At 52.8% G+C, this 136,933-nt stretch overlaps 9 protein-coding genes and 1 long non-coding RNA gene across 19 annotated transcripts in view; 5 read left to right on the plus strand and 5 right to left on the minus strand.

The window, feature by feature from the left end:
• Positions 1-7,979: 7,979 nt before the first annotated feature.
• On the minus strand, positions 7,980-44,635 carry SGSM1 (small G protein signaling modulator 1). Of its 5 annotated transcripts, none has more exons than XM_059863229.1 (26): positions 44,572-44,635; positions 44,428-44,471; positions 34,214-34,289; positions 30,561-30,723; positions 29,618-29,770; positions 29,071-29,138; positions 28,788-28,933; positions 28,249-28,380; positions 27,623-27,747; positions 26,210-26,277; positions 25,690-25,853; positions 25,165-25,294; positions 23,714-23,884; positions 22,726-22,864; positions 22,400-22,464; positions 21,907-22,052; positions 20,821-20,949; positions 20,103-20,285; positions 18,388-18,459; positions 17,285-17,866; positions 16,447-16,571; positions 15,211-15,293; positions 14,883-14,992; positions 14,544-14,640; positions 14,043-14,210; positions 7,980-13,770 (listed from the first exon to the last, which is right to left on the minus strand). In XM_059863229.1, the coding sequence occupies exons 1-26, from the start codon at positions 44,588-44,590 to the stop codon at positions 13,682-13,684; spliced, it is 3,447 nt and encodes a 1,148-aa protein (XP_059719212.1). In that variant the 5' UTR covers positions 44,591-44,635; the 3' UTR covers positions 7,980-13,681. The 5 variants fall into 5 exon arrangements, with proteins under 5 accessions (XP_059719212.1, XP_059719211.1, XP_059719214.1 ...); XM_059863228.1 differs by having other exon boundaries at positions 25,690-25,856; XM_059863231.1 differs by lacking the exon at positions 23,714-23,884.
• Positions 44,636-47,986: 3,351 nt separating this feature from the next.
• Positions 47,987-52,225, minus strand: LOC132336156 (uncharacterized). Its single transcript, XR_009488807.1, has 2 exons — positions 51,913-52,225; positions 47,987-51,811 (listed from the first exon to the last, which is right to left on the minus strand). It is a non-coding gene; the product is annotated as an uncharacterized LOC132336156 (long non-coding RNA).
• LOC132336155 (sodium-dependent serotonin transporter-like) lies at positions 49,202-54,891 on the plus strand. The gene is given in 13 exon segments (XM_059863360.1): positions 49,202-49,376; positions 51,121-51,255; positions 51,347-51,566; positions 51,703-51,841; positions 52,031-52,165; positions 52,857-52,960; positions 53,236-53,363; positions 53,444-53,556; positions 53,759-53,890; positions 53,984-54,083; positions 54,294-54,424; positions 54,426-54,491; positions 54,493-54,891. Coding segments are annotated over 13 exon segments (1,977 nt in total).
• Positions 54,892-57,280: 2,389 nt separating this feature from the next.
• On the plus strand, positions 57,281-59,243 carry C19H12orf76 (chromosome 19 C12orf76 homolog). The gene is made up of 2 exons (XM_059863359.1): positions 57,281-57,421; positions 57,526-59,243. Exons 1-2 carry the CDS (start codon positions 57,331-57,333, stop codon positions 57,609-57,611), a joined length of 177 nt encoding a protein of 58 aa, XP_059719342.1. The 5' UTR covers positions 57,281-57,330; the 3' UTR covers positions 57,612-59,243.
• Positions 59,244-60,276: 1,033 nt separating this feature from the next.
• Positions 60,277-72,820, minus strand: ANKRD13A (ankyrin repeat domain 13A). 3 transcript variants are annotated; one of them, XM_059863355.1, is made up of 16 exons: positions 72,671-72,820; positions 72,111-72,263; positions 69,900-70,032; positions 69,653-69,777; positions 69,176-69,221; positions 68,413-68,556; positions 67,824-68,019; positions 67,177-67,243; positions 66,188-66,269; positions 65,448-65,506; positions 64,694-64,830; positions 64,241-64,398; positions 63,710-63,814; positions 63,385-63,536; positions 63,109-63,173; positions 60,277-62,339 (listed from the first exon to the last, which is right to left on the minus strand). In XM_059863355.1, the coding sequence occupies exons 2-16, from the start codon at positions 72,204-72,206 to the stop codon at positions 62,141-62,143; spliced, it is 1,764 nt and encodes a 587-aa protein (XP_059719338.1). In that variant the 5' UTR covers positions 72,207-72,263; positions 72,671-72,820; the 3' UTR covers positions 60,277-62,140. The 3 variants fall into 3 exon arrangements, with proteins under 3 accessions (XP_059719338.1, XP_059719339.1, XP_059719337.1); XM_059863356.1 differs by lacking the exon at positions 72,671-72,820 and having other exon boundaries at positions 63,710-63,811; positions 72,111-72,653; XM_059863354.1 differs by lacking the exon at positions 72,671-72,820 and having other exon boundaries at positions 72,111-72,652.
• A 272-nt stretch (positions 72,821-73,092) lies between these two features.
• GIT2 (GIT ArfGAP 2) lies at positions 73,093-97,093 on the plus strand. 4 transcript variants are annotated; one of them, XM_059863349.1, is made up of 20 exons: positions 73,093-73,249; positions 77,541-77,674; positions 78,160-78,272; positions 78,943-79,048; positions 79,363-79,449; positions 79,596-79,726; positions 80,186-80,280; positions 80,825-80,870; positions 81,656-81,707; positions 82,177-82,249; positions 82,576-82,673; positions 82,951-83,062; positions 83,517-83,659; positions 84,393-84,542; positions 85,968-86,216; positions 87,582-87,671; positions 89,948-90,030; positions 90,117-90,299; positions 94,025-94,088; positions 94,866-97,093. In XM_059863349.1, the coding sequence occupies exons 1-20, from the start codon at positions 73,126-73,128 to the stop codon at positions 95,076-95,078; spliced, it is 2,346 nt and encodes a 781-aa protein (XP_059719332.1). In that variant the 5' UTR covers positions 73,093-73,125; the 3' UTR covers positions 95,079-97,093. The 4 variants fall into 4 exon arrangements, with proteins under 4 accessions (XP_059719332.1, XP_059719333.1, XP_059719334.1 ...); XM_059863350.1 differs by having other exon boundaries at positions 81,659-81,707; XM_059863351.1 differs by lacking the exon at positions 87,582-87,671.
• A 238-nt stretch (positions 97,094-97,331) lies between these two features.
• Positions 97,332-101,933, minus strand: TCHP (trichoplein keratin filament binding). The gene is given in 12 exon segments (XM_059863357.1): positions 97,332-97,916; positions 98,319-98,426; positions 98,497-98,682; positions 98,864-98,945; positions 99,169-99,341; positions 99,593-99,659; positions 99,960-100,072; positions 100,290-100,448; positions 100,633-100,701; positions 101,259-101,315; positions 101,512-101,744; positions 101,747-101,933. Coding segments are annotated over 12 exon segments (1,467 nt in total). The 3' UTR covers positions 97,332-97,883.
• Positions 101,934-103,072: 1,139 nt separating this feature from the next.
• GLTP (glycolipid transfer protein) lies at positions 103,073-105,897 on the plus strand. The gene is made up of 5 exons (XM_059863358.1): positions 103,073-103,280; positions 103,968-104,029; positions 104,225-104,358; positions 104,850-105,000; positions 105,164-105,897. The coding sequence occupies exons 1-5, from the start codon at positions 103,178-103,180 to the stop codon at positions 105,344-105,346; spliced, it is 633 nt and encodes a 210-aa protein (XP_059719341.1). The 5' UTR covers positions 103,073-103,177; the 3' UTR covers positions 105,347-105,897.
• Positions 105,898-106,300: 403 nt separating this feature from the next.
• Positions 106,301-114,764, plus strand: TRPV4 (transient receptor potential cation channel subfamily V member 4). The gene is made up of 16 exons (XM_059863348.1): positions 106,301-106,365; positions 108,583-109,027; positions 110,031-110,203; positions 110,361-110,513; positions 110,658-110,798; positions 110,887-111,185; positions 111,634-111,813; positions 111,897-112,055; positions 112,168-112,260; positions 112,421-112,494; positions 112,580-112,745; positions 112,945-113,011; positions 113,228-113,541; positions 113,673-113,800; positions 114,000-114,121; positions 114,254-114,764. The coding sequence occupies exons 2-16, from the start codon at positions 108,663-108,665 to the stop codon at positions 114,394-114,396; spliced, it is 2,577 nt and encodes an 858-aa protein (XP_059719331.1). The 5' UTR covers positions 106,301-106,365; positions 108,583-108,662; the 3' UTR covers positions 114,397-114,764.
• Positions 114,765-118,577: 3,813 nt separating this feature from the next.
• FAM222A (family with sequence similarity 222 member A) overlaps positions 118,578-136,933 on the minus strand; it is a 19,498-nt gene continuing 1,142 nt past the window's right edge. Inside the window, exons 1-2 of the mRNA XM_059863655.1 lie at positions 131,625-136,933; positions 118,578-121,214 (exon numbers count right to left, since the gene is read on the minus strand). The exon at positions 131,625-136,933 is cut by the window's right edge and continues 1,142 nt beyond it. Coding sequence (XP_059719638.1) covers positions 120,007-121,214; positions 131,625-131,706 — 1,290 coding nt within the window. The 5' untranslated portion in view covers positions 131,707-136,933 and the 3' untranslated portion in view covers positions 118,578-120,006. The remainder of the gene's footprint in view (positions 121,215-131,624) is intronic.

Genomic DNA, 136,933 nt, shown 5'->3' on the forward strand with positions numbered 1-136,933 from the left:
GCGGGGGCCGCGGGTTCGAGTCCCGGCCCCGCCGTCCCGAGGGACCGGAGCTGGGCGTGGGTAGGGCGGGAAAATGCGGGGTGTGTCAAGATTATCTTACAGTGTCCACTTCTGGACAAGGATAAATAAAAATGGGAGATACTGGAGAGGGTACAGCAGAGGCCACAGGCATAATGAGGGATCTGGAGCATTTTTGTGATGAGGAAAGACTGCGGGAGCTGGGCCTGGTCAGTCTGGAAGGAATCTCACCAATCCATTTAAACATGTGAAATCGTGTGCCAAGAGGATGATCCAGGCTCTATTCAGTGGTGCCCGGTGATAAGGAGCAGTAAACACAAGATCCACCTCAGTATGAGGAAGAAGCTCTTCCCATGGAGGGTGGCCCAGCACTGGGACAGCTGCCCAGGGAGGAGTCTCCTTTTCTGGACACTTTCCAAACCCACCTGGATGCCATCCTTTGTCACCTGCTCCAGGTGACCCTGCCTTGTTGGACTGGATGGTTTCCAGAGGGCCCTTCCCACCAGAACTGCTCTGGGATTCTGTGATTCTAATCAGTGGAACAGGCAACAGCTGCATCCCTTAGTCAAGGACACCCTTGAAAACGACAAGCTTTAAGGACCTGAATTTAAAAGTTGATGTATGTTTATGTAAACATTGGTAACTTTCAAAGCTGGTACATTCTATAGCCGAACTATGTTTGTTACAATAATAAAAATCACACCTACAGGTTAGAAAGACCCTGCCCAGGTGAAGACCCTTCCCCTGGGCATGTGGAGAAGCAACTTGGCTGGAAATTACTGACAAATCCTAATAAAGAATTGTGCTTGGAAAGTTACTAACTCTGAATTTCTGTGTATAAATAATAGCAGGAAGGTGCAGTGGGATGTGCTGGATTTGTGAAATACACTGAGCACTCAGGCTGCACACCCTGAAATAAATAATCAATGTCTCTCTCAATTGTGTCATTATTGGCTTGTTGCACACTAGGTAAAAAATCCAATTTTGTGGCTACCAGTGGCAGCCCCTTGGCCACCACTGTCCTTCTGTCACCCTCAGGGCAGCACAGCTGTGGAGCCCAGACCAGGAAACATTGCCTCAGAGCAGAGAGAATCAAAAAGGGAACATTTCTGCTCAGACCAGGGAGTGTTCCTCTTTAGTCCTCTCAGGAATGGCACCCAAGTCATGGGATCTGCCCACTGGCAGCTTCTTCATGCCACAGCTGTCACAGTTCAAAAGCTCCAAGTGCTGCTTTTTGTCATTACCAAAGGTGTGGCTCCCTGCCGAGGAGGCCAAAGTCGGCTCCAGGCGAGGCCATGACTCACGGCAAGAGGAAGGAGAGTGTGGATGATGGGCTGGCCAGGGGCCAGGGTGGTGCCATGGCACAAGGAAAATGAATCTCCATGTCTTCATCTCAGCTCCTGGCGGGGCAGGGAAAGACCAGGCAGCAGGTCCTGTGTCCCTGCTCTCCATGGGGAACTCATTCATGTGCCTTTAACCAGCCCAAATCGCCTTCTGTTGCAGGCACAGGGCTCCTGAGCCAGTGGATCTCTCCGTGATCCATTCCAAGGAAGCCAGACAGAGTTTCTGAAGCTGCCCCTTAGCAGGTGCATGGATGGGAGCAAGAGGAAAAGTTTCAGCAGCAAAAACATCCAGCGTTGTAACAACAGCAGGAATATGGAGCTCAGCTTGCCTCCTTTGTTCCCACCCACATCCCATTTAAATTAGGATCGCTTTCCCACAGCTTCCCCCCTTTGCTCCCAAATCAGGATAATATAGGTGTTTTCCCCACCTTAGCAACCCTTTTATCTTCACCACACCAAGGGATCCCAATTCCATGACTCATTTGCCTTTTCACTTTTCCAGAAGCCAAGCCATAACCCATCCCCTCAGCCAGCGCCCTCCCTGCAGCTCCAGCAGAGATGAGGGCGATCCATGGCTCGGATCAGCACCTCTGCAAGGAGGGTGTTCCTGCCTCTTACACCTCTTTGAAGCGGTTCTTGTTCCACCCATGGCTGGGAACCCCTGCTCCGGCACACGGGGCTCTCAGCAAAGCCATAAGGAACGAGAAAAGCTCCTGATCAGTTATTCAGGAGCCACTTAATGGCAGCTCCCTCCACAAAAACACCTACACGGCGACAGAGCCGGAGAACTGGGCACGCCAGGCTGGGAGCTGCATTCAAATGGACGCTTTAAGAGAGCAGCCGTGTTCCCAAGGAGCTGCTGTCTTGTTTCCCACTGTGTGAGGAGGAGCCTCAGCCGCTGCCTTGGTGAATGCCCGGGGAGATGAGACCTGGGAGCTTCAAAGAGGCCACAGAAACTCGGCCTGGTTGGAGCTGCAGCAGGCCCGGGGCAGAGCCCGGCGGGATGGCGGCGCTGAGGGGCACGGAGCAGGCCCGGGCCCGACCCTGTGGGGCCGCAGGGGCCAGATCCTCACCCTCACCCAGCCCTTCCTGCCTTGGGGACAGCCTGAACCTGTGAGAAAGGGAATGGATGTAGTGCAGGGCCAGCACAGAACTGTGGGACTGGCGGTGCTGCGCTGGGGTGATGGGAACTCCCCAGCCGTCACAGCCAGTCCTTGCACCCCAGCTCTGGCAGGAGGCAGGAGAATTGTCATCCCACTGCCACCCTAGTGACCCCCCACTGCTGCTGCTCCCTTAGAATCATAGAATTATTTGGGTTGGAAAAGCCCTCTAAAACCTTCGAGCCCTGCCCAGGCCACCCATGTCCCCAAGCTCCACATTGACACATTAACTAAATCCCTTCAGGGATAGAACTCCACCACCTCCCTGGGTAGTCTGTTCCAATGCCTGAGAATCCTTTCTATGAAGAAATTTCCACAATATCCAATCTAAACCTCCCCTGGCACAGCCTGAAGCCATTTCCTTCTGGTTTTGTCCCTTGTTCCCTGGGAGCAGACCCTGATCCCCACCTGGCTGCACCCTCCTGTCAGGGAGTTGTGGAGAGCCAGAAGGTACCCCCTGAGCCCCCCAGCTCCCTCAGCTGCTCCTGGTGCTCCAGAACCTTTCCCAGCTCTGTTCCCTTCCCTGGACATGCTCCAACACCCCAGTGTGTGTCCTGCAGTAAGCAGAGGGCGAGGACAGGATCCGGCAGGTGACACAGCCCTGGCTCCTGGAAAGGTTCTTCCCCTGTGCTCTGTCCCCACCTGAGACCCTGTGTGAATCTTTGTCCCACTGCGTTTATCAGCACTTAGCAGAGCAGAGGTGACCCCAAAAGGGACAGAGTTAAATGCAGAGCCCTGCCCTCTCACCCCATGTATATGAATTAGGGCTGTAATTTTACCCTGCAGTGTGGATGGCAATAGTGAACAGACACTTCCAGACCCATCTTACAGACATCTGAGCTTTGACCCTCTGTTTTATGACTCCACTGGAGCCATGAGAGCGATGGCGAGCAGCAATCTACAGTGAAGGAGTGCCTGCGCTCAGAAAAGAATGACAGGTCCCTTATTGACGAAGTTTCCATTCTTCAGATACAGTTTTCAAACAAAAGGTTCCACTCCTCAGATGAGTAATGCCACTGTTTCTCCTCTCCACCACACAATTAACTTCCAGGCTGGGATCTCTTCAGAACTGAGCTAAGAATGGCATAAAGCAGGGAGCACCAGTGGGGCTGCTTGGGTGATTTAGCTCCTCTCACACGGCCTGTCAGTGCCCTGCAGTGGAGAAATGGGTTAATTGCAAATGGCACATGGACACTGCCCATGACACACCTGCACAGTGAGGGCAGGGACAAACACCGGGGGGCCCAGGCAGACCCCCCAGCCTCTGCTCTGTCTCATTCCTGTCTCACCCCTGCCTGACTTCGGTGGGTGCGACAAGATCCCCTCCTTTGTTCCAGCCAGGAACAGTCTCCATCTCTTCCTGCTGAGCCAGTTGCTCCTGTTATGTGAAAAGGTGGAGGTGTATGCAAAAACAGCCTGTCTGGGTCAGGGGAACACTGATTTTCCAGTGCTCCCCTGCTATCCTTCCCAGGCCCACATAGCATTGAAATGCCCTGGCCTCAGCAGGGAAGCACTTCAGTGTCCTGCCTTGCAACCTTCCACCAGGTAACTGCTCCCACAAAATCCAGAACTGTTGGTGACAGCTCAGGATGAGCCCCAGGAGGAAACAGGCTCCCCACACACCTCAGGCACTGAGCACTGCAGGAAGGTGCTCCACTGCCCACTACATATAATCTGCATAAAGGAAAACAGGAAATCCTCCCACTCTCCATCACCACCACAGCAACTATCCTTAAAAGTTCCTTTCCTACCTCTTCTTGCTCATCCACCATGGAAATCAGTGCAGAGCTCACAGAGAGAAAGTGCCTTGCTCAGAGTACAGGGAGGGCACAGCCACTGCTTTCCCAACAAAACCCCACTGGCCATGGGGCCCCATTGCTGCCTCTCCCATCCTCAAGTTTGACCTGGGAACAGAGCTGGGAGGAGGAAGGCAGGAGAGAGAGTCCTGTTTTAAAGGGAATATTCTGTTGAACATACAGTCCAATGTCCTTGTGAAGGCTGAGCTCTGCCAGGCCCTGGATAGGGCATCGCCTCTCTGAGGGAGTGTGGAGCCTGTGGGATTACACCGTGGTGTCCACATAATATTTCTTCCTCCAGAAAGGGGAAGTTTGGGAAGGCAGAGGCTGTCAAGCCTCAGCTGCTGAAAGCAGCCATAGCCAAGGAGTCATTGACTAAAAAACAAGGATAATTGAGTGTCAAATTTGTATGTATAATGCTCTCCAGTAGGAAGGAGCTGTTAGATTGCACCGTCACGGAGGTTTCAGTGCAACAGAGGGAAGAACCAGTGGGTGTGGGATTGTTGCCAGTTATATAATCCCTGGTGGTTTTGCCTGCAGTGGTTTGGGTGAGGACATGGCCCCATCCTGATCCCTGTGCTATCAGCCAGCAGTACATGGCCAGGCTTGGGGGGCTGTGGGGAGAACAAAGGGATGCAGATTTCCTGGGAGTCTGCTTTTGTTTTGCCAAGCAGAAGAGTGACTCACATTTCAGAGCACTCCTGTAACTCAGCCAACAACAACACGTCCTTAGTCACGGCGATAAAGCCGAGGATCTGTGTTCCATTTGCTGGACTAAAAAAAGCTCAAACTCATCCACCCAAGGGCCAGGTCAGTCACTAAACCAGTGACTGAACCCCGAGCTGTGTGCAGTGACGGCAGCATCTTCCACCCCAACAACCTCTCCACTCTTGGAAACTACTCAGAAAATCCACTGAACCAGCACAGATAATCTGGGTGCTGCACTATCACGGAGCTCTCTGATAACTCCTAAGCACTCACATGTTGTTCCAACAGGGCTGCCAAAGCCTTGCAGAAATGCTTTCACTTCCTGAGAAACGCTCCAGGAAACAGCACCGTACTTCCTTGTGCTTAAGGACTGGCTTAACACATCCCTGTGCTGTTGTCTCCTGGATCTGAGCTCGTTTTTCATGGCTGTGAGGTACATCCACAGCTCATTGGAAATGCCAGAGCATGGATTGCTCCACCTCAGTCATTGAACTCAAAGCGAGCAAAAGGAGAACTTAAACTGACAAAGGGGAGGTTTAGATTGGAGTTTGGGAAGAAATGCTTCCCTGTGAGGGTGCTGAGGGCCTGGCACAGGGTGGCCAGAGCTGTGGCTGCCCCATTCCTGGAAATGTCCAAGGCTAGGTTGGATGGGGCTTGGAGAAGCCTGGGATAGTGGAAGGTGCCTCTGGGAATGAGAGGGACTTTAAGGTCTCTTCCATCCCAAACCACTTTGTTGCCCTGACATTCCCATCCCAGGCTAACAAAATCCCTGTTGTACAGTCCTCCAGCCCCCAGTGCTGCAGGGCTAGGTGAGAACCCAAGGCTGTCAGCCCCTTCCCCCTGCATCAGTCAGGTGGTGGTGCCTGTACAAACTGGGCCTCTCTGCAGGATTTACCCAGGGATTGCTACAGCTGTGCATCATCATTTGAATTTTCAGCTTCATTTTCCTTTGGAAAAGGCCTCTGTGAAATAGGTGCTGGAGCACCTTAAGGCAGCAGGGAGAGCTCAGGGTGTTGCCAGGACAGCACCCACCTGGGCAGATGTTTGTGCCAGGACTCAGCATGTCCATTCATGCATGTTAACAAGGGCTATAAATACTCCAAGTCCTTCAGTGCCACGTTCCTGAGCCTGGCAGGAGGGTGTGTGAGGACAGGCACTCCCAGCTGGGCTCACCAGCACAGCCCCCAGTGCCCCCCATCCCACCCAGCCCTGGGCCACAGCCAAACTGGTTCATCTGCCACGGCCACCTGCGAGCCAAAGGATTGGACTTTGGAGCATGGAAAGTCCTGGGGCTGCCACCACCCCTCAGAGGAGCTCCCACAATCCAACCTCAACATCTCCTGAAGAGCTCTTGTTGGCAAGGGGTTGGAATGGTTTTTCTTCCTGCACAGGACAGAGCTGCTGCCCCTCCAGAGCTGCTCCACCAGCTGCTGTCTCCTGCACTGCAGGGAGGTGGCAACTGATGGAAATTTCCATGCACTTCAAAGCACAACCTCAGGATAGCTGCTTTTGTGAGAAACTGTCCCAGGTTAAAAATTAATGAAATTCACTTTTGGGATCATTTACTTTCCTCCATCCAAAAGGCAGGATTTTTGCCAGTCTCACTGCTTGGAACACAGAGCATTCCTGCTTTGGCACCTTGGGGATGTGGCCTCTGGTGGTTTGGTTGCCAATTAATATCAGGTAATTAACACATTTGCAAGAGCTGGTTGAATCCCACCCTGGCATTTTGCAAATTTTGCACCCTCTGCGTGTTTGGGGAGTGTCTTCATTGGCTTTTGAAGTTCTGGGCTGTGAGCTCCCTGCAAACCTCAGCCTGCACTGGAAACAGAGGCCGGGCCTTTAGAGCAAACATGCCTCAAGAAGCAAACATATTAAGGATTAATTAAATACCAGGATTTATTTAATTAAGCCTCTTCTCATAAGTAGGTAGAGGCAGGAATCTGGAGCGAGCATCCAGCCTTCCTTGCATTCCCATTTTTAGCAATGCATTTAAATTCTGTGCTGCTTAAAACACGACATTGGGGTGATGTCCACACAATATTTCAGGAACTGACACCACAGTAAGGAGGTTGGGGGCACCTCTTCCCACACCTGGCATCCCCCCATGGAATAGCTGGAAGACCCACAAGCACCCAAGAATCTTGTGGAGTCCAGAGGGGTGACAAGTGCCAGCCCCGAGCAGGGGCAGGGAGCAAGGCAGCTTGTCCTCCTCACGTTTTTGATTAAAACTTGTCCCTCCTGTTCCCTGCAAGAAAGGCACCACAGCCCATCCTATCGCTGCCAGTTTAAAGGTCTGGAGACTGATCCAGGAAATATTGAGGCAAGAGAATGAGATCAAGTCCAAGGTCATTCTGAGCACCGTTGCAGAATGCACTCCCCCACCTCCTGCACAGCTCACCTGGCAGCACAGGATCACACACAGGATCAAACCATCACCACTACGGCCCAGCTCTGGGCTGCCACCATGGTAGGGCCCTCTGTCACCTCCCCATCTGCTCTCTCTGGGGCAGTTCACTCCATGCAGCACCAAGGACCTGGCCCAAGCCCTTCCCCAGTGCTTTTCCTCCTCTTCCATTGCTCTGTTTCACCATCAGTTTAAATTTCCACATTATAGGGGGGTAGAGCAAGAGAAGGGACAGAAGTGACAGTGCCAGCAGAGCCAAGGAGGTGTCAGTTCCACACTTCTGCCCAGAGGGACAGGCTCAAAGCTTGACTGAGCAGGCCAAGGGATGGGGATGGGGGAAAGTGAGGTCTGTGAGGGCAAGGAGGGTGCAAGAAGGAGCCCAGGTTCCCCCCCCCAGCACAGGGGACATGCATCACAAGCAACAGGAGGCTCTGAAATCCATGAGCAGTGCGGAAATGCAGAGCATTTTGGGCACTCCCTGCTCAGGGTATCCCCATTCACTGCCTTCCCAGGGACCACACAGACAGAAAAAAACACCAAGATCTGATTGATTTGAAAATACATTAACCATAGAGAATAGAGCTTTAATTTTTCTTTCTCAACAACAATAAGGAACATTTACATTTTAAAAAAAAACCAAAAGCATGAATAAAATAATATAAAACAGATATTATACCACAGTGTGGAATTCAGATAATCTAAGAACATTAGCAGCACTTCTACAAATAGATTAAAAGCTGTAAGTGCTCATTAAGCTCAGATCGAGCAACTCCCAGAGACCAAAATGGCATCCAACAGAGAAAAGCAGCAATTCTGTGTAGGGCAACAGAAAAGTCTAATGCCAGGACACCAGATACATTCAAATCCCTGTGCTGAGGGGGAATTCCCTGCCCCACAGAGCCCCCACGATGGCTGTCACACCCTGCTGCCCTGCCCGGCTCTCCAGAACACTCCTTGAACAAGGAAGTGACAATTGTGGGTCTGAGGTTACATCCACGTTGCATTTTCAAAGCTTTTCATTAATTCTGTTTGGGAAAACAATTTCTTCCCTGGCTTCTGGGAATTACTCTCCAGAGAGAATGAATTTCTGAGAATTTAAGTCAATCTTACATAGTCACAACAATGACATTTTTAGTCTCTCGGTATCCAGGATCAGGATTTTCAATTCTTTATTGTCCTTAGCAGCAAAGCCATACTCATTCCTAAAACTTCCACGTATTTAAGATCTTGTGCATAGTTTTATCTTTAGCATTAGTTTGTTAAAAAATAAATTTTAAAAAGAGAGGATAAATGGTGCTTTCCCCCCCTCATTAAAGCACTGATGCAAAGTGCCCTTGCTCCCAGTCATGTCCCACTGCTGATGGCTCAGGAGCCAACGTGGAGAAGGGACTGTCCCCCCTGCAGCACCATCCATGGGCTCTGCTCAGCCTCCATGTGCAAAACCCATCTATAAAAGGAAGCTATTAAACTACTGAGCAGGAATTTAAGGTGGAATATGCTTATCACCGATCCAAAATTAAATTAGATTAGATTAGACACATTAAAAGACTTCCATGGCTATTCCAGCTGCGTACATTCTCCAGGAAGTTCAGGATTTGGGCAAAGTTGGGAAGGAATCTACACATTGAGCTGTGTGAACGTGTGGCTGTGGCACCAAATGGCCTCAGCCACGGCCCATGTGGCCACAAGAGGACAGAAATGTGGTCACACCAAGAACCACAACTGTTTAGATGCCTTAATCAGTGAAATATTGCTTATTCAGGGCAATGAAGATGCTAACCCTGAGTGGAAAAGCAGGAACAATCAGTGGCATTTGATCTACTTCAGGGCATCTGAAAAAGCTTTTACAGGAATTTCTGACATGGGTTCTGGTGAGTTCCAACCCTTCCATAGTGCTAGGAAGGGCTGGAACTCCATCTCTACATTGTGCTCTATCAATTTGTGCTCACACAATAGTAAAATGCTGAAGACAAGCCCAGAACTGCTCAGTACTCAGGGAAATTCCCAAATGGAATGAGAAATAAGACAGAGGTTTTGATGACATGACCATCATTTTGGTCCTACTGATCAAAGGCTCAGAGGCTCCCACTGTGCCTCTAGAGAAAAGGGATTTAGATATTGTAAGATATTTCAAAAGCAAATTTAGGGGATGAGAACCCCAAAACTGGTTCCAACCCTGGTCAGAGGCCCATTGGCTACTGTGGCTCCCAGTGCAGGGGACCAATCTCAGGAAAATTCAGGAAAGAGAGGAAAAATAAGTAATAAATAAATAAAAAACAAAGAATAAGAAGAACTTCATCCCATAAACCACTCTTGGCCACAAGACCTGTGTCTCCAGGGATTTTGGGACCCATCTCTTCAATAACTCCATCTCTCAGCCTTTTTTTCACCTGTCAGTGACAAGGGCTGACACCTGCAGTTCCACTGCTGGCTCACATTGCACTACCAGGTGCATTTGGATGAGTTAAGGGATGCTCCCCATGCCAGGGGCCAGATGAGAGCAGGACAGGGACACAGCAGGAAGTTCCCACACACACAAAAAAAAAAAAAATACCCTCTCAGTCTTCATGAAAAACATTCACAGCAAATCAATTCAGAGACTCAACACAGCAAGAGAAAAAACTCCTATAAAAATCACACATTTAGGAACAAACACAACTTTGAAAGGGTCTGCACAGGTGACACCAAAAGAGATGGGTACCAGGAGCTCGTTGGAAGGTTGCATGAGCAGAAAGCTCAAATGCAGGAAGAGAATCCATTTGTCACTCCCTCAGGGGAACACAGGGCCAGGACACAAACACAGTGAATTTACACACACTGAGATTACCTGAGCTCAGCACAAACCCCACAGCAATGTGGGTGCTCAGTGAGGGTGTGATGGGAGCTGAACTCAGCCCATGGAGTCCATCCTTCCTTCCTTCCTTCCTCAGGCTCAGCTTGGAGTGACTGAGGCAGGGAACATGGGCTGGCAGCTCATGCCACCCTTGCAGCAATCTCCTCAGAAGGTGTGGAGTTATGGAATGCTTGGAGTTGGAAGGAAACTTAGAGATCACCCTGCTCTCCCATGCCATGGGCAGGGACACCTTCCACTATCCCAGGTTGCTCCAAGCCCTGTCCAACCTGGCTTGGGACACTTCCAGGGATCCAGGGTGTGCCAGTGCCTTAGAGTGCAGAATTTCTCCCTAAAATCCAATCTAACCCTGCCCTCTGTCAGTTTAAGGCACAGAGCTCCAGTCCCTGTTCCCACAGAGCCAACAGGCTAAAATAGTCCTGGGCTGGCAGTGCCATTGTGGGGGGGATTCCAGCTGCACAGAGCTGCTGGGATGAGACATTCCTCTTCCCCAAGGGGCCAGACAAGATTACTGTATATGGACAAGCCTGGTGACAGGCCTCTCCTGCGTGGCAAACAGGCCAGCCTGGGCTGCCCAGCTGGGAGAGATCCCTGCTGGCTTCCAGCACCACAATTGCCCCTGTCAGAATTCCAGAACAAGGCTTTATCTCATGGGGATCCAGCAGGGGGGCAGAGCCAGGCAGGAGAGGCTGAGCCCAGAGAAGACCCACAAACAGCTGCACAAAAAGCAAAACCTTTTCTTTTCAGCTTCTTAGCAGCTTTTAAGCATTAAAGAGAGCCCCAAGCTCCTTGTGGGGTCTCACTGTGGGTCCCCACAAGCACAAGAACTTGCCCAGCAACACAGCTGAAACAAAGCTTTTTGATATTATTTTTTCCTCCTTTTTTTTTTTTCCCTCTTGTCCAGTCTTAAAGCCAGAACCAAGACGAAACCAAACTGAGGCTGTGATGGTGACTCTGCTCTGAGCTTCCTGTTGCCCCACCAGAACAACTTTCCCAGCACAGGGACAGTGACAGATTGGCACATCATGGAATAGGTGCTATAGAAACCACACAGTTCTTAGAAGCAAAAGATTTCTCACCCCACCCCCCCCTCAAAAAATAACCCACTTAGTTGACATATTTTCTCTCTATACTGTATATATATTATATATAGACACAATTCTCTGGTAAACATTTACAAGATATTGTAAATAACATTGAAAATTTCTATCTCCATTTGCACAACAGCGCGCACTCACACGCCAGCACACAAGGACACACAGTCAGGTACAATCAATAAATAAATACTTTCCCCCCCTCCCCAAGAAATTATTCAAAAAAACACTGCTATTGAGCGGCCCAAAGACACTCTCAGTTAATACAGACAGCAAATATTGTGCAGAATTTCTTGGCTGTTTTCGTTTAAAAACCAAGGAAAGAAGCTTGAAAGGTTTAGTGTCAGCAATGTTGCTTGGTCAGGTGGTGTTTAAGGTGACCCTGGCCCTCAGGAAGGGGAGAACAGACACTTCCCTTTCCCTCTAGACAGGTGACAGATCTGTCCTAGAGCCCTGAGGGAACAGGAGCAGCCTGGAAGGAGGGAGGACACGAGCTTTTCACTCTGCTTGATGGAAAGATGAAAGATTCTCACAGGAACTGGCAGATCTCAAGCTCTTTGTTTCCTGTGCTACTGCAGCCCAGCACCCTTTGGGGTTTTACTGCTTCAGGGAGTTTCCCAGATGGTTGTACACATTTGTTGGGATTATGAGGAGTGAAGGGCTGCCCATTGCTCTCCCCCTGCCCCAGCTCCTTCCCTAAAGGATTTAGGATGTGCCACTGCCTTTTCCAGCTGCGACCTCTATGTCCCAGAATACAGAAATTGCTGATTTGCTCAGAAACAGCAAACCACTCCACCACGCTGCTCAGACCTTCCCTGAAGCAGCAGTTTTCTCCTGTGCAGACTGACAAACACCTTTTTTCTGCCAGCAACATCTGACACGTGCCACGAGCCAACACAAACCAGCACAGACAGATGATCCACAGGAGGAGGAAGGGTCCCTTTCCCTCCTGTGCACTCCAGCAGCAAGGCAGGAGCAGGGCCAGAGGAGAGCACACACACAGCACACATTGCACCAGGAGGAACACAAATGTTTGCAGCAAAACTTGAGAGAAAGTACCCTCAGAGAGAGCTCCAGCCCAGCACCCCCAGCACTGCCCTCCCTGGCTGGGCTGGACCCTCCATCCACCCACCCCTCTCCTTTTCCTGTATTGTTTTTACCTGAGTTGAAAAATGACTCCGAAGCCTCTGCAGGGCAGCCTGTGTGGGACACAGCAGCTGGAGAGGCACTTCATGCAGTGGGCTCCAGGCTGTGCAGGAAAAGTGGCCACACAAGGGCATCTTCCCAAAGCAAAGCCCACTCAGGGACCTTGGGCTATTTTCCTCTCACAGGCCTATGGGAAAAGCCCACCAAGACCTAACTGGAGTTGCTCAGTGGGTTTAGGAGACTCAACAGCCAGCCCTGAACCTGTCAGAGGGAAAGTCAGGATAATCAGGAGCTCTGACTTGCCTTCTGAGGAGCCCTTCCCTCACAAGAGCTCAGAGGGACAACAAGAGACCAGACTCCTACCACAAGCAGCTAAAGTAAGGCAGGTAAGAAAACCTCCAGCCTGGAGTTCCCAGAAGAGGTCAGGACCAGATTTCCCAGTGTTCAGAGAACATTACAGAGGCTGGATTTTGAAAAATCACCCCAATGCTGAATTTGGAGCTGTTCTGAAAATCCATCCAGACATGAACCTCTTGTGTGCTCAGATACTGTAGGAACAATGTAAAATCCCAGGGAGAAAACAGAGCCCTAAAAAAGAAAATACTGAAGGGGAAGTAATGCACTGAGGGACAAGATCAAAAGAGGAATTTCTGTGATCAAAGTCCCCCTCCCCCATTACTGGCAGAACCTCATTGTGTTGGTGAGAAGCTGAGCACTGGCAGCATCCCTGTGCTGCCTGGGCTCGCAGGACTGGCTGCCTTCCCACACCACAGGGAAGGGCTGCCCAAGGAAGCAGCTTTCCAAGGAATCAGCTTTCCCTCTGTGCCACCAAGCTCTGCTCCCCCAGCCCCCGAGCTCCACCCTGGGATGTGGCAATGCCTGGGGAGTTTTGGTGGCCACGGCAGGTGCTCCGAGGCCAGGAGGTCACTGCCTGGTCCTGCTCCAGGCACAGGAACACACCTGGAGGGATCTTTGGTTGAGTCACTGCAGAAGGTCTGAGCCTGGGCCTGTGCTGAGCCCAGGGGACTCCCAGCTCACATAGCAGCACGTGTCCCACCACCTGAGTCCCACAGGTGTGGCACTTGGAGAGACAGGAGAAGGGAGGAAGCATCGGAGGGGAGTCCTGGCTCTTTGGGTGCCTCGTCTGCCCCGGGTCCTTCATTTGTTCTCAATCAGAGTCTGCACTTTATAGACCAGGTCCCGAGCCAGCTTCAGGATCTGCTTGGTGTTGTGGCGCTCGGCCATTTCTGCAACACACGCCAGACAGGTCAGAGCAGAGCAGCCCCCAGCCCACAGCTCTGCTGCCACATTCCCAACCTCCCCTCACAGGGACACCTGGCTCTGGAGAGCCATCCTTAACCAGCCCAAACCTCAGCTCCCTCCAACACATCCAGATTGGCCACTGCTGAGGAGGGCAGGTGGATTCCAGCCCCACCAGATCCCTTGAGCTCTGGCTGTTAAACATTCCCACACCTGAGCAGCTACCCCAAAACTCAGCCCAACAGAGCACGAGCTGTACCATTGAAAAACTTGATGATGTCTGTAAAATCCATGTTGTTCTCCAGGATGATGTCCCGGTACATCTCCACCAGGGCCAGGGCTATGAAGAGCACGTAGTGAGCAGAGGAGACGTGAGCAGCAGCCCAGATGGTCTCCCAGACAGCAAAGACATCATCATACACCAGCTCTGTGAGCAGAGAACAGCGGTTACCACTCCACTCACCCCACCCAGGCTCACAGAGCTCACAGCAGCACTGGGGAGACACGCTGGGTGCTTTCTTCCAAGAGGAACCTGCTCCAGCTGGAAGCAGTCAGTCAGTCATCTGTAAGGAGAAATATTCTGCCCAGCAGCAGGCGACACAGGCCCCAGGAAAAGCTCAGCAGCAGCTCTGGAACAACAGGTTCTGTATCCAGACAGAACAACCAGCCAGACATAAACCAGGGAAAAGTGAAAAGGAACTAAAAATAAGTTTAAACCTGTTGAGAAGCCTGGAAGCAGACCCTGCCCCTCAGCACACACCTCTCTTGAAGTCCAGGAGAAACCATCTGTAGCAGAAGTAGAAATGAGTGTAATCCCCATTCTGGTGCATCAGCTCAAAGAGCTCAGAGTCCAGAATCTGTCAAGAAAAGCAAAAGGAAACTCAGGAACGCACAAGGCACCAGCCTTGCTCCCTCCATCCCACTGCTCCCCTACTGCACCATCTCCTCCCTCCCACCCTGGCACACACTGCTCCAGGCTGTCCTTAGAACCCCTGCTGTCCCTCCTGCTCCCCAGCACTGAACCCCCACCACAGCCCCTCCAGGACCAGCTTTCCCCCTGGGTGTGAGGAGCTGCCATCCCCATGCCAGGAGCTCTCACCTGGATCAGCGACCTCATGTTGGCAAAGTGGGTGTCCATGGCTCCTCCGTGGGGGAAGTTCTGGTTCATCCTCTTCATCAGCTCAGTGAAGCAGCTGAAAGCCAGAGCCTCTGTGCAGGGATGAGAGACATCACTGCAGGGCTGCATGGCCACTGCTGCTCCTGCAGCAGCAATGTCCCTCCAGAAAGTCCAGCCTGGCCCCAGGGTGGGCTCCTGGGATCCTGCTCCACACCTCCAGGCACTCCACTGCAAAGGGCCACCACCCACCTGGCACATCCCCGCGCAGATCCCCACACCGGGACAGGGAAAGCAGAGCAGAGCCACTCACCATCATCCAGGATGACCAGGAGAGGGGCCAGCAGGTCACACATGCCCTGTACGTAGCCAATCTCAATGTGCTGCCAGATGTAGCTGTGTGAGAGAGCAGGAGAGGTGACCTGGGACCTGAGTGCCACCACCTGTCACCTCCTTTGCCCATGGCCTGTCTCCCTTCCCAGGATGCTGGGGTAAATCACACCTGTTGATTCTGTTATCCCTGTGCTGCAAATGATTAAATTCTTGTGGTGCCTCCAGGTCAGGCATGCATGGCACAGTCCTGGATCCACACCCTGCCATGGCCACATCCAGGGTCAATCCAGGGCTGTGCCATGGCCATTGCAGGGCAAATCATCACAGGGAAAAGCAAAATGGCAAAGCACAGCACAGTGGGGTCATTGGTTAAAGGGCAGAGACTGATAGAACTTGTTCACCTCTCATTCTTATCCTTCTCCCTCCATTTATCCCCTTGGTTCTCCCTGCAGACACTGCCTGCCTCCCCTTCCCATTCCCAGTGTCCCAGGAAGCACCCAGCCCTGCAGGGATATCTTCCCTTTTTTGGTAGCAAGGCAAAATGTGTTCAGAGAGGACTCAGATCTGCTGCTGGCACAAGGGAAGGATCTTTTCCATCCTGCCCACTGGTTTTCCAAAATGTGCTGTGCTGAAGGTCTAATCTCAGCAGAGATCTCCAGCTCTGGCTGTCGGCTGAAGTGACAGCACTGATGGAACAGCAGCTTCTCCTCGTGTTTGCAAGATGAGTAATAATATTTTAGCCTTTGCTGCCTGTGAAGCAGGAGCTGGAGCTGAGCTGGAGCTGGTCTGAGCCTGTGAGTGTCACTAGGCAAGCTCTGAGTCACAGGGACTCAGAAATGCACCCAGGTCTGGCTCTCTCCTGGGATTTTGGGCAGGCACAAACCATCTCAGTGCTTCAGGCACTTTCTCGTTAGCACTACAGCTCTGTGGGCTGATCCTCATTAAAACCTTTGCCAGGCATGCTCCAAGAAGCAGGTGGGCTGCACTGGTTCCTGGGCAGCCCAGGGAGCCCCTGCCTTGTCCAAAACCCCAGGACACAGCAATGATGGGGAAGGACAGCCGGACACCTCGGTCTGGGAACCGCCACATCCTTGGAGCTGCGGTCTCAGTGCTGGGTGATGAGGGGAGTAAGGCAAGGAGCAAAACTCCATAACCACAGCACAGTTTGAGGCTCCAGCCTGAAGGTGAACTCCAGGAAGGCCCCCACAGCCCCCACCTGCACATGACGTTGCGGAGCTTCTCCAGGTTGGCGGGGGTGAAGTACCAGTAGTTGCGGTCACAGCGCTGCACATCCTTCTCGATGCGGTGCAGGTTCACCGTGTACATGTCCAGCAGCTCTGGCTGCCCAAAACAAGAGCAGAGTTGATTTGTTTCCCAGTAAAAAGCAGGAAGAGAGCTGCAAGGGCAGTGGAGAGACAGGGCAGAGTTTGGGTGGAAGGTGGGAGCCCCTCTACGCCCAACTGTGGGATCAGCACTGGGCAAATTCAGGTAAATCCTGCCCCTCCACTCAGCCCCAGTGAGGCACATCTGGAGTGTGGTGCTCAATTCTGGGCTCCACAGCTAAAGAAAGACAAGGAGCTGCCAGAGAGGGTCCAGCAGAGGCCAGAGAGATTATTTGGGGTCTGAAGTATCTCTCTGTTGAGGAGAGACTGCAGGAGCTGGGTCTGGTCAGTCTGGAGAAGACTGAGAGGAAAATCTCATAAATCCATACAAACATCTCACATCATGTGCCAAAAGGAGAGTGCCAGACTCTTTTCAGTGGTACCAAGTGACAGGACAAGGAGCAATGGCCATAAACAAAAGTTCCACTTCAACATGAGAAAAAACTTCTTCCCATGCAGGGTGGCAGAGCCCTGGAACAGCTGCCCAGGGAGTGCATGGATTCTCCCTCTCTGGAGACATCCCAAACCCACCTGGACACAATCCTGTGTCACCTACCCCAGGTGACCCTCCCTTGGCAGGGGATGATCTCCAGAGGGTCCTTCACACCCCAACTGCTCTGGGGTCCTGGAGGCAGCCAGGAAGGAACCCCCCAATGCCAGGTCTGTACTTACAGAGTAGGTGACACCCGTGGAGGAGAGAGCAGCTGGTTCACTGCTGGTCAGATCAGTCACAGTCAGAGTCTCCAGCTGTGGGTACAGACTCTCCATCTCTGGCTCCTCAGAGAGGTTGTCCTCACTCTCCACCAGGCTCTGCTTCTCAGCCTCACTGTCTGCCCAGCTCTCCACCACAGTCAAAGCCACAGTGTCACTGTCACGCAGCAGCCCCGCCGAGCCCTCACCCACGGGGACAAAGTCCACGCTTCCACCAGTGGAAAATTCACCTTCCAGGCTGTCTTGGCCCTGCAGCTTCTCCTGCTGGACACCATCTGTATCTGGTGGGGCTGGCAGGTCGGAGCCAGCAGCCTTTCCCTGGGAGCTGGATGAGGATTTGGTGGTTTCCAGGGCACTGTCCTCGTTGCTGAAGCTGCGCTCCGAGAACCCCGATGTGATGGAGAAGTTTTGGGAAGAGGGGTGCCCAGAATCAGGGGAACACGTGCCATTGGGGACTGTCCCATTGGGGATCTTGCTTTGTTTGCCATCTTCCAGCTGAGAATCTACTTCAGTCTGTTCCACCTCATCCACAGATTCAAACACCTGCAAAGTGGGAAGACATCCCAGGCATTCAGCAAATGTTGGGCATATGGGCACTACATCCCCAAGAGCTGTGTACTCATAATGTCTGTGTTCCCAGCAGTGGAGAGGGAAGAAAATCCCCCTTTAGCTTCTTCTGCCTACATATGAGTCAGTACTTGGTCATTTGCACAACTCCAAGGCCCCAAATCCCTGCTCCAAAGGACTATGCTTTGCTTGGCATTATATACTGGGCAGAAATTGCAAGAGGTGTTAAACACCTGGGCATGAACAGAGGGAGCAGCCATGGGCCTTCAGGTGTGAGGCCTCGGGGCAGAGCTGGCAGGTGAACATTGAACACCCCAAGCAGAGCAGAGATCTGACATTAGCAGCTCCAAAGCAGGTTGATGACTCATTTACCTCTTCCAACACTAGTTCTGTTTGCCAGAAATCGCTGTGGTTGTGGTGAGGGGTCAGCCCAAGCCAAGGCAGAGCCATGGGGACAAGGAATGGAGGGACAAGGAATGGAGGGACAAGGTGCTCACCTGGGTGCTGGAGCTGGAGTCGCTCTGCAGCCGGGCGTGGTTCTGCCGGCCGGAGCTGCAGCTCTGTGAGGACTGCAGGGGACAGGGAAAAGGGCAGTGAGAAACAAAAGAAAAGCAAAGGGGTCAGGGTGAGGGAAGTCAAGCAGAGCTGGCACTTCTGCAGGTGAAGAACAAGCAGAAAATGCATCCAGTAAATATCTGACCCATGATTTTCCTGTCACATCCATGGTGCTGCGTCACCCAGCACAGTGCCCTGCCTCAGCCCCTGACACTGCTGGGGAGGAGGCAAAGGCAGTTTTGTCAGGTCAATGCACTTGTTCAAGTGCTGTGTGTTGGGTCTGAAGGAGCTGCTTTCCTCTGGCCTGCACGGAGGTCACACTGCATCCCTGGAGTGTGAATTTCTACAAATCTCTGTCCTAATTTGGCAGCAATGCAGCTCAGCCCAGCTCCGTTTACATAAACGATGAAGTCAGGCTATAAAACAGTCCCTTCAAGCATATTCATGCTTTTTTCCTTTTCTTCAAGGACAAATATTGATGTTTTAAGCCAGACTCGGTGGAAGCAGCTCCTCTCAAACTCACAAGTACCCTGTTCTGGCTTCCAGCTGAAGCATAGAGGGAAGGGCTGGGCTTTGCAGGCACCAGCCTGGCTCCGTGGAGTCCCTCTGAGCAACCAGCCCACAATGAGAGCAAGTCCTCCCCAGTAACTGAGCAGAGGTGCAGAGCATGGCCATTGCATCACACACAAACAATAGGATTTTAAGAAAATACAGCACATTCAGAACAGCAGTTGTCCCCACCCTTGTATTGTGGGTGTTTGCTGGGCAGGGCTCTGGTGGGGAAAGGAAGGGTGACAGTTTTCCTCCATTACCATGGGAGCACTTAAAACAGGAAATTTCAGGTTGAGATGGGAAAAGGGGGGAACTTTTTGTGTGTTCACGCTGCCAGCTCCCTTCCCACACGTGGGTCCAAAGGAAGAGCCACGGTGGAGATGCTGAGGGGATGGGAATGATTCCCAGGCTTCAGCCAAGGGAGCAGTGCCTCTGCTCACTCTGAGAGCTGCATCATCCAGTTCCACCCTGCCTCTGGCTCAGACCTGCCTTCCCTGCATCTCTCCCTCTCTGGGCACACACGTAGCCTGCAGGACTGGGGAGGAGCTCAGCTCTTTCCCAAAGCACCCACAAACTTCCCAGAGGGAAGCAGATCAAATCTCCAGCGCTCACCTCCCCTCTGGGCCAGCAGCCTGAGGTCAGGGAATGCTCTGCATTGCTGGGCTCTTCTCCTCCAAGGACAAAACTCTCATGGAAACACTCCCTGGACTCTGTTCCCAGGACTGCCTTTCCTTTCACAGGCTTTTCCCTCCACACCCTTTGGTTTGGGCTGTGGATCTCATTCCTCACTGCATTGCTAAAAGCCAGTCCCCAAGGCGCTGGATGACACAGTGTACTGAGGGTGTGCTGAGGCTTCTTCCATGCTGGAAAAGGGAGCCAGGAAGCCCAGTGCCCTGCTTCACAGCCCCTCGGTGCCAGGAACACGCTCTTCCTCCTCACCCCTACTTCAAACCATCTTCCATGGAGCTAATCCTGAGTATTTCACTTCCACAGAACACAGTGAGGAACAAGACACCCAGGTGGGCACAGGTCAGGGGAGAAGGCTGGGCAGGACCTGTGTCTGCACCCCACACAAACTCTGGGTGGGCACTGCCCAAGCCCTCACCTCGTTGCTGATGGTCGAGTCCCTGTGCATCATCCTCTGGATGTGGGAGTCCAGGCTGGCCCCCGAGGAGCACTTGGCCAGGGCTGCGGCGTGCGACTCCTTCTCGCGCTGCCGGACGATGGCCTCGCAGCCCAGCCACTCTGCCATGGTGTGCTCGTAGCACGCCCGGGTCTGCTCGTCAGCCTGGCACACAGGGACAGGGGCTGGCAATGGCTGTCCCAAACCATGGAGAGTCCCAAACCAGCCCCAACTGTGCCCCACACAGGGCAGTGCACATTTGTGGGACACAGCCACCCTTACTCTGCACAAAATGTGGCCAAGATTTGGATGGAAAAACGCCCACCCATCTCCTCCCTGCCCTCCCAACGTGCACAAGGCACCAAACATGAGGTGCTGCACAGGCCAGTGAGAAGCTTGGCCCTACCTGCTGATCCAAGGGCTTGTCCCACTCCTACCTACAGCCCAGCCCAGAGTGGACATGAGGCCCAGTGGGCTCACAGAGGTGTGCTGAGGCTTCTTCCATGCTGGAAAAGGGAGCCAGGAAGCCCAGTGCCATGCTTCACAGCCCCTCAGGAACATGCTCTTCCTCCTCACCCCTACTTCAAACCATCTTCCATGGAGCTAACAGACCTCTGCTAACAGACCCCTCCACTGGGCAGGACCAGGGCACAGCAGTGAGCACACTGGGCTGCTGAGCTGGCAGAACACCCTCACCAACCTCCTTCCTCTCTGCCTCTGTCATCCCAAACTGGTAATGGCCCAGCAGGAAGGGCCACACAGCCTTCCTGATCTCGTGCTGGATCCCGCCGTAGTAGATCAGCCGCAGCAGCTCCTGGTCCTCGTAACTCTGTGGGGAGAGCCTGGGTCAGGGCACAGACACAGCCAGGAGGTACAGGTGTCCCCAGCCTGGCTGTGCCACCCATCAGCACCACAGCTGATGCCTCAGGTTTTAGCTTTTGTGTTTTTCAGATTCTGTGCTGCTTTGGTGTGTAGTTCTGAGCTTCATATTAGGGGATGGTGAGCTCTCTGCACAGAGTAGGGAGACAAAAAATTTCTTCTCTAGCTGGGGACTAAGGACAAATGATCCAAATCTCAGGCCCAGGAGCAGAAACAACGTGGGCTGAAGAGAGAAAAACAAGGATGGGGCTTTATGGGCTAAACTGTAATTGGACAATGAACTCCAATATGCAAATGGAGCAGAACTTATAAAAGTGTGAGACCCTGTGACCAGTTGTGCATTTTGTGACTATTTTGGGTTCATCTCGGGTGTAGCCCTGGCTGGGCTCTTGTGCTGCCCAAGGTGGATTCACTGAGGCCTTTTAGTAAATCCCTACTTTATTCTTTAGCTCTGTCTAGTCTCTGTGTTAGAGAGCCTCCAGCCCCACTGCCCATGATCCCTCAGACCCCTGCCTGGGCTTAAGCAGAGCAGAGGCTGTGGGTGGACATTTTGGCTCTCCACACCAAAGAGTGGCCCACAAAGTCACCAAAGCACCACTTCTGTGCCCCTGAGGTGGCAGCACGTCAGGACCCCACTCAGGACAGCAGCACCTGGGTGACAGACACTGCTGCAGGCAGGCTCTGAGCAGAAGCACTTGAAGAAGAGCAGGGCTCACTCCTCAGCTCCCACATGCCAAGGATTAGGAGCCTCAGGCTCTGTGCAACCTGGGACAGCCTGGCTGACTTCCCTCCTTGAGGAACTTCTTGACGTGTTTCACCGCCTCCCCATGCTACACCCACTTCAGTGACACTGTCCTGGGCTCCCCGAGCCCAGCAGAGCTGCTGTGTCCCCAGGGCATGGCCCTACCGAGCTGTCCTGCAGGTATCTGTGCCAGATGTCCACGGTGAGCCCCGCGCTGGCGCTGCAGGGGACATCAGGGGACACGATGTTGTGGTTCACCAGCGCCGACAGGTGGGTCCTCACCGTGGACAGGTGTCTGCAGTAAGCCAACCCTGCAGCAGGAACACCACACCTTCAGCTGGGCAACTCCAGGAAACACGAGGATGAAGAGCAGGAGGAAGCTCTGCTGGGGGACACTCCCTGCAGCCACATCCAGCCCTCGGAGCAGGGATTCTACCAGGACAGGTCCTCATCTTCTACCCCCAGTGCTGCTGCTCACAGGGCTCAAGGCTGAGGGTCAGAGCCCAGCTGTTTGCTCCCCACCCTGAGCACGTGCAGCAGGCTGGTCCCAGCTCCCCCAGCCACTGCCAGCTGCCCCAGCACCACTCCCAGCCCAGGACCTCATCCCTTGTCCTGTCACACATCCCAGGGCAGCAGCAGGGGGGTGACAAGTACTCACATCCATAGAAAGCCCGGGACAGGATCTGGTACTTCATGTTGTCACACAGCAGCTTCAGTGGAGCTCTGCCAACAAAACCACACAGGATGTGAGGACAGAAAATGCTCCTGTGCATCCCCTCATCCTGGCTTGGATCCCACTGATCCAGCTTTGCCTGCAGGGATTCACCAGGGATGCTGCCCGGGTTCAGAGCAGCAATTCCCGCTGCCAGGCTATGGAGCAGCTGAGATGTCCCAAGATGCAGGGACAAACCTCACCTCAGCCACCCCCCAGTGACCCTGCCATGGCTGCTGGACATGAGCCCTGGCTCTGCTGTGCCCTCGTACCTCTCGTGGCTGCACCCGTTGGCCGGACCCCCGTCGGAGGAGCCGCTCTGGGAGCAGGAGGAGCAGGAGGATTTGCGGGTGCTGGGCTGCCACATGGGGGGCAGGACAGCCCCCGGAGCATCCATCAGGTCCTGGGGCACTGCAGGAGGGCAGAGAGGAGCATCAGCTACAGCCTGGCACTGCCCTGCAGTCAGGGAGCTACAGAGAGAGCTTGCATTGGCAAACGCAGCATCCCACTCTGGCCAAGGAGGCTCCAGCAACCAAGCAGGAGCCACCACGGGGAATCACAGCACTGGTGAGCTCAGGAGAAAGGAAAGGGAACAAAGAGCACTGATGAGAGAGAACCATTGCTAATTAACCAGCTAATTCAGAAAGCTGATCTTAAACTGCTTCGTGCTGACCAAGGCAGAAACCCAACACCCAACACAGAGGCTCCAGAGAGAAAACAGGATTGAAATCAGCTGCTGTCCCAAGAAGAGTGGATTACTGGAAGGGAAAAGGCCCATCCCTCAAAGGATCTCATCCAAAGGTCAGGGAAAGAAGGGAGCACCCAAATCACAAGACAGGAGATGAAAACTTGGATGAAGAGGTTGAGAGGCACAGCAGGAGCTCTGAATGTTGTCACTTGTTAATCCCTGCTTAAACTGAAAGTGCTGCTGCAAAGGCCTTGGGTCCTGCTCAGGTACCACCCACACACAGCCCTGGCCATGAGGAATAATCCTTTTTACTCCTCCTTGGAAATTAAATTGTGGTAGAAATTTCAGCTTCTGGCTGGATCCTCGCCCTCCTTTGGTCTCACTGGCTCTCCCTGCTTGTGATAAGGAATGAATGACATTTGCAGGAAAAAGACTGAATTATTCCCACAGAAGTCCCTTGCCCTCCCACTGAGCTGATGGGTCAGTGACAGTCTGACAGGGACAGCTCTGCAGGAGCTCTCAAGTGACAACACAGGTGAGCTGAGCACCAGACCCAACCAAAAGCTGATTACACTGATGCCAAGAGGTGCCCAGAGCAGCACGGAGAGCTCGGGATCTGCCAGGGAGACTCAGACACCATTTGGGGATCACCACCATCTTGCTTCCAGCTGGAATCTTCATGATCTTCCCTCTCCCAGCAGTCACAGGTGCAAGGAGTGGGTGAAAAGCACCATTAATGGCAACTAGAGACACAGAGAGAGGACAAAGGCACCAGTGAAAGGGGAGAAAGGAAGAATCTGTGGAGAAGAGAGAATGATGCAGTTCCACCCCTGGCTGAGGAGGTGCACAGGAACAGCACAGGCTGTGATGATGCCAGCTGAGGAGGTGGCAGCAATTCATTTCCCAGAAAATGTGGCCCCCAGCATGGAATTTTAAGGGGTAGATCAAAAGGCAGCCACAGAAAGGCACATCTCTATCTGCTGTTTTAGCTCCAATCAGGTTTTTATCTGACTCACTGAATTGTGTTAGTCAGCTGAAGGCTAGGAGAACCAAGTATAATCTCAACTGACGTTATGGAGGAGTCACAGCGGATGTAATTTCTCCCTCATAGCCTCCAAAATGTAGGAAAAAGGTTTCCATCTGGTTTCAGAGCTTTTTTAAAAAACACTCCACAAGTCTTCCATCTAAAACTCATTTTCTCCCCCTTCTAAAGTCACCTATGATGTCCCCAGAGGTGAGAAAACAGCTCTTGGAATCTCACAGAAGAGTGAGGACAAATGTACAGACATTTCAGCCAGGTTCAGATCATTCATCACCAGACATGAAGAAGCATTTCTGCTTTGGAGAATCCAGCAGCATCCATTCCCTTGAGTTAGGGACTGAAGACAGGTGGGTGCAGCCTGGCAGCACCCAGAGCAGGGTGCTGGGACCTCCCCTTTGTGCTGCAGGAGCCACACTGAAGGAACATCACTGGATTTAGTGCAGCCTGGGGGCAGCAAGAGAAGAATCAGCCCTGGGGGCTAGTGATGGCAGAAGGTGGCCCCCAAGTGATCAAACTGAACCTTTTTACTGATATTATGTGGGTGTTATTAAGAGGGGGTTTTGCTGATCATTAATGCTGTTGTGCAGTTGCAGAAACAAAGGGCTCAGTAGCAAGTGGAAGTTAATAACAAAACAAAAGAAACAAAACAACAAAAACCAAAAGATAGAATCATGGAATGACTGGGAATTTAGAGATTATTTATTTCCACCCCTTGCAATGGGCAGGGACACCTTCCATGATCCCAGATTGCTCCAAGCCCCATCCAGCCTGGCCTTGAACCCTTCCAGGGATGGGGCAGCCACATCTGGCTGTTCTCTGTGCCAGGGCCTGCCACCCTCCCAGGGAGGAATGATGACATTGAAATCAGGCAGCACCAGCACAAGCAGAGCCCCTCCCCTGGAACCACCTCCCAGCTTGTCCTGTGCCCATCAGTGCCATGTCCCAGCTCCTCCAGCCCCCCCAGGGCTGCCCTGCACTCACCAAACTCTGTCTGTGTCCCAGGGTAGATGATCCTGAAGACATAATCCGTGGCTTCGTCATCTTCCTTGTCGGACGCGGACTCGGAGGAGCCCTGGGGGCTTCTCTTCTTCAGTTTGGGGAACACCTTTCCCTGGGGAGCAGAACCTGCCCTTCACCAGCCACCCAAGTCCAACCACTCCCTTCCTGAGCTCCTGCCCCACCTGCTTTGCCATGTCTGCACATTCCCTGGGCTGGAGCAGCCCCTGGATGAAGTTTCCAGTGTTAGGTGAATCCATAACCCTGCTGGGCACAGGGTAGGTACAGCCCAGAGAGCCAAACCCTCATGGGCAGCCCTCCCACAGCACTCCCCAGCTTTCCAGAAGGGTCTGTTTAGCTGGGCAAGGCCATGAGCTAAACCCATCCACCACATTTTAATAATAATTAATTGACTTTATTAATTTCGGGGAGGGGATAATTTAAAACACAGCAGCCACTAATGCCAGGCAGAGGGTCCACAGGGAAGCCTCAGCAGGAAGAGGCACCCACCTTTCCCCGCTGTGACCAGAGGGGTGGATCCAGCTGTCCGTGGGGCAGGAGGCCATTCTCCAGGCAGGACAGGAACTGCAGCAAGTGTCCTCCACGGGGGAAGCGCAGAGGTGGCCTCTGGATGCCATCCTGGCTCACCAGGACAACCGTGCCACCACTGTCTACTGCTGGCAACAGCGAGAGCAGACAGAGCCATCAGTGAGGGAAACAGCACAGGCAGGAAAGCTCAGGGAATGGGAAATAAGGACTTTCTTCCTTGTGTGGATTCTTCTCTAAGTCCATGATAAGACAGGCCTTGGAAAAGTCTTGCTGGGATCACTCCCTTGGAAATCAGTGCAAGGAGCACTCCCAGCCAAGCACCACAGTAGGAGCTGGGGAAAGACCTTTCTAGAAGCACTTAAATCATAGTGACCACCCAGAGCTCTGGGGAACTGCCCTGCAGCCAGAGCAGAATCGTGTCCCAGAGGTCACGATCAAGTGCCAGGTGACAGAGCCCCCAGCAGCCCCAGGTGTGCCTTACCCTGCTGGTGGCAGTGCAGATACACAATCTCCTCCAGGCGAATGGTCATGGCATAGTCCCAGTACACGCTGCAACAGAGGGACAGGGAAGCTGTGAGCCTCCAGGGTGTGAGAGACTCTGCTGCTGCTCACAGCAGCTCCAAACCCTGCTCCTCACCCCCTGGCAGCAGCCAAAGCCACAGAAAGGATGAGATCCCAGAGCAGTGATGCCAGCCTGATGAGTGACAACATGCCTCCAGAGCCAGGAACTGTCCCTGCCACCTCAGCACAGCCAGGGCCAGTCCTGTCCCACCTGCCCTGGGTGGTTTCTCTGCCCTCACACTGTTCCCAGACACAGGAAATGTGCCCATGGATCCTGGCAACTGCAGGGAGGGACTGGAACCCTGCAGAGCTGAGCACTCTCCTCTGAGCACCCCAAGAATCCCTCAGGAGCAGCCCCAAGGAAATGTGCAGTAAGGTCCAAGCCTGGGCTGCTGCTCTGCCCCAAGGAGAGGAAATAAACCCTCTCAATTTGTGGGTTTTTCAGAGCTCACAACAAATTTGGTCTCAGCACAGGCACCTCGAGGTGTCTGAGCAGATCTAGAACATGCTGGAGAGCTGGTGGCCACCAGAGAGAGCAGAGAGGCAGGGTTTCATTCCTGTGGAGAGCCCAGCACTGCTGTCCAAGGGTGTCAGCACTCAATCACATCCCACTTCTTTGCAACAAAGCAAATTTCCAGATTCTGAGCAGCAGCAGCATCTGCCACTTTGTAAAAATAGTGCTTAAATAACATTAAAAACAGCTCGTGAAGGACAGGAAGGTGTGCAAGAGTGACTCCTTGTAGAGTCATACTTACTGTGCCATCTGCCTCCTCTCTTCCTTGGTCACGTCTTGACACTGGGAGTTTTTAGAGCTTAGGCTGATGCCCAAGGCAAGAACTCAAAAAAGGAGTGTAGAGATGAAAACAGATTTTAGGGGAGGGTACCAGGCTCAACTGGACAGCCCAGGGGCCAAGAAGAAAGGGGAGATGAAAAGCACACAGGTAAACAAAAAACTACAACTGACAATGAATGAAATTGAGACCAAGTTCTGCTGAAGATCTCCAGGTCAAAGCATCAGTGTCCTAAACACTCCTGCTTTCCTGGAGGCAGGAGAAACCTGGGAGCACAGTGTGCTAGGAGGGAGGGAGAGAAAATGCCTCAGAAAATCCCCCAAGGCAACAAACAAAACCACTCTGTGTGTTTTGGAACAAGCTCCACTCCCTCTCTGAGCACTTCCCAGCAGAGACATTCCTCACAGCACCTCCTGCCACCCTCTCCCTGCCTCCTTCCCATCACAGGCTCGAGGGTGATGGTGTTTCTCTGGGAAAACAGTGATGGGCTTTGCATCCCAGATGCAAACCCTGACCCAGGGGAACACTTTCCTCCCAGTCACCTCTTCTCATAGTCCAGGTCCCCCACGGAGCCATTCATCAGCTGGTTGGGGGTCCACTTCAGTGCCATGATGTCAGCAGTCTGGTGAAGGGACAGATATCCTGGGATTGCCTCCATGTCATCTCGCTTGGGAGGAGAAACACAGTGACACACTGAGCTGGAAGAAGCACAAAGCCCTGGAGCCCAGTTGTGGCCCCTCACACAGCCCTGCCCAGCCAGTCACAAACAGGGAGGAACCCACTGTGTCCCTGGAAAACCTCCCAGCAGAGAGTCCAGGACACCTCAAGGACTTGGAAAAGGGCTGAGAGCAACTGCCCAGCAAGGAAAACTAATAAGCTCCACCTAAAAGCAGTTTGCACTTCATTTATTTGACTACAAGAAGCAGGAGGGGACAGGAGAAGGAGTTTTTTGTCAAAGAATGGGCGGGGAGAGGAGCCGGTGTTTCCACCCCGGCTGGAGCAGAGCTCTTCCATCCCACTGGGAGGATCCACATTACCAAGACCTCCACAAACACAATCTTCCCAGATGGAAAAATGTGCTTTTCTCCGTGCAAGAGCAGTCTGGGACAGAACAAGGTGCTGAGGGGCAGAGCAGTGTTTCCAAGCCCAGGCTCCCAGCAGGACTCACCGGCTGCACCAGGACGTTGTTCTTGCCGTACAGGAGCGTGGCTCGGGAATTCTGGTGCAGGGACTCCACGTAGTCCCTGGCAGACAGGGATGGCCTGTCATCCATGCTGCCACTGGAATGTCTTTTCTGAATCTGCAAGAGACACACTCACAAATATGAGGTGAGCACAGACACCCTCTGGCTTCCCAAAAGCTTCTCTTGAACCTCACTTGTGAGAGGCACTACTGGAAATCCTCCCCTCAGGATCCTCTAAGGGGATTCCTGACTTTGTCCAAGCTCAGAGAAGCCCCAGGAGTGAATTTTGTTGGCAGTGCACAGAGCAGATTCAGCTTTCTGTTCATACATGATGATCTCAGGGACACAGACCCTGGAATGCAGCACCACGAGGGGCTGGCACACCAGTGCTCTCCATGAGCCACATCCCCAGCACCTCTGCCTCAAAGACTTCCCCCATCAGAGGGCTCCACAGGCCTTTCCAAGCAAAGGGAGCCCAGATGCTGAGGATGTGGGAGGAGCAGAGAGGTTTATCCCCCACTCACGCAGAGCGCCGGGCGCTTGGTGGGCGAGTCCTGGCGGCAGTGGGAGCTGTGGATCCTGTGCCTCTGGACCAGCTCATCTGCAGAAGGGTCTGTCCAGAAGTGGTCAGCAGTCTTCATCTTGGTGTACTCCAGTGCACAGGGCCCCACTGTGGAGAGGAACACCCCAAACGTAAGGGAGCCATCCTTGATCCCACGGCCGTGGTCACCTCCTGCGTCTGCAGATCGCAGATTTGGGAGCATGTGTTTGGAAACAAGGAGGGAAAGCAAGTAAAGCAAGGGTTACCCAATAAAGATGCTAGAATTGGCCCATCCACGGGATCCATCAGGAGAGCCTCCTTCTCATAGTACTTACTAGAAGAAATAAATGACAGCAGAATGCTGGAGCAAAGTTATAGGCAGTGGTTTATATCCCCATCATGCCCTTCTCTTTCTGTATCATCCCCTGATGGGGAGAGGGCAAGAAGCCCTAAAAAGGCTGAGAAATTCCTGGGGAGCAGCAACCCTCCTGCAGCACACTGCAAGTACCACCATCTCCTAACTAACCTGTCCCAGCACAGGACACCTGAGCATGCAGATTCCAGAAGACAAGGACAATGCAGCCCTGACAACAATTCATTCCTTCATACAGACAATGCTGTCTGTATTTTAGGGAGTGCACAGTGGTCACCAGCAGCAGGGCATCCATCAGAGTCCCCACAATGGGCACAGAGTGACACACCTGGCCTGTGCCACCCAGGGACTTCCCTGACCTGTGTGGATACAGGTGTTGCCCAGCCAGCAACACCCCCAGTGCCATGGGCAGGACATGGGTGGGCTGTGCCAGTGCTGACCTGCTGTTCTCCACCAGGTAGTGCACGATTTTATCCAGGACCTTTTCGAAGAGGGCTGTGCGGATCCAGAGGTGCCTGATGGCCTGAGGAGACAGGTTGGGCATCTTCGGCACCTTGCGCACGTTCTCCGGGACCCCCTGGGCCTGGTTTCTCCTTTAGGTACAAGACAAGAGACAACAACACCACAGGCTCACCCCTGAACTCTGAGGGAGCCCAGGGCACCCCTGCCATCAGGGGTTTGGGGGTGTTGACTGTGTTGGCTGGGGGATCCCAGGGAATTGCCTAGAACAGAGCTCTGGAGGTGCTTCCTGTCCCTGTCCCATCCCCTGCTCCAGAGGGGCCACACCTGCGTTTGAAACCACATCACCAAATCAGTTCCCCACTGTAAAGACCCCAGAACTCTGCTCTTCCTCAGCACAGTCCTCCAGCCCACACACATTTCCATGGCTGAGCTCACAGGCAGAGCAGCTCATCTTAGGACAGCTTAAAATTCCTGCCTGCAGGTAGCTGCTCCATCCATCTCCCTGCTAATTGTCCAAGGATGAGTAATCCTCTCCCAAAGAGCAGCTGAATTACTGCAGCTCTGAGTCCTGCACACTGAGACAGGCCAAACGTGGTTCCAGCTTGGTGAACAGGTCCATAAACTCTGACAGCTTGGTGAACTGGTCCATAAACTCTGACAGCTCAGGAGCAGCATGCTCAGCTGTCCCTGAAGCACCAGAGCAGAGGCAGAGAGACTTAAAACTTGTCCATCCCTGCTTAAATCACAACCACAACTCAGTCTCCTAGAACATCAACCAGTTTGGTCAAGATATAAAAAACCCAGGAGAGAAGACTGAAGGAGCAATTCCTCCTGTCGAGGCTCAAGTTGGGACTCAAACCACACTTCCCACCCCAAAACCCGAGTGAGCAGAGAGGACTGGCAGCCACGCTGGTGCCTTACGCGTTCTCAATGAGCTGCTCCAGGTCCTGCACCTTCCTGCAGAGCTCCTCTGCCAGGGGGAAGCTCTTGCCCACCTTCATGAAGAGCGCTGCGATCTTGTTGCTGCGCAGGAACCCGGCCGCCCTCCGCTTCAGCCCGAACAGCACACAGCATTCCACGGCGGCTGCAGAGAGCACAGGCCTCAGGATCAGGATATTCCCAGCTGGAAGGAGCCACAGGGATCACCCAGTCCAGCTCTTTGAGGGATTGGCCCATCAATGGAACACACGGAGTTACAGTAATCTTGGCTTTGGTAGCGCCATGCTCTACCCAACTGAGCCAACCTCAGGGTCACAGGAGCACCTTCCCTATGGAGTCAAGCTGAGAGAGGACAGGCCTCAGGATCAGGATATTCCCAGCTGGAAGGAGCCACAGGGATCACCCAGTCCAGCTCTTTGAGGGATTGGCCCATCAATGGAACACACGGAGTTATAGCACCATGCAATCTTGGCTTTGGTAGCACCGTGCTCCACCCAACTGGGCCAGCCTCAGGGTCACAGGAGCACCTTCCCTATGGAGTCAGGCTGAGAGAGGTGGGGCTGTGCAGCCTGGGGAAGAGATGGTTGTGTGGAGACCTCACAGCACCCTCCAGGATCTGAGGGGATTACAAGGAATCCAGAAAGGGACTCTTCATCAGGAGCCCTCCTACCAGACCAGGTTGCTCTAAGCCCTATCCAACCTATCCTTGAACACTTCCATGGATGGAAGCTCCTAAAACTCCTCAGGCAGTAAATCTGAAGGCAGAGACATCCCCACCTTGGCTTCAGGAAATTGTAATCCCATCCCACATGGGAATTAACAACAAGCACTACAGCTTCTCCAGACAGGGCAATTGCTATGCTGGGCAAACAGGCTGACACACTCCTTTTTGTGGATTGTGGAGAAACCAGCATCTCCCTGATGTTTTCCCTTCAGCCCAGTCTGAGGGATGGGCACAGCTGGAACAGGAGGTTTCACTCCCTGTGCTGGCATGGTGCAAGTCAGGAGGAGAAAGCTCAGGAGCAAGGACAGGCACCCTGAGGGTTTCTAATGCAGCACAGGAAATGGGACAATTTTCCCCCAAAAATCTCAATGTTCATACAAATATTTTTCTGAAAAGCTGAAAGGAACAAAGACCCTGAGGATGAACCACAGGCAGTGCCAGCAGCTCAGTCTGGCTTTGGGGACTCCGTTGGCACTTGGGGACACGGGGACTCATTCAGCCCCTGTGGAAGGCAATGCCTGACTCCATGTCCTGAACTGTGCCCAGAGGCACTCACCAGACTCCAGTGAGAGCCCAGACAGCCCCAGACACCTTCCCTGCCCTGCCAGGGTAAGCAGGGATCCCAGGAACCAGCAATGACTCCACAGAAAGGTGCAGACAGGCTCAGCCAGCAGCTCGTTCCCAAAGCCCCCTGGGAGGGCTCAGGATGGATGTCTGGTGCCAAACACAGACTGATTAAACAGGCTGATCAAAGCCCTGGAAAATCACACAGACCCACAGTCCTCAGGCCCTTGATCCAGGTCTGACAAGGAAGGAGTTCTGCTCCCTCCTCCCCGGGAAGCCAGCGCGGCTGAGCTGAGCCTGGATGCTGCTTCCCCTCCTGCCTGGAAAGGCACACTTCCCTACAGCTGAACAGCTCCATGGAGACACAGAAAAAGGCATTCCATGCAGCCCCATCTCAGCAGCTCCCAGGCTGGGAGAGGCTCATTATCCTGCCCTGATCCATGCCTGAGCTTTGTGCCCAGCAGCAGCATCCAAGGGGGGATGAGACACAGCCTGTGTTGGTAGAACAACAGATTTGGGCCAGCCCAGCCCTGCTGACCCCCAGCAGCCAGGCAGAGCCACTGCATGGACATCTGGCTTTGAAACCAGGCCCTGCACAAGCCCTCCCAAAGCCCAAAGGGCTTCATCTGCCCCAGGATTATGTGCAGCCACAAATAAAAAAAAACCCAAACCGCTCCATGGCTTTGCCAGAAAAGCCAACACCTCCCTAATTTGTCCTGTGCTTCTTGGCTAAAATACAAGTGACAAACAGCCCCACCTGCCTGGGGCTGCACCCAGGGGTGCCCATGTGGAGTGCACAGCTCAGGCTGGTGCTGAAAGCTCAGGTACCCACAGGGTATGAGCAGCCAGGGCTGCTCCTGCTGCACTCCCAAAAAGGGAGCTCCCAGTGCCACCAGTTCCATTCCAATTTCCCAGGAGCACTGGTGCTCTCACTGTGCTCAGGTCACAGGCAGCACATCCCAGCTCCTGCCAAGCAGGGAGAAATCTCAACTCCTGACAGGCCTCTGGCACAGAGCACCACGACAGAGCTGTCAGCAGCATCTGTTCCCAATGCCAGATCTGAACCCATGCAAAACACCTCTCCTGCTGGCAAACTACAGGGAAATGTGCAGCTTCCACAGGAAAAACTCTCCCCATGCTCTACTAAATCCAGGGATGATGGCAGGATTTTTAAATAGGATGAGTTTTGGAGCTCAGTTTTATCAACACTGCAAAGAGATTCTCCCCACCCCTCAGGATATAACTTACAGCAGAGCCAGGATAGCCAGGATACAATCTAGAGCAGATGCACATGGTGCATCAGCTACAGCCTGCTAAGGGGCAGCTTTGACTCCTGGCAAAAGACTGAAGATATTCCTGAGCTGCCCAGAGCTCTGACATGATCCAAACCCTCGGGCTGAGCAGCCTTGGCTGACGTGGACACCAAACCCTGGGCTCCCCATCAGCCTCCCAGGGCAGCCTGGGTGTGACAGATGCCAGCTCGTGTTTGTCTGCTCCAAGCCCCCCCTCCCAGCACCACGGGGGCTGCTGCCCTTCCCTGCCAGACCCCTGGCTCCATCCCCAGGGGTTTGTGCTGTGCAGAGGGCTCTGTGAGGAGGGCTCTGCTGGGAAGGCAAGGCAGCTCTCTCCAGGGAAAAGGGCAGCTCTGGCAGCCAGAGCCAGGCTTGCAGCACGCTCTGCTTGGCAGGGAAAGAGGTTATTTACAAGCTCACCCAGCTCCTGGAGAGCCACAGCACTGGGGAAGGTGAAGGAACCATTCCAGCAGATGGAGCAGGAGGGGGACACCAGGAACCAGGGAAGTGCAGCAGCATCTTAAGAGGCCAGAAGGAAGCAAGGAGCCCTTTGTGCCTGGATGCCTCAGCTCCCTGTCACAGGAGCCTATAAATAATGCCAGTTTCAGGAGCCTCGTGCTGCACAGAAAAGCAGGGAATGAGTCACACCTGGAGGTCTGCTCTGCTCTTTCACACAGGGGTCAGGGGCTGGGAACAGGCTCCTGGCTGTCTTTGGTGTGAGGGCCCAGCAGGAAAGGAGGAAGCCCAGCCTCCTTTCCAGAAACTCCTATTCCATAACAGCAGAGAAAAGATTTGGACTTTCAGTCGGATCAATTCTCAAGGGAATTTAAAAATAAAATATTGTTTCTAGTCCTTCCTCACTGCCAGCATCCCTCCTCTTTTGACACATCCCTGCATATTCTAAGCACAAAGACCTCAGGGACTGTGACCTCTGCCAGAACAATCCATCCTCTGGCACTCCCCATTCCCCCAGCCCAAGGTCCTGGAGCTGGAGTGGGTTCCCAGGAGTGGCACAGCACCAAAACCCCCAGTCCAGGCCAGCACAGGAGACTCACCACAAAAGGAGATGATGTGGCTGCTGTCCTCATGCACAAACTTCCTTGTCACAGCCTCCTCCATGATCTGCTTCACCTGCAGGACAGAGGCAGTCAGGGAAAACATGGAATCTCAGCCATGGACCTGCAGTGGGGTGGGTGCACAGGAGCCCCCTCTGCTCCCAGGTTTTCCCAATGGCACAGGAGAGCTCACAGAAGATTGATGCAGCTCTGCCTGCTGAGCATCACCAGCCACTTCAAAAAGTCAAGTATAAAAAAAAGATTGTTTCATTTCTGAGAAAGTTCACAGCAGGAAAACGATGAGCCAAGAATTAACTGAGGGAACTGAGCATCACTTAGATAAAAGTCATCTAATAAAGGTACCCAAATCTCATATTTAAGGGTTTTATAGCATTGTTCTCTTCTCTCATTTTGTTTGACAAATTTCCTGTGACACAGCTGTCCCAAATGACTGCAACTCTCCATCAGTGCCTAATTCAGTGCTCACCTGGCACCAGCTGTGCCCAGGAGTTCCATTTGCACAGCAGAGCCAGCAGCTCTGCCCTCTCTGACTCACAGCTGGCACTCAGCTGACCCAGAGGAAGCTGTCACTTAGTGCTCATCAGGGCCACCATTAGGGGACAAAAACAATCAGGACCCCACACAAACTAGGAGGGTAATTGCTGCAGGGAGCAGACAGGAGGTCAGGTCTGACAGCAGAGTGGTGACTCCCATCCCCAGCTGTCACCCTCCCTAATCCTGCTGCAAGCAGCCAAAGCCCAGCTGAGTCTTTGCTCCTCAAACATTCACTTCCCAAGCACTTTTCCTTTCAAACACAGCTGCCAGCATGCCTGGATCTCATCTTCCAGTGCCTCTGTGACATCTTGGTTTTGGAAAACACAGGGGAAAGTGTTGCCAGCACAGAGCTGAGGGTGTGAAAGAAGCTCTGCTGAGCTCTGCTCTCCCGGAGGGCACAGGGAGGAGGGAAATACAGCAGGTCAAGACCTGGCCAAGCAAACCTTGGCATGAATGAGAGACCTTTAATGGCATCATTTGGGGAATTAAACTGCTCTGCAAGGTATAATCAAGGTCAGTTATGCACAGCTGACAGCTCCATAAAGGAAATCCTGAGTATGGATTAAGAGCAGAGACTCTGTGAGCCAAGAGCTGCTCTGTCTCAGAGCCATCAGGTGAGATCCCAGCACTGCTCCCTGCCTGGTGACTAACAGAGCCCTGAGACTTCCCTGGATGCCAGCAGCTCGTATGAGCTGGTACTGAGTCAGGAAGGAATGTCACTGAGATGTGGAACTCGGGACTGGAAGTGCCTCAGAGCACTGGGAAATTCCAGCCCTGTGCTCAGAGCAGTGACTCCACCTGGAAGAACACCCCAGGGACCAGGATAAAGCTCCATCTTCCACCTCAGGGCTTTATTGTGTCCTAAAACTGCAGCTGTCCCTGGTCAGGGCACCTCCTGGTGGCTCCTTCACTCCTCACCTCCCATCTTCAGGTTTCTCCTGGTGCTCCTTCACTCCTCAACTCCCATCTTCAGGTTTCTCCTGGTGCTCCTTCACTCCTCACCTCCCATCTTCAGTTTCCTCCTGGTGGCTCCTTCACTCCTCAACTCCCATCTTCAGTTTCCTCCTGGTGCTCCTTCACTCCTCACCTCCCATCTTCAGGTTTCTCCTGGTGCTCCTTCACCTCCCACCTGCAGCTTCCCCCTGTCCCAGAGCCCCACCTGGGCACCAGGGAAGGGCAGTTGCCATCCTCACTGAGGGCTCCTTGCTCCAGCACCATTTCATTTCACACTCAGCAACAGAAACAGGGGCAGAGCCAGCCCCAGCAAGAGGAGAGGAGCCTCTGTCTCCTCACACATCCCCAGGCCTTGGCTGCAGGGCTGGAGCAGGGATGGGGAGCAGCACACACCTCCATGTGTCCACCACGTGCTGCCCCTTTTCCTCCACCTGGAATTCCCCCCAGAGATATTCTGGCATCTTGCCCAGCCCAGGAGCCATCCCTGACCACCCCTGGTGGGGAGGTTCACATCTTGGGGCCCTCAGGGATTCCCTGAAATTTGGCTGAGCCACCCTTGTCCAGATGGCTCCTGACCCTCACCCAGGCAGGCTGAGCTTGCTCTGGCAGCAGCACTCAGCCCTTCTCTCACACATCCAGCTGACCACACACAGATATTAAATGTACACCCATGGCAGCACTGGGGCTATCAGGATTTTACCCCCACACACACCAAACTACACCCGAAAATCAATTTGCAGAGTTATGTCTTTACCAGCTTCTGATTCAATCAGGAAATACTGGAATATAAGGAGTATATTCAAATATTTGTTTGACATTTCAGTACATTGACACAATGCCTCAGGCCCTTCCCCAGGGCAGTGACCATCTGTCTGTCCAGGGCCTGGGGACCATCCAGGACAGCAGGACACGGCTCTGAGTGGGCATTTCAGTGCCAACACTGCACACACCACCTGCATGCTCCAGGCACAAACAAAACACCTTCCAAGAGACACAGTTTAGTGGAAAATTACCCATTAAAAGTAAAAAAAAAAAAATAAAAAATTAATTGCACTGCATTGACTGAGGTTGTAACACTAAAAATAAATCAAGTCTAAAGGACTGGAAGTGGAAAGGGCAGCAAGGGCACTCACCTGGTGTGTGACAAACACAAACACCAGCCCCAGCACAGACAGACAGACAGACATGGCCTTGTAACACAAAACCAGGGCTATCTTGGAATCCTGGAATGGTGTGGGTGGGAAAGAACTTAAAGCTCATCCCATTCCACCCCCTGCCATGGGCAGGGACAGCTTCCCCTGTCCCAGACTGCTCCAAGCCCCATCCAAGCTGGCCTTGGGCACTTCCAGGGAACAGAATCAACACTTCCAGGGAATGGAAGCAAGAGATCCCAACTTTCTCTACGTACCAAGAAAGTTTTCCCACAAAACAATTTTACATTTGCCCATACAGACACAGCTGGCATCTGTAGGACAGCTCAGAGCCAGAGAAGCCCAAAACTCCTGACAGATCTCCTGTGCTGCTGCCTGCAGACCCCAAAGAGACTCTCCCACAGCCAGCTGGGATCACCAGGACCACAGCTGGGATCTGCCAGGGGATTTGTGACACCCCTTGGCTCCCTGCACAGAGCAGACTTGAACAGCCTCTGAATGTGCTGCATTTTAATGCTAATTCTCAGACTGTAGCCAGAACAATCCCAACAGATGAAGCTGCCCACTCTGGATCTCATGCCAGCCTAGGGAAATGAGATGTTTGCTCTTCTTTTATTAGAAAGGAAATTAAAACAGCAACTAATAATTTAGCTGTAGGTAAACTCAAGAGGAATATCACCAAGTATTCCACAACAGCACAAACAGCCCCCCTGGCTCCAGCTGGGAGCACAGGACAAGTCCCCTGGAAAGGGAAACCAAACCCTCACCTGCCCAACAACCCCAGGAGGGATGAAGGACGAAGGTTCAGACCTCTCTGCTACAAAATTCCCAGGGATATTCATCATCCAAAGTCCAGCTTTGGTGTCACCCAGCCCTGCTGTCATTTACCCTGCTGGAACAAGGCAAATATTATCACAGCCACAGCCACCACCGAGGTGCAGGGACCAGGAGCACTCTGAGAACTGCAGGTTTAATTAGTCCAAGGCAATATTGACTCTCAGCTGTTGTGCCTGGTCAGATTGTTCCCTGCAGAACCTGTACTCTGGATCACTTGCAGTCTCTTTTCCTGCCTCTTGCACAGCCTTTCAGTGGTTATGGAGGCATTTCTGTGGATGCACAGCACCTCCTGGCTATCTGGCCATGCTCATAACTCTGTGAAATTGTTTACAGCAAGCCAGATGCAAACAGAGTCCCCAGGGAGATCCTTTTCCCAGTCCTGTTCCAGGGTCAAGCTCGCTCCCATTGCCACAGGCTGAGGGAGCTGTAGGGATGCTCCCGGTCACCAGATCCAGGAATGGGCCTGGCTGCCATATCCAGCACCAAAAAAATGCCTGGATGAGCAAAAAAAGTGGCATAGCAGCTCCACACTGGAGCCAAAGCAATGGGAGAGCATCCCACCCCATCCCAAACCCAAAGGATTTACAGCTAAAAATGGAGATGAAGATGAGGATGGGGATGTCTGCTGCTCCCTCTGAACATCCACCTCTAGACAGGCTGTCAGATCAGGTGGATGAGATGCTACAGGACCAGAGCCAGGAAGCTGCACTGCCTGTACCCCCCCAGAATCACAGAACTCATCACAGAATCATGGAATTGTTTAGGTTGGAAGAGACCTCCAAGATCACTGAGCCCAATCATTCACCCAGCACTTCCAGGTTCACTGCTCCTGTTCGACCCACCTGGCCCAGGAGAACCAGCAAGCCCTCAAAAGCCATCAAACAAACAACAAAATCATTTTAAAAAACCCAAACCCACCCAATCCACTGATGAAAGAGCCTTTAAACTTGATTTGCTTTTCAAATTCTTTTCCAAGCTGGAGCTTTCTCATTCTCATCAGTGAATGAGAACAAGAGTTTTCTCGTTCTCATCACTGCTTTGATTACGTGTTTGAAGTTAATTCTTGCACTTTAAAAAAAAAAAATCCCATTTTCCTTGTCAGTTTTGGTGCAATGTGGGCATTCCCTGCTGTGGTCTGAGCTCTCCTGTAATTGCTGCTCCCAACCAAGGTCTCTTTCCCCAAAGATCTCCCCAGGAAGCAGCTCCCCATGGAACTCTGCTGCACTTCTCAGGTGTTACAAAATGCTGAAGATCACTGAGATGCAACATTAGGACATCCCCAGGCAGGGCTGTATTTGCAAGGACAATCAGCCTCCCCTGCCCTGCAGGGGGATATTTCCCAGCAGGAATGTAAGCCTGGTTTTGCTGGATGTACCAAAGGTGTCCCAGGCAAAGCAAGTGCAGAATCTCTGCTCAGCCCCAGGTCACAAAGGCATTTTTCCAAACCCCAAGTCCTTCTGGTGCCCACAGGAACATGCAGGGAATGCTGGATGGAAATCCTGGGATATTTCACCACATTGCCCATGCTGGAGCTTGTCACCATCACATTTTCTGAAAAATCTCTTTGCCCAGGATTCTTCTCCTGGGAAGCTGAGAAGCCTCAGAGAGAAATGAAAACAATATTATCTCATTGGCTTCTCCCGTGTTTTGCTGCTTTGGAATGTGGTTTGGAGATTGTTGGATTGGTTTCATGTGAACTGTTTTAACTTAATCACCAATCATGGTCAGGCTGTGTCAGGACTCTGGAAGGAGTCACCAGTTTTTCATTATTATCCTTTAGCCTTCTGTCTGTATCTCTATTCTTCAGTATAGTTTTAGTGTAGCATTCCTTAATGCAATATAGATAATAAAATAATAAATTAGCCTTCTGAGAACATGGAGTCAGATCCATCATTTTCCTCCCTTCATCCAGGGGACCCAGAAAATACCACAGGAGCCAAAGCCACTTTTGCAGCTACAGCAGAACTTCTCAGACTGAAACCTCTCACCAACCAGATTTATCTGCTCATTTGAAAATGAAATGTCTGCCTCTTGCCTGTCTTGCTGCCCTTTTTCAGCAGCCTTGTTGATAAAATTCACATTTCAAACTCAGTGCTGCAGGATTTCCCGTTTCTCCTGCCTTATCACCTCCCTGATCTTTCCTGCAACAAACACCCTGATGATCCCAAAATCAGGTGCCAGACACACTGTTCAGCACCACCCCCAGCTGCAGCCATGCTCTGCCACCTCTCCAAGAGTTTAGTGCCTGACCACTACAAAAAAACCCAAATTAATTGTGCTGGGATCAGTTAAACCCCCCCCCCAGCTGCAGGGCACAGGCAGCATTTACACCCAGAGACATTTTGGTGGCCCCTGGCACGAGGGGACAGCACAGGGACAGCTCTGATGGCACCAGGCACCTGCCTTGAGAGCCATTTGGCAGCTCCCTGTTCTTGCTGCCTCAGGAACATCGATCACCCTCCAGCCCACGGAGACCTCTGGCTTTTCTAAAAGTCTTCTTTCATTATTTATGACCACTTGCTGAATAAAAGATGGCACCTCCTGCAGCTGAGGGATCCTCCACGTGACACCCAGGAGGGAATTCCAGGCCAGCCCTTCCCCAGGAACCGCCTGTGCTCACAGCTGGGCGCTGGGGTGAGGCTCCTGGGGGGATAAGGGAGGAGAAGAACTCGGAATATTTGCGCAGTTTGCTGGAAAATGAATTTAAAACACATTAATGGAAGGATCCACAATGCAGCATTGCACCCTGGGGGACACAGGGGTGATCCCAGCCACATGTGCTTGCTGAGAGTGTTTTGCAGCAGACTTTCTTCACAGAGCATCAACTTTTGGCCAAAGAATCCCTGCTTGCAACAGTAATTTAAGCTGCCTGAGATCACGTTCTAGCTGGTGCTATTCCTGTCAAAGGCACATTTCCACGCCATCTGTGGGCACTGCTCGCTGTAAATGCTCAATACAGACATTTAAGGAAACATTTGAGGCAAACTTTAGTCATTTCTGTGTTTGCAGCACACCCAGCTCGAAGCTGGGCTCTGCTCTCACCACATCCCAAAGCTCCTGTTTTTCCAAGGCACTGATGGCACCCTGAGGAGCCTTCTGGATTCACTAGGACATGGCAAAGGATGATGCTGAAACCAAGGGCAGCTTCCAGCTCCAAACTGCCCTGAAGTCCTGAATCTGTGCACAGCCAGGCATTTCCATGGCAACAGCCAGGATGCAGGGAGGGAGGAGGGCAGGAAATTTTGGCAGCAGAGGACAGAGGGTCCCCTGGCCCAGAGAAGGTGTGAGGAAGGGGGAAAGCAGCACAAAACCTGCTCTGGGGATGAAGGCTCAAGGCAGGGGTTCCTGGAGCACGAGAGCTCTTGTGCAAAGCCCTGCTTTTATCTTTGAAAGGAGAGGAAATGGTCCCCAGTGATCAGAGCTGCTCTTCAGAGCAGATCGATGCAGGCAATCGAGAAATGCTGCATTAAGGGCCCTCTGTTCTCTCCTGGCACAGAAATATCTGAAAAAGGCTGCCCTGGGTGCTTGAGAGACTTCAGAGGGTCCCCTCTGCCAACAGCAGCTTTCATCACCAACCTGCAGCCCATCATCCTCATCCTTATCTTGCCTGAACACTTCTGACAGCTACACAAAGGCCTTTTCCCTTTTTTTTTTTTTTATTTTTAATAAACTGGCCTTGAGAACACTTAAAGCTCTCAACATTAATTTTTCAAATCTTAGTAACATTAAATTAATTTACAATTTTCTACCCATCCAGAATGAAATAGCTGGCACTGATGCCTGCAATCTGATATTTTGGAATAGCAGGCACACAGAAAAACAAACCCAAGCTGCAAAAACATTGCTCTTACCAGTCATTTGTGTTATTTAGCCACAAACCAGGCAACATGGCTGCAAAGCAGGGGCTTCTCTGAAAGGGTGGGAGGAAGAGACTGACTGCTGTTCCCATGACACATGATGAAGGAATTAGTCAACAGCTACACAGTGACAGCCATTCCAGCTACTGAAAAATAAACAATATATCTGGCAGAAGACAAGCAGGCTGTGGTCAACCCCAATATTTGAAAGATTTCTAAGAACAGGCAGCAAAATATTCAGTCCAGGTTCAACAGTTACTGATGAGGAAAGACTCAGAGCTGCTTCCTGAGTGGCAAGTTAAACATAAACTAAGTTTTTTGCAGAAGAAAGACCAAGAGGACTGTTTGCTTTCACACACCACCCAGCTCTTCTCTCAGCTCACATTCCAGGGACACGTGTGCAGGTGGATTGCACAGGTAACATCTGCTTCCCTTCCTCTGTGCAGAGCTCAGGACTCTCCTCCATGCACAACAAAACTTGTAAAAGAAGGAGGAGCACAGGTTACAAGGGGAATATTTCTAGTTGAAAACCCACACCCCTCCAAACCTGGGTATTTCTGGGTTAGTAAAAAAGCCTCATTCCATCTGATAAAAGCCTTAAAAAATCAGAGAGTGCTGGTCATGCTGCTCATCCTGCATGACAGCACCCAGGATGCCTCACAGAGTCAGACTCCACTCCTTCCCTTGCAGCCTGCTGACAAACAGTCAATCCTGCAGCTTCCAGGGCTGGTTTGATTTATTTTGGCCATATGGGCCTGGGGGGGAGGAAGAAGATGGTGACAGATAACACAGCTCATCTCAACCTGCACATCCACTGCAGCACAGGACTTCTCCAGAACCTTAACCATGGCAACAGCCAAATACTGAGGGCTGCTCAGTGCCCTGGCTAATTCCAGTTTATTGTTTCTGTCCCTGCTCAGATCAGACCTTCTTCCCAGTGTTTGTCTTCTCAGCTGTGGCCCTGGGGTGACAGATGTGGCACAGCTCCCCAAGGACAGCCCTGCATGTCCCTGCTGGGCTCACCTGCCCTGAGGGACCAAAACCAGGTGTGGCCTCGTGAAATGAGAATAATACAGCTTTGAGAAAGGTAAAAATTCTGGGAGTGGGGGAAAAAAAAACACCCAAATTTCTACAACTGGGCCTTTCTACTGCTCCTTGGAGTCTGCACAAGCTCCTGACTTAACCTGAGGTCAGCCTAGAAGAGAAAGGAAAACCAAAAGCATGAGCAGAGAGCAACAGGCACAAGAATGCCCCACCTGCTCCTGGTTTCAGGGATGGTGCTGAATAATTAACCCCATAACCTACAGGATCATGTTTCCCCAGGTTTTTAATTCCTACCAGAGCACAGTGGGAATTCCACTCCACGGAATTCCCCAGCCTGTGTGGCTGTGCACCCACAGCCCCTGCCCAAGCTCAGCACTTCCAGCAGGAGGGGAAGGCAAATCCCAAGGGAATGGCAACCACCTGGTCCCTGCAAGGAACCCACACCAACATCTTGAGCAATGGGATCACCAGGAAAAAGCCTCTGCTCTGTGTCAGCACCAAGGGGCTGCTGGAGAGAGCCCAGAGAGTGACACACAGCCAGCTCACAGCACCGTGGTGGCACTTCACAGGGCAGGAGGGCTTTCCCCAGGCACCCCTCCCTCCCTCAGGCTTTACCCACATTCACCAAACCCCAATCATCTCCCCCAAAACCAGCAGAAGGGCAGGAACCAAGCCCAGCTCTGCTCCCTGAGGTGCCAGCTCCACTTTCCCCCAGCCCTGGGAGGCAGCAGAGCCAGGCACTGAAGGCCAGCACAGGAGAGGCTCTGGGGGAAGCCAGGAGCAGCCCAGGCTGCCACCCTGCAGCAGCTGTCTCTGCACTCAGGAGCTGCCACAGACAGCAATAATGAGATGGCAGCTCTAGCCACAGCGCTAAATAAATGTCATACCCTTTTCCTGGCTTAATAGCCGTTGCTGAGGCAACCAGTGGTATTCCTTAGCACCACACCCGGCACAGGATTAAAGGTGGGAAGTGGTCTGGATGGGCAGCGCTGTCACCCTCCCCAGACCCACCACCCACGGCTCTGCTCCTCCCGACTCCGAGCGGCGCCTTCCACTCCCTGTACACCGGATAGCGAGATGCTCGTAACACCAGAAACAAACCACCACACACCTCCCCCCCCTCCAGCATCCCGGGAGGTGACCTGCGGGGACGGAGCGTGGGCAGGACATGACAACAGCCCCCGGTGACCCAGCACCGGGCAGGACCCGGCCCCGGGACTCGATGGACCGTGGGCTCGGCTGTGACACCCGGGATAAACACGGAGCTCCGGGCAGCTCGGCATAAAACAACGCACAAACTAATAGAGTTAAAGGTGCCCGAGGAGGGGGAGCACGGCGAGATGCGGAACGCCATCACCCCGCACCGGGCACACACATTTGGGCCCCCCCTTTTCCTGGCCGGGGTCCCCAGCACTCGCTGCCCCCCGCCCTGCCAAGGAGCTGCGGGAAGGGCTCGTCCCATCCCCGCTCCCAAGGGAAGGATGCAGCACCGGGAGTCGCCCCTTTTCCCCTGCGGAAAATCCCAAGTTGTGGCGTGCTCTGCTCCAGCCAAATGCGATTTTCCGAGGATGCCAAGGATTTTCCAAGGCACTGGCGCTGCAGGGATGCTCCTCCGCCCCCCGGGACCCGCAACCGCGCCCGGCTGGGCTCTCGGCCCCGCTCCGGGCTGGTTTTTGGGGGCTCTGAACCCCGCGGCAGCAGCAGCAGCCAGAGCCAGCGGATGCGGCGGGCGGGCGAGCCCGGGGCTCCCCCCGGGCAGAGCCGCCGCTCCCCGCGGGCACTGGGCCGGGGCTGCTCCCGGGGGTCCCGCACCCACCTCCTTCTTCACGGTGCGCAGCAGCCGCTGCCGGGTCTCCGCCTCTGCGGGGAGAAATGAGGAGAAGAGACCCGTTAGTGCTGCCCTGCCCCTCCACCCCCTGTCCCGGTGCCGGTGCCCGGTCGCGGTCCCCGCCCGCCGTACCCGCCGGGGCCGCCGCCATGGCCGCGCTCGCTCCGCAGCGCCCGCAGACTGCCGGGCACCGGGCCGGGCCCGCACCGCCCCCCGCCCCGCCGGGGAGGGGCCGCCGCCGCCGCCAATCCGCGACCGGCACCGGCACCCCGGGACCCGCGGCTCCGGTACCCCGGCACCGGCATCCACGGTCCTCCCCGCATCCGCAGCCCCGGGACCCCCGGCTCGCCCCGTACCCCCGGCACTGACACCCCCGGCAGCCCCGGCAGCGGCGGCCCGAGGGGCGACCGGGTCCGGGCCGGTGCTCTCGCCCCGGTCTCAACCGGAACCGGTCCCACGGTGTGGTCACAGCCGTCCCCAGCGCCCGGTGTCGCCTCCTGCTCCCCCCCAGCAGCTGATCCCCGTTATCCCAGCCGGGCCCCCGCACCCCCGGCCCAGCCCCGAGGTGCCCGGGGACGGTGGTGGCAGGGCTGGGTGACACCGGACGGGGAGAGCCCTGGGGTGTCCCTGCACATGAGGATGGCTGGGGCAGTGTGTGGCCTCGGACAGGGGGTCAGGGCTCTGGGGGTCCCTCGCAGGGGCGGAACAACCACGTCCTTTCAGGCGTGAGGCTTCCAGCCCCGCTCCGGTGAGCTCCAGCACAGCGGGAAGGCGACAACGACCAGAGACCCCCAGCGCCTCCTCTCAAAATCACCCCTCGGAGAGTGCGCTGCCTGCAGCTCCAATGCCATCTCTCCTGTTTTCCTCGTCCCTGGTTTACTGTTCCAGGACATTTCCATAGAAACAGCATCCTGGCTCCTCCGCAGTCCGGTTTCCAATAACTACAAACCGCGGCAGTGCCCGGGCAGCGGCCACCGGCACGGCCCCGCCTGGCCCCGCTGCACCGGGGCTCAATCCCGGCATGGACGGCAGGGACACGCTGTCACACACGCTCCGGCAGCCCCCAGCCAGACCCCAGAGCTGGGCTGCATCCTCTGTCTCGGAGCTTTGCTCCTCCTCGGTGGCTCTAGTGACAGCGGGGACCATCATCCCGGCGGTTCCCTCCACTGCCCAGGCTGGCAGGAGAACAGGAGGGAGCTTTGGCCTCGGGATTAATCCGAATTCCTTTCCTTCTGTGCCTTCCGGGGGCCAGGAGGAAGCCTGGGCCATACCCGTATTTCCGTGTCCTCTGTTTGCTTTTCGCTGTTTATTTGCTTGTTAAGTACCCGTTTAGCACAAATGGAACTCGGGGGAATGTGATTGCTGGACCGGATGGGTCCCAGAATCTATGGGAGAAAATCTGAAAAAAGCACAGGGACAAGCTCCCCCCAATCCTTGCTACTTCCTTTTCCTTGGAAAATTCTGCTTCTCCTCAGATTAAAGCCAGGTGGGAGATGATTGGCCCCTGATTTCTGGAGCTTGGAGAGCTTAAATGAGAGCACGTTGATCTATACTTAATGTGATTAAGTTACATCTCCGAGTCTCATGCTAATTAAATTAAACTTCCCACTGCTGCCTCTCAGGCTTAAGCAGGATAGTTGTTTTAAGACCACAATTCAGCCCCCTGCATGGATGAGCAGGTGGGATAAAAGCATTCTGCTGATCAAGTCATCGTGGTGTTTAGAAACAACTTCTAAAGCAAGGGATGTTCAAATTTAAATCTGATTGGAGCTGGATTTAAACTCTGCATTTTCAATCTGAAGTAATTTGTGCTTTGAATGCAGAAAATAACAGGGAAAAAGCAGAAGTAAGTGGCCGAGGCAGTGCACAGACTGTCTGACCACTATGTCTCAGGTGTAGAGACAGGATATTGGGAAGGAATTCCTCCCTGTGAGTGGTGAGGCCCTGGCACAGAGAAGCTGTGGCTGCTCCACCCCTGGAAGTGCCCAAGGCCAGGTTGGATGGGTTTGGGGCAGCCTGGGACAGTGCAAGGTGTCCCTGCCATGGCAGGAGGTGGCACTGGCTGATCTTTAAGGTCCTTTCCAACCCAAACCACTCCATGACCTCCCCAAGACACCTCTCCCCCTGCCCTCCTCCCACCTCCAGCAGCTCTTTCCACCTTGCAGCTTCTAAGAGCAGTGGAGATGTCAGAGCTCTCGGCCGATGGATCTGACAGCGCGGCCCTGCCCCGCTGCCGGGGGAGCCGCAGCCGCATCGGCACCGGCAGCGTTCACGGCTCATTCCCCAGCGAGCCCGGGGCTCTGTCAGGGATGGAGGTACCGAACCGACGGCTCGGCTCAGCCCTGGGCTGGAGCGGGGCATCCGCCGTGCTGGGTCCGTGCCTGAGCACAGCGAGCTCCCGGACAGCAGCGTGCGCATCCCTGCGCTGCAAACCCGGCACGGCTCCGGCCGTGGGAGCAGCTCCGGCCACGGCCGCTCCTGCGGGCCCAGCTCTGCCCCCCCGAGCGTGATTTAATAGCTCGGTGTGAGGGAAACAAGAGACTCTTCAGGAGAGAAAGGAGCTTCGATGGAAACAGACAGCAGAGTTTGAGCAGCTGCTACTTCACACTGGGAAAGGGGTCCCTGTGCAGTGCTCGAGGGATGCTGGGGGCTGTCCCTGCTTCCCCACAGACCCCTGAGACCCCTGGCAGTGCCTGAGCCCATCTGCTGAGCCCTCCTGAGCAGGGGCAGGACATGGGCACAGAGAGGTCTCCCACTTGTCCCACTGAGCCGCTCCTCATAAACCACCCAGAGAAAAGAAGGGCCAGCAGCAGAGAAGGAACTATTCTCTATTCTCTATTCTCTAATCTCTATGATCTATTATTTTTCACAGTTGTTAGGGCACCAGCTGCCTCAGTTCTGTTATTTATGCCCCGAGATGGTTCTTTGGTCAGGGGTAAACCCTGCTCCCAGGGGGGGATTTCTCCCCTTCATCCCAAAACTCAGCACAAGGGCGGCCCCACTGGCAGCCCCCACAGCCTCGGCTTTCATCTCCACTCCAGCTCTGAAGGATTGGGATGCACGTCTCTGGGAAGTGCCAGGAGGGGCATAAATCCTGTACAAACCACAGCAGATCAACTCTCCCTCACCTGTGTGCTGGGGCTGGGGGGAGCCACACCGGGTTTAGGACTGGGGGCTGATGGAGGGGCTGTGCTGGGACTCCCCAATCCCTGCTCCCTTCCCCCAGCCCAGGGACCACCCTGACCCCCCCACCCAACCCCTCACTGGGGGAATATCCTCGTGGTTCCATGGAACCCCAGCAGCAGAAAACTGCTGTGTTTCACCGGAGAGGTGTTCAAAGAACAATTAGTTATTTCACCTTAAAGCAACAAAAATTTCAGGTTTCACAGCGCAGAGGGAGTGCAATCCACCCTGTGGAAGGACTGACAGGACTGGATCCACTTTTAGGCTTTTCCAACCTAAACAATTCCATGATTCTGTGATTCCATTCTATGACAGCCGAAGCAGCCAGGACCAGACACAAACAAAACAAAACAAAACAAAAAAATACACAAATGTGCTTTTAACTGGAGGTTTCTAAGGGGTCCCCGTGTGTGTGCCTGAGGGATTAACAGTGTCCAGAGGCTTCCCGTGCCGGGCAGCTGCGTCACAATGTCACCGTCGTCACAGCAACCCGCTCACCATGGCCCCGGAGCCGCAGCCCCGGCTCCGTCTCTCCCAGAGCTTCTTTTAATTAAAGCTGGGGAAGGCTGGCAAAGCCGGGGCTGGAGGCCCCCAGAGCCCCGGGAGAACCCGGTGACCCCAGGTCTGTGCAAGCCCTGCACAGACACGTTTCACTGCAATGAATTTTGCTGTGAAACTGTCACAGGGCAGAGCGGTGGCTTTGGGGACGCTGCTATCCCCTCCTGGTCACAGCTCAGCTGTGAAAGTTATTTCACTTTCGTGTGGCTTTTTCCCAGCAATTCCCACCCCAGAGAGACCTGCCGAGCCCAGATGGATGAGGTGACCTTTAAAGGTCCCTTCCATCCCAAACCGCTCCATGATTCCCGAATTCCCCCTGCAAGCATCAATGTCACCTCCTTAGCAAAACAAACCACGGAGAGAGAAATAAGGATCTGTCAGGAGGAAGGAGGAAACCCAGTCCCATTTTACCACCTCAGCCCCAAAAACTGAGCTGGAATCCCCTCCCCTGGGTGGGACCCACGGGGTGATGTTTATTCACACAAGGTGAGGCCGGTCCCCACGAGGTGATGCCGGTCCCTGCAGGGTCAGGCTGGTCCCTGTGAGGTGATGCCGGTCCCTGCAGGGTCAGGCTGGTCCCCGTGAGGTGATGCCGGTCCCTGCAGGGTCAGGCTGGTCCCCGTGAGGTGATGCCGGTCCCTGCAGGGTCAGGCTGGTCCCCACGAGGTGATATCTGTCCCTGCAGGGTCAGGTTGGTCCCCACGAGGTGATGCCGGTCCCTGCAGGGTCAGGCTGGTCCCCACGAGGTGATGCCGGTCCCTGCAGGGTCAGGCTGGTCCCCGTGAGGTGATGCCGGTCCCTGCAGGGTCAGGCTGGTCCCCTCGCTCGGGGGCTGCCCTCCCCGGCAGCCTTTGATCAGAACACGGCTCTGTTTCCCTGCTCTCCGTGCCGTGGGTTTCCAGCGGGAGGTGGGGAAGCGCAGTCAGCCTGACCCTCCCCTCCTCGGATCTGTCATCAGCCACACAGAAATCCTTCCCAAGTTACTCAGCCTGAATCCTGCAGGATTTGCCGGGGTGGCAGGATGGCAGAGCAGCCCTGCCTGGGTCCCCCTGCCAGCCCTGCAGCCCCAAACCCCCAGACCCACCCCAGGGACAAGTGGAGCAAAAAGATGGATTTCCTCCTCTCCGTCGTCGGATTCGCCGTCGATCTGGGCAACGTCTGGCGGTTCCCTTACATCTGCTACCAGAACGGAGGGGGTAAGGACACCACTGGGCTTATTTAAGTCTTCTTTTGGAGAAAAGATGCCTTTTTCCTCCTTTTCCATCTTTCCCACCCTGAAGAATTCACTGTTTCTTCTCCTTCTTTGTTTCCAGCTGCTCCACTTCAGACAGGGCGGTTTAAAGACCGACCCAACTTCTCCCAATATCTGTGTCTTTTCTGTTTGTGTCTCTCTTCATTCAAAATCCTCCTCCTCTCCCTCCATCCTCCTTCCCTGGGGTCATTTCCTCATTTCCTGGTCTTTCCCTCCATTCCTGGTCTTCCCCTCCTTTCCCAGTGGGGTTAGAGGTGCATTAGCAGCTCTAGGATCACAAAGGGAAATTAGCATGGTCCAAAATGCATAAAAGGATAAAGGTCCTTAAATTTGAGCTGGGAGGTTCGCACACTTCATGATTTTGGGACTCTGGGAAGCTGCCCTTTGGGATGGCTCCTGGTTTAAAACCATCCTGACGAGCATCCCACCCTCCTGCTGTGGATCCTGGCTGGCAGTGCTGGACCTCACGAGCAGCTCCAGCTTTGAGGGATCAACGGGGAGAGAAGACACAGAAACACCACAAAGGGAAAATCCTTCAGTAAACGGCAACTAAATAAATTGCTGGGAATGGAGCAGGATAGAAACCCCCCCCCCCCCCATGGAAATGAAAAAGAGGGATTGGAATTTTGAGCTGTTTGGGAAAGCGCAGCGGATTTAATTGCCAAAGTTGGCTTTCGGGGAGCATCCTCTACTGCTTGGGAAAATTAGAAAGAGATAATTAGTTCCATACTCAAGGCAAAACTGTGGATCCCAGGTGCCCACGTTGAAACAGAGTTATTTGTGAGTTGCTCCTGTGGGATTGGGAGCAGAGCTGAGCCCCCCTGCGTGCCTGTGCTTTGGGTGGGAGGTTTCCACTGCCCCATGCACTTGGGAGGGTGAGGAATTCAGGGAGCAGCTCTGGGGGAGCATAGCCCCATGGAGGGGGAACACTGGGATGGGCAGCACTGGACTCACCCACAACCCGGGCTCTGCCTGGAAGGAAAACACTGAAAACACTTGGTCCTGTTGGGCCAGTCCTGCCAGGCAGACAGGGGGGCTGCAGGATGGTGCTGGGGATGTTTGGGATACTGGAGGTGACTGGGAGGTGACTGGGGATACTGGGAGTGCTGGGGATGCCAGAGATGCTGGAGGTGCTGAGGGTTTTGGGGATACTGGGAATGTTGGGGTGCACCACACTCACATCTGTCAGAGGGAGGAGCTGTGGGGGTTAAATTAACTAATCCCAGCAGAACTCAGAGAGCAGTTCCACTTCCAAAAACTCCATGGGGTACAAGTGTAGCCCCAGTAAAAATGAGGATGTAATGAATAATGCAGATTACAGCACTAATTATGTGTCTTGGGGTGGCTGTGCATATTCAGTCAGATTTTCCTCCAAAACTCTTCCAGACCTGAGGGGTGCTGGGTGTCCCCTCCCCTGTGTCCCAATGGTTTGTGTGGTTTTTTGTTCCATCCTGGCCAAATGGTGCCTCCCCAGCAAGGGCTGGGACTCCAGCAGGGCTGTCCTGGGAGCCCACAAGCTGGAACACCAAGCAGGGTCTCACATCTCTGAGCTCCTCCGACCAGATCATTTCCAAAGCTTCTCACAAACACATCCAAACCTGCTGGGGCAGTGCCAGGAGGGAGAGAGGTGACAATACCATGGTCCCCTGGCAGCCTGGTGTTCACCCTGCTCTGCTCCCCCCCTGCAGGAGCCTTCCTCATCCCCTACACGCTGATGGCTGTTTTTGGGGGGGTGCCCCTCTTCTACATGGAGCTGGCCCTGGGGCAGTTCCACAGGACAGGTGCCATCCCCATCTGGAAGCGCATCTGCCCCATCTTTAAAGGTGAGAGAGCCCCAGCTGGGGGTGACACCGTGACCCCCAGCAGGTCCCCAAAGCCGTGCCCCAAAGCTGAGCCTGATCCTGCTTTTCCCAGGCATCGGCTTTGCCATCTGCATCATCGGCCTCTACGTCTCCTTCTACTACAACACCATCATTGCCTGGGCTCTCTACTACTTCTACTCGTCCTTCTCGGGCACCCTGCCCTGGGCAAGCTGTGACAACCCCTGGAACACCCCTGACTGCACCAACTACTTTGGGAAGAGCAACGTGACCTGGACCAACTTCTCCAGGTCCCCCGCTGAGGAGTTTTACACGTAGGTGCACGGATGTGGGTGGTGTGAGCTGAGCACATCCCTGAGGAGGCTCTGGGGTGGGAATGCTCCTGAGGAGCTCAGGGACTGCCTGCCTGGGGCTGAGCCTGCTCCCAGCCCTGGGGATCCCTGCCTGCAGGAGGAAGGTCCTGGAGATCCAGAAATCCGGGGGTCTGTATGACATTGGGGGGATCCGCTGGCAGCTGCTCCTCTGCCTCTTCCTCATCTTCACCATCGTCTACTTCAGCCTGTGGAAAGGGGTGAAAACCTCTGGGAAGGTGAGGAGGGCTCCAGCACTGCTCTGCCAGGGCAGGAGGGACTCCTCACCTGGTAGGATCTTGCCACCCACCTGACTGCAAGAGGGGATGTCACCTCCTCCTCATCCCCTGCCCGAGGCCACCCTGAGCAAGCCCAGGGCAGGGTTTGGGTGCTGGGTGGTGACACGGGGTGACAGCTGCCTCCCTCAGGTGGTGTGGGTGACAGCCACGCTGCCCTACATTGTCCTGCTCATCCTGCTCATCCGAGGGGCCACCCTGCCTGGAGCCTGGAGAGGGGTCGTCTTCTACCTGCGCCCAGACTGGGGCAAGCTGCTGAGCACCGCGGTGAGTGAGGGTGGGACCCCCTGCCCGGGGCATGGCAGCACCCAGAGCCCTCCAGAGCACACCCACCCACCCATCTGGGCAGGGCAGCACCCAAAACCCCTCCCCAGGACACCCACCCAACCCTGCTCACGCGTCTGGCCCCACCACAGGGCAATGGGGCCCTTGTTCCCACAGAAACGAGGTGCCCTGGACAGGCTCTTGGAAATGTAAATCCATAATTGAATCACCCATCTCATTCTGGCCGGTTTTGTTTGTGCTGTGCTCCCCCCTGGGCTGACAATGGGCTTCCTGTGGGTAATTACCAGGCAGCACTTGAGAATTCTCATTAAAGGTAATGAGGGCTGCCAGCACTGAATGTGCCAGGCAGGAGTGGGCACGGCCGGCTCGGGGCTCCCCTCCATCCATCCCTGCTCCGAGCGTGGGTGACACTGCTGAGCCCTGCTGGGCAGGAGCCCAGGGTGGGAATGAGCTCACTCCATGCCACAGCAGCTCCTCAGCCCCAGGACATCTCCTGGAGGCACGGGGCAGGCAGGAGAGGAGCTCTGGACCCTCCTCTCTGGATGCTCTCAGCACACCCCCACCCCTGTGCCATGGGGTGTCCATGCCATTGGTACTGTGGGGCACCTCCCAGCCCCATCCCAGCCCCAAGGACCTCCTTCCCTGCCCATCCTCCTGTTGTTTCTCCCTCCAGGTTTGGGTGGACGCTGCTGCACAGATTTTCTTCTCCTTGGGCCCTGGATTTGGAGTCCTCCTTGCTCTGGCCAGTTACAACCATTTCCACAACAACTGCTACCGGTGAGGGTCCATCCCAGTGGGCACAGCTGCAAGGAGAGGCATGTTGTGGCAGCTCCTAGTCCCCACTGCCACATCCCAACAGCTCCTGGTCCCCACTGCCACATCCCAACAGCTCCTGGTCCCTGTGGCTGCAGGCTGGGCACCTTTCCCCATTTCACTGATGGTTTTGGTGTGACAGGCTAGGAGAGGGAACTGGAGTGGAAGAAGGCCAGAGCAGCTGGAGCAGGGTGAGAGCTGACCTGGAGTGGGGTCTCTGCCTCTTTTCTGCCTTCCAGGGATGCGCTGGTCACCAGTGCTGTGAACTGCCTCACCAGCTTCCTCTCAGGCTTCGTCATCTTCACCGTGCTGGGCTACATGGCCGAGATGAGGGACGTGGAGGTGGAGGATGTCGCCAGAGATAAAGGTTCTCCTCCCTCCAGCAGCCTCTTCCCACGCCCAGGGCTGTGCCAGGGAACAGCTAACCAAGCCAGTGTCCCCTCCCAGGCCCCAGCCTCCTCTTCATCACCTACCCTGAAGCAATTGCCAACATGGTGGGATCCACCTTCTTCGCCATCATTTTCTTCCTGATGATGATCACCCTGGGGCTGGACAGCACGGTAGGAGGGGAGAGCCCAGCTGTGTCCCTAGCAGGGACTGGGGGTGGCCATGTCCCATGGCTGATAGTGGAGTGACAAGGGGAGGTATGCCCTTGGGATGGGATGGGATGGGACATCCCTGCTCTGCCATGTGGATTTTCTTGGAGAGCAGGACTGTCCCCACATCCCATTTCCCCACCCCACACCAGCATTTCCTTTGCAGTTTGGAGGTTTGGAAGCTGTGATCACGGCCGTGATGGATGAGTACCCCCAGGTCCTGGCAGGGCGACGGGAGCTCTTCGTCCTCGGCCTCATCACAGTCTGTTTCCTGGGCTCCCTCAGCACCCTCACCTACGTGAGTTCCCCTGGCACCACCCTGCCCTGGCCCCCCACATCCCCTCCTTCACCCCGTGGGGTCTGCAGCCTCCCCCTCCTCCTGCTGCTCCAGGGGGGAGCCTATGTGGTGAAGCTGCTGGAGGAGTTTGGTGCTGGCTGCTCCATCCTGGCAGTGGTGCTGCTGGAAACCATTGCTGTCTCCTGGTTTTATGGTAAGAAACTGCCTCTGTCGTGGAAAACACTCATGGGCACCTACATGGGTGTGTGACCCTGCACAGGTGAGTAAATCCCAGGCACTGGATCCCGTGTGTGGCTCCTGGCCAGGCTGGGATGGGAACAGGGGCCGCTGTGGCTGTGTGGACATCCCTGACCCCACATCCCCAGCAGGATCCTGGGGCTGTGAGGGCTCTCTCCTCTGGCAGGGATCCAGAGGTTCTCCCACGATGTCAAAGCCATGCTGGGCTTCACCCCAGGGCTCTTCTGGAAGCTGTGCTGGGTTGCCATCAGCCCAGCCTTGCTGGCGGTGAGTATCCATGGCCAAATTACGGACAAGGTCATTGCTGTCCCTCTGGACACCCTGCAGAACAGCCACTCCCCTCTGCTGCCCAGCTCCCCGTGCCATGCATAACTCCCCTCTCCCCCACACGAGGTGACAAAGCTGCCAGGAGAGCAGACAGGGCTGTGGGACCTCATGCCAGCCCTCCCCATGCTGCTGCTCCAGCCAGGGGCACTGCCACAGTGCCCACATCCCCAGGGCCTCACCAAGAGAGAGAGATGGAAGTTCATTTTCCAGCCTTTTCCACAGCTCCAGGGCAAAGCTGGGTGCTCACACAGGTGCAAGCTCAGCTTTGCCTCATCCTCCCAGCACCCAGCATCCCTGGCAGGGCTGGCCACGGGTCCATCTCCCCTGTGCTGGGCTGGATCCATCCCTTTGAAATGCCAGCTCCCACGGCACTTCAAAGGCTGCCGTCGGCAGAGGGGTCTAATCTCACTGGATCTGCAGGAGAAGAGGCCTTGTGAGGATTAATTATGGCTCTAAGCACTTTGCCCTGGTTATTAAGAGAGGAGCATTATCATCAAAGCACACAGCAAAGGTTTTGTTTCAGCACGGGGCTGAGCAGCCCTCTCAGGCCAGTGGCTCACAGGGCTTGTTTGACAGAGCCTCCCAACCCTCACCCAGCCAGGGTGGCAGCCTGGGAGATGTCCCTGTGATGTCCATGCTGGCTGGGATTTGGGATGACAGGGAGAGCAGCAGGATGATGAGGGTGCTCATAGATTCATGGAACTACAGAATAGTTTGGGTTGGAATGAACCTCAGAGATCATCTTGTTCTACCCCTGTATCCTGATAACCTGTGGGGTGAGCTGCCATCAGTGCCAGGGCTGGGGAGATCAGGGAATTATTGAGATTGGAAAAGCCCTCTAAGATCAAAGAGTTCAAGCGTTACCCAGCACTGCCAAGGCCACCACTAACCCATGTTCCCAAGGCCCACATCCACATATCTGTTAAAGCCCTCCACAGATGGGGACTCCACCACTGCCCTGGGCAGCTGTGCCAGGGCTGGGCAGCCCTTTTGGTGAGGAAATTTTCCCTGGTGTCCACCTGGCACAACTTGAGGCCACTTCCTCTGGTTCTATTCCTTGTCCCCTGGAAGCAGAGCCCAACCCCCATCTGGCTGCACCCTCCTATCAGGGAGTTGTGGGGAGATAGAAAATCCTCCCTGAGCCCCCTTTTCTCCGGGCTGAGCCCCTTTCCCAGCTCCCTCAGCTGCTCCTGGTGCTCCAGCTCTGTTGCCCTCCCTGGACATGCTCCAGCCCCTCCATGTCTGTCTGGTGTAAGGGGCTGGAGCTGCTCACAGGACTCGAGGTCCCTGTGGCTCTGCTCGTTACAGTTCATTGTCATCAGCTCCCTCCTGGACCAGCCTCCCCTGACCCTCTTTGAGTACCAGTACCCCGAGTGGAGCATCTCCGTGGGATTCCTCATTGGAGCATCGTCCTTCATCTGCATCCCCCTGTACATGGTGTACAAGCTCGTCTGGACTCCAGGGTCCCTCAAGCAGGTCAGGAGCAGGACTGACAATCCCACGGCTCCTGAGTGCGCTGGGGTGGGCAGGGACCCCACTCGGGTCAGCCCGAGGCTGGGGAGCCGGGCTGGATGGTGCATCCTCAGCATCCTTGTTCCAGTGGCAATTAAATCCCACCGGGATTTAACGCCCTGGGGAGGGCTCGGAGGAGCGCAGGGAGGAAACGCGCTGTGTTTTGTCTCTCAATCAGCGCCTCGCCGTCTGCATTCGGCCCGAGAAGCTCATGCGAGCCCCCCAGGCAGAGGGGGTGGGCATGGCCCCCGTCCTGTAGCGCGGTGGCACGGCCGGGGAACACGGAGGCTGCTCGGGCTCCCTCCTTGGCACAGCGATGGGGCAGCTGCCATCGCCCTCCTCACCGCGGACCGGACCTGGCATCTCCACGAGCATCCCCGGCACCGGCGGCACGTCCCGGCAGAGCTGAGCCCGTTCTCGCTGCTGGCACGGAGAAAACCACGGCAGGGAGAACGGGAGCAGCGCTGCGGCCCCCGGGCGGGCAGCCAAGGGGCCAAACGCCCGGGGTTGGAGGAGAACCCCAACTCCCGGAGCAGATGGAGGAATCGCCTCGCTCCGAGGTTCCCCCGTGCATGTCTGTAGCTGTGCCGTGAGTGTTTGGAAAATAAAGCTGATGCTGATGCTCGGAGATGAGGGCAGAGAGAGGAGCTGAAGCTCGCAGTGCTGTGTTCATGGAGAGCCGTGCGGGACTCAGAGCCCGGGCTGAGCTGGGGGACAGGGGGGCTGTCGCCGTCCAGACACACCTTGTCCTGCTACAAAGATCCAAAATCCGGCCGAGGAATCGCCCGAGCCGGGGGGTGGGTCCCAGGTGCTGCTGAATCCGGGCAGGTCGGTGCCTCCTGCCGCCCCATCCCGGGGCATCCCTGGAATAAGCGTTTGAAGAGGGAAATACCCTCATATCTCTCATTTTAAAACCAAACCCTGGGTCGGGGTGAGGCATCCCTGGGCCGGTGCGAATCAGCCACCTGCCGCGGCTTCCCACCCCCGTCGCATCCAGAGCAGCATCACCGTTCCTCGGTGTTTGGGGACCTTAAAACACCGGGAAAAACCCACGCTCGTGACAGCGGGGGCTTGGGGGGGACACACGGGGTTTGGGGAGACACACAGGCCTTGGGGGGCTGGGGGGGAGAAGATGCCCACGGGGTGGAGGGACGCGCGGGGTGGACGCGCGGGTCTGCCCCGAGAGGGCGCGGGGCGCAGCGCTCCCGGTGCCGCTCCCGGTGCCGTTCCCGGTGCCGCTCCCGGTGCCCCGGCATCGCCCCGCTCCCCCGGAAGGCCGGTCCCGGGGCGGGGCGGGCCGCAGGAAGGGGCAGGGCCGGGCCCGGCGCACAAAGCCCGGCGGGGTCCGTGGGTGTCGCGGCGCGATGGGGCTGGCGGTGGCGCGGGGCTGGGCGCTGTCCCCGGGCCCGGCGGAGCGCAGCCGGCCCTACGCTGTGCTGCAGCACCAGAACCTGGGTGAGGAGCGGGGGGCACCGGGTATAGCCCCGCCACGACCCGGCCGGGGGCTCGGGAGTTGCTCAGGGAGTGTTGAATTAATGTTCTTTCTCTTCTCGCCGCAGTGCTGCTGGGCAGCATCCTCAGCGCTCTCCTGCTCACCATCATCCTCATGGCCATCTGCGTGTACCGGCCCGTCCGGCGGCGGTAGCGGAGCGGGACCCGCCGGGGCATCGAGAGAATGCTGCATCCCACCCGGTTCTCCCACCTGGCATCCACCATCCCAGCACCGCTTCAGCCCTGCCGCTTCTCCCGTCTGGTACCCGCCGTCCCGGCACTGCTCCGGACCCAGCAGGTTCTCCCCTCCGGTACCCACCGTGCCGCCACTGCTCCGGTCCCGCCCGGTTCTCCCCTCCGCTCCCATCAGCTGTTGAGGATGCCCTGAGGATGCGAGCGTGGCTTTTCCCCCGTTTCTGCCCGTGTTGTATCCCGTGGCTCCTGCAGTGCTCTGGCCGGGTGCTGGAAGTCATCCCCTCCCTCAGCAAACAGACTCCTGGAGCTCCTGGGGCGTGTCCGCAGCAAACCCGCCTGGCTCGGAGCAGGGGCTGAGCAACGCCTCCCAAATCCCAGCGTTTTGGCGAGGCTGGTCCGACCCCGTATGCTCCAGAGCATCCCCGGGGCTTGCAGGCACCCGGGGCCTCGGCTGGCACAAGAACAGGGCGAGACTGGCGACATTGTCCGAGGAGCAGCTCCACGTGCTCGGTCACACCAGCTCTGCTCTTTGCTTTCTGATTAATTCAGGTCCTTGTTTGAACGTTGAGTCCTGGGGGTTGGACAGGGCTTGGAGCAACCTGGGGCAGTGGGGGGTGTCCCTATCAGGACAAGGGGTAGAACAGGATGAGCTTTAAGGTCCCATTCAAAAATATTCCAAAGGTAAAAGCTCCGTGAGCCAGCCAGCAGTGGTTGGAGGGTCTGGTCCATTCCTGCCTCTGAGCAGAAACCCTGATGCATGACCTGATCCTGGTGTAGTTTTCCCCAAACCAGGCTTCTCATTCCCAACGTTATTTGCTTTAACTCCTGGCTAAAAAGCCGCAAAGAATCTCCCATCAAACCGGCCCTGCTAAACCTGTTGGGAACTGGGGTGCAGGTGAGGGATTCCAGCATGTGCTGGTCACTGTCCTCTGGCAAACAGGAGCTTCCAAAGGTCTGCAAGCCAGGCAGATGCTCTGGAAGAGTTTGAGCTCCAGCCAGACCCATTTTATGCAGTTTCAGTAAAAAGTTTACACTGAATCCCACTTCCATACGAATGCTGCTATTTTGTTTTGCACTGCTACAAGTAGTAACTGGATTTTACTAATTATTACTTTAATATTTAACATAGGGGTGGTTTGCTTAGTAATTTATTTAGAGTTTTAAAAGGTAACTTCCAGAACAATTGTTGTTTACCTGTTCTCAAGCCCTCGTGCTGCCTCTGAGGTGTTTTCTGTTCTGTTTCAAGGACATTGAGTGCTGGCATTGAACAGGGAATTTCTTTGTTTTGTGAAATGACAGAATGAGCCTGGCCTCAAACAGACGGAGCTGTTAATCCAAGAGTGAGGCAGCAAGGCAGCACTGTTCTTTCTATTGCTTTCTGCTCCTCCTTTTGCTCACTGATTCCTGTGTTCCTGATTTTCCTTGGTCCTTCATCGCTGTGAAGCCTGGCCTGCAGCCTGTGCTGCTCGTGGGGGTGGATGGTGAAGCTCCCAGCTCCAGCTCTGCATTTCCAGGAGCAGAATTCCTGTTTGCTCTCATTCCTCACTCCCTGCTATGCCTCTTTGTACAAATAAAACTGCTCAGTAAACAATCCAGGCTCTTATTTATTCATGGCTGTGCTGTTTGTTAGTAACTGGGCAGGAAAGGGGTGAGGCTGTCCTGATTGCCACCTCTGGTCCCCTCATGGCTCCTGGGGTGGGATGGCAGTGTTAGGGAAAGCCAGGGAACAGGATGGCAGTGCTGGCAGAATGTTTCCATGGATGTTTGTCAGCAAGGAGCCATTTAACAGCACAATGGAAGCACATCCTACAACAGTTGTGAAGTTTCCAGCAGCTCAGCTATGAATCAAAACTCAGCCAAAGCAGTGTAAGAAGGGTTTCCAAATAAACAAAATCATGAATTGCTGATGTAAAAAGCTTTGGAATGGGGTCAAAAGCACAAAAAAAGCACACTGTCTTGCTTCCAGGCGCTAACAGCATCAACCTAAAGAACTTTTAAAGCTGGTTTAAGTTTTAGAAGAAGCTGCAGTTGTTTGTAACTCTGAGCTTCTCTTTTCTACATCAGCTTCAAGCTGCCTCAGAGAGAGAGGTTGGACTCTGTTTACACAACAGTCTTGGCCTTAAATATTAAACACACTCAGAACTCTGCTCCTCTCTTACAAGAAACTGCAGAGAGCAATTAATAGGGGTTCCTGCTTTTCACTGCCTTAACATCTGTGTTGTACTGATTGCCCCTTCTCAAGACAGGGAGACTCAAAACTTGGCTGAAAATGTCCAAAAAGTGCTTCTGCAGATTCTGTCTGATTCACACTAAGCCAGAACTACCTTGGAGAACTTCATAGATAATAATGTCACTTTAATGTACAAAAAGACAGATAATTAGTAAAAAAAAAAAACAAACAAAAACCAAACTCCAACTACAGTGAGAAAAAATACCTGTGTGTGGTGTAATATGCAGTACCTTTGGTTTTTCTTCCAGCACACAGAGCATGCCCATCTTACACTGAAAGGGTTAAGTCAGGCTTTAAGAGAAGCAGCACCTGGCTGAGGGAAGCAGGACCTTCTAGTTCTAGCTGGAATGATACAAATGTCAAAGAAAGGAAAAAAAAAAAAAAACCCAAAAGCTAATCCAATTTATTTTATAGTCCCAGACTAAGAAGCAGGAGAGTAACAAAACTTCAGCTGAAAGTGCTCAATGTTCTTTAGTTTAAATATAAAACTAGAACAAGTCAGCTTGAAAAATGCTATTTTTACCCCTCTTGGAACCTTTGAAAAGCTTAGCAGAAGACAGGCAATGCCAGGCAGGCGGGTTTGTAAAGGCAACAGCACTCTTTATTCCCACTGGAGGAATGCCCACGGCTCCATCTCCTACCTCCCACCCTGTCAGGAGCTCAACACGAGGCCTCTTCCTTTCTCCCAACTGTGACAGTCACAGGAATCCCCTTTGCAAAGAAAGAAATCCCAACCCAGCCCCCTGCCCCTGTGCAGGACAGTCCCCATTCCAGCAGCACCCAGGAGCTGTTTTCAGGGATGCAAGTTGTGCCAGGGAACAAAACCAGTGTGGAGAGGCCAGTCCTAGTGTACACTGAAGGAATTGTAATAATTTCCTATGTAAAACAATGGATTATTGGTTTAAAATAGGGTTCCAACTGCCCCACTGGTTATGATCAAGTCCATTTTATAGTGATTTTACATTGGTTAATTAATAGTTGGTCACCCAGAACTGCCCTGTTCAGCCAGAGGAACAGGAGCAGTGTTAGGAGCAAGCTCAGAGTAGCTGTACCAAAGGTTCCTCCAGCCCTGCCAGCCAGAGCAGAGGGATATTGCTCACATTTAACAAGTGTAAGGCTTTCCTGTGGCTGTTCATCGTGTACCTGTGGAGTGCACTTGAGAGTCACAGTGTGAGTACTGTAAACACCGAGAGGAGTGCAGATAAAAGAGCTACAAAGATCCTGTATGGCCAAAAACCTGAGGAAAGCTGGTTAAAACAGACCTAGGAATCCTTACAAGACCAGTTTGATGAGTGTAGGCCTAGTGGTTTGGTTTAAAATCAATAAAAATATTCAGGTAAAAAAATAGATGTATTCACATGAAGGACAAGCGCTGGGGTTTTCAAAAGCAACACGTTTCCCTTGCAGAATTAAACTCTTCCAATAAGGATACATGAAAATCTCCCCTGAATTCTTTTCCTGGCTGCATTTAGCACCCACACTCAGCCATGCACACCAAGAGATCCCAAAGAAGCACCTGTATCTATGCCTTAATTTCTTGCTGCTCTCTGAGCAGGGGAACGAGCTGGTTTGGAATCACTGCAGAAACTGCTGCTGTACTGGACAGATGGTCCCATTTCAGCATCTAAAATGTTACTGGCTACTTGTTTTGTCCTTTTTCAGAAAGCACTAGTTTAATCTGGAGCTTGGATGAGCTGTTCAAGTATAAAATTATCCCTCTTAAGCCAAAACTCTCAATAACTAGAGGAGAGATAACCATATCTAAACAAAACTAACAGAAAACATCTGTCAGCATGAAGAGCTATTGTGTGTGTACAGGCAGGGAGATGCTCTCCCATGAAACAGCTGGAAAAACAGGCAATGGCTTTGAATTATTAAGAAACAATAAAGCAGATGAGTATTTCTTTGGTAAGTAATGAAGTTTCCCTCCTGAACTCCCCATAAATCAGGCTTTCAAGCTTTACTGCAATCCTACATTCTGATTCAAAGCAAAATTTCCATCTGCTCTTCAATAAATAAGTTTAGATAAAAACATTTCCTTCAAAGCTAAGACTGCATGGTTGGGGAGCCAGATGTGGAGTCCTGTGATCTACAACTCCCCCAACAAAAGTAAATCAGGTTTTTGCAGCTGATGCCAACTTAGAAGGCAGTAAAATGTTTCCTTAAGCAATCCAGGAGTGGTCTTCAGACTGACAGCTCTGACAATCTCCAGTTTCACACAGATTTGGTCATCCCTGCTTCAGGAGGTCACTTAGGAGTTATTTTTCCACAAGAGAGAGCTGTAAAACTTGCTGAAGCTCTGCATCTTCCTTTTCCCGACGCTGCTTCTCCTGCTCCTCCTGCTCCCTCACTGACAATTCCATGGCAAGCTGCAAGTCCTTCTCAAAGCTGGAGGCTTCACTGGAGCTGCTGCTGTGGGAGTTCCCTGATCTTGACAGAAAGCTCTCCTGCAGTGCCCTGATGGAAAAGAACAACTCTGAGGAGTAAAAGAGACAGAGCCTGTCTCATATTCTTTGCAATGATCCTTCCTGGCAACTGTTTTAGACTCAGAAACCTGAAAATCTCTCCCAGAGGGGAGAAAACAGTTTGAGGATATGAGAGCAGCTGTTCCAACACTTGTAAAATTCCCAATGACAAACAGGGATTCCTTTGAATCGTTCATAGATACAACCAACAGTTGTATTTTCAATGGGCCTCTAAAAGCATCCTCACCTTGTTTAAAGGATTTTTCATGTATAGAAGAACCCAGAAGATTCAGTTCTTGCTTTCTTTACACTTAACTGCAGAAAGACTTCACAGACACCAGAGCCCATTTTTAGTGTCCACTAAATCTACGTTTTTAAGGATTAGATAAGGATTTTGAAAAGAAAGAAGATCTGCCTTGAAGTGCACAGCCTCGAATAACCAAAGATTCAATGCAGAGGGACCAAATTCAGAGTTTTGAGAGCAGAAGAGGAGGACTGGGTTTATATGCTGGGTAAAGAATCTGCTGTGTGCACAGACCAGCCCCACAGCTGGAAAGAACTACACAACATAAACCAGGGAGGCCCAGTTTGGAGTTCTTGTTTCTTGGAAAAGGTAGAAGAAGCACAAGGACAAACCTCGAGTTTTGTGCATTTGCTCATATACATTAAAAAAAAAAAAAAAAGCCAAATTGCTTCTTGGTACTGCTGGGGGTTTTTTTGCTCTGTCACTGCAAGGTTTGATGTGAAAAAAAAAAACTTACTTCTGATACTGCATGTTGAAGTCTGAGGAATATGCAACTGCTCCATTGGAAAGCATCTCCAATTCCTAGAGATGGGCAAAGAGACAATTCCACAGCAGTTATCAGATCTGCAGAGTAACCCACCGAAAGTAACCCTTAAACCACCTTTATTTCTTCTTTGAAATACATTATTTTTATCTTCTAAACTCTCAGAAAAACTGATCCTACACTGGTTTCCTCCAGCTCTTGATGCACAGTCCTTGCCCAAGCTGCCACTGTACAGACCCCAGGACTTACTTTATTTGCACCAGATTCCAACAAGCTCTGCTGGATGGCAAACTGCATGATCTCATTATCCTCATCCTGCACGTGGATGTTCCTGCCATCATCCTGGATGTGGTAGGATTTGGGGATCTCAAACACCGACTGGTCAACCTCGAAATTAGCACCTAGAGAAGCCAAATAAAGTTAAAACCACACTGTGCCCTGTTTGTGACAAACTGGAACTGCAAAGATTCTGATCAATGTCCTTGCAGCTCCCCCTGTTCCATTCCCTGCAGTTCAGCTTCTCCCTCCTCTGTGCATTCCAGGGACAGGGATGTAAAAAGGTGGGATCCCTTACCTGCATCACTCTGTGCACCTCCAGGAGAGGTTCTCTCAGCTGTCCTGCAGCTGTTGACATTTTCAAAAGTAATTCGGGCATTCAGCACGTGAAACAGGGGAACTTCTGTAAGAGTACAAGATTTCTGTCAAAATGAGAAGAAATATTTGCTTCCACAGCAGCTTCCTATAATGACAAAGCACAGAGGAACTCACCTCACTAATAAGGTGGCTTTAGTTATTTGTTATTATTTAGTTATTTATTATTTATTTATTATTCATTTAGCTCAATCTCTAAATCTCTTATTTAAAATTAGATTTGCCAAATTTAAGGCACTGAAGCTAAGAGGAAAGGGGCTGACAACAGCTCATTGTCACAGAAATGACATTGTCTTTCAAATGGTATTTCTCGATTGACTTCAGATGTACAAAACAATGTTTTAGGTAGCAGTGAGACAATTAAAAGGCCAATGTATTTTTTTTTAATAATATATTGTAAAACCAAAGAGGGGAAAATGGACAAGATGTTACAATAATAATTGCTAAAAATTACCAATTTTGACAGGAAATCCTGGTGGAAATTCCAGAGTGATGAAATCCCTAAGTCTGGCAAAATGAGCACTGGTTCTGGCCATCAGGTCAATGATTGGAGTGACTTGTTCCATAAGAGACAAGGGGAACTCTTCACTCATCCACAAGGTTGCTTTAAATCTTAAAGACAAAGTAGGATAAAAACATCCTAAATTCACAGTTTAGGAACAGATGCAAAGCAAAACAGGCAGTTGGTCAGTGACAGGAGGTTACCAACAAGTTACAGCACCAGCCCAAATGTTTGTTTTGACTTAGTGGAATTAAAAATAGATTATAGCTGAGTACTTCAAGATATCTCTGCTAATTAATTGTGAAAACTGGGGAAAATACACACTGGATATTTGTAAAAATGGTTTCTAGGGATTAGATAACTGGGAAGAGACAAAGTAGAAATAGTTAAAATGGTATTTCTCACTTCTGTGTTCTAACAGTGACTTCCTTTGGTCTTCCTATGTCTCTGCCTTTCAAATCAAACTCTGGGTTGAAGTATTCCTCCAGAGTAATAGCAGTGGGATTGTTGGTTGCAGCATACTCTGTAGTCCTGGATGTACTCTAGAAGGAAAGAGAGGGAAAAAACAACCCAAAAAGTAATGAACAGTGGTTATTACAAGAAACTTTTAACTTACCCCTTTGTGAAGTAACTCCTTCCCTATTTCAGACACAGTGACACCCAGCCATAAACACCAGCTGTTATTAGACTGAGGTTTTATTCTGTTTTACTGAGGTTAAAAATCTCCAAATTTTTAGAGACAGGAAAAATCTCAGGCACTTTAAAGCTGAAAACCAACTAGAAAGACACACATGAGCCACAGCATTTCCAGGCTCCAAATCCTTTACTCAAGTCAAAACTTGGATGGAAAATTTAAACCCAAAATCTCTAAATCCCTATAAATGTGCAATGCCATCCTGACAGAGAGCCAGCAAATCCATTATCCACTGTCCTTTCACAGTTTAGAAGCAAGGGAGCCTCTAAAGCCAGGTGGAATCATGGAATGGTTTGGGTTGGAAGGGATCTCAAAGTTCACCTATTTCCAGCCAAACAAAAACATCCTCAGGGCAAATAAAAACCTCATAATCAAAACTGCTGCCAAACTAAGGAAACAAGAGGTGATTCCACACACCAGGAATTCCTACTGGCACAGTGACCTGTGCTGACATCAGACACTCACCTGAGCACCACATTCATGCTCCACTGTGCCCAGGAATGATTCCAGAGGGCTCCTATCAGCTTCAGGGAACAGGAGGGAAAACAAAAACAGCCATTAGCATTAATTAGCAGTAAAACTGGCACTGAGGCCAGGCTTCCCACCCAAAGGGAAGTTGTTCAGATCTCCTGTGAGCTGTACCAGGCAAACCCAGGACCTACAGCTGATGGTCCAAAACAGGTACAACACACAGAATAGAGCAGAGATCTTCTGTGGTTTCTATGATTAGCAAACACCTTTATGAGTCCCAGTGCCTCAGTGGCCCCAGGGTAGGAGAATTTCCATATAAAGTTACTGGCTGGTCACCCATTACTCTAATTCAAATACCAGAAGAAATTAACAGACTAAAACAAAAATTCCAAGCAAACAAAGCCTCTGTAAACCTTGTATCCATGGCCAAAGTGAAGTAAGGGCAGGAATATATTCCAGAGCAGAATGTATTCCTTTTAAAACTGTCAGCAAACTTTCAACAGGTTTGAAGGGTTTTTATTTCCTCTAAATAAAGCTGGGATAAAACTAGGTTCATTTGTAGGTTAAGAGTGAAATAATGAGCTGCCTCAGACACAGAACGTGTCAAAGAAAAGCAGGGCAAAGTCAGCAAGGAGAGAACTTCCTTGTCTGTCTGCCCAGCTCTTCAGACACAAAGGAGGTGTCAGATAGCCAAAGGGTTGTATTTATTCCCAGTTTTCCTATGGGGAAGATACCTTTGTATCTCCTCTTCTCCTCCTCTGTTAAATGTTCTGTTCTGATTCGTGTGATCACGTTCACGTTGTTTGCCGTGTAGACCTTACAAAAAACACAGGGACAAAAACCAAGCAGCAGCACAGGTTAAAAAGAGTTCCCCAGTAAAACATCATGGACACAAAACTAACTGAACCAACCTCAACACCAGACAAGCATTTCCAAGAGATTTTAAGAGGGAATGGAAAAGGAAAGTCAGGGATTTCTAATCAGAGATTAGTTGTAAGACCTCAGAAATAGTATTTAGTGACAGTTTGGGAACACTAATGAACCCTCTGTCCAGCTGAACAGCCCTGCAGTCTTATCAGGAAAAACCTTCAGATAAATGTAAAAGCTACTCAGCCCTTACTCTTCTGCTGAATTAAATTACAGAATGTAATTTACTGCACCAATTCCCAAACCTGGGGTAAACACAGAATCGGGGAAATGAAATCTTTTGATTCTGAACCCAAACTCCTACCACAGCAAGGTTGCAAAACCACCCTGAAAAATATTTCACTGAGGTGAAATAGAGGTCAAAACCAGCGTCAGGAGGAACCACTCTAAGCAGCTGTGACTCAGGTGCAGTTCATGAATTCATGATGCCACTCATGGCTGCTGGTCCCTTGCAGTGCTGTTATTATCAGCAGGTTCCTCAACTTTCACCCAATGAAACAATGGCAGTGTTCAAGTGTGAGTTAAATGCCAGCCTTTGGAAGGGAAGGACTGCAGGCAGCTCTGCTGACTCTTCTGTCCCTCCTCTCCCCTCTTTGATCCCCCAGTGACATTCCTGCACACAAACTCCATCCCTCCTACAAGCCTGGAAGTTCCTCACTCCAGCCCAATTCTACAGGCAACACAATGAATGTCCCAATAGGAATTTTAAGACCTGAAATAGTCAGGAAATACAGAAAAAGCATAGCCAGACTTCATTTTGCTGCAAAATCTGTCAGAAGAACAGAACAGGCTTTACCTTGGCTTCATAACCATTGACACCTTCTGTTTTTTCTGTCCTCCATACCCAGAATCCAGATGTGGTTCTGACAAAAAGGGAACACCACAAGTGTCTACACAGCTGCATTTTTATACAACCCCAGCTGCTTCTTCTAAATCTCATTTTAAACAACATTTGACAGGTCATTAATCCCAGATACCTGGATAAATAGGTGTTATCATGAAGAAAGAAAAATGTGTGTCTGTTAAAAGACACACTGTGCATATTTACTTAAAGTACTCATGTGAAAGTTGTCTGATTTGGTAACAAATACAAGTTCTTGTCCATCAATTTCAATCCACATGGATTTGAGTGAAATGCAAATTTGCAGTGAGCAACTGACTCAATCTTAGAGGCCTTTTCCAACCTTAATGATTCTATCCCACCAATATGATAAACTGGAAGCTTTCTGCCACTGATTTCTTTAAACTGGGAACTTTTTGCCAAGCAATAGTGGCAATTTGACCAACCCAAATTTCTTCATCTAGTGATTTATGAAGATTAAATTAATTTCAGACCTAGCCCTAAAAGTTTTAATTACCAAAGCTTTTGTGAGTTTGTCATTAAAGCTTTTTTCAGACATGGCATCAAAATGTTTGCTTGCTAAGAGAAACTCTCTGTCTTACCTTTCAAAAGCAATGTTTTTGGTATCAAGGCACGTGCTGATAATTGGGGATGTGAGGCGCCTCTCCACGTCTTTCCTCTTGGGTGTCATGGATCCCAAAGTCAAACGCTTCATGTGCTGGGAGATCTCAAACCTCTCTGTTGTGACAAACTTGTCATCGTGGTTGATCTCGATGAGCTCTGCCCAGCCACCAGAGTCTGGTGGAAGAAAAGGAACATTTCAAGTTGAAAAACTCAGCAAGTGTTCCAAGGTGAAAAGCTGGGGATATATGGTGTATCAAACCCGGGTGTTTTTGCACTCAGCTGGGATCAAACTTGGAGATGGAACTAAAATTATATTTTATATGTAGGGCAGCAGAAAAGAAGGGAAACAGTAAAATACCAACATTTTACCCCATCACCAATTTTTTTACCTCAGATTTACTCAAAGCAAAGAAGTTAAGCCATCATAAAACAGTATCTCTACAAGACACAAATGTAAGCATAAAACCTTCATAAAACACAAGAGGCCTTTTTTGTGTAAAATCAGGATTTCTCACTGTGCTCACACAGTATTTGGGGGTCAGTGGTGCAGACAGGTGAACTCTTTACCTTCTCCCTTGAAGATGACAGTCCTCCTGCCCCTCTCCCAGCTCATGTTCTCGAAGCCCAGCAAGGTGATGTCCACACGCAGCTTGGCCCGGCTCTTCCAGATGCGGCACACGTCGCTGGGGCACACCCTGGAAACCAGGGGCACTGGGAGAAATGGAGAAATGGAAAGGGAAAACGTGCAACAGGTGCAGCACAGAGGAAATGAACTCAAGCACAGGGATTGCTCACTCCTGGGAATGCCATTCCAGAGGAGGTGAGATACTGATCCTCTTCAGCTTTAAGAACAACCAGCTTAGGGCAAAACTGGCCTAATTTAAAGATGAATGTGAAAAGGAAGAAGATATTTGTTCAAACTGAAGGGTGTGAAATGGCACAAACCCCATGCCTGGTAGTCTCATAGTTTGATATTTGAAATATTTAGTCAGCTGTGAGGCCTAGTGTTCATTCCTTTCAGGGAAAAGCAGGTACTTCCCAAACAACCAGTGCATCCATAGATAACACATGATCAGATGGCCATGGACAGGTAAAAAAACCCAAGAAAAGTCTTCAGCAACTGCAACAACAGCTAAATTCTCCACTACCAAAAACTAACCAACCAACCACATAGGAAACAAAGAATAATTGTGCAACAAAAGCACAAGAGGTCATTTTGAGATGGAGGAGAGGAGGATTCCGGGGAGCGGATATTTCCCTGCCTGCGTTGTGGGACATTTGTAACTCCTTTTTACAGCCTGGAATTGGTAACAAGGAGCAGGATTCTTACCCCAGCTAGTGAACTCCCATTTCATTTCCACATAAAAGTCAGGAGTCTGCAGAAGGAAAACATCTGATGAGTACCTCATGAAATAGTTTGACATTCATTGCAGCATTTCCTGAGAACATTTTAGAAAAAGGAAAGGAAAAAAAGGAAAGCAGAACTGGAGAAATGATTAGCCAATGCTAAAACTGAAATTGAAAGTAGCAACAGGCACTGCCCTGCCCCTGCTGCTTTCTGGGGAGCTGCTCTTCCTTGTTTTACTGGAGGGGCAGTAATGCCTTCAAGATTCAGCCTCCAATGTTTGAGTACATGACAAAGGATTTAAATAAAGTCAAGGAAAAGCCTCCATGTCTCTCAGCACTATGGAACAAGCAGGTTGGAACAAAACACAATTGCCCAGCTGATTGCAATAATTCACTCAACTGAACTACTTGAATGAGAATTCAGTCTGGAGTGAGAGTTTACACTTCAATAAATCATCACCTCGTTAATTTTCTGCAGTAACTCAGGAACTCCTCCGAGGGTCATGGAGGTCTGCTGGTAGTCCCGATGCTGCAGGATCAGCTGGACCATCTCTGGATCCCCTGTGCTGACAGCCTCGTGCAAAACTGAAATAAACCCAACCACAGCCTCGTGTCACTTTGCTTGCTGACCAAAATTCCCCATAAAAACACAGAACATCTGCTACTGAAAGAATGACACCCCAGATTGCTCCCCAGGCTGTCCTTACCCGTCCATCCCTGCCCATTCTCCTTGGTCACATCTGCCTTGTGCTGCAGGAGGACCTTGGCAGATTCAATGTAACCCAAGGAAACAGCCAAGTGCAGCAAGGTCCTGCCCCGTGGATCCCGCTGGTCAACATCCTGCCAGTGTCCAGGAGAGAAGGAACAGAACTCATTAGAGCCTGTACAAACAGAGGGCTAATCCAGGAGTAAACATTCCCTGTCATTCCCATGGATCTGCTCCCAAACTCTCCTGCACCGCCCCTCTGCGGGGCTGGCTCGCTTCCCCACGTGAATAAAAGGAGAAGCAGAAAGGAGTCTATGAAATGACACAAAATCTGTAGGACAGGAGTTCTTGTTGGTGCTTTTCAGTTCTGTTTCTGTTATTATTTCCCCTCTGGCTCCCCCCAGAAGGCTCGGGAGGAGATGGGAGTTCTTGTCCGTGTGCATCACCCCACGGACAGCCGAGAGCCTGAGACCCCACAGAGGGCTTGAACTGTACAACAAAATGGGGGGAAAACAGGAAAAAAAGGCAACAGGGCATACAACACAGCTTTTGGACAGCACTTTTGGAAAGGACAGAAGCAGATGGTGTTTCACAAAGCACACACAGCACAATGAGGAGTGAGGGCATTCTCTACAAGTCACTAAAATAAAAAATAAACTACACAGGCACAAATATCCAAAACATGCAAGCACAACATACTCATACCTTACACATTTTTCACTATTAGCTTAGAGATTTGAAACAGAAGAGCATCTATAACTAAAGGAAAAGGGGAAAGTCAATAGCAGAATGAGAAAGGAAGGTTATTATGCATGTTAACAGCGTTATCTGACAGCTTCAAGTCAGAATATCTCACAGAGAGTGGGAAAGCTTCACTTTAAAGCATCTTCTCTTCACTTCTGGGGTGGAATATTAATTAATTTACTTTCCCACCTCCTGCAGCTCCAACACTGCAGCACCAAAGAGCTCCAAGGGTCCCTCCCCACCGAGTTTGTTGCTGTTCCCTGGTCCCCACATGCCCAACCCCATTTGCCACTCCAGCTGCAGCTGGGAGGTGCCTTTGATCCCTTCCCGCGTCCCTCCAGCGGCAGGAAGCTCATCCCAAAGAAGCAGAGGGAAGTTGATCTTTGGAATACTTAAAAAAAAAAAAGAAAAAAGAAGGTGTTTAAAAGCAGGTAAAGGGAATAAGAGAGACAGTCCATCTTCACACACTGCTGGTTTCCACAGGGAATGGAGGGAGGAAGCAGCACTCCACAGGTGGGAGCTGCTGAGTGATCCCTATTTAACCACAAACTCTCACAGGTGTCAGAAATAAACACACAGGAGCAACGTGCCAGTGAGGTTAAAGATTTTGGTTAATGCAGAAGGTGACATAAGTTAGATAAAAAGTGAGTGCATTCCAAAGATTCTCCCGAACCAGGGCAGGAACATGCTCTGAGCAGGAATTAGTACGTCAGGTGCACCGTTAGAGCTGCAGGTGACAGTCAGGAGGTGGCACAGCTGGTCCTGGGCTCACGTACTTGTGGTGTCAGGTATAATTAATTAATCAGCTCTGCTTATTAACTGTACCTCACTCTAGCCCCTGTCAGAGCTTTTCCACAGCAGCTCAGCCAGAAGGATTTTTGCTGCTCAAGCTCTGCTGCAGCTTTCAGGCCATTTCCTTACGTCATCATGTCCCAGAGAGGGGACAGCTTTGTGTTTTCTACTCTCCAGCACGGAACAATGATCCATTTTTTTTTTTACCAGAGATGCTGAAAACATTCCAACCAATATAAAAACTCTGCCCTCAATCTTGGGCAGCAACAAATCTATGAGAACTGATGGTGCTCAGCAAGGTGGGGGCTGGTTTGATGTCCAGCAGCAGCCACCTTTGCTGCACGTTGACTTCCCATTAAGATAAACACTATTTATTGCTTTAATAAATAAATTAATGTCCATCACAGCTGCTCTCCTTGAGCCATTCCTAACTCCCCCAAAGAGCTACTCCACAGCTGCTCTGGAATGCTCACAGCAAAGCTTTACAGATGGGAAGCCAACGTTTAGTATCTGACATAAAAGTATATTCCTACACCTTCTTACATCACTCCCACACCACAAATAAACAGGTAACGAACTGCAGGGATCCCTCAAGCTCCTGGCAGTACCACCAGGGTGCTTCTCCCTGGCACAGCGAGGGCCAGCAGCCCTCAGCAGCCCCCGGGCCCCCCGTTACCTGCTCCTGCAGCTCCTCGTCCAGCCGCCTGTAGTCGTTATTCCACACCAGGACGTGCAGGGGGAAGGCGCTGCTGGCCCCGCCAGGGGAGCTCATCCCGGCACACACCTGGGGAGGGGCAGCCAGGGCCCCTCACTCCTCCCTCTCTGGATGCTGGAGACCCCAGGTTACTCAAGCCCTGACCCCTTCAGCTTCTGCTCTCTGCTGGCACCCACCTGGCCCAGGTGTGTGTGTGTATGTGTGTGTGCGAGCCCGGGCCACAACCCCCTGTGGAACCTTTCACCTCTCTCCAAGGGGAGCCCCATGCAAAACCCCACCGCGGGGGTCTCCCCTGCTCCTGGTGCCCCTGGCAGCCCCCCGCTTCCGAGGGTCTCCTCCCGGAGCCCCCTCAGCGCCGCTCCCGGGGGTCTCCTCTGCTCCTGGTGCCCCTGGCAGCCCCCCGCTCCCGTGGATCTCCTCCCGGAGCCCCCTCAGCGCCGCTCCCGGGGGTCTCCCCGCTCTCGCCCCCTCAGTCGTCCCCGTCCCTCTTCCCTGTCCCTCCGGGGACGGCTGGAACGAACCACAGCGCGGCCGGAGCAGGGGGGCTCCTCGCTGTCCTCCGCACTCCAAAGCCACCGACAACCGCACGGAAAGCGGAAGCCGCTCCCCCTCCCCCTCTGCGGGAGGACAGATGGAACGTCCCTCCCGCAGCTGTCCCATTGCCTTCCGCGCGGGGGGAGCGCTCAGCGCCGGCTGGTCTCACCCCGCCTTCGCCCGGCCTTGGTTTCGCTCGCCCTCCCGCCATGGCGGGTAAGGGCAGGGCTTGCTGCACAGCGGCCTCTTCCACCAGCCTTCCGAAGCCCCGTCTCACCCGTCACCCCGCCGAGAGGGTGCAGCGGGCGAGCTGGCGCAGCCCCGGATGGGAGCGTTCAGTGCTGCGCCGCTGAACCAGAGCTCAGTTGAAGGCAGGCCGGTGCCAGCAGTAAAGATGGCAGCACGGGCGACATGCGGAGCGGCACGGGGCGGATTGGCGCGCATGCGCGGGGCCGGCCCGGGGCTGGCGGGGCCCGTTACCGGCCCCGCTGCCGCCGCTGCCGCCGGTCCCGCGATGGCGAAGCGCCTGAGGAGCAGCGAGGTGTGCGCCGACTGCAGCGCTCAGGGTAGGCACGGTACCGGCACCGCGCAGGCTCGTCCCGCCGATCCCTCTCGGGCCGGGGGCCGCGGGGGCGCCGCTGGCCCGGGGGGTGTCACCGCCCCGGAGCGGCCGCCGCTGCACCTGTGATGGAGCGGGAGGGTTTGGGTGGGAAGAGACCTTAAAGCTCATGGGCAGGACAGCTTCCAGCAGCCCGGGCTGCTCCAAGCCGCGGCCAGCCCGGCCTGGGACACTTGCAGGGCTGGGCTATAACTCCGTGTCCGAGCGTCCGGGTCCCGCCGGCACCGCCGCCCCTCCCGAGCCCGGAGCAGGCAGAGCTCCGGGGACATCCTGGAGATCCCCGGTGGGGAGGAAACGCGGAGCTCCCCAGTTTAGGAAGGAGGAAAGCTGACAGAAATGCACCTTCCAGTCACGGGGCTGAAAGGTGGGAGGAGGGCGTAGGTTGGGAATGTGTCACTGCAAGGGACCGGGCTGCTTTGGGGGAGCGGGGAAGGCGAGAGCGGGCTGGGCTCGGAGCTCTTCATCCATTCCCTCTTCATCTTCCCAGGTAAGCTGGGAGTTGTCCCACGGCTGGGGTTGGGTGTAGGTGTCCCAGACTTCCAAGGAAAGTTGTGCTGAGGTGTCTGAGACGCTCAGTGTCTGCTCTGGGCTGACACATATCCCACTGCAGATCACTTTGGGAGCGTATGGAAACAGATCTTGTGTTTAGAAAGGCTGTTGCGTCTCCTGACCATCTGTAGTTCTGCTGGTTTTGTATCTAAAACTGTCCTGCTTTATTTCATCAGCTCTGTGTCTTTTCTGCCTCTCTAGTTTTTGCTGTTTGTGTTCTGGGCAGGTTTGTCCAATACTTAATTAATTATGCACGTACTGAAATGAATTAAAACACGAATGTAATAATATGTTATTATTACATGTGTAATGTAGACAACACTTGAGTTGGCGGAAGATAGGATGTGGGAGAAGGATGAACAACTTTTGTTAAATCTGAGTTATGTGTAAAAAAATGATAGAAGTTCCTAATTAACTTCCAGGAAGTTACTTTCTTCTTTCTACAGAAGGAATTCTTCCCTGAGAGGGTAGTGAGGACCTGGCACAGGTTGCCCAGAGAAGGTTGCCCCATCCCTGCAAGTGTCCAAGGCCAGGCTGGACAGGGCTTGGAGCAAACTGGGATAATGGATGGTGTCCCTGCTCATGGTAGGGATTGGAACTGAGTGAGCTTTAAGCTCTCTCCAACCCAAACCAGTCTGGGATTCTGGGATTCTACTTGAACCCCTGTAGAAATTTGGTTTTACAATCAACGGAGCTGGCATCTCTCAGGCAGGCAATTTTCCCTATCACACAAGGTGCCTATCTATGCTTGCACACCTCAGGGGTGTTGTGACTCGGAGATAAAGCTGTGTGAATTGTGTTCCTTAAGCTCCTGGGGGTATCAGAATCACTGTCTGGTAATCCTGTAACCCTGCCTTTTGTCGTGACATTAGAGCACTGCCAGCTCTTTACTTATTTACTAGAAATCTATGGCTTAGCCACATATATAAAGAAATCTTAACTTATTTACTAGAAATCTGCTGGCTTATCCACGTATATAAAGAAATCTTAATTTAATCTTTTTGTAAATAAAACCAATCAGCCCCTTCCTTTAGCTAAGCCAGAGGGTTTTTCCCGGGGTGCAGGGGGGCTGTGTCAGGACATCTGGGGGCTGCAGCCTTTGCACCAGGGTGGGTGTGCCCAGCACCTGCATGAATTATTGCTTCCCCTGAAAGCTCATCAATGCCCCCTTTGTCTCTGCAAAGGCAGAGTGTGGAGGGTTTTCTTTGACTGGGGGTGATCTTACAGGAGCTCTTGTGCTGCACTTCCTATCCCGAGGCAGGAGCTCAGTTCTCAGACCCAGGGCCGGGTTTGTCTTCATCTCACACTTCCTGTTTTGAACCACCCTGCAGGTTCCTGAAAGCGCCTGCCCGGCCCTGCTGCTTCTCCCCAATTGTCCTTTGTATCAAAACCATTGTGGGCAGCAGGGCCAGGCTGGGACCAGCCCTGAGCTGGACACTGAAGCCCCTCAGTTGCTTTGTCCAGCTCTGGGTGCCTCGCTCCAGGACAGACATGGAGGGGCTGGAGCATGTCCAGGAAAGGGAACAGAGCTGAGAAGGGGTTGGAGCAGCTGAGGGAGCTGGAAAAGGGGCTCAGCCTGGGGAAAAAGAGGCTCAGGGGGACCTTGTGGCTCTGCACAGCTCCCTGACAGGAGGGGACAGCCAGGAGTGTCAGGCTCTGCTCCCAGGGAGCAGGGACAGGAGGAGAGGAAACTGCATCAAACTGTGCCAGGGGAGGGTCAGGTTGGACAGCAGGAGGAATTTCCTCATGGAAAGGGTGGTCAGGGACTGGAAGGGGCTGCCCAGGGAGGTTGGGAGTCCCCATCCCTGGAGGTGTCCAAGGAATTCCTGGATGTGGCACTCAGTGCTCTGGGCTGGTGACAAGGGGATGATTAGTCTGAGGTTGGGCTCAGTCTTGGAGGTCTCTTCCAACCTCTGTGATTGTGGGATTCTGTTATTTAGAATGGCTTAAACATATTCTGATCAAGTCCATAATTAGGTCTCTCTTAAAAAATTACTCAAATTCCAGGACAGATACTTCATTGCTTTAAATTTAAACCTGAAATATCCAGGGGTATTTTGTGTTGAGGTGGAGATAAAGAAAACCCCCAGTGCTGACTGTTGATAATGCAGAGCAATGCTCACAAACAGCCTGGGAATGAGCAAGGGAAAGGATCCCTAAGGATCCCATCCATGTGTGATGAGGTTGTCTCTAACAAGAAGGGACCAGGCTCATTAATCTGGAAGGCTGCCTCAGTTTGGGTCATTAGGTTGCCATGAATGCATCTTCACTCCATTGCTGTTCTTTTTCTTCTTGGAAATCAACATTGTTAAATAATGGAGTGGTATAACAAGGAGTTCAATGTGCTTGTTTTAATTTGTTGTTTAACAAATTGATTATTTTTTTATCTCACCTGCTTTAATTTGGCTCTGAGCTGGGCTGGTTCTGATGGGTCAGGAGATGCTGCTGTCCCTCGTGGCTCAGACAGTTTTGCCTGCATTGCCTGCAGCACACCCAGATCATCCACTCTGCTCAGAAACCTGAGAAATCATATCTCATTTGCAGGGATTCACTCCATTTGTGTGGGTCAGAAGAGACTTTTCCATATGATGCACCAGTGCTCAGATGTGTTCTGACAGGACTCAGAAGTTCTCTCATCAAACACCAGCCAGCCTTGTACTCGCTTATTTGGCCTCAGACTCATCTCTGCATTTGAAATTAAGATTTTTCCAAAATAAAAGAGATCTTGATTTCCTTTTTTGTTCTCCTGGGATGTGCTAGGTCTGAAGCTCTGTCTGGCTGCTCTGTTGCCTATTCCTGCAGGGTTCTGGCATGTTGAGTTTCACGTGTCACTGACAGAAATTGGAATTTCTTCTGGAGACTGAGTTCTGAGCAGCCGAGCAACCTGTTTGGTGTCCTGTGGGCATTTATTGTTTCAACCTAATCTACCATTCCTACTTGATTTTATGCCTTTTGATGTTTGTAGCTCATATATATTATTTACTACTTCACTTCCCATCAGTTTTCTTTCTGGGCTGCTTATAAGACGGTTCAGTTTGGATCTTCTACGACATGAAGTTATTTTGCTTGAGAATTTTGGATTTTATTGAGCCTTGACTTGGCACATATGTATCCTTCTTTATTAGAACACTTTTGTGTGTTTTTATTATTTAAAGCAGAAATTTAAAAGAGGTTGTTATAATATAGAACTGAAAACTGAGTAGTAGGGGGAAAGGCTGAGTGCTGTGGCAACTTTGTGTGTAGATTTCATGTTTTTGAAAAGTATTTTTTGGCAAGTTTAAAAAAAATCCCAAAAAAACAGAGTTTTTTTCAAAGAGCAAGTAGGCACTGTTGTAAGGAATACTTCTGTGAGAGTCCACAAAATAACAAGTAAAGCACTTCAAGGTGGTGATAAATTCAATGTTTTGTTATGTTTAGAAAGGAAAGTATTTTCACAAGAACTGCAAGCAGCAGGGCTTTTTCCCAAATTTCCACTGCAGATCTCACTGTCCTTGGAATCCCACATCCCCCATGAGTGCCAGGACTGGTGTTTCCCATTTTCCCAGCACCCAGAGCCCCAGCAAGGCTGGGACATTGACAGGCTCACACAATGGCCAAGCAGGGAAGGTTAAAATGCTCATTTTAGACTCTGCTTTTGCAATCCAAGGTCATGTTGCTTCCTGTGTTATAATGGATGGCTTCTTTTGCAGATCCTTGCTGGGCATCCATAAACAGGGGGATCCTGATCTGTGATGAGTGCTGCAGTGTGCACAGGAGCCTGGGCCGTCACATCTCCCAAGTGAGGCATCTCAAACACACCCCGTGGCCTCCAACACTGCTGCAGGTACAGAGGAAAGCTATTTTCCTCCACTGAAACCAGATATGGTGATTTTTTTAAAATGTAATTTAAATAAACTAAACCTTTCTTAGAGAGAGATAGTCCTTTTAAGCTTTGTTTTTCTGAGATATTCTCATTTTGTTTCTCTTGTTTTGTTGTGGTGGACCACTAAAGTCAGAATTAGCTTTGCATTTTGAATTTGATACCTTTACTTTGGAAGGTCACTTCAACTTTTCTTTCACAGTACATCTGCTTCAACCTGATTTTTTTTTTTTGCTGGAGGTCCTGTTGGGAAGAACAGAGAATTTTAAGGGGGTTCTCACTGAATTCTACATCATAACATCCTAAACACGTGCCCAGTTATAACCCAGCAGGTTACAGATGCTGGCACACAAAGTGGGAATCTGTTGGCTTGCTACCTGCTTGAAAATAATTACAGATAGTGGATTAATGCAGCCAGCAACAAAATATCTGTGTGTTCTGGCTTTCAGATGGTGGAAACTCTGTACAACAATGGTGCTAATTCCATCTGGGAGCACTCCCTGCTGGACCCTGCCTCTGTGATGAGCGGGCGGCGCAAGGCCAGCCCGCAGGACAAAGTGCAGTAAGTGGGAAATGCAGAACTGTTATCTTACAGAAGTGGGATTATTTTATCCAGCAGTGACAGGGCAACACATAAGAACCTGTATGTGTTTGGTCATTATTTTTTTATTTTATTTCCAAGTGATTTTTTAAAAATTTATAGCAGAAATAGGAATATGGTGCTTGAATTCTCTGAATTATTGATTCCTGTTGAATAGTGAGGAGCTCTGCTTGCACTTTAGTCAAAGGACTTTTCTTTGTCATGTGCTTCAGTTAACTGAATGCTGCCAACCAAATGGGGTTTGGTTGAGGAATTAAAAGTTCTGAGATTTTTGTCCCTGACTATGGTGCTTCGTTTTAAAATGTAAATAGCTGTGTAGAGTTAAGTATAGATCTTAAGTTGACACGTTTTTAAAGTCTGTATTACTTTTAAGGAACAGACACCACATGCTACTGTCTGCAGATATTTGATGGTTGTAACAGACTTTTTCTCTGTATAGTCAGACAATCTGCACTGGGTTGTTTTTTAATGAAAATATTTTTCCATGCCTAACTTTGCCATCAGCAACACACAAATCTCTGATTTGATCTTCACTTGTGAAATTTTTCTTTTACTGGAACATCTGTATTACTTAGGAAAGCACTGATATTTCTTTCCTTTCCCTTCTTGTTGACTGGATTTCTCTTTGCAGTCCCAACAAAGCAGAGTTCATCAGAGCTAAATATCAAATGTTAGCGTTTGTGCATCGCCTGCCTTGCCGGGAGGATGACAGTGTCACTGCCAAGGATCTCAGCAAGGTCAGTGCCTCCTGGGACAGCACAGGCAGATCTCACTGACTTCCCTTGCTTGCTTTTGGATTAACTGTTTCTGGTTTTCTGCAGTATCACATAAATAAATAAAGCTTGGCTTCAACCTGAAGCCTCTTTTTTGTGGGTATCACTGAGGTGATGATTAAGAGGCATTAATTGAGGTGAGCTTGGAGAAAACCCTTTATACAAAAGAGGTGTAGTAAGAACTCTGCATACTCTTGTTTCTCAAGCCATAGCTGAAAAACAACTGCTGAATCACAGTTGTTGCTGCTGTGTTAAATATAATTCTGCTTCTTTTTCAGCAACTCCATTCCAGTGTGAGGACAGGGAATCTGGAGACCTGTTTGCGACTGCTCTCCTTGGGAGCTCAAGCCAACTTCTTCCATCCTGTAGGAACACTTTTTTCATTATTTTGATGATATACAATAAATTCCAGTTGATATTATTTACATTCATTTCAGCTGATTCATGTTTTATTTCAATCTTCTACTCAGACCTGTTGGTTAAGTAGATATTTTTCCTTAATCTCTTGCAGGAGAAAGGAAACACCCCACTGCACGTTGCTGCTAAGGCAGGGCAGACTTTGCAAGCAGAACTGTTGGCAGTTTATGGAGCTGATCCTGGCACACAAGATTCCAATGGGAAAACTCCAGTTGATTATGCAAGGTAGGAGTCTCTGATGCCCATAAATCACACAATGGACCTGCTAAGATATGTTTCTGTCCTGAAATATTTTGTCTGCTCCATGCTAATAATACTTTTTCCAGAAAGAGTGAATGAATAACAATGAGGAATAAGTATTTTCATCAGATCACAGCCTGTGTTCTGTGTGCCTGAGACATCAGCTGTGATGGCAATGACACAGGCTGTGCCAATCTAGCAGCTGACAGGAAATCAATTAGGGAAGAGTTTCTGCAAGTTCAGGCTCCAGGAGTGAGAATTAGCTGTGGAATTGCTGTAGGAATGTCCCAGACTGCAGAGATGGGTTGGGGCACAGGGGGTGGAGCTGGGCTGAGTCTGTGAAGGGTTGATGCACCAAACAGTGCAGTGTTGGCTTGTACTAAATGTGTTTGTCTGACCATTTCTATGTGTCACTGACTGCCCCCTGTCCCTGTGTGTGAGCAGGCAAGGGGGGCACCACGAGCTGGCAGAGAGGCTGGTGGAGATCCAGTACGAGCTCACAGACAGGTTGGCTTTCTACCTCTGTGGCAGGAAACCAGGTGAGCACCACACCTGCACCCTCAGACATGTCACTGTCACTTACAGGACATTCAGACTCTGCTGTGTCATATTTGTGCACTGCACTTTTTCTAACCCTTCCAAATACTCAAAAAAAAAAATACACAGAACCAAAGAAAGTATAAGATGCATGATTATGGATGATGCATTTAAAATTGGGATAAAACTGCAGGGTTTTAAAAAGAAATAAATTAAAACCAAAATTCCTTCCTGGTTTTCCACAAATACATGTTCTTTATATGCTGCAGAAACTCTTCAAAGTAGTTTCTTCTAATTGAAGTGCAACAGCAGGGGAGTGTTCTGTTAAGTGGGTGCCTTTTGAACACAAGGGCTCTTACAGATTTTTAACCATAAAGGTACCTGTGTTAGAGCTTAATTTTCTTTTTAATGGAATTTCAATACAACTAATAAGCCTTAATTGAGTAGTTACATGCAAGATAAATTATTTAGTGTTCTCTGATGCTTATTATTGAAAACTGTGGGCCAGTACCAACCTAGTAAAGTGCAATTTGTTTTCAACTCTAGAGCACAAAAATGGGCAGCACTTTGTTATACCTCAGATTGCAGACAGGTAAGTTGCTGATTCCATCACATGTCTGAAAACATCAGAGTAAAAAAACCCTAATTATTAAGTTTTCTTTCCTTTCTGAAACACCTTTTGAGCTTGTTGCTATTCTAACTTTTTAATGTGTGCCTTTATTAGTCTTGAAAGCTTTTTTTCATAGAAAGAGTATTGGAATATCAACAAAATCAGAAAATTATAGAAGCTGATTGCAATTATTAAAATGCAGGGAGAAGGTGAGACATTTCTGGGAAGGGAACACACATTGGGAATTCCAAGGAAACAGATTGTGGAAATAATTTAAGGACCAATTGAGTCTTTTCCTGATTTTTGTAATACTTTTAACTTTTGGTTGTGATCAATGAAATCAGATTTGTATAAGAAGTATCAAATACTAATTTTAAGTTCCTGTTCCTCTTTTCTTGCTGTGCAATTGGAAATAAGACGGCTGTAAGTAAACCACTGTCCAACCTCCTGCTTGCAAAACTTCTGTGAAAAACTTCAGTAACTTAAAAATTATGTGGGTAAAAACCTGTGGGTATTCATAGTCCAAAGAATTTTTGTATTATTTAGCTTTAAATTTAAAAATAAAGCTTAATAATATGCAAATTGTGATGTTATAGTAGCATTATTAATAAGATCAGTGTGTTAAAAACAATGCTAAAAATACTGAAATATTAGGGGCTTTTAAGGTAAAAGTGACATTTTAATCACTGAGTCACCAAACTGTAGAATTTGGATATGTAGGAGCCACGAAATGCTGTAGATGTAATGATCACTTCTTGTTTTCATAGCAGTCTGGATGTATCAGAACTGGCAAAAGCAGCCAAGAAGAAGCTTCAGTCTGTAAGTGAAGCTCCTTTTCTAGATGTGGCACACTCTCATCTCTCAGGCTCCCTAGCACAAGTATCTCTTGACCCATCTGCTGTAGGAGCAGCTTGAAACACACAAATATTTTGTGATCCTTCACTGTTGGAGTTCACATCTCAGTGCCATTTGGTACCTCATTCCCACAGAGCCTCTGCCTCACCCCAAACACAAAAGGTCTTCTTATGGTCAGATGGAAGAGGAAAAAACAATCCATTGACCAGGAAAGGAGGAGTGTAGAGCAGGATGGTTGTTCTGTACCTAGAAATGGGGTGGTCATGCATGTCTGCTGCCTGTGCAGGCTGAGAAAGGAGCATTTCTATGGGTTACAGAGGCTGGAGAAAAGAGCAGAGTTGTGCTCTTACATTTTCTCTGTTATTTTCTGTTATCAGAGATCTTACTGGGTTTCATTTCTTTTCAAACTGTAATTATTCTCCTCCACCCTTAGCTAAGCAACCACTTATTTGAAGAACTTGCCATGGATGTGTATGATGAAGTTGACAGAAGGGAAACAGATGCAGGTGAGTGAGACTTTCTGGAATGAAATAAAACAAGTCTGGATTGTCACTTTACATGCAAGATTCCAATCCAAGCACATGTTCTGTTCAAGTGCTTCTGTATTCAGCAATTACTGCTGAGGGGAGTTTCTTTGTCTTGCATTGCCTGAAGGGGATGTTAATTGAAAAAAATCTTGTGTTTTTCACAGAGCAGAGAACCCTCTGGGGAAAAGCTTTCCTCTGAATTGATTGTGTTTGTGTTTGAAATGGCAGTCTTTTATTTGACAAAGAAATACTGTCAAGCAGTACAGGAAGGTTATTCCCTCTTCTTTTTTTTTCCTCTGGAGCAGTTTGGCTTGCTACTCAGAACCACAGCACACTCGTGACAGAGACCACTGTGGTCCCTTTTCTTCCTGTAAATCCTGAATATTCCTCAACCAGGAATCAGGTATGAAATCTTAATACTGTTAAAAATAATGTAACAGCCCAGATAATTAAGTAGGCCTAAGTAATATTGCTTTACTGCATTTCATTATTGTAGAGGAGTTGCATCTACTCGGAAAGAGGTTAAAATAATTTCACATTTCCCCTTTAAATCACACTTTTTGCACTAAATGTAGTTGAACAGTCAACTCCAAGTTTGTGGTTTTAGTTTTTCCTGGGGACTCTGCTGTTCTGCTGATACAGGATGTACTCTTCTTTCCTCTGCTTTATTCTGTACTTAGGGAAGGCAGAAACTGGCTCGATTTAATGCCCACGAGTTTGCTACACTGGTTATTGACATTTTAAGTGATGCCAAACGAAGACAGCAGGGGAATTCTCTCACTGGTTCCAAAGGTGAGTGAGCTTTTCTTGCCAGCTCCTTTGCAGGCACTTCTTCAGTAGTTTAATCACTCCCAGAGCCCCTCAGCAGAGCTGAATTATGAGAGAGATCTATATATTCTTTTCACATATCTTTTGCCCTCTGGAGACAAAATACCAAATATTTCCCTATATTTATTATTTCCCTATATTTTTCATTTGCATACTGACATCCAGTTGTCCAATATCGTCTCTTGGGGTTTTTTTAAATTCATATGAATTTTATTGAGCTGCTAAAGGATTCTCACCACTTATTTTCATTTGCCTAAACACTTAGAAGAAATAAAAAGACAAAACCATAATAGTTTGAAGCTTTGGACAGTAATCATTCATTCCTCCTTGGTGGATCTAAATTAAATTTTTTTCCAAATTATGAACTTCTATTTCTTCTCCAGACTTATTAGGATGTGTTTCATTTGTTGATCTGCAGAAAATGTGGAGCTGATACTGAAATCAATCAGCAATCAGCACAGCAGTGAAAGTCAGGACAATGACCAGCCTGATTATGACAGTGTTGCTTCAGATGAAGATACAGATCTGGAAACAAATGCAGCTAAATCAAACAGGCAAAAGGTAGGATTGAAGTAGTGATACACCCCCAAATGTTATTAATAATGGTTATTTGCATAAATTATTAGAAAAATAATATTTTAATTCATTTTGTAATCATGCCTCAGTCTATGAACTTTCTTAAATGTTGTTGCTTAAGGATTTTTTTATTGTAAAAAAAAAAAAAAAAGCCTCTCTAGAAAAGTAATGTGTATGGCTGGAGACAAGATACAGATTTAATTGCATAGATGAAGTAACTGGATCTGCCAAAAAGCTCTAAATCAGTGATTCCATGGTATTTCAAAAACATTTACTGCTTCTTACTGGAGAAATACTCACAGCAGCCCAATAGTGTCCAAGTGAGTTAAACCATTCCTGGAATAATGCAGAATGCCATCAAAGGGCAGTGAAACCTGGTGGTTCTACTTTAATCTTCCCTGGAAATGCACACTGGATATTTAGCAGTCTGTCTTTCATAATTTTGCAGTTCTTTATTGCATATTTTTAAAAAAACCTTATAAAACAGTATTTTATCATTGAAATGCTGATGCAAATGTTTTTAGAGGAGCTAAGAGCTGATTGACATCAGATTGCTTTTCTAGAGGACCTCAAATGATTCTGGTTAATGGCTCTTATTAATTTCAACTTAATTTGGACTGTGATGCCTTTAAAGTAAGCACATAAAAAGCTGTTGAAATATCTTTATCTTGTTTTCTTCTTCTTAATGGTGTAAGTGTTTTTCTCTTCCTTTTTCTAGAGCTTGGATTCAGACTTGTCAGATGGACCAGTGACAGCCCAGGAATATATGCAGGTTAAAAATGCCTTGGTGGCTTCTGAGGTGAAGATTCAGCAGTTAATGAAAGTGAACATCAACCTGAGTGATGAGCTGAGGATTATGCAGAAAAAGGTAACACAGGAATCCCTCCCTCCAGCTCTTGGGGTATCTCAAGTTGTCAGAATAAAACTGCTGGAAATGAGAATGAAATAATCCAGTATTAGGATAGTGAGAAAACTCATTTTGAAGTGGAGCTGCAGACACGAGACTATAAATATTTATGTGCAACACATGCTTTAAATCTTGTTTTTTTGTGGTGCTGGTGGTGATCCAGCCCTGCAAATCACAACGTTGATTTGACTCATGTCAAAACTTTAGCATCAGTTTTCCAAGTGACAGGACAGTTGTTGCAAGTCTTGGGTGGTTTTGCTGTCTTGCTTCAATGTAAGCAGCTTTAAACACTGAGGAATCAAGTGCCAGCATACCTCGTGTGTGTGCACTTATCTATATTCTTGTGGGGTAAAGGACAATTTTTATCTGAGTTCACTATCCTGGCTGGCTGGCTAGAAAGGGCTGGCTGCTTACCCTCAGAATAATTGGAATATCCTTGTCTGTTAAGTGCCAGTTATCTTCTGTTGGAATGGTGAACACTGGGAGATCTCAGGGTGTTTTCTTGGTCTTTGAACAGCTTGGACTGGTTTCAGCATTTCAGTTGAATTAATTTTTCACTTACATTGGATTTCTTTAGACAGGTATAATCATTTAGGGTAAAAAAAACCAAACCTTTGGGGCCTCTGAATTAATGAGGCTTTAGGATATTTTCATGGTGTAGCAGAAGGGAGATCCATGCTGTCCTGCAGTTTTTCTTCACTTCATCTTTTCTTTCTGATGTGTTAATATAGCAAACTTACTCCAAGTCCACAAAATAATCAGAATTGGTGCATTTTCACTATCAAATAAATACATAATAATAAAAAGCTTTAAAATGCTTTCTTGTTGGCTTCTTAGATAGCAATAGCTGATGCCTAATTTTCAAAAGCTGAACTCTCTCCTTGCTTTGCAGAGCAAGCTGAAATTCCTTTGTGCTGCCTCTGGTGTCTGTGCTGCAGTTCTGGCATCGTCAGATTTTACTGGCCTTATGTTAAAGTCTTCTAGGTCCTTGTATTGGCTGCTGCAATGGATCCCTTTGCTTGGAAAACTGTTGTGTTGGCAGTCCTTCCCCCACAGCCACATTCTATCCAGGATTCCTGTGCCAGTAGAGCAGGCTGGAGGGAATGGGTCGTGTGTTTTTGAACTACAGCAGCCAATTTTAACATCTAACTTTAGTTTACATCCCAGCAGCTGCTGGAAATCAGCACCTAAATATTTCCAGATCTGGAACAAAGGTGTTTCTATGCTTGTACCAAGCAAGTCAAGTAGTTTTTGAAAAAGAAATGACCCCCCAGGCAGCAGTACCTGGATTTTCTGGTACGGCTGACAAGCGAGTGTCGCGTGGTCACTTTGCTTTTGGCACTTGCTCTTAGGAAACCAAATCCCACTGCTAAACATTTCTTTCAGCTCCAAACTCTCCAGAGTGAAAATACCAACCTCAGAAGACAGGCCACAACCAATATCTATCAGGTGCAAAGTGGTTCTGAGTACCCAGACCCCAGCAGCAATTCCTCCCTAAAGCGGCGCCCGTCGGCCCGGGGCAGCAGGCCCATGTCCATGTACGAGACTGGCTCGGGGCAGAAGCCCTACCTGCCCATGGGGGAGGTCACCTACCCAGAGGAAAACATCACCAGGCTGCAGCCCTTCCCTCCACACGTGAGTAAAACTGCTGCTGCTTCTGCACTGCCTCTCACGTTCAGCTTTGCTGTCTCTTCTGACGCTGCTCGTTCACTCAGCTTCTGCCTCAGAGGGAAAAAAAAACCCAGGGGGGATAAAACTGTGAGGATTGTTCATGTTTGCTGTATTAACATGTCTGCAGGAGCCTGATGGTTTGAAAGGCAGAAGCTGTAGCAGTTCTGGAGTATGGAAACTGGAGCTTTTGGCTTCTGCTCAGCTGGTTTTTTAACCACACTATATATATATAAAATATCAATATGTGATTGTCTGAAAACCAGGAAGGGAGGGGGAAATAGTATTCCAAGAAGGTAGGTAAAATTCATGTATTTCTGGAGATAAACATGCAGATAGCAATTTGTGGAACTTCATAACCACCTTACAAAAATAAAATCAAATTGAAAAATTTTCCCCAGACTTCCAGTTTCTTATTCTGAATTTGGAACTGGAGGCTGGAGATAGTTTAGATCTGCCAGTCAAGCAGATTCTTCTGGTTAAGTATTTTCCTGTGTGATGTGGAGAGGGAATTCTCTGTTGGCCAGAGGGATTTTGCACTGAGGTCTTCACACTTTATAGAAGTGACCCAACACATACTAGTGCATTTAATTAACAAGTGCATTTAATTAATTAGCACAGTTAATTTTTTGTTTCGCCTTCTTAGTTTGCCCTGTGGGCTGGAATACAGGACGGTATCTTTTAGACACACATTGAAAATGTGTGGATTTTTGACACTATCTTTCCCTCTTAGTAGCAATGTCTTTTATTTCCTTCTAGTCAAATCATTAAGACCTTTAAAATGTATTTTGAAATTACCTTTGGCATGAGAGAGGGCAAATATTCCATGCACATTCCACAGAAGACAGATGACTGCACCAAGGGAACCAATCCTCACTATCAATTAAATTAATTTAAGCTATGAAATATGGATAATTTTACATTATATTGTCATGTTGATGTGATGGCAGTTCTGGCAGCAAGAAATGTCAGAATTCATTTGTGTGTGACAATGTGTGCAAAATGTGACAGTGCTTTGTATAGGTCCTATGGTCATTTGGGTGGTAATTTGGGTAGCAGTGGCAGTTCTGAAGCGTTGATTTGTTTTGTGGAGTTAGTTAATTTGGCATGTGGTGAATTTTTTTTGTTCTCCATGGAATTTGGCACCTCTGGAATCTCAGTATAGAATGAACATGAATTGTATTTTGAAATTATTAAGTCCCCTCAGCCTAAGCCAGATTCTCAACATCATTCTTGCTTTATGTCATCTCCATGGTATTAAGAATGTTCCTTTGATTTCAGTTAAGAGTTTGTTTGTGTTTTGGTTTTGGTTTTTCTCTTTCCCATTTTTAGATCGGGAGGAGTGCGTTTGTGACCTCCTCTTCATCTCTACCTTCCTTCCCCTCCACGCTTTCCTGGTCGAGGGATGAGAGCACACGAAGGGTTAAGTACCTTCCCCATCAGTCTTTTCCCTGGAGGAGCTGCCAGTCTCCCCAGAACCACATCCTCTCTCTTCCCCCTCTCACTGCCTGGCCTTCCAGCCTGCATGGAGCAGAATTTCCTCCCTTCCATTCCTGCTGCCCCCAGCTCCGGGCTCTTGCCTCTCTCTAACTTCACATCTTCAGCCTTTAACACCACGCACAGTTCTCCAGGTCACTCCTTCAGCTGCACAACAGCCCCAAGACAAGCTGGCTGCTGTTTGGACACTGATTTTCCAGGCTTTCACTGATGTTTCTAAGCCCATGTACAACTCTCCTGCTGACTAAAAGCACTGCATGAGGCCCAGCTTCAAAGCTGCTTTCCTTGGGGGCTGGTGGCTTGCACCAAACCAGGTGGTCCTGACTGTCTGTTTGCCTTACACATAACAAATTTGGGGGTTTAAATATTTGCTCTGGTCTCTCTCTGCCAGGACATAGATGCTGTTTTTTGATTCCTTCTGTCCCCATTTTGTTTTGACTGTACCGTGTTTGAGCATATTAGCTCAGAAAATATTAGATTTGCAAGTAGGGATAGAATAAAAAACTTTGAAGGGAGTATCTTGCTTGGCCAAATGAAAATCTGGGTTTGGCTGCAGTGCTGTCTGGTACTAGAAACTTGCACAGGTTTTGGTTGATTGTTTTTGTTCTACATTGATTCTATATTAGTGATTCCGTAGTATCCTCTTCTTGTCATTCATCACTGTTGTTTGTATTTCTGACCAGATGGTAGAGCTTTGCCACTATTAGGATTGTTGTCTCTGTACACCTGGGAGTGGGGAAAGGTCAGACTCTCCATAAAATAGTTCCTCATCTTCAAAATACATTTCACGTTTACAACTGATCTTTACCAGCTGTCCTGAGAGAAGAGTGTTCAAAAAATGCTGGTTTTTCCTTCTGTGCAGAGTAACTTTAAACTTTAACATCAGATGAGTGCTTAACAAATGTACTGAATCTCAGGCAGTGAAAACCAGTTCCTGGTCACATTTTTCGTCTGTCCTTGAGGCAGAAATATTATTTGGTAAGCAGATTGGAGGTGTCCCTTACAGTTTAACCCTGGAGACTCCCTCATGGTGACTTCAGGGTTTCTGTAAGAGCCTCAGGGCTGATTGTTGGGGCTGTGAAGGACCCTGAGTGCTGCTCTGGGATCAGAGTAACACCAGAGTGGTATGTTTGACACCAGACACACTGTGCTGGGCACCTGGGTGAAGCTTTGCAGTTTTTAGAAGACTTGAGGAAGCAGATGTGTGGTGATCCTGGGGCCTGGCTGAGGATTTGCCCTCCAAGCTCATTTTGGTATCCTTTTCTTCATTCAGCCTTTGCTCTGGGATCAGCCTCCCACTTTGCAATGGGCCTACAGAGCTCAATCCAGCCTCTGCTTCCCTGCATTCCTCCTGCTCTCATTTCAGCTTCCACTTTGGAATTGGCCCCTCTCCTCCTTTTGACACTCTTCTTCTATGGCCCTCTACTCTCATGGTTGGCCTCCTGCCCTTGTTGCATCCAGAACTCTCACTTCCTTGGTCTTCCACCTCTGTACCAGTATTAAGCATTCAGTGGGCCTCAGTTCCTCACACTTGGGCCTCCCACCCTGTTTTGGGCTTCACTTTTGCAATGGGCTTTAACCCCTCTGGTCCCAAATTGTGATGAGCTCCAGGTCTCATCAGTCCCATACATGCCCTCAGTCTTCCACCTGCAGTTTGGGCTCCCCCATCTCTGTCTCCTGTCTTTATTTTGGCTTTCCCATTGCCACAGTCTTCAGCCCTTGTTTTGGGCTCCCATTTTGCAGTGGCCTTTCCACTCTGCATTCAGCCTCCCCATCACGGTCTCTGACCTCTGCTCTGTTCTTGGTCTGGCCTCTTTCTTCGGGGTTCTCTCCCTCTCCAGTGGTTCTTATTCACTGTTCAGGCTCCTGTTTCATGGTGCTGCTTCTCCATTTGGCCTCTGCTCCTGGTGGCCTCTCAGAGTGTGTCCCTGGGGCAGTTTCAGTGGCAGGGAAGGATGCTGTGCTCTGTCTGTCTGTCCTGCCATGCTGGGTGTCCAGGGGCTGGTGGGGCTGTGCTGGCAGTGCCCAGGGCTTTGGGTACAAGCTGAGCAGTAGCCTGGCATGGGGAGAGGAGCACAGCAGCTCCAGGGTAATGCAGGAGCTGTTGTGCAAGGAGCAAATCCCTGTGCACAGCACATGGCTCTGGGCCAGCCCAGAGCTGCTCTCTCCTGCACAGGCTGAAGTAAATCTGTTCCTTGCAGGCCTCCAAGCTGGAGAAGCAGAGCAGCGTGTCTGAGAGCGACTATGACAACCCCACCACCCCCGTGGAGCTGGAGGAGCCGGGGTAGGTGCTGTGACAGAGCTGGCACAGCCTGGGGGGGACAGGGCACTGCTGTGTCCCTGTGCCAAGCCCCACTCTGCTCCCTGCAGGTCGGGCAGGAAGGGCAGGCAGCGCAGCGTGGTGTGGCAGGGGGAGGGGTCCATCCCTGAGGACACAGACCCAGCCCCCAGCTCCAGTTTGCCCAGTACAGAAGATGTGATCAGGAAAACAGAGCAGATCACCAAGAACATCCAGGAGCTGCTGCGAGCAGCACAGGAGAACAAACATGACAGGTAAGGAGGGAGGGCTGGAAAAGCTCTGGAGGTGGTGGGAAAACAAAGGGAATTCTCCAGGTGTTTTCATCTGTAGCACAAGGGAATGTGAAATACAGCCTTGCTATTTCACACCTGTAAAATGTGTGGGTCTGTGGTGTTCCCTGGTGTCCTTAGTGCCACAGGGCAGGTTGGGGACCAGTGACCTGCCCCTTGTGAGTGGGTCCTGGCTGCAGTGCTGCTGGCCTGCCCTTAACTTGTGAGTCCTGCTGCAGAACCCGGGTTGTGTAATAGACACAAATCAAATGTCTTGTAGAAAACTCACTGCAAGTTTTTCTTGGGTCTCCACCCCTCTATGTCCATAGGTAATTATACCCTGCAGAGTGTGATTGTAACACCAAGCCTTGCTTCAGGAGTAGATTGTGCAAGAGAGAGAATTTGGCCTTCCTATTGAGGTGTTAGTAGAAATTTTGTAGCAGCAAAAGTATTTTGAACTGTTGGTTTTAAATACAGAGCGAGCTGAGTAAGCAGAACCCTGGATGAGCCCATCAGGCTGCAGCAGCTTCAGCTCCCTCAGGGAAATTCTGACCCACCTGAACAATTTCCAGAATAGCTATGACTGACTAACAGTGATCTACCTTGGCTGATCATCAGGTGCTGTTCCCCACACAGCTCTTTTAGAAGGCTGTAAATTAAAGATGTGAGCACATTTTGGAGCTGGAACACTCTGGGCTCCACAAACCTGGCCCTGCAGGCTGCTGGGTCTGGCTTTGCTGTGGCCCCAGCTTGGTGCCCTCTGTGCCTGGGAGAAGCAGCAGGGATTTGTGTTGAGCCCTCACTTCCTGCCTCGCTCAGAGAAGTGAACAACAATGGGGCCACTTTTGTTCTGTGTTTTTTCCTTCTTGTACTTTGCTATTTTTAGCAGGGCTGGCGTGGCCTCTCCTTCTCACCCGAGTGACGACTTCTGCCGTGTTTGTGCTGAGCTCTTTGCCCTTGGTGTAACCTTTTCAGTGCAATCTCTTGGTGCTTGTTGCACACAGAGAAGCTTTAAATGAGTGTAGTTTTTATGTATATCACTTTACACAGTTGTGAAATTTTAAAAATCATTGAAGGAAACAATGCAGCATACCTGGCTTTTGTTGCTGAATTGATCAGCGTTTTAAAAAGCTTGTTATGCTGCATTTGTGTTTTCTGTACCACACGTGGAGTGAGGTGTTTGCCTATGCTTAGATGAGTGTTATCTTGCAAAACACTGAGCTAGGAAGCTGCTGTTCTTTGTTTTCCTCTTCCCTGGCTTCCTTAAGACAGGGGAATGCTTCCTTACCAAAATCAGACACTTGAGGATGTAATAACACATCCTCCAAGTTCATGCTGGGCACGTTGGAGAGAAAAAATCACTTGCTGCATAGCTAACTGGAGAGTAAGAAAATACAATGCAAGAGTATCATCTATTAATGAAACCCCTTCTTCCTTTTGTTTCCCACTCTCTCCCATCCCTTTCCCTGTGCTCCATGGGCTCAGCAGGCCCTTGGAGCGTGGGGGCCCATCCCAGCTCAGACCCAGCCCCGGCCCTGAGCGAGCGCCCCTGCAGCCTCTGAGCAGCCAGCAGCCCGGCCCTGCCTCCTGGTACTCTGGCCTCTGTCCCTGCCTCCCAGGCACAGTGTCCTTTCTCCTTCTCTCTGCTGCCTCTTTCCCTCCCTCTCTGGCTGCACAGGGGTCGTGGAAGGCGATGCATGAAATGCTGCAGGGAATGAGGGAGCTGCAGGCAGCCCCTCCAGGCCAGGGGTGTGGCACAGCCCCTTCAGCTCCCAGTAGGTATCAGTGGGGAGCAGAACCACAGCCTGGAGCTGGAGCTGGCTCTGGTGTATTCTCCTGGCTCTGTTTTGGTTTTTATTGCCTGTCAGGATAAATTGAATTACAACTTGGCTGGTTTGTGGAATCACAGAATAGTTTGGGTTAGAAGGGACCTTGGAGCCCACCTTGTTCCAGCCTCTCCACCATCCCAGGTTGCTCCAAGCCCCATCCAGCCTGGCCTTGGACACTTCCAGGGATGAGACAGCCACACCTTCTCTGTGCCAGGGCCTTCTCACCCTTACAGGGAAGAATTTCTTCCTTTAGGAAGAAGTCTTTGAGGTTTGAAGGTCCCTTCCAACTCAAACCATTTGGTGAGTTTATGAACAAAACACGTGGTTGGTGCTTCTTAGCACCACTACAAAAGTAGCAGGAGTTTCACATTTCCAAGGTGGATTATTCACACCTGACAGCTGAGGGCCCTCAAGTGTTTATACAGCTGGGGGTCAAATGAGATCATTTGTATCCCAAATCCATGAAAAAAAGATGTCTGTTTATATGGTATCTTCCAACCTGACCAAAACATTGTTTGTTAGTGCCTAAAATAAAAGTGACATTTGCCTGAGAGGCTCTTTAAAACAGAACTGCCCAGGTTCAAATCCCAGCCAACAAATGTCAGGATTGGAGGAAGAGATTAACACAATTTACTGCTAATGAGGGATTCCTTTTCCAAGCTGTCACTACTCGAATATCTTCCTGATGTCTCACTGGAATGTGTGTAAACCCAGCACAGTGTCAGAGCATCTCACAGTGAGTGTTTAGACACTAAATCCATTCCTCCAGGCTACTCTGGAAATTTAGCAGCTGACCTAGAGAACATACAGTGAAACGTGTTGTTCACCTGAGTGTCTCATTCAGGTTATTCTCAGGGCTTTCTCTGCCTTGTTAGTGAAGGGTTTAATCAGTAAATTGACTTTTTAACGGGGTAGGGTGCTGGTCACTGTGGCTGCAGGGAGCAGATTAATCATTAACTCCACAGCTGAAGGGGAATTGTGGTGAACTTGGAAGACCTCTCTCCACTTTTAGTTTATTTGGAAGAACTCATGTGACTTGAGACACATGGAAATACTCCTTTTGAAGCAATTTTCCTGCATTGCCAAAATGACCCCAGTGTGTTGCTTTTCTCTCAGTGCATTTGCAAGTGACTGATTTTTTTGCACCTTTGGTATTGCAAGAAGATCAAATAAATAATGACTGGGGGGGGGTGGTTTGAGGGCTCTTCTTGCTTGAAAGGGCACTGACCTACCATAACCCACACATGCTGAACAGTTTTCTTGAATGCTCTGTGAATTTTGAGATTCTCTTGCTTAAGATTGGATCATGTGAACTAACTTATGCTAAAATTGAGTCTTTGAAGCATAAAAGTGAGTCTTTTGAAATGAGACTTGTGAGAGAGCACACTAACACTTCACTATTCACAGCAGTTTATGGGAAACAGTTCTATTTTGAGCAGACCAGTTTTGATTGGGTATATAAATCAGAAGTGAAATCTGTGAGGATACATGGAATCTGCCTTTGTTTTATTAACTAACTCATCAGAATTAGTGAATAACTAGCCTAGAATTCACAGACTGTGAATGCAGTTGGTAGTTTGGGGATGCATGTGTGTGTGAACTCTGCCTTGTCTGTTTACTGAGTATTAATTAATCCAAGAAGCCATCTTGGTGTTCTGGAGTTGCACACAAATGGAGACTTCCCTGAAAGTATGAACAGTTATTCCTTTAAACCAACTCTGAAAAACAATGAAAATCTAAGAAATAATTTTGCACTGATGGTTAAGTTCTTGCTTTTTCTGAAGTCACACGGTTGTTTTTAGAATAACAGTCACTGAGCAGTGAAGTGGAAGAGGGAAGGGGGTCTCTACACAATGAATAACCCAGGGCATCTTTCTGCAGCTATATACCGTGCTCCGAGAGAATACATGTGGCAGTGACAGAAATGGCAGCCTTGTTCCCAAAAGTAAGTACCTGCCACCATCAGTTTTGGCCTCAATCTTTCTGTGTAATTCCCTTTCAGAATGAAAATCAAAAATTATTTCCCTTCAAAATGAAAATAGGAGGGAGAAATGTTGGGGTTATGATGCACCTTTGCATTTATTAGCATGGCAAGTGGTAAAGGCTGAAGTGGGAGTCCAGGCCTTTCATTGTACTCTTGAATGTAAAACTTTCAAGAATTGTACAAAACTGGAGGTGCTTGGATCTGGCATGAAGAGTTGTGTGGTTATATGGGAATTTCACCAGACTCATCAGCCCCTTTTCCATCTCAGTGTCATCACCTGGACTTCTTTCCTGCAGCCACATTTAGATCTGTTATCTATCCACCCATCCAAGTGATCTGTTTGCTCACAGCAAATTTAGGCAGTGAAATTCCCATGACCAAGTTCTTATAAAGTCTTACCCACCTCTCCAAAACAGCAAGGAAAGAGCCAAGGCTGCTGTCCCGCCTGCACCCATCATCCTGGACATGCTGTCCCCTCCTGCCAGCCAGGACGTGGGCTGGGACAGTAAACAGCCACCAGAAATGTGCATGAGTAACTTCCTAAGGGAGGGCACGGAGCAATATTCCTGCCTGCTGCCTGGCAGCCCTTGGGGATCTCCCGAGAGGAGGGAGAAATTCCGCCCGCTGCCACGAGGGGAATCAGGGCTCGGCCGCATCAAAGAGCCCTTGTGAGCACTCCCGGCTAATTAAAAGGTTGTGTTGTTCTGCCTGTTCCAGCGTCTGTTTTTCCCTTCCCAGAAGCCCAAGTCGGAGCTGGTGAGGACTTCCCTGCGCCTGCTGACATCCAGTGCCTACAGGCTGCAGTCGGAGTGCAGGAAGGCGCTGCCCGCCGAGCCCAGCCCCGCGCCCGACATGCAGCTGGTGACACAGCAGGTCATCCAGTGCGCCTACGACATCGCCAAGGCTGCCAAACAGCTGGTCACCATCACAACCAAAGAGAACAACAACTGAGGCACTCGGGGCTTTTTACTCTGGGGTTTTTTTTAAAGGTTGGATTTCAACATCTAGGTGTGGAACTATGCGCATTTTTACGAGGAAAAAAAAAAGAAACTTCAAGGGGCAAGAATTTTTTTTTTTAAACTCAGTATTATTTTTGCATGTTTTCTAACAATTTTATGATTAATTTAACCCACTGCCTTATTTTGTGCCTGTGTTGCCAGTGTAGTTATGGATAATAGCATGTTGCAAGTAGCTGTCGAGCCACTCTCATGTCCCAGCGCTGTACCGAGCTCTCGTAGATGTTTCCTTGGGGCCATGTTCTGCTTTCAGATCCTGCTGGTGGAACTGCTCTGACACCACTGCACGGATGGCAGAGCAGCATCTCCATCCCTCTGGAGCCTCCCCTGCTGGGATCCTGCTGGCTGAGGCTCCCCAGGCTCCAGGACCACTCCCAGCAGAAAGAAGGTTTGTCCTGGTAACGGGGTGCAAGCCCAACGTTTTCTGTTCCCATTTCAACTGTTGTGCAATATGGTTTTCTTTTTTTTTTTTTTAGTCTGCTAAACCAGTAGTAGTTGTGGGCATCCAAGCTTGTTACGTGTAACTCTACAAGGTCTTTGTCACTTTATGTTTTGGAAGGAATTTGAAACTTAATAGTTATTTCTTTTAGTTGTCACTATGCCATTAATATATATGTTTGATGTTATTTTAGGGCATTAGTGGTTAAAATATTATCCTTTGTTTCTGAGTTAGTAATTCATTGTTAAGTTTCCTGCAGAATTTTCCTGTCATCTTTGAGGTCTTGTTTGCAGCAGCATTTCTCAGTAACTCCAGATGCAATTTCACTAAAGATTTCTGTGCTTATTAACAAAAAAAGGAAGTTAGAAGAGTGCCAGTGCAAAAGCAGCTGTGTCTGCCACAGCACATAACCTCTGTACCTCAACATATCCAAATGTGAAAACATTTCTCGTATCTCCTAAGTTTTTTATGCAAATCTTTCAAAATTTGACAACTTGCTGAGTAACCCCTGCCAGGCTGCCTGGCCCCAGTGGCCATGTGTGCTTCAGGTTTCTTCATCCATAACAGTTCACAGAAGTGTGTCAGTCCATAATTTAAAAATTGAGAATATTTTTGGGAGTCTGAATTTTAGGTGGTGCAGGAAATCACTGATTTTTGCCTCTGCCTCTGTCCTATTTGGAAGTGTGTTGTCCCTGCCCAGGAGCCAGCCATGGTGTGTTTGTGTGGATATATCCAAGTGCCACAGCACTGCTGGATTCCTGGTGCTGTCTGGCTCCCAGAGTCTGAGGGAGGGAAGGGAATGGAGAGAGGAGATGACAGCCCAGTAAATTAATGTTCTTCATTGTGGGGCTTTATTTCCTTTCTGCCCTTCTGAACCCCAGAAGCAGCTCTAGCCTGACAGCAGAGGCAGGCTGGGATTAAAACTGCAAATGACCTTTGTGAAACCTACTTCAAAATCATGCAACTGGCAATTGATTAAACACATTGAGAATCTTGTAGAACTTTTCCTTAAATAATGTTTGAAAGGCATCAGGTGGTATTTTTCAGTCTCCCAGGACACCACTGTGTGCTGTTCTTTAACATATCTTTCCTGCTTTCCAAAGCAGGGTGACACTGAGCTATGGTGTAATTTATGACTTATTTAAACCTGCCTTTGATCCAAAACCAAGGGACACTTGGTCCTGCCAGCCCCTGCTCCAGCTACACTGAAATCAGAGTGGTCCACACCCCACAGGAACCCCCAGCAGCAAGTTCATGAACCCTCCACTCACAGCACTGCAGTCACAGAGTTTGTAGCACCACAAGTAACAAAGGTGTGTTTTTCTTTTAGGACTAGATCTCTTGTTCCCCTGTAAACAAACTTGCTCTTCCTTTACAAAATGCTGCAGAGGAAAGGAAAAGCTTTTTTTGCCTTTTTCCAAACCTTGTATTTATCAGTGTCATTCTGTCTGTACAATATTTTGACTTTTAATCTTTTGTTTACAGTATTACTATAAAATGCTAAAACCCTTTCAGTGTGTGAAATAATGTGGGCTTATTTGACTGCTGGTTCTTTAAAAATCTCTGGAAAGGTTTCTACTCTTGAGGAAAGTGCTGCCAGTCTTTGTAACAGCTCCTCGTGCACTGTGACAGGACTGATGTCAAGGTGCAGTAGTGGAAGGTAACAGCAAGGAATGAACTGCAGTAATCAACTCAATCTCCTCTCCTGTTGCTGCTGTAGTTTGCTCATGTAAGAAAACCAAATCCTGGTTCAGGTTTCAATTATTCATTATTTATGAAACAAGTGAAAAACAATGTTTAAGTCTCCAGCACCTTATGGAGAGGAACTGGACAAGCACTGTTGCCACAGCACACATGATCTGATTTGCAATATACATTATTAATTAACTCCTCACAGTCCAGTGGGAACCCAGGCACAGCTTGATTCTCCAAGGTGGGAGTCTGACACAGCCCCACAGCTCCTCTTCCTGGGGAGACACAGATTCTTTTGTGGCTCAGGTCCACAGGGCCCTTTCCTTTGCTGGGTTGCTTCAGCCTCTGGTGTACTAAAATACATGAGCACAACTCCAGAATGCAGAGTGAAGCAGTTCACTTCTCTGAAGGTGCTCACACCTCCACCTTGCTGAAGACAGGAGAACTTTTCTCCTCTTCAGCTTGGCCACAACTAGATGTTTTCAGAAATCTACTGAGTCAAGTCTTGATCTCACTGTAGGCTATTCCAGAGGCACCATTATTTCAGGAGTTCCTTGAGTCCTCAGAGTTTTCTTTCTGTAGTCTGGAGCTGCATCTCCTGCTCATTCCTCAGGTCCAAGCTGCTCTTGGGTAACTGTAGAACTAATGGGGTCAAAACAAAGACCAGCACAGGTTTATGGGTTTTGGAATTAATCCACAATTTGATTTTAGAGCCAGGCAAAGCAGGACAGTCAACAAAGACACTGAGCAGGGGAGTTGCACTGTACCAACTGCACTAATGCACTTAAAATAAATCCCTTTCAGCACTGAGCAACATTTGAGGCATTAGCAACACATCTGCCTCAAAAATTCTTCAAGAGTTAGAGCCTAATATGTAAATATCAGCAAAAAAAGAAAAAGAGAAGTGTAGAGCTCTGTGAGGGGAAGTGCCCTGGCACTGTGATGTCTAAAGTGCAGATCAGAGACAATGATGGTGTCACCTTCCATGATGGGCTCGTGTGTTGGGGTGACCCCTGTGCCAGGGTGACCCAGGTGTGACCTTACCCTGCTGTGCCAGCCCTGCTTGACCTCCTGCTGCTCCATCTCCTCCAGGGGCTGCCGGGCTGATCCCTCCTGCTGCTTCTCCTTCTCTCCCAAGCTGTGCTCTCTCCCCTGTGCAGGAGAAATCAGGTGAGGTGGCGCAGCCTCAGCAGCCAGGTGTGTACTGGGGAGCTCAGCCTACCTGTGCCTGCAGCTCCCTCCTGTGGGCTCTCTGCTGTTCCTCCTCCTGCTCCTTCTCCCAACGAGTCCCTTCCTTGGCCTCCTCGAGTTCTTTGATCAGCTGCTCTCGATATTTAATGGATTCTTCTTGGGCCCTTCTGTTTAGCTCCATCTTCTCTTGGATCTGGTGCTGCCTGCCTGCAAGGACCTGTGCAAAGGCAGGGGGTGGAGGGAGAAGATGGTTAAACAGTTCCCAGGAAACACACCAGACAAGCAAAAAAATTCCACCCCAGCATGGAAAGCTCTAACTGTCCAGAGGGTGGTGGGTTACAAGTGGAATGATGGTTTCATTGAGCCAAGGGGAACACATCATCAATAGAGGTCATCACCTCACTCATCAGGCGATCTCTGGCCACCTTCTCTCTTTCCCATTCTTCTTCCCTCTTCTCCCACATTTTTTTTGCTTCTTCCCTACAGGAGAGAGGAAGAATTATCTCTGAGGTTAACCCCCCTGTATACCCCACAGGCATAGACAAGCTATCCTGTGCTTTAGAGGAGCACTTAGGTTTCTCTTCAGGTTTGTCCTGTGCCTGTTGGTGTGTCCATCCCACCTGTGCAGCTCAGTGACCCCCTGACCCCAAACATTCACCACACATGGACTCTTCAGGTGAGCTTCAGAGGTGGACAGACTCACCTGAAGATAGTCTCAAGCTCTGCTTCCCTCTCCTTTTCCAGCTGGAGCTGTTCCTCAATGACCTTCTTCATCCAGGCCACGTCTGCCACTGCCCGTCCCCGCCGCGTGCTCTGCTGGCTCTGATCCTCCTCTTCTTTCTCCAGGAGGGCTGATAAGATTTGCCTGTCTATCTCCTGGAGAAAAAACCAGATTAGCAACTCTCCAACAGCCTCCCAGCCTGTGTGCAGGGCTCCTCTAGGCATTACTGGTGACAGTGTCAAGGGGGTGCTCAGCAAGATGCTCCATCTGCTGCTTCCTTGTGAGCTTTGTGCTCCAGCCCTGTGCACAAGCTGGAAGAGGTCCCCTGATCTGTAGAAATCAGACACAAACTACACACAAGTTTTTTCACCACACAGCATCTATAAAGTATAAATTAATCTCTTACCAGCTCCTCCTGTACCTGCTGCGCTCGTCTCCTTAACTGGATGTCACACTGATGCTTCAAAAAGCGACTGAAAGAGGAAAAAAAACAAAATGATAAAAAAAAACAGTATCACCCTGACTCTAAAGCACCATGTCATTGTACAGCAGCACTCGGGGAGGTACATCTGTGACAATGAGGAACATGCTACCAGAAACAAAAAGCTGTAACAGCACCAGTGCCTCTGCTCCTTGGCTGCTGCAGGCAAGTCCACCAAAACTCAGATATTTACATCCTACCACTGCTAGCTGGAATATCTCCTTGTGCCCCAAGTACTGCTGTGGGCACAGGAACAGGTTCTATCCAGAACAAGCTCCACTTGATGTCCTACCCGAGCTCTTTCTTCCTCCGGTGCTCTTCCATTTGTTTCCTTTCTTCTTCCAAATTCTCCAGCTCCCACTGCTGCTTTAATAAATTCTCTTGTTCCTTTTTCAGCTTTATTGCCTAAAAAGGGAAACACAAGCACCGAGAGAGAGTACATCAAAGAGCCACAACATCCTGGAGAGCATGCTTGACCAGAGTTTGTACCCTGTTCTGCTCCTCTGCAGGCAGGGAAAACCCTCCCTGCAGTGCAAACATGGAGAGAGGTCAGGTCAGCCGTGCTGTATTTCCAAGTGAAGCAACAAATTCCTTTCTCCAGTGAGGAGAAAGTCAAGATTACCTTTGTCTCCTGAAGTTTCAGTTCTTCTATCTGCTGAAGCAAGGTCTTCTCCAGCTGAGGCTTCTCTTCCTCTTGTCTTGTTCTTTCCAGTGCTTCCCCTTGTGCCATTTCGTACTCGTTTCCATAACGTTTCTTCTCTTCAAGTTTGGTCACCTCTTCCTTTCCCAAAGAAAAGAAAACAGCATTTCAGGTTAGCCTGACACAAAGAAACAACTTCTGGCTCAGAAAATCCACAGAGCAAGCTGGATGGCTTTGTTAACAGTGCTCTTCCTGGCAGCAGCTCCTGTAGCACAAGTGTCACCCCACCCACATTTCAGTCCTCCAGTGACCAGAACCCCCATACCTTGTTTTGTTGTGTTAGCTGATCACCCCAAGCCTCCCTCATGTGTTTCCTCTGCAGCTCAGACTCTGCCTGGAGACACAACAGATGTAACAGGGTAATCAGTGCCAGAGGTTCTGTCCCCCAGGACCTTCCAGACTCTCTGGAGCACCACCTGTATCCCAGGAGGATCTGCCTCTGCAGAGGTGGGCTCATCTGAGTGTCCAAGGTGCCCACTGGGTCCTGAGGGTCATTGTCACATGGGAAACACCACAGTGACAGTGACACAAGAGCAGAATGTGGATGGAATAAAAAATGAGGAAGCACCACTGTATGGCAGGTACAGCTGAGATATTAAGATTTATATTTTTTGTATTATTCATACTTTATGCACCCGAGATATTTACATTGTCAGCTCTGAAAATTTGTTCAGAGTCTGAAGAGATTTCTGACTTTTAAAAATACAGCTTTGAGAGGGCTCCTTAAAACTATTTAAACTTAAACCCTTTCACTTCTTTGACTTTCATTTATCAAACGGGGCAATTGCTGTGATGTGAGATAAGTGACCACAGTAGAGATATGATGACTTTCAAGTTAAAAACCGATTCATAAATACAAGGCAGTAGGGACTCAGGAGAAAGCAACATCACCTCTCGGAGCTCCGCGTTGTTTTTGTTCCAGCGCTGCTGCAGCGGTGGCTCAGCAAACTGGGAACACAGAGCGGGGTCAGGTCAGGATAAGGAAGTGCTCAGCATCCCAAACCCCGCCGAGGCTGGCAAGGGTTCAGGGCACCAAGCAGTGGCAACTCCAGCAAGTCCCGCTGGTACAGCTGAAGCACGGGAGCGGCCCTTCACCGGACGAGCCCCGGGATGCGGGACGAGCACGGCCGGGCCGCTGCCTCACCTTCCTCCCGCACCCTCCGGGGCCGTCCCGCAGCTCCTGGCTCGGCATCCCGCCCCGCCGCCGCTCCCGCAGCTCCGCCGCCAGCGCCTCCCGCTCCTCGCCCAGCAGCCGCCGCAGCCGCTCCCGCCGCCGCTCCAGCCGCGCCGCCGCCTCCTCCGCGTCCCGCCGCGCCGCCGCCGCGCTGCCGCACACACCGGCGGTCAGCGGGATCCCCGCACCGCCCCGGGACCCACCGCACCGCGGCCGTACCTGGGCGGGGGGACGCGGGGCTCGCTCCACCGCGCCTGCAGGGAGCAGGCGGCGGCGGCGCGGGCGAAGGCGCGGCTGGTGCTCTCCCACTGCTGCCGGCTGAGCTCCTGCAGCTCCCGCCGCTCCGCCGCCCTGCCCTCCGGGCCGCGGCCCCGCCGCAGCCACAGCGACATCGCAACGCGCCCGCCCGCGACGGCTCCCGCCGAGGGACACGGCGAGACGGGCTCCGCGAGCACGGAGGGAGGCGGAGACCGACGGAGGGAGGCGGGGAGAGAGGGAGGACGGGAGATGGAGCGGCGGCGAGGGATCGGTTCGCTCCGAGCCGGCCCGGCCGTGCCGCCGCGTCCCGAGCGAGCGCTCGCACGATGTGCGGGTACAGCCCGGGCCGGACGCGGTGCCGCTGTGCCGGCTCGGAGCGCGCAGCACCGCGGGGTTTGTGGCGCTGTGAACATCTCAGGGGTTAAAGGTTTCTGTTTCTGCCCGCCTTGGCCGGGCACCAACGCGGCGGTGCCCACAGCGAACCCAAGCGGACCGGCCGCTGCGTGACCCGGGACAGCCCGGGCACCGCCGGAGGGGCTGCGGAAATCCCGAGATGGCTCCGGACATCCCGAAGTGAGCGCTGGACATCCCAGGACAGGCTCCGAGCACCCTGGGGTGGGCTCAGGGCACCGCAGGGACCGTGGAACTGGCTCCTGGCACCCCCGGAGGGGCTTCAAGCGTTCCGGGAGGGGGACCGGGCATCTCTCCGGACGGACTCCGGGCACTACGGGAGTCTGGCAGCGGGGAGGGAGGCGGCACCAGCCGGCAGCCCCCGCCGGTGACCCGCAGGTCCCCGCACCCGCCTTGTATCCGCACCCACCCTGCCAGCCACCGATCGCTATCGCCCCACGACCTGTTTTTCCAGAATAACCGGTAAAAACACCGTATCTGGGGCCCTGGCACCGGCAGGTCTGCAGCGGACGGGCTGAGCCTCCCTCCACTCCCACCTCTTCACCTCTCCGTGTCCCCGCTCGGTGTCATTTTCCCACCCAACCCCTCACTGAGGTGTGTCATCACTCCCGCGCGTTGAGGTTTGTTTTCCATCTGTTCCCCATAAAATATTTATCTCCCATGAATAATTAACTCTGGCCCGCCTGGCGCTCGGAACGCGGCCGGGGCAGTGCACGCTCTCGGGCACGGCCAGGCCTCGAGTCTGTGGGGGCGATGGGGGCGTGGTCTCCTCGTTGGGCTGAAAGTCCCGCCCCCCACCCCTCCGACCAATGGCTGCGCATCGGCCGCATGAGAGATGCGCAGCCATTGGTCAGAGCGGCGGGGGGCGGAGCGTGGCGTGGGCGCGCTGCCGGGTCGGCCCCCGCTGCTTCAGAGCCCCCTCAACCGGGGAGCGGTGAGGGGGGAAAAGGGGAGGCGTGCGCCGGTCATGGCGCTCTTGCTGGAACACGAGTTCAAGCCGCTGCCGGCTGATAAGCAGATCGAGACTTTGCCCTTCCTGGAGGCCGTGGCGCACCTGCCGCCGTTCTTCGGTGAGACCGGGGTGGCCGGGGCTGGGAGATGCGGGCTGGGACCAGGCCTGCTGCGGGCTCAGCCGCTCTGCGTGCCCCCTCCCCGGTTCTGGGTGGTGACCCCCCTACCTGATCCTGGGCTCACGCCGGGCTTGGCTGCTCTGCCAGGACCGGGGTTGCATCACGATCCTGTCAAACCTGCCGAGCAGCCCCGTTGGGAAGCGTCCTGCCATCCCCTGGAGCACCCCATGCAGAGGCATCGCCCGGGGCAGGAGCTGCCGTCCCACCCGTGGATCCCACCCCGTGTCGGGACACGGGTGGGTGTCGGCGTGGCCGCCCTTGTGGCACAATGTGCCCGCTGCCCTCCACAATGTCAGCTATTGTGTGGCGGCTCGGTGGCAGCCCCGGAAGGGCAGGACGTGGGGCTGCCTGCCTGCCTGCGGACGGGCAGTGTCCGGTGCTGGTCAGGCTGTTCCAGGATGTTCTGCCAGGGCTGTGTCCCGAAGCCACGGGGATAGGAGGTCACTGGTGGGGCCGCAGTAGGTGGCAGGGCTGTCCTAAGGGCCAACAGCCATCTATGAAGCTCAGAGATCCCTTTCTAGTCTCACTGGCCAGGCTGTGCTTAAAGTGAAACCTGTTGGTTTTGGGAAGTCTGTGGTGTCCCCTGTGTCACCAGTGTCTAACTGTCCTTCCTCCCTGTCTCCACAGATTGCCTGGGGACTCCCATCGTCTACTCGCCGGTCAAAGCAGACCTGACTGGAAACATCAAGGTAGGAAGAGACTCAGAAGGGCTAAGAGAAGAGAATCCCTGAGGAGAGATGCTGTGGGACTGGAGGTGTTTCAAAAGGCTTTTCTTCCCACGGGGACTTTGGGCTCAGCAGTGGCTCACCGAGTCACAGGTTTATTCCCAGAGCTCCTGCTCAAAGTCCCTGCTCCCAGGTGCCAATCCCCTTTTCTGCCCTCAGAAAATCCGTGCGGTTTATGACTCCAACCCTGCCAAGTTCAAAACTCTGCAGAACATCCTGGAGGTGGAGAAGGAGCTGCATGGCTCGGCCTGGCCCAAGACAGGCGCGACGCTGGCACTGATGTGGTTGAAAAGGTGACTCACGGCGTCGGGAGCTGCTCTGGCTGTGTCCCGGCATGTGGGGAGCTGGAGAGCTCCAAATGAAGGCTGCATGTGCTGGGCTGATCCCTGTGGGCTGGGGCTGGGCAGCTGGCAGTGGGGTGCTGTGTTTGGGGAGCACAGCTGTTGGAACCCCCATCTCAAATCTCCCCCCTGGGAATGCACAGTGGAATTCAACCTCAGAGCATGAGCCCACAAATTGGACAGGTGAGTGCCTGGGCTGCACCTGACCCTGCCCAGCTCAGCCCTCAGCCCTGGCCTCACCTGGGGGGGTTCCATCCTGCCCTGGGGGCTCCATCCTGCCCTTCTCTCTCTCTTCCCTGGATGGACACACAGGGACAGGCACCAGCTCTGTGAGAGGGATGCATTGCTGGGACTGCAGGTTTTTGGGATGCTTGGAAACACCAGGCTGGAATCTGGGAAGCAGCACCCACTTCCCGAGCCCAACATCTCTGCTCTTCTCCCAGGGGTCTGAAATTCATTCTGGTGTTGCTGCAGAGCATCTCTGACGGGGAGAGGGATGAGGAGCATCCCAACCTCATCCGAGTGAACGCCTTGAAGGCTTATGAGATCGCGCTGAAGAAATACCACGGCTGGATGCTGCAGAAGCTCTTCACGGTGAGCATCCCCTCCCTCTCCAAGCACCCAGCCACCATCCCTAAAGCTGTTCCTGTGCACTGACAAATGTCCAGAGACCCCACAGCACTGGCACATGGGAACAACCCAACCCATGGTCTCTGTTGGGTTTGTGGGAGTCAAACACCCTCTCCCTGTTTTATAGGGTTCGGTCTATGCTCTTCCCTACAAATCCGATTTGCTGAAGGCCTTGGAGAAGGGTAAAGAAGTCAAGGAAGAGGAAAGCATAGAAAAAATCCACCAGTTTCTCACCAGGGTCACTCCAATCCTGGATGCAATTTATGAGATGTACACGAAGATGAACGCTGAGCTGAGCTACAAAGCTTAAAGCTGGCACAGGATTGGCACAGATTAAATAACGTGTGATGGGTGTTACCTATGTCTTCATCACTGAGGCAGCTGGGGCGGCTCCCAGCTCTCCGGTGACTTCGATTCCTGTCTGGATCTGCAGTGGATAATGTCTTTTCTAACCAAAAAAATAACAGTAATTAACTTTCTATTAAGAATACGGCAATAAAACAATTGTGGGTGTCGCCCTTGGATTTCCCAAGAGGAAGAACAAGTGTTTCTAGTCCCAACTCCTGGATTCCTGTCTTCAGTGGGGCAGGGAATGAAGTGTCCTGCTGATGAATGAAGTGGCACTTGGGCTGTGCCTGGAACCCACCGACGGGCACCTCGTGTTGATTGGCACTGGATTGTCTGGAATGATGCCCATGGAGGAGGAGCTGATGACTTTCCTGGGTGATCCCAACTCCTCCAGTGCTGGCCTGGGATCAAGCCCCTGTGCTGGGATTTGGAAACCAGGGACTGTCCCCGTGGTGTTTGCGGTGCCTTATGAGCCCCAGGAGCAGCAATTAATAAAAACTGACAGTACCCGTGGTCTGGGAGCCTCATTTGGGGCTGTGTCAGCCCCAAAGGGTGTTTGGGGAGACTTTTAGGGACGGTGTTTTGGGGCAGGGCTGTTTTGGGTAGGGAGATTCGGGTTTTCTTTCCTAGGGGAGGAAAGAAAGGAGAGTTTTGAGAAGGATGTTTTGGAGCTGTGTCCTGGGAGATCTGTTTATGGGAGGGATTTTGGAGCTGTTCTTTGGGAGAGCTGTGCCAGAGACGTTTTTCCTGGGGGGCTTATTTTTTGAAGGGTATTTTAGGGCTGTTCCTTCTGGGCTGTTTTGTGGCCGGTGTTCCCGGGAGATTGCCCGGAGGCGGGCGGGGGCCGATCCCGAGGGCGGGTCCCGGTGGCGCCTCCGCCGCTGGAGCCGGGGCCGGGGCGGGGAGGGGCCGCTCTGGGGACCGGCCCCGGGCGACTCGGCGGCGCCGGAGCCTACGGGACTTTCCACGGGACCTTTGGCGGTACGGAACCGGGGGAGCGGGCAGCGGGGGGCACGACCGGGAGTGGGACGGGCCGGGACAGGGGCACCGGGGCTGAATGAAGCCTCTGGTGCGGGGACGCGGAAACTGGGGGAGGATGGAGCTCTCCGGGCAGCGCACGGGGAGCGGGGCAGGATGGAGACCCCAGGTGAGGCCGGGGTCGATGGCTGAGCTGGGCAGGGCCAGGTGGACCCTCATGGATGCCCCGGCACTGTCCGGACAGCCTGGGGACTCATGATCCGAGATTGAGATGCCGGGTGGGTTCCCAAGCAGAGCTTTGAGGAGGGGGCTCCCACTGGCTCCGACCCCCCCATGCTGCCCACACCCAGCTCCTGGCTGTTGCCGAGGTGAGCACGGGCCCAGTAGTGAGGATGATTTTGGGAAGCAGCTGCATCACTCAGGATGAGGATTTCCGACTAGAACCCGCTGTGGTTTCAGTGATTCACTCCCACCAGATTACCCTTTAATGTCATGGGACACCCTCCCTGCCGCCCACCCGTAGATGTCCCCGCACATCCCGGTGCTGGTGACAGCGTCCGTGCTCCCGTGGTGGGCAGGAGTGGGCACTGACTGGGAACACTGGTCCAACTGGGAGGTACCTTGGTGGGATGCTGGGAAGAGGTGGGAGCACAGGTGGGGTTTGTGTTGGATGTAGAGCTGTGCCTTGACTCAGTTATTCCATGAGGTGAGGAAGTTTGAAAAATCCAAACCCAAATAACCAAGGGGCCAAATCAAACCCCTGTGACAGCACCTTTCCTGGCAGCACCCAGGCTGACGGCACCAGCCCTGAGTCCCTCATTTCCCACACAAGCTTCAGTCCTGGCTGGTGACAGCAGGTGTGGGACAGCCCATGCTGTGTCCGAGTTTTCCTTAAAGCTGCACTTTCCCGGGTCCCAGCACAGTTTGGACAGGCCAGGTGCTCCGTCCCCATTCCCAGCCCGCAGGGTCCGTGTGCTCCCTTGTCCAAGGTCAAACCGGCCATGCGAGGGCCCCTGTTTGCATGGGGTCGGGATGTGGGACCTGCGGGCTTTGGCACGTGCTTGTGGAATTTCTTGCAGAGAGGGGAATGGCAGGAAAGTCAGCAAAGAGGAGAAACTGTCAGGTCTGTGTCCCCTAGGGCTGCACTGTCCTTTCTGCTTGTCCTCAAGGGTGGCAAGGAGAGGGGGCCACTGCCTGAGCCCCCTCCCTGTCACTGCAGGGTTTGGGGCCGTTTGCCACCCTTCTCCCCCATGCCCACGGGAGCACCGCGTGGCTGCCAGCACCCTCTGCCTCATTCGAGTCCTCTTCCCGGCCGGACTGCCCTCCCGACAGGCCCAGCCTGCCCCTGTGGCTTGTCGCACAGATCTCCAGCCCAGCACAAAATGACACGTTTCCCGCTGCTTTTTCTGTCCCGGGAGGGCTGAGCTCCCCGCGGGCGGGAGCCGTGCTGAGCCCTAACGCTGCTGGGTTTCGTCGGAGGGTTTTGGTGGAAAGCGGGGCTGGGGGAGTGCCTGGGATCAGTCACCTGTCCGTGTCCCGGACGTGGCGGGCAGGACGCGGTGACACGGTACAGCGCCCTGCTGGCCGCGCTGATGGCACGTCTCTCCTTCATCTCCACGTCCCTCTGGGTAACCTAAACCCGTAATTTCTTGTCCCAGCCTCTGCTCCTGCCCTCCCGCGGGCTGCAGCCCCCCCGTGCCGCGCCCGTCCCCTCCCGGTGCCCAGATCCGGGTCCCACCGAGCCCCCCCTGGGTTGTGGAGCATCAGGAGCAGCCCTGGCCCCGCTCCCAGCCCTGCTGCGGTGGCAACTCCTGCTGCCTCTGGGCGCTTCCCTGGACGCTTCCTTGGATGTGGGGAGTATCCCAAGGAATGTTTTCTTTCCTTGGGCGGCAGATCGCAGCGCACAGGGTCTGCTCTGTGCCCTGTCCTGGGCTGCACTCCGGCTGACCGCAGCGGGGCCGGGCTCGCCCTCGCCCAGCACGGCAGCGCCGCAGCCGGAGGGGCCCCCGCAGACGTGAGGGGTCCCCGCAGCGGGTGGGTGGGTGCCGAGGAGAGCCGGGACAAGGCAGGACCGTCCGGGTGACTCTGGGCTACAGCGGGTCCTGCCGGCCCCAAACTCTGCCAGGGTGGGTGTGAGACCTGTCTCGCCGCGGGGCTCGGAGCCGCGGGGAGAGGATGGAGAGGGTATTTTGGGGGTGACACGGGGTTTTCCTCTGCCAGGTCTCCTGCTCTCGTGGAAGGATCCGGGGGTCACAGCCAGCCAAACAGGTCAGTCGTGCCCGTCCCTCCGGGCAGGGACCATGGCAGACAGCGAGGACGCCCCGCGCGATGCCGGGGAGGGCGCGGGGGAGGACGGCTCCCTCCAGAATGAATCTTTCCCGCTCTCCTCTCTGGCCAACCTGTTCGAGAGCGAGGACACCCCGAGCTCCGCCGAGGCAGCCCGGGGTCCCCCCGTGGCCGGCGATGGAAAGCAAAACCTCCGCATGAAATTCCACGGGGCCTTTCGGAAAGGCGCCCCGAAGCCCATGGAGCTGCTGGAGGCCACCATCTACGAGTCCCCCGTGGTCCCCGCGCCCAAGAAAGCCCCCATGGACTCCCTGTTCGACTACGGCACCTACCGCCACCACCCCAGCGAGAACAAGCGCTGGCGCAGGAGGGTCGCGGAGTGAGTACGGGAACCCCGCGCCCTCCGGTGCGGCGGGGGGAGCTGGGGTGGCGACACCCCGGTGGGGATGGGGATGTTCTGTTGGGGACACCCCGGTGGGGATGGGGATGTTCTGTTGGGGACACCCCGGTGGGGATGGGGACGTTCAGTAGCTGGGGACGTGGGACCTTCGAGCGGCACTTTGGGCTGCTTTGGGCAGAGGTGCCGCTCACAGGGAGCAGCTCCCAGCGAGTCCCAGTGGCAGCGCTGTGCCGTGCCGTGCCGTGCCGTGGAGGGGCTCCGCAGCCCCCGGTACCGCGGGGCCGGGAGCGCTCCCCTTCCCCCTTACGGGAGCCATGAAAGAGGCTCTGTGCGCCCGGCCGCTCCCCTGGCCGGTGCGACCGTCTGGCTGCGGCATGAAAGGGCTTTTCAGGAGGGCCTCCACCCTGCCTGCGCCAGGAAACCGGAGCCGGGGGGGGCAGCCCGCGGCCGGGCGCACAATGCCCCTCTGTGCCGGGCACCTGGGGCCGCCCGCCAGTGTCCCCACCCAGGGGTGCAACCGGCTTAGGAGAGCGGGATGTTCCCCGTGGAGGTGGTGGAGGGGGCCAGGATGCCCCATGAGCGCTCAGACTGGAAGTCACCGGCTGGGGCAGCCGCCAAACGTCCTGCCCCCATTCCCGGTGCTCGGAGCTGCCCCCGGTCCATCCCCCCCTACCTGCTGCCGACTGCTCCGACCGGTCTGGCTTCACCCGTGGTGCCGAAGCGTGACCAAACCCGCGGCCCGTCCCTGCCGGGGGGGACTGCTGGGGGCACCAAGCGCTGCAGCACCTGGGTGGGAGCTGGCAAGGCACCGGAGCACCGGGCTGCTGTGCATGGGGAGGCTGCCCTGGCCTCACCGGTGACCCCGGCCGGGAGGTGTCCCCACGTGCCTGTCCCCAGTGGCTAAGCACCCTCAAGCTTGTCGCACAGGTGGAGGAAGCCGAGGCAGCGGCTCCTGTTCCCAGCGCTGGCATTTCTCCCGCAGGAAGCAGCCGCCCGCCGCAAAGGGGCCGGCTCCCGACCCGCCCCCCGTCCTCAAGGTCTTCAACAGACCCATCCTCTTCGACATCGTCTCCCGGGGGTCCCCGGCCGGCCTGGATGGGCTCCTCTCCTTCCTGCTCACCCACAAGAAGCGCCTGACAGACGAGGAGTTCCGAGGTGAGGACCTGGCTGTTCCTTGCCCTGCTGCCAGGGCTGGGCTGTGACCCCTGGCGATCCTTGTCTTCCTGGGGGATGCGGATGCACAGCTCTGACATGGGGAGCTGGGGGCCTGAAGGGTTTGCCCTGGCCCCCCCTCAGCACCCTCCACTCGCAGAGCCCTCCACGGGAAAGACCTGCCTGCCCAAAGCCCTGCTCAACCTGAGCGGGGGCAAGAACGACACCATCCCGGTGCTGCTGGACATCGCCGAGAAGACGGGAAACATGCGGGAGTTCATCAACTCGCCCTTCAGGGATGTCTACTACCGAGGTGGGGGGCGTGGGGCCACTGCTGGCCCCGCCTGGGCATGGGGGACACCGGGGTGGTTCAGGGACCGGAGAAGGGACATGGGGAGGCTGGGACGCGGGGGAAGCGCCGGGGCGAGGCGGTGGCTGACGGGCGGTGGTGGCACAGGTCAGACAGCTCTGCACATCGCCATCGAGCGCCGCTGCAAGCACTACGTGGAGCTGCTGGTGGAGAAGGGAGCAGACGTCCATGCCCAGGCCCGCGGCCGCTTCTTCCAGCCCAAGGGCGAGGGCGGCTACTTCTACTTCGGTGAGCAGGGAGGGACCCGGGGGGCTGCGCCCCAAGGTGTCCCCGCAGCAGGGAAGGGGTGACAGGAGCCGAGGTGTTGTCCCCGCAGGTGAGCTGCCGCTGTCGCTGGCCGCCTGCACCAACCAGCCGCACATCGTGCACTACCTGACGGAGAACGGGCACAAGCAGGCGGACCTGCGGCGCCAGGATTCCCGCGGCAACACCGTGCTGCACGCCCTGGTGGCCATCGCCGACAACACCCGCGAGAACACCAAGTTTGTCACCAAGATGTACGACCTGCTCCTCGTCAAGTGCGCCAAGCTCTTCCCCGACACCAACCTGGAGGCTCTTCTCAACAACGACGGCCTCTCCCCGCTCATGATGGCGGCCAAGACCGGCAAGATCGGGGTACGGTGTCCCCCCCGCATTGGGGACGTCTCCCTGCCGTCCCTGCTGAGCCCTGTCCCACTCAGTGCATGCACGGCTTCTCTCTGCAGATGCTGGTGGAAACCTGGATGTGCAGTCCTATTAACCCGGCTAATTAACACCCCTTTGCGTTCTGGCCCTTTCCCAATTAACTCCAGACCCTCACACAGCCCATCTTCTCCCCTGACCTGCCCTTGGCCTCTCGGGAAGGCAGGGGAGTCACCAAAAATGCAAAACCTGCAGCATCCTGTAGAGCTGCAACAGTGCCTGCATCACCCCAGGAGCACCTGGGAGCACCCTGAGCCCACTGGGGTGCAGGGAGGGGTTGGGGGATGCACCCCAGGATGGGGTGGCGGGAAGGCAGGGTGCCCCTGGCAGGTGGAGCCAGGTCTGTGGGTAGCAGTCCTCCCTCCCTCCCTCCCTCTGGCAGATCTTCCAGCACATCATCCGGAGGGAGATCACGGACGAGGACGTCCGGCACCTCTCCAGGAAGTTCAAGGACTGGGCCTATGGCCCCGTCTACTCCTCTCTGTACGACCTCTCCTCCCTGGACACCTGTGGGGAGGAGGTGTCTGTGCTGGAGATCCTCGTCTACAACAGCAAGATCGAGGTGTGCGGGGCTGGGGGGGACTGGGAGGGCCTGGAGGGGACTGGGTGGCCCTGTCCCCTCTGTCAGCCCCCATGTCCCACCAGAACCGCCACGAGATGCTGGCTGTGGAGCCCATCAACGAGCTGCTGAGGGACAAGTGGCGCAAGTTTGGGGCTGTCTCCTTCTACATCAGCGTGGTCTCCTACCTCAGTGCCATGATCATCTTCACCCTCGTCGCCTACTACCGCCCCATGGAAGGCCCCGTGAGTCCCCAGGCTGGCACAGCCCCACGGGCCAGCCCTGCCTTGCAGGGGGGTCTGCCAGGGCTCTGTCCCAGGGGATGTGGAGCAGCTCAGCTCTGTCCTCTCCCCACAGCCGCCCTACCCCTACACCAGCACCGCCGACTACCTGCGCCTGGCCGGGGAGATCATCACCCTCCTCACTGGAATCCTCTTCTTCTGCACAAACGTCAGTGGGGCAAGGCAGGGGGTCCTCCCCTGGGACCATTGAACTCTTTGGGGTCTCCAGGGGTGACAGCCCCATCCCTGGCATTCACCACTGCCAAAGTAGCCCCAGACATGGGGACCCTGCCACTCGAGACCCTCCAACCTCTGCCTCTCTCCCACAGATTAAAGACCTGTTCATGAAGAAGTGCCCAGGTGTGAACTCCTTCTTCATAGATGGCTCCTTCCAGCTGCTCTAGTACGTGAGGAACACCCAGGGCCACCAAGAGCCATTGTACCCCCCAGGCTCGTGGCTGCAGGGTCTGATCCCAACTCTCCTGCAGCTTCATCTACTCGGTGCTGGTGATTGTCACGGCGGGGCTGTACCTGGGTGGCATCGAGGCCTACCTGGCTGTCATGGTCTTTGCACTGGTCCTGGGCTGGATGAACGCCCTGTACTTCACCCGTGGGCTCAAGCTGACAGGGACCTACAGCATCATGATCCAGAAGGTCTGGCGGGGTTGTGGGTCTTGTCCTTCTCCAGGAGTGCTCCTCCTGTGGAAGTGCAGCCTAAAGAGGTTCCTCTAGGCTTTGTGAAGGGTTCCTGTGGCTCTCCACTGCCCTGCTCCCAGCCTGGATGTGCCAGTAGCACAGCTTGATGATGATGCTGTGGTCCAGCACGTCTCACCCTGCTCTCCACCACTTTCAGATCCTCTTCAAAGACTTGTTCCGCTTCCTCCTGGTCTACCTGCTCTTCATGATTGGCTACGCATCAGGTAACCAGCCAGCTCCCCTGGCTGGGGGAGGTACAAGCCCTGTGGCTCAGCCTGCCTGGGCAGGGGGCTGCAGACCCCCAGCTCCATCCCGCAGCCTTTGCCTCCTCTCATGGTGGAGAAGGTCTCAGCTACCATGGAGCCACACTGGGGCCCATTGTGGATCCTGTCCTTGTCATTGCCCCTGCGGACTCGCTGTCCCTGTCCCTTCTCCCCCAGCCCTGGTGTCCCTCCTCAACCCGTGTCCCAGCAGTGAGTCCTGCAGCGAGAAGTCCAACTGCACGGTGCCCACCTACCCATCCTGCCGGGACAGCCAGACCTTCAGCACCTTCCTGCTCGACCTCTTCAAGCTCACCATCGGCATGGGCGACCTGGAGATGCTCGAGAGCGCCAAATACCCCGGCGTCTTCATCATCCTCCTCGTCACCTACATCATCCTCACCTTTGTGCTCCTCCTTAACATGCTCATCGCCCTCATGGGTGAGACCGTGGGCCAAGTTTCCAAGGAGAGCAAGCACATCTGGAAGCTGCAGGTACCACCGTGGGCGTGGTGGGATGGGGGCTCCAGGAGCCGCCTGTGCCTGGGGGGCTGCAGCATCGAGGCATCCTGAGCTCCATGGGCAAGGCACCTCCATGCTCAAGCAGTCCCTGGTGTCCCTGGCAGTGGGCCACCACCATCCTGGACATCGAGCGCTCCTTCCCGGTGTTCCTGCGGAAAGCCTTCCGCTCGGGGGAGATGGTCACTGTGGGGAAGGGCACGGACGGGACCCCCGACCGCCGCTGGTGCTTCAGGTAAAGGTGGGCTCCCTCGGAGGCTGGGGAGCAGCTGAGCCTCTCCCAGCAGCATTTTTGGGGGGCTGGCACCAGGCACTCATTTGCTGGGCGCTTTGTAGTGGTCTGGAGGCAGCTGGCATTGCTGGTGGGTGCCGGAGGTCTCGCCCCGGCTCCCGGCCGCTCCGTGCAGCCCCTGCGGGTCTGACCTTCCCCACAGGGTGGACGAGGTGAACTGGTCCCACTGGAACCAGAACCTGGGCATCATCAGTGAGGACCCGGGCAAGAGCGACACGTACCAGTACTACGGCTTCTCCCACACCATGGGCCGGCTGCGAAGAGGTGAGCGCCCCGCTGTGGGCTGGAACGTCCCCCAGGATGCTGCTGGCAGCCTCTGACGAGCCCCAGGAGCAGATCTGGGGGCCTGGCGAGCAGCCACAGATGTGCTTTGAGCATCTCTCACCCTCTCCACAGATCGGTGGTCGACGGTGGTGCCACGCGTGGTGGAGCTGAACAAGAGCTGCCCGCCGGAGGAGGTGGTGGTGCCCCTGGGGACCATGGGCACAGCGGAGCCGCGGGAGCGGCGGCACGGCCATGCCCCGAGCTCCCCGCTCTAGCACGGCAGCGCCGGCAGCCGATGGACTCTGCCCGGGCCCCCGGAGCGGCTCCGGAATCGCCACTGAGCTGGATGGTGCTTGTCTGCTCCTCAGGGATTCACACAGCCTCTGTCCCCTCCGGCAGCCGTTGTCCCGGCGAGTGTCCCGCCTGGATGGGGGGCCTGGCGTGCCCCGGCCGTGCCCGCGGTCTCGGCTCTCACCGGCGAGCCCAGCGCCACCGCTTCACTTCGCTGTGCCGGGGCCGTGCCGTGCCGGGAGCCTCGGCCCGGAGTGGAGAGCACGGCCCCCGCCGAGGCCGATGGTTTTGCCACAGAATTTTGCACAAGATTTATACGATTATTTATTTAGTAATAAAGACTGACCCGCCACCGCCGTCTCCTCCCGGCACTGAGTGATTCGGCATGGGGCGGCTAGGCTGCCGGCAGGGCTCGGGGAGGTGCTAAGTGCTAACCAAGCAAAACCATGCCAAGCCATGCCGTGCCTTTGGGCATGGTCACCCATCGTGCTGAGCTCGGGTGTGATGCACGGATGTGGTGCAGGGCCGCGGTGTACAGGGATGTGATGATGTCCAGGTGTGGTGCAGGGATACGATGATGTACAGGTGTGACACAGGGATACGATGTACAGGTGCAGGGCAGGGATGTAATGAGGCACAGGTGCGATGCACAGTTACGATGCACAGGTGTGACACGTGGATATGATGCACAGGTGTGACACGTGGATACGATGTACAGGTGTGACACGTGGATATGATGCACAGGTGCGGTGCACGGTTACGATGTACAGGTGTGATAGATGGATACGATGCACAGGTGCGGTGCAGAGATGCGGTGCTCGCTCGCTCCATTGGAGGGCAGCACACACCGCGCGATGCTGGCCCGGCCCCGGCAGGCGCGGAGAGCCCGGGCCAGGCTGAACCCGCACCCCGAGTGCAGGGCTGGGGCGGCTGCCGGGCCGGGGCAAACCAGCTCTCCGCATCCCCACAGCATCCGTACCCCATCCCCTCCCTTTCCTAGCCCATCCCCATTGATCCCCATTCCATTCCCATCCTCACCCCATCCCATCCATCACCCCTCTGTAACTCCTTTCCTCCTCATCCTCCCAGCCACCTGCAGCAGTGAGCATTCCTTTAACAGCTGGACGATGTGCGGATGTGAAGGGCGCTTTGGGCGGGCATCAGTGGCATGGTGACACGGTGACACTGACAGAGACCCTGGCCAGGGCCTGGGGACAGCCCAGCTCTCTCAGCAAATGCTTTAGCAGCAGAGGGGACACTTCATCTTCCAACTTGATGAGTCGCCGTCAGCGTTAACGGCACCGTCTCCGTTTAAATGTGATTTACATACATCTCTCATATTGTGGTTTAAGTATTTCCCCAGGGTGAGGGATGAATATGTGAATCATTATCACTCCTTGGGAGAGGCGGAGGTGGCGGCTCCTGCTTCATAATCGAATGAGGAGCTGAGCTGCTCTGTTCTAGGCTGGATCTTGGGTGAAAACAATGAACATGGCTTTCACCTGACAGGGTGGCCACAGGACCACAGTGGGCAGTCCTGGGCCGTATGTGGTGCTAGGGAGCCCTGGAACAGGACTCAGCCAGAGATGCCCCCAGCTGCAGCACCAGAGATGGGATTTTCCAGTAAAATGAGACATAAACCAATTTTCTCCTCTCCTGTGAAGATCTTAATGCCCCAAAGCCGAGAGGTCACATATCAGTGAGCTTTAAAAGGATTTGGGGTGTGGGAAGGGCAGCTGTCACCAAGCCCCTGCACCATCACTCTGCACCCTGTGGTGGCTCTGTGAGGACAGGGCCACCACAGCCACCATGGTGACATCCCAGCACAGGAGGCCTCTGCCACCTTCAGGGATTGATTTTGACCCTTTTACCCCCTGCCCCACCAAGCCTGGAGCTGTTTCAGCCTCAGCTGGTGAACGGGGGGTGCTTGGCCCCGGCCCCCTCCCGCCCCTCCCCGTGCCGCCCTGCCAGAGATGACAAACCCAACAAAGGGAAGAGAAAAGCACTTGTCATCCAGAATGCGGAGCGTGGAAGCAAATTTATTTTTAGATAAATCTAAAGCTTAATTTGTGAAGCTAATATCAATCAAAATGAGAGATGGGTTTTTTTAAGTCCTTTTGCAGCCGTGCAATTTATACTGCCTGTCTCTCCTCCTCACTCCCAAACAGCAAAGGCGGCCGCTAAGTTTAATATCAGCCTCATGCACACCTGCCTTAGAAATTTGTGTTATTATTGGTGTTATTATTGGTATAATTTGAAGAGGAAGGTATTTGTAGGCCAGAAGCAGTGTCATTTCCTTCCGTGTGTTCCCACAGCGCTCATGGGTGCTGTGCCCCATGGAATGGGAGGGCAATGGGCTGTGGTGTCTTCATCCTCAGTGCTGGGATGTACCTCAGGTGTCCCTGCCCCATCTCCCACCAGTGTCTGTGCACTGTGCACATTTTGGGTCCCTCAGTGCTCACCTGCACCTGCCAGAGCTGGCACTGCACCAGGTGCCCACCATGGAGGAACCCATTCATTTTGCATTCCACGCTTGAAGCCTCCCCATGCCCAGTGAAATCCTCCTCCCAAGGAGCGATCTGAGGGGAGAATTAACCTGCTAAATAATAAAAACCCCCGCACACCTCCTAATGAAATGTAATGACTTGGAGACCTGCAAGATGGATCGCGCCGTCGCTCGCAGCCACTCGCCCTGATTTATGGCGAGCTGGGAAATCTGATGGAGGCAGCGCTAATGAATCCTCCTCCCACGGGCACCACTGGCACAGCAAAGTTTCTCCTGGAGCTCCCAGCACGGCTCCGTGCACCCCAGCCTTTGTAGAGTCCCCCTTTGGTTCAGGGGGTCCCCAAGGAGGGGCTGCCCTGCAAAGAGGGACCTGCCAGCAGCCCCGCCGCGCTCCAGCCTCACATTCCTTTGATGTGGCATCTTTTTAATGACAAAGATCTGAGCAGAGATCTTCCTCCAGACGGAATAATTTTAACGCGCAGGCAGGCAGTGGCACCCCCCCATCTGTAATGTTAACCTCTGTGAAAATTTCCTTTTGTCCCAATTTCTCTTTGTTCCCCGGATCGGCTGTCGTGCCACTCGCTGCTGCCGGTGACAGAGAGGTCCCCTCCCGGCGTGCCATAAACATCGGCGGAGCCACGCGCGCCCTTGTGGTGAGTGAGCAAAGGAGACAAACGGAGCTGCCAGCCCCGGCCTCAGCCACGGCCACGGGGCAGCTCCAGGCACGTGGCTGTGTCCCCATCACCATACCTGCCCTTGTCCCCATCCCCATCCTTATCCCATCCCATCCTGTCCCTTCCCGTTCCGTCCCATCTCATCGCCATCTTCATTCCCTTCCCCATTCTTATCCCATCCTATCCACACCCCTGTCTCCATCTCATTCCCATCTTCATCCCTGTCTTGCCCACATCCCTATCCCATCTCATCCCATCCCATCCCCACCCTTATCTCATCCCCATCCTCATTCTGTCCCCATTCCTGTCCCCATTCCTATTCCCATCCCATCCCATCCCATCCCATCCCATCCCATCCCATCCCATCCCATCCCATCCCATCCCATCCCATCTCTGTACCCTCTTGGTCATGCACAGAAGGCAGCTGAGCCTCTGCTGCCCTCAGTCCCCTCTCTGGCTGGGATAAGGCCACGCCATGTGTCCCACCATGGGACACGGAGGCCGGGGAGAGGCATCCACAGCCGGGAGCTATTTGGGATTCAGTCCCATTATCCTGCTGTGATTGCTGCTGCTGGGCAGAGCAGCGGGGTCGGATTTAGGGCCACCAGAGAGCCCCCACCCCACCTGGGCACCAGGAATGGCCCTGCAATGGAAACCCAGTGGGAACCAGGAGTGATGGATGGCAGCAGAGATGCCACCCCTGCTCTGGTGACAGGATGGGGACACGGTGCCTGACCCCAGCACCCATTGCCCCACCAGGGACAGGCACTCCCCTGGGTGCATGTGAGGCCACAGCCCTAATCCCAGGGATTTGTCCCATGTGCCACCCCCTGGGTGTGAGGCTGGTGCCTGCAGATTAATGGCTCAGCATCGTTAACGGGTTATTTATAGGTGCTCCTCTGTGCCCTAAAAATCTCTGGGAGCAGGGGGGGTGTCCCGGCTCTGGGGGAGGCCACAGCAAAGCAAAGAGACTCCAGAGCACACATCCAGCGAGATCCTGGTTTTACTTTGGGGAAAAACACCATCCGGACACACAGCTTGCGGGTTTTGTGTTGGTTTTTTTTTTTTCTTTTTTTTTCTTTTCTTTTTTTTCATTTTGTTTTCTCATTTTTAAAACAATATAGTGCAGCCAGCACTTCTCACAGTAGAATATAATGGTCAATTTTAGTATAAAAAAAAAACATTCTCAGAGATTTGTAAATGCACTTAGTGCTTGAACAGGCTTTCAGGGATACAGTACCTCTTTTCCGAGCACAATCACCTTGGGTTTCATCGGGATATTATTCTTCTTTTACCTTTAAACATCAAAACATTTTGTATTTCGTGGTGAGGAGCCTTTTGTAAATGAACAAATCTATTAAACACAGAATTACACAGAGTGAATAAAGGACCATAATCATTTTGGAATTGTTTGGGTTTTTTTTTTTTTAAAAAAAAAAAAAAAAAAAGAGAAAAAAAAGGAGGTATGTGAGCGCCCCAGTACCGTGACCCAGAACCAAGGTAGAACTGACAGTAAGGGGGGAAATAAAACAGCCTGGAAGTGTGAGAGCCAGGGGTTCCCAGGAGAGAGGGGCTGAGGGGGTCCCAAACCTCCTGGTAGAGTGGGAATAGGAGCCGTGGCCACTGTGGGGCCGGGTGAGAGGAGGAGGATGAGGAGGAAGAGGGGTGGGAGGAGACTCTGTAGCAGCCAACACGTAGATGTACAGCCTAGTCAACTAAAAAAAAAAAAAAAAAAAAAAAAAAAAATTAAAAAAAAAAAAATCTGTTCAAGTTTTCAAGTGTTTTTCTTAAATAGCCTCCAGACTGTCCCCAGTTATTAGCTTTAATCAAAGCAGTGCAAGTTACGGACTTCAGCTACAGGTCAGGCGCCAGCTCCCTGTGGCCACGCACCGGCCACACGCCGGGCTGGGACCAGCCACCACTAGGCTGGCACTGGCCACCACGGAGCCTCCCAGCCACTGCCGTGCCAGGACTGGCCACTGTGGAGCCTCCTGGACAGCTGCCAGGTCAGCACTGGCCACCACGGAGCCTCCCAGCTGCACACTGGGCTGGGACCCACCCTGGAGCCTCCCGGCCGGCCACGACACCGGGCTCTGCCCCGCTCTGGGCACCGCCAGCACAGCAGAGCCTCCCCTCCCTGGATAGCAGCAACTCGTAGCAATTCCCTGTTCACATTCGTGGAGATAAAATGATTTCTGAGCTATATAGACAAGCGGTCCTTCGGCCTCGGCTTCCAGCGGGTCGCGGGCGTGTCCAGTCTGGGGACCCCGGTGCAATGCCAGTGTCCCGGGAGCCCTTTCGGCAGCCGAGCCCGCGTCCCCCTCCCTGTCCCCCCGCCCTCGCTGCCACGGTCTGGCACCCGCAGCTCGCGCCAAAGTCCTCGCCCTGGGTTTGGGAAGAGCAGCATCGATCCCTTATCTGTAGACGGGCAGGCGGATGTGGGCGTGCTGGTGGTCCAAGAGCCTTGGCACAGACACGGTCTCGTAGCCCTTGCCCAGCATCTGCTCCTTGATGCAGGGCGGGTGGATGTCGTTGATGAGATACTCCAGGGACTGGAGGCTGCTGCTGAGGATGGAGGTATTGCAGAGGGTCTTGCTGGGCAGCCCCTCGGCCGGGGGCACCCCCAGCTCGCGGGGCCCGGCCCCCAGCTCCGGCGGGTTGTAACAGTCGCTGTTGGGGGTCACCAGGATGCTGTTCCAGGGGGGAGCGAAGTACTGCCCCACCGCGAAGTTGCCGTGCATGCAGTTCAAGGGGGACGAGCTCACCTTGTCGGCGGCGCCGCCCAGGCCGTAGGGCCGCGAGGCGCCTGCGCACGTCTCGGGGGATTTGCTGAGGGCCCCGCCGCCGCCGCTGCCCCCGCTGTACATTCGCAGGTGCTGCTGCTGCTGCTTCTGCTGCCACACCAGGTAGTCCATGCCCTCGGGGTAAACGCCCGCCTTGGGTCCCAGGGCTGCGGCCGGGTTGGAGCCCAGCGCCAGCTCGGCGCCCTTGCGGCACTCGGGCAGGACGGTGCCGCCGTAGCCGGGGCCGAAGGCGCCGTGCTTGGCAGGGCTGGGGTGGGCGGCCACGACGGCCGGGCAGCCGGGCTGGGCACCCTGCGCCTGGCACTGCTGATTGATCTGGTAGATGATGCTCTGGATGGAGGGCAGGTTGGAGGGTGGCAGGGCCAGGCTCCTGCCCGCCAGCGGCAGCACCGAGGCCGCCACCGTCACGTTGGGGGGCACGGGACCCTCCAGCTGCTTCTGGCCGCCGTGGTAGCTCAGCTGCCCGGCGCAGGAGGGACCTTGAGCTAAAGTGCTTGAGGCGGGGTAGGGAGCTACGCCCACCTGGGCGGGCGAGAGCTTAGTCCGCTTCCCCTCCGAGTTCTTCACCACGCTTTTGCCAGAGGCTTTGACGATGGCCAGCAGCCCCTGGTAGCCGCCGGCGTGCAGGGGGTAGGGGCTGTACCTCTGCCCCGTGGTGTCGTAGCCGTTCACCGTCCGGTTAAGGTGCTTGTGCTGGGGGACCCTGATGTTGGTGGGGAAGATCTTGATGGTCAGCGGGCTGTTGGCCACCTTCTGTGCGTAGGCGTCCAGCTCGGCGGGGCTGGGGTAGCGCGGGGAATGCATGGGGGCCGTCTCGCCTGCGGGAGCAAAGCTTGGGGTGAATCCAGTGCCAGCAGGATGAGGGGACCCAGCACCACAGCACTGTCCTCCCACTGTCCCCCCCCGGACCTCTCCAGGCAGAAAGCAGGTCATGGCACCGAGCTGTCCCCTCCCGCTGACAAGAGTCACTTGTAAGTGGCCTAAAATAAACTCGGTGTGGAGAATGGAAATGTCACTTTACCCAACGGGGGAATCTTTCTCTGAGATTGGATTTAAACTACATTATACAAGCAATTTCATGGGTGCTTTGCGCTGCTACGAGAACCTCACCAAAAATGGAAAAGCATTGCATTTACCAGCCATAAATCAGCAGTTCCTATAATGAGCACAAAAATGTCACTTTTATGCAATTTTACAGATGAACAAAACTGGTGAAATTAACTGTGGTAACCTACTGGAGTCAGCAAAAGGCACTGCAGAAAAAAAATTATATATGTATATAGTTTTGTTCCTTTCAAACTCTTTCCTGAGCAAGTTTCTGCCATTCTGGTGTGAAAACTCATTTGTCGTTCCCATTATACTTTCATTTGGAGTTTATCTTGAGTATCCAATGAGCCACCAACTGTGAAAATGATTAAATCTACAAAATCTATCTAATAGATGGAATAAATTAGGTGTTTAAAATCTCCACACACATTCACACACACACTCACACGCAGGCACGTGCAAATACGCGTCGGAACACGGGAATGATGGTTGGTTCCCAGCCGGTTCCCAAAATTCCCAGCCCTGCCAAGGGATGTCTACAGCACACTGGGGATACCAGACCTGGTGCCTGCCCAGAGGAAGGTTTTGCAAGGGAGAGATGGTAAAACTGGGGGGTTTGGGGAGGTCCAGCCTTCCCAGGCAGTTCAGTCCCTCAGTACCTGGAGCAGTCTGCTCCCAATGCCACCAGCATCAGCAACCCCTGATGCCACCACATCCTGGGTGGCAAAGTCACATTGGAAGAGCTGCACCTCTGGGTACATTCCACATTCCCTGTGAGGGAATTGCCTGTCCCAATCCTGCTCTGAGTGACATTTCCACAGCTGTGACATGCCTGGATGAACAAGGCATTGCATAAAACCAGGATTCAGCAGGAGGGATGCACTGGAATCTGTGACTCTCCACATCACCCCTGTTCCCAGCAGCAGAGGGAGGACACAGCAGCGAGGCTGTGGCTGCTCTCCATGCTCTCCATGCTCTCCATCCATGGCCACTCTCCGTGCTCCCCACGCTCTCCATCAGGGCAGTAATTGCTCAGGCAGGACCAGCGCCTGCGCCAGCCATTGCTCCCATTAAGCTGATGTTATGGGCTTTTTACAGGTGTCTTAAATAGACATTGTTATTAACGAGTGTATTAAGCCAATTAAAACCAGTGCCTTTGAGGAGGATTTAGAAGAGCTGTCGGAACACAGGAGGAGCAGCACCAGCAGCTCCCTCTGGCAGGACACGTGAGGACGTGTGGCACCAGGACATCCCAGGCACTGAGCCTCCCATCTCTGGGAAGCTCCTGCAGAGCCAGCAGGGCAGTGAGGGCGCACTGAGGGGGCTCTGCTGGGCATGGGAACCCCAGAGCCAGTGGGTGCAGGAGGCTGAGAATGGGACCCCTCTGCCCAGAGGCGCAGCACGGAACGGCACGGCATGGAACGGCACAGCACGCACATCTGCATTCCCCTTCACGCCAGCACCACTGTCCTTGGAGGTGGCAGCATCGTGAATACTCAATTAACACGACACTAATTAGCTGGTGACACTAGCAGAATCCCTAATGAGCCCATACCATGGAAATGCTCCTTTCTGAGGAAAAAACATTAAAAAACCAAGGGGCTGTTACAAGAGGGAGGGAAGGAGGTGGTGTCACCTGTGGTCACCTGACGGGGATAACCAAAACCCTGTCCCCAAGCACTGAGGCTACAGGTGACACTTCAGGGCTGGCCCCGTGCCACGGGACAAGCCGGGTGATCCGAGCCTGGATCCGAGGGCACTGCCACCCGCCAGCCCCGGCGTGTGCCCGCAGCAGCCTTTGTCGCCTCTTTGCTCCAGCTGCGTTGGATGTGACAAGCCACCAATTCGGTTGTGTTGTCACATCTCAGGGTGACGCACCGCACCCCCGCCGGGAAAATTACAGAGAGCCGCTCTCCCGGCACGCCGGCGGCTGCGGCGCTGCTCTCCGCAGTAATTACTGCTTTCCAGCGGGCTCTAATTGCTGCGAGATGCAAACTCGCCCGAGCCACCGCGGCACCGGCGGGCGCCGCCAGCCCCGACACTGCCGCTCGCTGTTTGTCCTCCCTGCCCATCTCCTCCTGAACCCGGAGCACCGCAGCCTGCGGGTCGGGGAGGCAGGGCTGCCGGCACAGCCATCATCACCTTACCATCCCTAAACCCAGCCCAGGCACAGCCCCCGGCTGCCGGCACAGCTATCACCACCTCTAGCCATCCCTAAACCCGCCCCTCCTCCCAGATGTTTCCCTGCCTCCCAACTCCCTCCCTCACTGGCATTCCCATGGGATGCGTCCGGCACCCCCCCACCCCAGCTCCCCCTCCCTCCCTGACCTGCTCTATTTTTTCAGCCTGCACTCAATAACAGCTAAATAATTGAATCTGCTCAGCAGCCGAAGATTTGGTTTGAATTTTATTGGAATTTTAAATTGTTTTGTTTCTTCGGTATTTTATTACTGTAAATGGAAAATGCATCGCCCGCAGTAATAATCCGATGGCTTTTTATATTACTCTGAGCTTCTGCTTGGAGCATTATTGGAAAGCCAAGGCAGCGAGGAGACCCCAGCTAATGGCAGCACGGGCTTATGAGATTATGCCTCCAGCTAAACAACTTTTTACTTTAGCAAATTGGCCACCAAACCCAGTCCCAGACACAGATGTAAATCCCAGACCCCACTGGGGCCTCGGTCCGGGATAAATCTCCGGCTTATGGAACAGGGAGCTCCAGCCCTGCTGTGCCCAGAGCAGCAGGATGAGGCAAAATGTCCAACAGGGAGCAGGGATGGCTGCAGGAAGGGTGGGAGAGGTGGAAGAAACCTCTCTCAAAACCTCCTCAAACGTGCCCATGTGCTGCTGGCATCACTCACACCCCCCACACATCCAGCATTCCCTGCATCTCCCAAATCCCCCACATGCACAGTATTCCCTGCATCCCCTGCATTCCTCTGAGCCCTGGTGTCCCCAGGGACCCCCACACCATGCCTGGCTGCAGCCACAGCCCACAAGGTCTAAGGAAAAAAAAAGGAAGATGGGAAGAAAGGAGGGAAGGGAAGCTAACCAGGGTTAGCTTGGTTTAACTTGGTCAAAGCAGCTGTGGGATCAAAACGGTACCAGGAAGGATGCCCAGGAGCAGGAATGAGAGAAATGATGCTCAGGACCAGGAAGGATGCTCAATCCTGGGAAGGATGTTGAGGATCAGGAGGAAAGTTTAGAACCAGGAAGGACAGAGTGGATCCTCACTACTAGGAAGGATGCTCAGTACTGGGAAGGATACTCTGGACCAGGAAGGGCAGGATGGACACAGCACACAGAAGGAAGCTCCACTCTGCTCCCACAGCCTTGTGTGTCCCCCAGGATGGTGCTGGAACAACATCCCTGGCTGGGCTCCCTCTTCCCTGGAGGAGGATGAGCATGGGCACCAGCAATTTGTGCCTTTAATTTCCACTCCATGAGACTGCACTGCCTGGCAGCTGCCCAGCTCTGGAAGGGGATGGGAAGCAGGATGTTTGGGTGCACAGAAGGAACAATTTGGGGATCAGCACCAGCAGCACCACAGCCCTGAGCAAGGACTCCTCAGGGAGAAGCTGAGAGGGAATGTGGTAGGACACGGCACCTCACTGGTTAACAGCAGCATGAGAGACACGTGCTGCTCCCTCCCTCCCCCCATTCCTTCTGAGATAAGATGGGACAATCCTTATTTTTACACATCGAAGGCGCTACAATATTTTGCAATAAATGAAAGAAGTAATCTCGGCAGGGAATCTTTATAAAGCTGCCAACGGCGACGTGTGGCTGGCTGGAAGATTCCCTGAGCAGGGGATGGGCCTGGCCTTCCCCTGGTCCCAAAGGAAAAGGCTTTTCACCCCTTTTCCAGATGGGAAAAAAGCTGCAATGGAGGGCTCGACCCCAAAAAAAGCAGCTCAAGGAAAGTGTCTGCCCCCAGCTCTGTCTTCATGTGGTCCCATTGCCACACTCAGCCTGGAAAGGGGCATTTTCCTGGAGCCCTGAGCATCCTAACCAACCTCACCCTCCCTGCTCATCCTCACCCTCTATCCCTGTCCTGCCCTGCCCCTCTTCCAGAATAGCACTGGCATTTCCAGCCCTGAGCTCCTGGTTTGTTCCTGCCTGGCCTCTCTGAGCTGCCAGGGCAGGAGGGCAGCAATTAGGCAGGATTTTTAATTGGCACAGGGGCAGAGGGGTGGGAAGGGGAGCGATGCCGGGCAGAGACAGGAGCCCACTGGGGACCTGAGCAGCCGTGCCAATGGCTCTTATTAAAAAATAATAATGCTGCAGCCTCCAAATGAATTAAATTCTGTGAGAGCAGAGAGCTCGTCCCCAGCTTTGGGACCAGGATCCCTGTTCCCCTTGCAGCAAAGCAAGCCCAATGCCTTCAAAGCTTCAAAAAGCATCAAAAATCCCCTTCTTCTCTGCCTGCCACGCTGGGAACAGATTTTGTAAAAGCTAAACCCTAAATATTTGCAAAACACTTGGAAGAAACCTCAATATTTGGAAAACACTTGGAAGAAAACAAACAAAAGCTGCTACATTTAACAAATCAAGACAGTCCTTCAAGTTTTGGGTCTGTGCCCCAAGCAGCAAAGCTGTCTGGCAGGATCTGGCTGCCCTGGAGGGCAGAGCCTGGCACAGCTGGCACACGGAGCTGGTGACACCGAGCCAAGGGCAGGGCACATTCCAGGGGGTCCCAGATGGAGCTGGGGGGTGGCTGGGGGATGCTGCCCTGCCCAGACCAGGGTGCCCAATGGGTGGACATGGGGGGGTGCAGGGGCAGAGCAGCCACGTGGTTTTTGGGTGCTGCCAGGCAGGAGAGCAGCGGGCACCGTGCCCCTCACTCACTCCAGGCAGGTTGGGTGGCTGCCACATCCCCCGGCCCTCCCACCCCGCACGAGCAGCTGTTTCTATGGTGACAGTGTCCCCAGGATGGGTGGCACAGAGTGGCAACAGTGTCCCCAGGATGGGTGGTGCAGAGGTGCCTTGGGGGTCCCTGCTTGCCCTCCCCATCACTGAAGGGACAGCACCACCCTGTGCTGTCCCCAAAATTGCTGCATCCCCATGGCACAGACCCCACTATGGGACCCCCCAGCCTGGTGTGGAGCATCCCCCGTGCCAGGAGCCGAGACAAACCCCGGCTCTGGGGGCTTAAATAAACCCAACTACAGCAATAACAGCGGGAGAAATCCATCTGAATAACCGTAGGTGGCAAACCCCGCGCAGCGGCAGCGCCGGAATCTGCAAAGACAACAAAATTCATGACAAAGCACAAAGGGAAGCGCCGGGCTCGCCGTCCCCAGATATTCATCCGTTAACACGTTCCCTTTTTAGGCTGACATGTCATTTCAGACGGGCCTTTCTTCCTCCCCTTTCTTCTCCCCCTCGTCGCGCGCGGCTCTGCCGAGGCGGCTGCTGAATTGGATCACCTCGGGGCGAGCACTTTATTATCTGCAGTCAAAGCGTCACCACAAATACCCGTCTACACACACACGTGTCACTTCCCATTTGTCTCCTGCACGAGGTATTAGCCCGGCACAGGCACCGTGCTCTGTGCCACCACAGCCACCGTGCCCCTGCGCGAGGATGCCCCGGTGCCACCTCAGTGCCATCCTGATGCTGTCCCACTGTCAGCCCAGTGTCACCACAATGCCATCCTGATGCTACCCCAGTGGACCCTAATGCTGCCCTGGTGCCAGCCTCATAATACTCAAGTGTCACCTCATCCCCCACCACGATGCTGCCACAATACTGCCCTAATGTCACCTATATGTCACCCAACGCTGCCTAAGCACAGCCCTGAGGGCACCCCAACACAACTGCCACCCCGGTGCCACCCATGTGAAGCCAACAGAGCCCTAAAAAGACACCCTAAAGGCACCCTCAACACAACTGCCACCCCCCTGCCATCCCAGTGCCACCTTCCAGAAGCCCTGATGCCATTTCACCACAGAGCCTCTGAGGGACCCCAGGACCAGGAGGGGGCCCCACCACCTCTGTTGGCCCTGCAGCTCATCCCAGCTGCCCCCAGCCCCTCTGCTCACTCATCCACAGCCAATTAATACTTTCATTAAGACACAGGTTCTGTACCTGCTGAGAGGAGCAAGGTGGGCACCCCCAAAGCAGGGTGCCCCATCCTGGGGTCTGCCAGTGCCCAGGAACCTGCTCTGTGGCCAATGGACCATCACAATCCTGGGAAGTTTGGACACAAACCAAACCTCCTCGTGCACTGCACCATTACCAGCCAAGGCCACCCCAAATCCAGGGCTCTGACCTGGCAGGAGATGGGCACTGAGCAGCCCCACCTCACCCTCCACACATGACCAATGGAAAAGTGTTTTTGCAGCAATTCCTGGCAGGGAAAGTGCAAGTGAACAGCACATTTTGGGCCCAGCAGTTAATTGAACTCCTTTTTATGGCACGTATATAAATACACAGAACCATCATTAACCGATCCCTTCCAGAAACTGAAAATGAAAGAATTAATCTTACTTCACTCATGTGTAACCCCTCATGAAATTAAAATGATATTTTATGGGTGTGTACAAAAGCAAAGCCTCGCTGCAGCCACTCTAATGAAAATGCCCTTGGAACAAGCAGAATTGGGTAACGAGAGGCCATTAAATGGGGCCTCATCCTGTGTGCAATTAACTGTTTATCACTGATGAGAGTCCCCACAGGTGCAGGGAGAGCTGTGGGTGACCCTGGAGCTGAGTCCCTGGCAGGGAGCCCTGGCCATCACCTCTCATTAGGGCCATCCCCTCGTTAGTGTTTAAATACCCAGATGGGCCCCAGGAGGGTTTGTGCCACCCCCAAAGAGCCATTTATCACACTGTCCCCATGGGGCTGAGGTGACAGCTCCCATGGGACCCCTGGCATGGAGGATGTGAATGGTGAGAGAATCCCCAGGCTGGTTTGGGTTGCAGGGACATTAAAGCTCATCCTGTTCCACCCCCTGCCACGGGCAGGGACACCTTCCACTATCTCAGGTTGCTCCAAGCCCTGTCCAGCCTGGCCTGGGACACTTATAGGGATGGGGCAGCCACAGCTCCTCTGGGCAATCCGTGCCAGGGCTCACCTCCCTCACAAGGAAGAATTTTTTCCCAAAATCCATCTATCCCTTCCCTCTGGCAGTGTGAGGCCATTCCCACTCAACCTGCCATTCCACAGCCCTGTAAATAACCCCTCTCCATCTTTCTTTAGGCCACAGAGGATGCTCACTGGGTTCACATCTGTGAACTCCCCCTGGCTCCCAGCCCCTTTGGGGGGACACACATCCTGCTCCCTGCCACACTCCCAGCCCCAGGCTGGCTGGAGGAGGGCACATGGAATACAACATTTCATTAAATATCATCCACTGCTCCGTGACTGCTGAGAGAGTGGGAGCACCAAAGAGTTTGGCCAAGCTGAGAGGGACATTATTTGATTTATAATTTAAATAAAGCTCAGGATTCCTGTAATGTGCCCAGGATAAAATCAAAAGGGACCAGGCTGCTGGAGTTAATTGGACGTGATATTTTCCTGAGGATGCTGCTGCTCTGCAGGCTCCTGCTCTTCTGCTGGAGGAGGGAGGTACAGGCAGGGCTGGAAGGGCTCTGGCACCTTCCTGCATCCTCCTCAAGGCATGCCAGGCTGGTTCCTGTGGAACAGCCTTGGGAATACTACTGGCAACAGCAGCTAAGTCACCTCCAGCTTTATCAGGATGGATTTTGTGGGATGCTCCGAGCCCGCTGGGATGCAGCCACACCAACGTGGGGGCACAGAGATGGGGGGAGACAACAATCAGCAGGAAAGGCCAGGGGCAGAACCAGGGGGTGAAGGCACCAGCAGCTCACTGCATGGGCAGGAAAATGAGTCAGCTCACCTTTTACGTGAAATTAATACCAAAATTAATCAGCGGCGCGGGCAGGATAATAGGATTTCACAGTGGTGCCGGGCCAGACGGCCAATGTGCCGAGAGCCAGACTCATTTAATATCGACAGAAACAATGCCAGAGGACAGAAATAAGACCCATAAAGATAATTACTGAGATACTCAGGAGCAAATTAAGTAATCAGAGGCACTTGTAAATTGCGCCGGGTTTGAAGAGCGCGCTCTCCGCGCCGATTCCCCGGCGGGCGCTCCGGTGGCGGCAGGAGCTCAGCCCCGTGCCTGCTCCCAGCCCCTCCACCCTGCTTCCCACAGGTGCCATAAATAAGGAAGGGAAAATTGTATTCCAAGCCAGATGCGTGGCCCTGGATGTCACCTGCAATTTAATTTGCGCTGGCGGGAGGCAGAGAGGAGCGAGACGTGCCGGATTTGCCCGTAATGAGCGGAAACATACGGGCAGCTAAACTTTGATTAAGGTGACCTGGCTGGTGGCAGCCGGTGGTGAGTGCAGCGTGGGGGTCTGGGCAGGAGCTTGGCTGCTGCCACCCATCCTGGGGGACACAAGTCACTTGGAGATCTCAGCTGAGCACGGTCCTGCCTGAGGGATGGGGTGAGACCAGTCTCTGTCTCCTGGGTACCCCGCACTGCCAGGGTCTGAGGTGGGGTCAAACCTCTGCCCTCATCCCACTGGCACAACTCCAGGACCACTGGGACCCTGGGGCTGGAGCACTCCCAGGACAGCTGTATCCAGGAGCATCTCTCACATCCATGGCACGGTATGTGACACCCCATAAGGGCTCCTGCTTCCTAAATCCTCCTTATTTCAGCACCTATGGCAGGATGGGAAATGCTAGAAAGCACCAGGCCCCCCAGCAGGAAGGTGCCTCTGGGCTTTGTTCCATGAGCTGAGATGGTCCTTAGCTCTGTTGGGAATGCTGTGGGGACCAGCAGGTGCATCCTGACCTCAGGATCACAATGAGCTCACACAGAAATTCTCAATGCTGAACACCTCCAGTCTCCAGGAAACCCTGTCAGGCTCAATCTGCCCGTGGGTCTCAGACCATGTGGGCATGGCTGAGCTCATTATTCCATGGCAACGAGGTACTCCAGCAGCTGGACACCTCTCGCCAGCCCTGTGCTGCCACGATGCTCAGGCGTGAGGGATTACGAATAATTTTACAAGAGCAGCATCCTTTTTCCTTCCAGACACCAATAAGGAGCAGACCTGGGAGGCACTGCATGCTTCAGTGCACTGCAAGCTGCACTGTGACACCTGGGTGCCCAAAACCCCACCTCTGGCCTAGGTGTCCTATTCCCTGTGCTGGCCACTGGGGAGCTTCACACAAAAAATCATGGAATCCAGAATGGTTTGTGCTGGAAGCGACCTTAAAGATCACCCACTCCCCCCCCTCCCCCCGCCATGGGCAGGCACACCTTCTGCTCCAAGCCCTGTCCGTGGCCATGAACATGATAAGTTTCAGGGATAAAAGAACTCCCAGGGATAAATAACCCTCCTGGCTGGCAGTGCAATGCTGAAGTGATGCTGGGGGTCCCCAGAGAGGCTGAGCATCATCCAAAATCCGTGCCCAGCTTGCCCAAACCCCATGCCCAGCTCACCTGGCTGCTCAGAGTGCCCAGGTAGAGGGGAAAAAAAAAAAACATCTACAGGAAAATCCAGCTCATTAAACAAACACCCGGGGGCTGTCACAGCCTAACAAGCAGAGCTTTAGCAGCTGATTTGTCTTCAGCCGGCAATGTTTAAAAATCCAACTGAGACCAGCAGAAAAATATCCACTCCCCTCTTTAAAACACACATTCATCACTTGAGAATCTTAATGCGCCTTTCCCAGCCGGGGAGGTCAAACACGCCTGCCTAAAGCAGGCTCATTAAATATACATTTAATCACGGTTTGGATTGAGAGACAAAGGCTGGGAGAGACAGGTGCTTTGCCGGAGTGACCTTTTGGATCCCATTTTAATGTAACTAGTTTACAGCTTATCTGAAAGGCCAGCTCCTGGGGAAGGCGAGCTGCGGCACAAACGGGGAAAGTAATTAGGGGGGGAAGGGCTGGGGAGGTTTGGGGGGCCGACTGCACCATCCTCTGCTGCCGCCACGCTTCCCAGGCAGCTCTGCAACATTTGCTGAAGTTGGACTTATCAACCACAGAACCCAATTTAATTTGCTTATCTTGGCTCCTTCCTCCCCCTCTCCTCCCCGCTTCTCCTGCTCTTTTTAATTATCGGTTAAATAAATGTCTTTTTCAATAAAGGAAACAGCATCAAAGCGGGCGCCCGCCCCCGGGGCACTTACACTTGCGTGGCTCCAGCGCCTTGTTGGGACAGGGGAGGTGCTGGGCTGGGGGGTTCTGGGTCCTCTGCAGGCAGGCCAGCATGGTCTGGGCTTCCCTACGGGCGTTGCCGCCCCACACCCTGCAAGAGAGGAGACACACAGTGAGCCAGGGACCTGCCACCCCTGCCACCACCCCCTGCTCACCCGGCAGGAGCTCCCCAGCACTCAGTGCCTTCGCTCCTCTGGAGATAAACAACTAACTCTGAAAGCCTGAAAAGAATAGGGATGTATATAAAATAAATATGAAGGTCTCAGCGGGTGATCTGAGCTTCCTGCAGAGCTTTCCGCCCTTCCCACCGGGAATGTGGCAGAGCCGGGGCGTTGCCGTGGTGCCAGGCGTGCCAGCCGGTGCCTCCTGGCACGGAGTGACCCCAGCCAAGGCTGGGGAAAGACACTGTTAACATCCCACTCAGGGTCCTGCCAGCTCCCAGCTGGCATCAAAATCTGCTCGACAAAAGCTGGAGGGGTCAGGCCAAAGTCGTCGTCACCACGGTGCTGCTCATTGTACATCCGTCCCCAGCCGCCGCCGGGGCCCTGAGGTACAACCAGTTGCTGCTGACACCCTCCCACTGCTCCAGCTGGCACAGGGAGTGATATTCCCACTCGGAGAGGGCAGGGAGACGTGGGCAGGAGCAGCAGAAAAGCAGGCGTGGTGCCCATCCACCAGCGTTTCAGCTCCTGTGCTGTTGATCTCTGGCTGAACGTTCACAGATGGCTGGGGGTCACAACTGGACATCATGGATGGTGTCGCTGCTGGGTACATCACTCCATCTTCTCCCTTGTGGGGGAATTGTGCCCTCCTGCAGCCATCCGGGATGTTTCCCACATGTCCCAGTGCAGGGGAGTGATGCAGTGGTCTCAGGCACGTGGTGGCCTCAGGCAGAGCCCGTGACCATCAGCACCAGGAAACAAAGCATGGATTGATGCTCCCTGAGCTGTGCCCAGGGCTCTCCAAGCTCTGCTCGTTTAAATGTCACTCTTTTAAAACACCTTCACAGCCACCATGGGGGCAGACAACAGAACCTGTGCTGCTCGCTTCTGCTCTGTGCCCTCCCCCAGGCAGGGGGTGCCAGGCTCTGGGATAATCCCCAGGATGGGATCCATGCAGGGTGTCCATGCCTCAGCTGGGCTCATCAGGCTCAGGGTCTCACCCTGACTTCCCCAGCAAACCAGGGACAGGGAGAGACTCATCAGGAAAAGGTGTGAGGAAGAGGAGGAGGAGGAGGAGGAGGGGAGGAAGTCATCTAATACCGAGCAGGTGTCTGGAGAACCCAAATTGTGCTGTTTTCTCCTAATAATGAAGTATTCATGAGTAAAAGCCTTTTTCACTACTTTCTTAAGATACTAATTTCACAACAAGCGCCTTGTTACCATGCAATTATTCCAATCGTGCATTTCTCCCAGATTCCATCTGTCCTCGCGCTCTCTAAATGAAAGACAATCATGTAACCACCTTTCATTATTCACTATTTTACTTTCAGCAAAGGTACCCTGAAAGAAATGATTTCCTCTGAAAGGGACTTTTATTCAGTTTCAAAACCAATTTTCTCCTATTACTGTCTTAAAAAAAAAAAGGAGGGGGGCAGGGAGGTGTTTTTATTTCATGCATTACATATCCTTTGTTAACGCAGCTCGCAGTAAAAGCAGCCGTATCCATTTTCTGGCTTCGATTTCTGGTAATTTTAAAATATGCCATTACAATCAGGCAGAAATTATACAATTTGAAAAGAGAATGAAGTGCTTCTTATTCAGAGCCTGAACGCACTTGACTGCCAGGAGTTCTCCTCTCCCCGCCGGGACTCGGGGTTCATTACGCAGCCCCGCTCCCGGCGCCTTGGCTCCCCCAGAGCGTGCCTAGCGCCTGGATTTTCCATGATGGGAGCTGCCACCCTGACCTCATCCCCATCCCTGTCCCTGTCCCCGAAGGGCGGCCCTGGATCAAAGCACCCACGGCCGTGCAGGAGATGGATGATGGCACCAGCTCCTGCCATACCTGAGCCTGAGCTCCACGGTGACCTCAGGGCTGGCGTCCCGCCGGGTGTCACCATCTGGCCGATTAGTGGCGGACGTCACCCGCGCCCAGGCAGCTCCTCACGGGGACAATGACCCGTGTCCCTGGCAGACACGGGTGGCGTGGGCGGCTCGTGCCACTGCCGGATGCAGATCAGGTCCCTGCTGGTCCCCTGGGGCACCCAGGGGGTCACCAAACCCATGTGATAGCACAGTGAGGGTGTGGATGCAGCCTGTCACAGGAGATGAGGTTCCAGCATAGCCCTGGGTACACCCCACGATGGCACAGGTTGTCCCCACCACTGCTTTCTCCACCCTGCCATGCACAGCCCAGCTCCCTCCCGGAGCCAACCCGACCCTGGGCTCGGATCATCACCGGCAGCAGGTGGGAGAGGCGCGGGAGCCACACGCCAAAGTGAATAAAGCCAGCGATTAATTCAGACCCTGCTGCTGCCCCCATCTCCTGGCGTCTCGCAGCCCAGATGATTTTTCCGACAGCCATGCTGCGCCTCACCCCACCTTCACAGGCACGCTCAGGACTGCCAAGGCTCTGGTGCCACAACCCCAGAACAGCGTCCATCTGTCCACCCCGGCACCCTGCAGGGAGCCCCAAGCCCCAGAAGGCCCGTGGGCGAGCGGGTGGGCGCCTGGCACAATGGGCATCTGTGCCACGGTGGCATTTCGCTAATGCCGCTCCGAAAAGCCCCTGAATCAGCTGATGGGAATTGGGCGCTGGGCTGTCCAACGCTTAGCGCCGGCTTAGTTAGCTCCATCTGCATTTGAACTAATTCCAATCAGCAGGATCCGATTTAGTTCAAGCTGCTCTGGCTCTTTCGTGGCAGGGAAGGCAACACTCAGCAGTTTTGCTGGAACACCCCGAGTCCGCACGGCCTCTGCCCATGCTGCGCCCGTGGACCCACCATCATCCAGCACTGGGGAACAGGGCGAGTCCCACCAACAGTGGGGACATCTTGGGGACATCTGGAGCAAGGTCCCCCAGGAGCCCCAACCCCACATCCCACAACTCTGGCATCATAGAATCACCAAATGTTTCGGGTTGGAAAGGACATTAAAGCCCATTCTGTCCCACTCCCTGCCATGCACAGGGGTGTCTTCCACTATCCCAGGTTGCTCCAAGCCCTGTCCAACCTGGCCTTGAACACTTCCAGGGATGGGGGAGCCACAACTCCATCCTTCGCCTCTCCCACCACTCCATCCTGCCCCACACCCAGCTAATCCATCTCAACATCACACTATTTATAAGCCCAAGGTCTTTGTGACTTTAATAAAAACCACCACCCTCTATGTCTAAAGCCCCAGTGATGGGAGGGTTTGGCACCTCCTCTGACATCAGCAGCTGATAAGTCGGGCTTATCTCCTCCGAGAGCCCTGCGAAGGTCCCTCCCGTGAGATAAGGCCAGCGCAGCTGTCGATAGAGGCTTTTGCAGGCGAGGATTTAGATAAAAGAAAATGTGACGGGAGGGGGGGAGAAAAGAAAAAAAGGAACTTTTAAAGTCTCAGCCCGAAGTGGGTCTGTGTGGCTGTTGAGCTGTGGTGGGGAAGGGATGGTGAGGGACAAGGTCTTGGTCACCATCCAGGCTGTGGTGGAATACATCCAATCCTTCCCCGGGTGTTATCGGGGTACAATCCTATCCAAAGGGAGCTTTTGGGGTTAGGAAAGGGGGGCAGGACCAGGGATGCTGCAAAGCTGTTTGAGCCACACCATGGCCATGTCTCCCCTGGCTATCAAAAGCCAGCACTGGGTTTGGCACAAGGACAGGAGGTGAGGGGTGACCCTGGCTGGGAGAGGTACAGGAGGCTCCTGACAGTTCCAGACACACAGACAGCACAGGGCAAGGCCAAGGCTGGCAGCAGCCAGAGAAACAAAGCAAAAGCCCTCACTGGCCCCTGGTGTGCAGAGTACAACTGGGAACAACCCCTGTCCCTCGTCCTTACACAGAGGGAGGAGAATCCAACCACACCAGCAGGGAGCTCTCCTTCACCATAGCCCCAGGGACACCGAGCTCCCTGTCACCACCCCCCGCCATTGCCACCACCACTGGACCCACGGAGGTGCCAGAGGAGGAAGGATTCCCCTCTGCACACAGTGGATGCCCACCCCATTGCAGGGCGAGCAGGATTTTGGCTGGTGCTGCTGCCTGGCACGGCTGTACACATCTCCCATCCAGATTTAGGGAGGAGGGGATGCAGTGATGCCACAGCTCAGCCCTACAAGGGGTGAGCACAGAAAGGTCACCCCACTGTGAACCACGGGGAGCATCAGGTAAAATAAAACCCAAAGTTTGTCACCAAAGGTCACCCCACGACCTTCCCTCGCCCAACCTTCCCTCATCCCGCCTGGATAATCCGCTCCCCTCCGTGTGCTCCAGCCCCAGGCCTTTCAGGGGGCCCTGTTAATAATTAAATGTTAATCTAAAAAGCAATTTTAGCTGCAGTGCTGCAGATCTGGTTAGAGATTACATTAGCATGTAAGAGTCAAGGGTAATTTTCTCTAACCCCTCTTGTGATCTTTAAAACCCGCAGATCTTAAAGCAACACCAGCTCCTCTGATTAAAATTGGAAGCTGGGGTTTGCGATGGATAATGATGCTAGAAGTGATTATTTTGCTGCTCAGGGGCTCGCTGGGATGTGAGGACTGTGGGGGGCTGGGGGAGAGACCCAGAGCAGCCAAGTGGCTTCTCCCAGCCCATGCTCTGTGGAAACGCTGGGAAGGTGCTGGGGCAAGCCCCAGACCTGGTGCTGAGCAGAGCTGTGACACCCTGAGCATCCTCATTTCTCACTTTTTTTGGGCTGCTGTGACACCAGGGTGGCATGGAGCCCACCAGCCATGGCACAGTGCCAGGGACAGAGGGGCACTGGACCAGGACCCTCACTGCTACAGGCATCCCACAGCAGCATCTCATGTCTCTCCCATCCCACCCAGAGATGAGGTTTCTGCTCTTGTGGCAGCTCCAAGGAGAAACCCCTTGGACTACACCAGAGAGTCAACATGAAAAAATACCCCAAAATAACCTTTTGCTCACAAGCAAGGTGAAAGGAACTGGGACAGGGCATGGCAAATCACCTCCTGAGCACTTCCAATGACCCTAAGGAAGAAACAGGGTATCAGATGTGTCCGCAACGATGGAATTTAAAAAAACCCCACAATTCGAGTGCTGCTGAGCATTTGCAGACGTCCCTGTGCAGGGCTCGGGCGGCCTGGTTAAATTTATGTGTCAGCTTTAAGGAGGCCTCTCATC

The sequence above is a fragment of the Haemorhous mexicanus genome, chromosome 19, assembly GCF_027477595.1.
Source record: "Haemorhous mexicanus isolate bHaeMex1 chromosome 19, bHaeMex1.pri, whole genome shotgun sequence".
Taxonomy (NCBI): domain Eukaryota; kingdom Metazoa; phylum Chordata; class Aves; order Passeriformes; family Fringillidae; genus Haemorhous; species Haemorhous mexicanus.

Excerpts from the sequence above, each read along its gene's own strand:
- SGSM1 (XM_059863228.1), bottom strand. Across the intron at positions 26,278-27,622 it reads GACCTGGACTATGAGAAGAG|CGTGTACTGGGACTATGCCA; the intron begins GTGACTGGGAGG and ends CCTCTGTTGCAG. Across the intron at positions 22,465-22,725 it reads AACGGGTGCAGCCACGAGAG|AGCTCCACTGAAGCTGCTGT; the intron begins GTACGAGGGCAC and ends TTTTGTTGGCAG.
- C19H12orf76 (XM_059863359.1), top strand. The coding sequence starts at position 57,331 with ATGGGGCTGGCGGTGGCGCGGGGCTGGGCGCTGTCCCCGGGCCCGGCG. Across the intron at positions 57,422-57,525 it reads GCTGCAGCACCAGAACCTGG|TGCTGCTGGGCAGCATCCTC; the intron begins GTGAGGAGCGGG and ends TTCTCGCCGCAG.
- ANKRD13A (XM_059863355.1), bottom strand. The coding sequence starts at position 72,206 with ATGAGCTCCCCTGGCGGGGCCAGCAGCGCCTTCCCCCTGCACGTCCTG. Across the intron at positions 68,020-68,412 it reads TGTCATCTTCAAGGGAGAAG|ACTCTGGTGGCTGGGCAGAG; the intron begins GTAAAGAGTTCA and ends TTCTTCCACCAG. Across the intron at positions 63,174-63,384 it reads TGGAATCTGGTGCAAATAAA|GAATTGGAGATGCTTTCCAA; the intron begins GTAAGTCCTGGG and ends GCCCATCTCTAG.
- GIT2 (XM_059863349.1), top strand. The coding sequence starts at position 73,126 with ATGCGCGGGGCCGGCCCGGGGCTGGCGGGGCCCGTTACCGGCCCCGCT. Across the intron at positions 80,871-81,655 it reads ATACCTCAGATTGCAGACAG|CAGTCTGGATGTATCAGAAC; the intron begins GTAAGTTGCTGA and ends TTGTTTTCATAG. Across the intron at positions 90,300-94,024 it reads CAGGAGAACAAACATGACAG|CTATATACCGTGCTCCGAGA; the intron begins GTAAGGAGGGAG and ends ATCTTTCTGCAG.
- GLTP (XM_059863358.1), top strand. The coding sequence starts at position 103,178 with ATGGCGCTCTTGCTGGAACACGAGTTCAAGCCGCTGCCGGCTGATAAG. Across the intron at positions 103,281-103,967 it reads GCACCTGCCGCCGTTCTTCG|ATTGCCTGGGGACTCCCATC; the intron begins GTGAGACCGGGG and ends CTGTCTCCACAG. Across the intron at positions 104,359-104,849 it reads GCACTGATGTGGTTGAAAAG|GGGTCTGAAATTCATTCTGG; the intron begins GTGACTCACGGC and ends CTCTTCTCCCAG.
- TRPV4 (XM_059863348.1), top strand. The coding sequence starts at position 108,663 with ATGGCAGACAGCGAGGACGCCCCGCGCGATGCCGGGGAGGGCGCGGGG. Across the intron at positions 112,495-112,579 it reads GGCTCCTTCCAGCTGCTCTA|CTTCATCTACTCGGTGCTGG; the intron begins GTACGTGAGGAA and ends ACTCTCCTGCAG. Across the intron at positions 113,801-113,999 it reads GACCGCCGCTGGTGCTTCAG|GGTGGACGAGGTGAACTGGT; the intron begins GTAAAGGTGGGC and ends CCTTCCCCACAG.